This window comes from Mauremys mutica, chromosome 9 (genome assembly GCF_020497125.1).
Source record: "Mauremys mutica isolate MM-2020 ecotype Southern chromosome 9, ASM2049712v1, whole genome shotgun sequence".
NCBI classification, from domain to species: domain Eukaryota; kingdom Metazoa; phylum Chordata; order Testudines; family Geoemydidae; genus Mauremys; species Mauremys mutica.
In genome coordinates this window covers 20,763,845-20,885,740 of record NC_059080.1, presented here as the reverse complement: position 1 = coordinate 20,885,740, position 121,896 = coordinate 20,763,845, and the positions used below count along the sequence as shown (strand labels likewise).

Below are 121,896 nucleotides of genomic sequence, written 5' to 3'. Positions count from 1 at the left end.
GTGTTGTTAATGTTAGGGGCTGCGAGTGATGTTAGAGCTAGCGCTCAGGATTTTCACTCTAGTAGATCTTGATCCAAATCCTGGCATAGGTTATAAATAAAATTAGTTTCATGGCATCATAGAAATTACAGTGAGAAAAGACCTATTTTGTTATACTTTGCGCACACTCTATTTCCTCCACAAAGTTCAGGATGGTTCCTTACAGTTGTGTACTCTAGGGCGTCCTGAACTGGAAGAGTAGGATCAGGAATTTAGATCAGGAAAGAGGTACACTGGCAGAGCTATGTAGAGACCCAACCCAAGACTGGAGTTGGGGTGGATACCCTGGGATCCTGGCTCTGCTGGCAGGAGTGTTTTGGGTACAGTAGTGAATCAGAGGCTGTGCTGTAGTCCATAGCTGAAGGGTGCCAGCTGCCTGCTAGGGTAGGCTGGGTTACCTTACCTTGCAGGACAATCAAGGTCTTGGAGGTGGGTGTGATCAAGAGACCATATCTTGGACCCTATGAGGAAGAATGTGGCCTGGGGCAGTGTAAAAAAATAGTTTTTGCAGTCTGTCTGGGCTTGAGGTGGCTAGACAGAGAAGAGGAATTTCTCTTAAGAAGAAAGGCTGAGAGGACGAGTCCAAGGCGAGAGGGGTAAAAGGCTGGGGGATCCAGGCCCTGTTTAGTTTTAATCTACTCCTGACTGAAAGAGTTGGGTGAAAGGAGGGGCTGCAGGCCAAGACTGGGGTTCATTGGCAGAGCTAACGGAGTGGGGCTGGAAATGATCCTGGCATCCACTTGCACTGTGTCTGGCTCTAACCATTCACTTTCAAGAACACCATACCACAAATTTTTAAAGAAAGAACATTCCAGTTCCTTTGGCCGGCTAATTGCTCTGTTGTCTATCACTTGCCTGCTGTCTGTGTGTGTGCAGCACATAGAAACCAGCTGCCTATGTTGGGTCCTGGCACACACATTTAGTGAGCTGCTCTATAGCTTGGCAGCTGTTGGAGGCCATAAAATTCCACATAAAACTATGATGGCTCTTTTAAAGCTGGTTTAGCAATGATCTTCTGGAGCAAAATCTGGCTGCCTCTGGTGTCCATAAAACATCAGGCCCTTTCAGACTATTAAGGCCATTGCTCAGCTGGCATCACAGAAAACAGACCCCAAAATATTACTTTGGGTTGATACAGAGGGAGGAGGGATTAATTCATCTAGTTTGTCTATTGTCCTCCTCACACATTCCTTTGGAGGCCTGAAACACAAGCAAGGCAGCACTCATGCTTTTGGAGACCCTTCAGTAGCCTCAGCAGCTTACCCAGGAATAGGGTAGCCGTAGAACTGGACAGAAAGCAACACAGCTTGATTTGCTTTTCTGTCCTTAGTAGCTTGGAGCTCTGTTAATCATTAGCTTGACCCTGCCTGGAGGTGTCCTGGGCTGTGTATGTCATAAGGAAAATATTATGAGTGTGCTCTGCACAGGGAATGAATACAGTAATTAAAGGGTTAATTACATTGGTGAGTAGCCCTTCTATGGGCCAAAATAATAGTTACATTGGAGATGAATTTGGCCCAATGGGTCTGTTCCTATTGGCCAAGTTTGGCTGTGAATGCTCAATCACAATATATTTTTGCAACTAATGTTCTAACCTGCACATGTGTCATATGGCCTATACTGCTAACAGCTAAAAAAGTTCTTCCTTTAGCTCATGTCGGGGGGTGGGGGGGGTGTCTGTGCTTTTGTAGAAGTAAGAGTTCAGTTCTTTCCCTGGTATCATTGTGAAATTCTGAGACACCATGGTGTTCAGCACATGGGTGAAGCACTAAGTGGTCACAGATTTTCTACAATGTTGAATCGGTTTTTATATCAGCTATATAAGTACTGCAGTCAAGAGAGGCTTATTACACCAACAGGTGGCTTACATTTTCCCAGCTCAGTCTTGAAGGCAAACAGGTTTGCTTCGGTTTACATGGTTTTATTAGCTTTGCTGTACTGATCCATATACATAGCTACTCAGTCTAATCTTCCTTAGCCCTGGTCCCCTTTCACCAAATGTGTGCTTGTGTAAAAACAGGATCTTAGGGGAAAATTGGGCCATAGCGTCACAGGCTTCTGAAGGAGGGATCAATCCACAAAACAAGGCTTGTTTTTTCCAGGGTGATGGGTGTTCTAATCTGATTAATTTGATTTGTTTTCTAAATTCTAAGGCTTTATCTGCCTTTAATTGTACTTTGTAAACCCAATGGTCAATTCCAGTAGAGATCAAAAGAATCCCATCAGATTAAGGGGGCTTCATCATAAACACCCATTCTGGGACCTCTTTCAGGATTCAGAGACACAGACAAAGCTGTGTCATTAGCCACATAGACAGTCTCCATGATTTCTCCACCCCAACCTTCTAACCACTGCTTTCATTACACTTACATGCAGATATCCACACAGGCCTTGTATCCCATTATGATGCTAATACATGCTCTCAGCATCCTGGGGTCACTAAAGCTGGATAGCTACAGAAGAACTTTGTAAAGTTTGTTCCTTGGAGTTACAGAAATTAGACCTGGAAAAGACCTATTAGGTTAACCAGCCAGTGTAGGGCTATTCCTTACAGCACATTTTATAGTGGTTTTTAGGCATTTTTTATTAGCTCTAGCTATCGTTTTTCACAGGACATTTCTTCCTTCCCTCCAATTTCCTGTGAAAATTGTTTAATTTTTCAACCAAAACCTACAGAGTTTTAGTTTTTTTAAAATTGTTTTTGTTTAAAAAATGAGTTGTTGATTAAAATGTTGCTTTTGGCAAACCACAATACAAATATATAATAATATTAATAATTTAAATAGAGCACAAGTTTTTCCCCTTTAAAAAAATCTTTGCAAGAGGAAAAAGGCCACAGGATTAAACTTGGCTTATACTCTTCTGTTGCTGTCCACAAACATAGGATGAACAGTCAGGGCCATATTTTGATACTCTTCTCAGTTACAATATATTTAATATTTGCCTTAGAGGTCTCTGCACTTCAGTTTTCCCACTTGTAAAATGAGGATAAAAATGCTCACCTGCCTTTTTAACATGCCTTGAAATTGTTGGAGGGGGGATTTCCCTACACCCCCCCAACTCCCCCATTTTCCCTTCCCCCTGTTCCCCGTCGTCGTCAACTCAGTGTCGCCAATTTAATCATTTTCCAACCCTGCCCCTGTATATTTGAACACCCCCTCTAATTTTAATTCTTGGGGAGGCTATATGAGGACTAAGTGTTAAATCACTATTTTATGTTAAACTTTTGACAAATTTTAGGCATACATGACTGTACCATGTATCGCCTAGGAGCTCTGAAAAATTAGCCCTAAATCCCTTACAATGAATAAGTCTAATTCAGGTTCCCCTCTTGAGATAGAAAAGTGGGAGGAGGGGAAGGGGTGCGGGAGGGAATATTCAGGTAACTGGAAAAATTCATGTTGTTAGTTACAACTACATTAACCTCATGTCAGGAGTCATGACCTTGTGCTGACCCTGGCTGGGAAGCAACAGCTCTCTGCAGTACAAAACATGAAAGTGTGGGAGGTATAAGTACAGTAGAGGAGAAAGGAGTGGCTTTTCATGGAGGAGGCTTGCAAACCTATTCAGACAAGGTGCCTAACAATAGCTGCAGAAGGGCAATGCAGAGGCCATCTCCACCCAGCCACTCACTTACCACTGGAACATTTTCACGCTGTGCTGGAAAAGCCTTTCATACCCAGCTGCAGACTGACCTGACCTTTCAACTGCATGATTCCTTTTAAAATAAAGTGCTGTGATAAAGCAAAGAGAAGAGGTTTGAGCTCATACAGGCAGCAAGTCTTTAGCTCTCCCATTTCTATGCATCTTCCTCCCACTGCATAAAGCCTTGTCTGCACAAGTTGCTGTGGTTAACACAACTAGAGATAGGTCTGGAAACTCCTCTCCAACCCCACCTGCATTTCAGAAGGGAGAGGCAGGATAATAAGAAAAGTATTTCACAATTTCAAATCTTCAGCGTCAAATCCACTCTATATATTTTGCCAGAAAGGGCCAATCCAAGATGATAGAAATCTCTGCAAAGCAGGAGATCTAGCTTTACTTCCATCATTTTGGGTTGCGTTCTCATGACAGCAGCTTGCAAGATTTCCCAGACATCTAATCTGAACCCTAGGTTTGGTTCAGCCTTCATAAGAGCCTGAATTTGATTCTAAAACTAAGCCAGTTCTGAATCCAAACATTGCCTCCTCAATTGATCTCTACTGACAACTAGTATCATCCAGCTATAATCTTGACAATGCTAGTGTAGCTCCATTGCATCATGCAAAGAACCAATCTGGATGTGATGAGCAGCAGCTTTGGGTTGGTGACTAGATAGAACATGACTAATAGAAAATGTCCATCTTCGTAGCACAACTCCTATCCCTTTTTGCAGTTTTAGGATTCTTTAAGCAAATGTACATCAAGCATCAGTATGGCTACAAAAATAAAAAGCCCATGTTTTTCCATAGAAGTGAAATTGTCACTGTGGGAGGTCAGAAATTATAAAATGTCAGAGAATGGGAGAAATTATAAAATGGGAGAATATCTTCAGATAAAATAGGAACAAACTGGATTTTTCCCCCCAGACTTTCATTCAAACCTATTCTGGGGTTCTAAAAATAGGCCTAATTTTCCATTGTCATATAGTGCTCTGCACTTCTTGGTTCCAGCTGGAAGCCAAGCTATTGCATATAATGAGAAATGTTGTTTTTATGAGATTTCCAGTCTGGTTTCTAAGACACAAAAGTTTGGAATAGTTCAAAGACACTTCAAATAAACATGTGAATGTTGGGCGTTTCTTTGAACCGTATTGATTCGCAAACCTTCTGAGGATCACACATTTCTGTGCCAGACACTTTAGGAGCATAGGAATTGCTAAATCATCAGACCAGTGGTTCACCTAGTCTGGTTTCTTGTCTCCAACAGTGGACCATGCAAAGTGCTTTCAGTAAGGTCCAAAAAAACCCATAATGGACAATTATAAAATAACCTATTTTAAGAAGAAGTTTTTCCCTTTCTTCAATCAGGGAGTGATTGGCTTATGGCTTGGAGCATTTGAGTTTTTGAAAGCTTGACTTTTTAAGAACTTGCAGTGTAAATAATGACAAGGTTGCTAACTGCAAGCATTCAAAACCCATTGAGTCAGGCCTCCAAAAAATCATGATTGGCTTAAAAATAATAAACGTTGGGTTCTTTTTATTTGCTTTCTGATTTTTGAGCCATTAGGAGTCATATTTCAAGCTTTTTCTCCATGATGGCTAAAACTTATTCTTTTTAAATGAAGGCTGGAATTCTCATAGAGATGCAGGACTCCAGGACCCGGGCTATTAAGAAAAACACAAACTATTGTGAGACTCACAAGAAAATCATGGCAATACCATAATGAAGAAGACTCTGAAATGAAATTCCATACAGTATCTTTGTGCCAGGCCAGGAAGGTACCAGATGTGTATATAGGCATAGAGTCTTAAAGGAGCTGTATCTGTTGTTTGATCTCCAGAGGTCAACACTAGATAGGCTTCCCCTTTGAGAACAACCAGGGCCAGCTGTGATTGAGCCACCCCCACTTCCCTCTGCAGCTCATTCATTCAGCTCAAGACTGCTGGCCCAGTGTTCTGTTTACACGTTCCCAAATTCAAGTAGGAAAAGTGAATATCAAACAGGCCTGCTCTCTTTTGATGCGGCCAAGGGATGATGTCAGATCTGGGTAGAGAGGTGTGTGTGTGTGTGTGTGTGTGCCTTTGAGGCTTGTTTGTCTTTCCCTGGTCCTTCTGTGCAGGCCTTTAACCAGCCATCTGAATCTTCAAAGACTCCCCAAGCCCAAAGCTGCAGCTTCTTGTGAGCTGGCACCATTATCAAGCCTAGGTGTGGGGTGGAATGAGAGGGAATGAGTGTTCTTTTTCCTCTCTACGTTTCTTGAGTCATATTTGGGTGTGGGGTTGTGTTCATGGAGATTTCCTCTTTCTTTTGAAACCAGCACAATCTAATTGGCATGGCTGTGGTAACTGTCCGACAGAGTCCAGAAGATTCTTTGAAATGGAAGAGCTGGTGCAGGCCAGTCTCACCCTCTGGTATTGAGATTCTTCCTTACAGTGGAGTGAAGTTTAAAACATGCCTCCTCTTCCTTCATGTGGGACTCATAAATACAGATTTATGAATGGCATTGCAGGCAGAGAGGGCAATAACTGTATTGTTTATAATTTTACAGGGGAGGGTAGATGGAAAACACTTGTATGTTTCTGAGAAGCGGATTAGGGCTCTGGGTTTTCTTCTGAACCAGTTTATACAAGTGCTGTTTGAGTGAGTTTATTATTTATGATCTAATAGCTTTGGACTTGTTCCCATCACTTACATACATTCATACACACGCTATCCACACGTGTGCACACAAGCGCACTTACGCTGGAATGGGAGTGTAGTTTAAGTGATTGAGTTTAGGGATGAGTGCCTGTCACTTCAAAATTCTAATAACCCCAGTTCTGCCACCGCTTTGCTCCGTGGCCTGAGGAAATGATCTAAAGAGGCACCATCTACTTGAAGTCTACTCAAACCCTCAGGACTTATTTTTCCTTGTTATCCTAGTTCTTTCCAGGTGTTCTGTGTAGAAAATGATCTATATTGGGGAATGTCATGCAAAAAGTCTTTTTTTTAAAAGAGAGACTAGTCACCCCAACTTGTCCTTCATGTCTCCCCAGGAAGGGGGGCCGCACAGTCTGGGAAACGCTGATCTAAAGTATTTGCCATCAAGGGAAAAAATTAGTCCATTAGAGGGATGTGATTATGCTTCCACATTAGGGATGCTCTTGAAATATACCCTCGACCTTCCTTTCCCAGTTTTAACACCATAATTAAATCAAATGCCAGCTAGTGATTTTGTTGCTACATTCCCAAATGTTGTCAGGCTCTGCCCTCTACAGTTAAGTGGCTGCTATTACTACCAGAGGGGATGAAATCATGATGGGGAAGGCAAAACTGGTCAGAATGTGCAGGGATTTTTGCTTGGTTGGTTGGTGTTTTTTAATTTTATTATTATTATTATTATTATTGCATTTTGAAAAACAAGGCCATTGCTAAGTAAAAAGTACTCAGAGATTCAAAGTTTGGACCTCAAATTGTGATATATGACATTGAAATCTTCATGTTTTTTAATTTCACCATTAATTAAAAAAATTGAAAATTTTTGCATGAAAATTTACAGAGGTCTTTCCTCTAGGCACTGGTGAGACCTCATCTGGAATACTATGTGCAGTTCTGGTCTCCCATGTTTAAGAAGGATGAATTCAAACTGGAACAGGTTCAGAGAAGGGCTACTAGGATGATCCGAGGAATGGAAAACCTGTCATATGAAAGGAGACTCAAAGAGCTTGGCTTGTTTAGCCTAACCAAAAGAAAGCTGAGGGGAGATATGATTGCTCTCTATAAATATATCAGAGGAATAAATACCAGGGAGGGAGAGGAATTATTTAAACTCAGTACCAATGTGGACACAAGAACAAATGGATATAAACTGGCTATCAGGAAGTTTAGACTTGAAATTAGATGAAGGTTTCTAACCATCAGAGGAGTGAAGTTCTGGAACAGCCTTCCAAGGGGAGTAGTGGGGGCAAAAGACATATCTGGCTTCAAGACTAAGCTTGATAAGTTTATGGAGGGGATGGTATAATGGGATAACCTAATTTTGGCAATTAATTCGTCTTTGACTACTAGCGGTAAATATGCCCAATGGCTTGTGATGGGATGTTAGATGGGGTGGGATCTGAGTTACTACAGATAATTCTTTCCTGGGTGTCTGGCTGGTGAGTCTTGCCCACATGCTCAGGGTTTAGCTGATTGTCATATTTGGGGTCGGGAAGGAATTTTCCTCCAGGGCAGATTAGCAGAAGCCCTGCGGTGTTTTCACCTTCCTCTGCAGCGTAGGGCACGGGTCACTTGCTGGAAGGTTCTCTGCACCTTGAAGTCTTTAAACCATGATTTGAGGACTTCAATGGCTCAGACATAGGTTTGATACAGGAGTGGGTGGGTGAGATTCTGTGGCCTGCATTGTGCAGGAGGTCAGAGCAGATGATCATAACAGTCCCTTCTGACCTTAAAGTCTATGATTCTATTATTCTAGTGTCACGGCTTTATAGTTGGTACTAATGAATACTTTGAATAAATAGTGAATTCAGTTCAATATCAGCAGCTGTTGTACTGTTCCAGTTTATAGGTTACCATAAAAAAAGAAAACAACTGCACCTTTCTGATGTACAAAGAAGGGTTCTTGTATTATTTTTCTAAGTTTTAGATTTCGTAATTGTTTTTTACCTTAGAAATATCAGAAATGTCAATTCTGTCTACGCTTTCATGGGAGTTCCACTAGTGGAGAACTGCAGGATTTGTTCCATTATGTATGCTTGTTTATTATTTGTGACTCAGCTGGGAAATACCAGAAATTTTGCAGTAATGTTCATTTCAACATAATTTTTCATTCTAGACAGCTCAGCTAGGCATGTGACATCTACAGTGCTTTGTGAATAAAATATGTCTGAACTTTTTACTTCCAGTGCTGAGCTATGTCTCAGAAGAGCAGCCCTGGTGGGGGGTGGACATAGGTGACTCTAAGCCACCTGTATGTTCTCTGAATTCTGGGATCTGCTGGACCACTAGCACAAATTAGAGGACCCAATGGAATGTTTGAAGTTATAGTAGCCTTAAACAGCCACCTACAGGCCACTCCAAGCCCAGTGGATTGCTCCATCCAATGCACATTGTGCTCTGGCCAAGCCTCCTCATGCCCCTGGACAAGTACCTATGCTGAAGCCTGCCCAGAAATGTGCTCTCCTATGTGGCTAAGGAAACCTGCCCATGTTAAGGAGACTCCCCTGTGGGAAGACTTGCCTAGGTTCCAGTCTCTTGATGCCGATGGAGCAGTGTATAGCGACCGAAATGTGGCCCACTTTTTAACTTAGTCCATTACTAGGGTATAAACTGGCCTGTGTATTGTAAGCTCCTTGTAGCAGGAGCCTCATCTTATTCTTCACATGTCAAATGCCTGGCACATAAATGCAGGGGTTAAAGTAGGAGAGGGGCAGCTCTCCATCCTCTGATAAAAGCTCTCCCTTGCTTAGATAAACCGTGCTATCTCAGCTCCTTGGTTGGTGTGGTAAGCAGAGCTTTGTGAATAATTGATTTTTTCGGTGCACTGACTGAACCAAAAAATAGCAAATAAATAAATAAATATGAAATTTCAGGTCAAACTTAAAACAAAAGCCTTTCACACTTTTTTGGTGAATGAAGCATTTCATTTGACCAAAAATGAAATTTTTTGTTTCATTTCTGAGAGGTTTTATGCCATTTAAAAATAAAGCTGAACTTAAATTGGAAATGAAAAGTCATCTCTGAATTTAAAAAAATCAAACTTTTTGACTTTTGGAATTTTTGGGGGGCGTGGGGAGGGATAGACCAAACCAATTTGGTGAATTCAGCATGAATTAATGAAATGTTTTGATCAACCTAAATCTCATTTTTCACTGAAAAAAGTTCTGTCTGAAAAATTTCACTCTGCGTTAGTGGTGAGAGTTCCCCCTTCTGTTTCTGTCTATTTTCATTGCTGCAATAATAGTCCTATTTAAGGCCATAATCCCATTATTATTATTTGTATTACCATAGAGCCTACGATTCCTAGTCATGGACCAAGACCCCCATTGTGCTAGGTGCTGTACAAACATGATGAAAAAAACCAACAACAGTTCCTGGCCCAAGATGCTTACAATGTAAGTATAAGACAAGAGACAACAGATGGGAGAGTACAGGGAAACAATGAGAAATGGTCAGCATAATTGGTCAGCAAGACAGGCAGTGATTTCTTCTACAAGTTACAATGCACGACCAATCCCCCATGGACTTCAGCGAAACTCCACATGGACACTGGGATCCTCACATGTGGAGTAATTTGCAGTATTGGGGTCTAACTGATCAGTAATATTAATATACTCTTAGCCTTCTTTATCCAGACTTCAGTGTATGACACTAATGATGAAATACTGCAGGTCGAGTTTGAGGTAGGTTGGCCACTCATAGCTGAATTTCATGACAACACTGCTTTAAGCTGCTCTGTTCTGACTCCTGCAAGAAACTTGCTTTTATTGAGATTGCTAGCTGGGCATGTCTTTATTTCTTTAGAGAATGGACAGAGGCTATAATGTAAAATCCTTAACTGTGGGCCTTTAAGGGTGCCAAAATACTATTTGGAACTTTTTGTTTTCTTTATCCCAGGTGACTGAAAATATCTGTTTAAGCCAAAGCATGCTCCCTCCATTTCCTGTTGTTTGTCATGAAATCATAATCCTATATTTAGGGACATGGTGATAATTTCCATGGCAACTCAGAAGGATTCTAGAAACAAAGAACTCTGACTACATTGTATGGAGGTGGTGCAAAAACAGAACTGTAGAGGGCCTCAACATCAGTAATAGCCTTGGGAAAAATTCATGGTTGCATCTTAGACTGTCCCCGCCATGTGAAACCCTAATTTTCCAAATCACCATAAGCTGAGGATCTGTGGACTTCAGCCGTGAACTGCAGTGCTCTTATAGAAAATGTACACCAATGTCCAGCTAGTAAATCCTCATTTTTCTTGGGTGAACAAATATCCCTAACCAGTGCTTATGTGCTCTTAATTAGTATCAGATTCCCCCTTAACTCTAATATTCCTATACCCACAAAATATAGCTTCCTAAACTAATCCTAAACTGGACCCACTCACACCTAAAATAATAGACATAGCAAATGTCTGACTGTAGTTTAAGATTTAAAAAAGATGGATATAAATACTGGAGATGGACCTGGATCAAAAACTTGATCCAGATTTAAAATCTAGGTTCAGATCCAAGTTTGAGTTTGAATCTCTCTATAATGGGCAGAATCTAAGCATCTCAATTTTGGGAATGTTTGGGTTGGGATCCAGATTTTAAACTGCCTATTTCATGAGTATTTGAATTTGGGGTGTGAATTCTGATCATTCCAGAGACATTAAATTTTGGCCCAGATCTGGAGTTTCTGGTTTAGACCTATCTCTAAGAAATATTGGGTGAAATCCTGTCCCTATTGACTCAGTCAGTGAAATTTTTCCCGTTGTCAATTATTATTATAATTGTCCTTGATTTCACCCCTTATCATTTATTATTTGTTAAGCACCAATGAAGTGCTTGGTGCATTACAAGCCACAGATAAAGACAGTCCATGTCCAGAATAACTAAAAGCCTAATGAAGAAGGAAATTCACTGTGTCTTGGCCAAGAACAGTATCAGGGTCAGTTGCATGTAAAGCTGCTATGCTCAGCACTATAGCTGCAGTGCTGACCCATCCTAATATGTATCAGTTGATAGATAGGAAGAAGCGCTCACTGAAACTGATCTTGATCATTCCCAACTCCCTGCATACACCCACCGCTGCAAGCAACAACTGCTCATTATTTGAACTAAGCCTTTCAAAGGAAAAAGGAAATAATTTCCTCTTTATGCTGCATTGCCCTTTTGTTGTGGTTCTTTTTTATATATCAACAATCATACAGCTGTGCATTGTTCTTTAGAGAGAAACTGTTCTTCCTACCTCTCTGCAGATTTGATAAATGCTTTATTTGCATGGTAAATAATGTTACGGAATTTTTTCTTTGCAGATTACAGGGTGGTTGTTGGGGGTTTTTTTTTTTGTTTGTTTTTTTCATTGTAAACATGATGCTGTTTTTGTTCACTGGTAGATAGAAGGGATGTGGAGAGTTTATACTTTGTTTGGTTTTGTAGGATTTGCTCATGACATAATGGGGGCCCGATCCTGACTGGGACTTTTGGGTGCTACTGTAATATGAATATTAAATAGTGAGAATCCATATAAAAATCAGAATCTCCTGTAATGTGAAGGCTTTGGCTTATCTCTGGTGCCCTCAACTTTCTCGCCTTTTCATAGATCAAAAATGCAAACAATTTGAGAGATTGAGCTGCATCAGATCAAGTGCACATGCTGTTTGGTACTCAGCACTCAGGTTTATTGCCCTGCACTGTGTGTGGCTACTTGCACCTGAGCAAAGTGAGTGTAAAATGTTACCATTCTTATGTGTTAACATTTTGCACTCACTTTACATTGGTATAAATGACTACACAAGGTGCAGGGCAAAGGAGAATCAGGCCCTAACCCTCTCTGTATCAACTCCCACATCCTTCATTCCCATCAAAAGCCAGCCTGCATCATCTGTGTAGGTGGCAACGTCAGTGGAGACCATGCAGGAAGACTTCAAAGCTCCATGGCAGATGTCTGTGTAGAGTTGTAATCAGACTAGGATACAATGGGTCAAAACCACTCAGCGGCTTGTGTGACCAGACATCCTGATAGTAGAAGCTTTGTCTTACATGGGCAACTATTGCCTCACCCGCCCCCCCCCCCGGTTGCAATTTTTCACATTTGCTATCAAGGGGTCATGTCCACTACTCCCTACATGATCTATAGTATAGCTGGGTGAAATTTCCCATATAAATAGTTTATTTGACAGAAATGCAGAAGACCTAACTTCAAATCCCTGTTCTGAAACAGACTTCATTGATTCACCAAAAATTTCAAAGCATTTTAGATTCAGTTCAACCCACACTGATTTTTTTCCCCTTGATCTTTCAGAACTGCCACCAAACCAAAAAATAAAGTATTCGTCCAGCTCTACTCCATAGTAACCTTGCTGGAAGTCTGGCTTGTTGAGGCTAAGAATTCCATCCCTCAGCCCTGTAATATTTTAATGCAGAGCAAAAACTTATTAAATTGTCTTCACTCTTCATTCCCCAGTATCTGGATCTATAAGTTCATTGTACCAATGTCAACTCCTACTTGCACTCATGCAGTCCTAGTGAAGTCCTGTTGGGTCTGCAAAAAATCTTCGTTGCAGTATTTCGGTGCTTCTGCTTTCTTGCTGCAGCTGAATCCTGAATGTTTGGGGGAAAGAGAAAATGAAACATAATGGGGCAGGTGGTGAGTTATTAACTTTTTAAATCTCAGAAAACCATTTGCTTTAGTTTCACTTTTGGATAAAAATCTTGCAACAGGTTTTTGTTTGTTTGTTTTTTACCCACATTGCCTCACCTGTCCCTGGAAATTAATGAAAGCTGCCCAACTAAACTGAGATTCTTCTTGCTATGCTTTTGACTGGACGCAGATCCAGTAGCAAATACTCAGGCAATGCTCCCATTGGAATCTATGGGATTTTGGACTGTGTCCTTTATTTTGGAAAAGAGTGGGCCTGATTCTTACTTTATGCACACCAGTGTAAATCAGAAGTAATACCAGGAGAAATCAGTGGAGTTACACTGGGGTACATGAGACAGGGCTCTCTTTACAGTTGTGCACAGCTGGGACAGAAGGAGGGTGACCAAGATCCTCATTTTCACCACAGCAATGGAAGGTGCTCCTGCTGAGCGCAGACAAGTTCTAAAGCGATCAAACCATTCACAGTGAGAAGGAGAGCTGCCCTTGCTGAGATGCAAGAGGGTGGCGGGGTGGGGTGTGGAAGCCCTCTGATTTATTGACTGACATGTTTTTGTGCCCCTTTCCTGGCACCCTACAGAATTTCCTGTGTGATGCAATTTGATAGTCAGTCTCATCACCAGGGAGCCTAGCAAGCTGTTTGCCATGGAAAAAGGTGGAAAAATGCAGAATTTTTGTTTTTACAGAGATTCTTTAGTTTTTACATTGTGTGACAAAATAAAAACATGTACAGTGGAACCCCATTATTATCCGATCTAATTGGGACCGGGGCTGGATCGGATAATAAAAATTTCAGATAAGCAGGAGAATGGGCAGGGCTCTGGCTGTCTGCCCCAGGCGGCAGGGCTCCTGCTGTCAGCATAAAAATTGTAAATATATCAATAAAACATTGTGTTCAATTGATATCTATATTAGGGCTGTATATGAATTGCGGTTAACTCGCAATTAACTCAAAAAAATTAATCACAGTTTAAAAATTTAATTGTGATTAATTGCACTGTTAAACAATAGAATACCAATTGAAATTTATTAAATATTTTGGATGTTTTTCTACATTTTCAGATATATTGATTTCTATTACAACACAGAATAAAAAGTGTACAGTGCTCACTTTATATTATTTTTTATTACAAAAATAATAAAATGTAAAAATGATAAAATAAATAGTATTTTTCAATTCACCTCATACATGTACTGTAGTGCAATCTCTTTATCGTGAAAATGTAACTTACAAATGTAGATTTTTTTTTGTTACATAACTGCACTTAAAAACAAAACAACGTAAAGCTTTAGAGCCACTCAGTCCTACTTTTTGTTCAGCCAATCGCTAAGACAAATAAGTTTGTTTACATTTACAGGAGATACTGCTGCCTGCTGCTTATTTACAATGTCACCTGAAAGTGAGAACAGGCATCCGCATAGCAGTTTTGTAGCTGGCGTTGCAAGGTATTTACGTGCCAGATATGCTAAACATTCGTATGCCCCTTTATGATTCGGCCACTATTCCAGAGGATATGCTTCCATGTTGATGATACTTGTTAAAAAAATAATACATTAATTAAATTCGTGACTGAACTCCTTGAGGGAGAATTGTATGTCTCCTATTTTGATTTAATCGCATTCTGCCATATATTTCATGTTATAGCAGTCTTGGATGATGACCCAGCACATGTTCATTTTAAGAACACTTTCACAGCAGCTTTGACAAAATGCAAAAAAGGGGCTAATGTGAGATTTCTAAAAATAGCTACAGCACTCAACCCATGGTTTAAGAATCTGAAGTGTCATCCAAAATTTGAGAGGGACGAGGTGTAGAGCAGTGGTTCTCAAAGCCAGTCCCCTGCTTGTTCAGGGAAAGTCCCTGGTGGGCCGGGCTGGTTTGTTTACCTGCCGCATCCGCAGGTTCGACCGGTCGTGGCTCCCACTGACTGCGGTTTGCCGCTCCAGGCCAATGGGGGATGCGGGAAGCGGCATGGGCCGAGGGATATGCTGGCCGCCAGGGGCTTTCCCTGAACAAGCGGTGGACCAGCTTTGAGAACCACTCTGTTACAGCATCACCTAAAGCCTCCAAGTCAGATCATGGCCCCACTGAGCTAGGCCCTGCATACAGATATGGTAAGAGAGGTCCCACCTCCCAAACAGTTTACAAGGTAAATAGGCAAGACAAAGGCTGGGAAAGGAAATAAAAGTGAAGTTACTTGACCAAGTGGCAGAGCCAGGAATACAACCCAGATCTCCTGAGTCCCCACTCCACTGTCCTGTCCACACTGCCCCTTCAAGGATGAAAAGGAGCCACAGATGAACACTTAAAAAGGGGGTAACCCTGTTTAACATTAAACTCCCCACAAAGCAGGGACTTGGGGATTCCATAGTAGACTCCCCCTTGTGACTGCTGAAATGAAAGAAAAGTCTGCCCTTGCTGAAAATAGCCCTCAAATGCTGAAAGGCCACCTGTTTGCAAGATGAGACAAGACTGGGTCATGGCTAAAATGTTTCCCTGAATGATGAGCAGGTATCCATGTTTTCCATGATAAAAATACAGTTTTCCATGATTAAAGTGAAACGCTGAACTTTAGTTTCCCTAGCCACAATATATATATAGATTAGGGCTGGCAAGAGATTAAAAAAATTAATTGTGCTGCTAAACAATAATAGAATATCATTTATTTAAATATTTTTGGATGTTTTCTACATTTTCAACTATACTGATTTCAGTTACAACATAGAATACATGTACAGTGCTCACTTTATTTATTTTTTATTACAAATATTTGCACTGTAAAAAACAAAAGAAATAGTATTTTTCAATTCACCTAACACAAGTACTGTAATGGAATCTCTTTATCATGAAAGTTGAACTTACAAATGTAGAATTATGTATAAAAAATAACTGCATTCAGAAATAAAACAATGTAAAACTTTAGAGCCTACAAGTCCACTCAGTCCTACTTCAGCCAATCGCTCAGACAAACAAGTTTGGTTACAATTTGCAGGAGATAATGCTGCTCACTTCTTGTTTGTCACCTGAAAGTGAGAACAGGCGTTCGCATGGCACCATTGTAGCTGGCGTCGCAAGATATTTACGTGCCAGATGCGCTAAAGATTCATATGTCTCTTCATGTTTCAACCATCCTGATGACGGTTTCTGCTTGATAACGATTCAAAGCAGAGCAGACCGACGCATGTTCATTTTCATCATCTGAGTCAGATGCCACCAGCAGAAGGTTGATTTTCTTTTTTGATGGTTTGGGTTCTGTAGTTTCCACATCTGAGTGTTGCTCTTTTAAAACTTCTGAAAGCATGCTCTACACCAGTGGGTCTCAAACTAGGGGCGCCGCTTGTTCAGGGAAAGCCCCTGGCGGGCCAGGCCGGTTTTTTTACCTGCCATGTCTGCAGGTTCGGCGGTTCGCCGGTCCAGGCCAATGAGAGCTGCGGGAAGGGCGGCCAGCAGATCCCTCGGCCCGCACTGCTTCCCGCAGCCCCCATTGGTCTGGAGCGCCGAACCGTGGCCAGTGTGAGCCGCGACTGGCTGAACCAGTGGACAGGCCAGGTAAACAAACCGGCCTGGCCCTCCAGGGGCTTTCCCTGAACAAGCAGCGGACCGGCGTTGAGAACCACTGCTGTAACATAAGTAATAATAAACCCCAAACATTCCTAGTGTGCAAACGGAGTCTGGCCCCTCTGTGCATTGCTCCTCGCCTTCATTTTCAGATTGTTGCTGTTTGAATGTTAATGGTGATGCCATGTGATCCTTGCTCAGCCAGTGACACCATGCTGTGGTCTCTGTGTGTTTTTTTTCATGCCTTCCATGAGGAACACCCATTCTGAGCTGGTCCACAAGACTACTACCCCCTCCTCCTTCAAATCCCCCCCGTCCTGCCATGACACCTACAAGAAATGAGCTTGTGACATTGCTTTAGTTTTACAAATGACATTTCTTGGAGGGTGGGGTTTTTTGTATATGTAACCTCCTTTGTGGCACCATCTGAATATTAATAACCTTTGCCAAACAACTACACCTTCTCCTGAATGTCTCCCCTGTCCTTCCTTTGCTAGCCCCTCCCTGATGCTTTGTTGGTGGCACTCCTCCTCCTTGCATCATGTCTAACTAATTTGAAAGCTTTTTGGAGCAGGGATTGCATCCTCTTTTGTAGGTGCCTAACATGCATTGGGGCACTATACAAAAATAAAGAATAGCAATTTTTCCCTTTAATTTTGTGTCTGTATTAACTACTAATATCATATGACAGCCCTTGAACGTGACATCCTCTGTTTATTCACCAGCCAAATGCAGCAGTGGCAATAGGAGCTTTGTGCCTCATCACTGATCCAAAGGGACCCCCTCTAGCCATAGAAGTAAAAAGAGAGTAGTTTACTCACCCTTGCTTTTTCATACTTTGGTGCTAATTGCAATGGTGGGTTTTGTGATGAGAACACTCTTCTACTAAGAACTGCACTGAGGCCCCCAAACTCATGGCTGGTAGATCACTGAACAGCCGCAACATGATTTTCAATCATTACTGACAAGGGTTGGATTGAACCATTGCTCTGAAGTTGAAAGGCTCTGTATTCAACTACCTGTCTCCTGAGACAGACAGCCCCCTAATAGGTTCTATTTTTATGGTAGCTGTTTTCCCATGTATTGTTTAACAGATAAACCTGTTTCCCACATCTGTGTAGTAAGAGTGCTAAAACAGAGCACTTTGCAGCAAATCTTTGGCCAGCTAGTCATCTCTATATTGCACTCAGAAAATCACGGAATCAGCTCCACTCAGACATCTTCCACCTGCTTCTGCAAAAGCATAGGCCCTTGTCACTCACTGCTCCCAGAGCTATGCCAATTTACATCAGCAAAGGACCTGGCACATTATTGTTATTTAAAATGTTACAGTAGTACTGAGAGGCTAGGGTTATAATCAGAGAGCCCTGTTAGGCTTGGCAAACACAAAGGCAGGCATGATCCTCATGCCAAAGAGATTACAATCCAAGATTTGAGCTAACAGAGAATTTTCTTAGCTGAGTGCAGTAGTGGGTTCTTGACACATAATGGACCAGTTTTTATATTACCCAATAAGGGACAGTGGTAATGAGATTTCCAGAGGGACAGTTCTTTACTCAAGAGACATTTGCTTACATGTCATAGTACAAGAGGAAGACCCCACTCTCAACACACCCTCTTTACACTTCCTCACTACTCCTTACTACCAGTTGGGAGAAGAATTGTGTTTGATTCCCAAGCTGGTGCTCACTCCCTGATTTGACTGGCATTGTTCTATGGAACGTGTAGGGACTGAATTATTATGGAGGCAGCATATTGAAACCTAGTGCAACATGGACCCCTTCTGGCTGTTACCTAGCTACAAAGTCAGCCTAGCTACAAAGTGATCCAGAGCTCCATGGCTTTGTTGCCTCCTCTTTCATCCCCATCCCTCCCCTTGAATTATCCATCTCTTTTTGCCCTGCTCTGGTTCCCCACTACCGGTCCAGCTTGATCTTCCTCCACACCCATCTTCCTTATTCCTGGCATCACTGCTCTCACTGCGCATGCTCGCTAGCTGCTCACCTGACACCTTCTGGGAGATCCTGCTCGCTTTGCACAGTTCTGTTCCGTATTATGATTCTTTGTGGCACTTACAGTGTTTGTCTGTGGAGTTGTCAAACCTGGGACAGAGCTTTCAAGCTAAAGTTGCTTGGTGACAACAGATTTAGACCAAGCTGACTGAAAATGGGATGGCTCTCAAACTGATTTTCCAGCTCATATTTGAATCCTATAGCTGTTTCTATCCATAGATCTTAAGGGGGTTTACAAAGAAGGGTAAGTATCATCCCCCATTTACCAGAGGCAAAATGACTTGATAGAGGACACATGGCAAGTCAGTGGCAGAGCAACTACAAACCACAAATCTCCTGACTTCGAGTCTAGTGTCCTGTCCACTTGACTGCACTGTTTCCCATATCGCCTCTGCAAAGCACTATACATCAAAACTAAACTTTTTAAATTGCTATCCATGTCTGTAAGAGTGTGTATCCTACCAAGAGAAACTTATTTTTGCCACAAAACAGGTGGTTGGGGCATTCTGGTTGATGTAGGCCATGGTTTTTGTGGGAAGTTTTTTGTCCTTTGAGAGCCAGTTTATGGAACTTGGAGCCTTTCATAAGGCTTGGTTTAGTGACTGCATTTCAAGTAGATGGGATAACACATATTGCTCTTCCCCCACCATCCAAGATGCCACAAGATTCTGCTATTGGGAGAATTGTAATGATAATATAATTATCATTGTGAAAATCCATCATTATTTTTGGAAAAGACTACCTTTAACCAGTCTTTGGGGTTTGCAGAGCTGTAGAGAGCCTTGGCTTAGACTCATGGATCCTTTTCATTCCCTAGCAGCTTCTGGAATTAGAGATGTGGAACTGCGGAGGGCGACATGGACCCTGTTACTCTAAACCAAGAATGTATTAGTGAGTTATATCTCCTGCCAAGGAATTGTTTCACCCGAGTCATGGACTTTGGCCTAAAAGTGTTGTAGAATTCCATGGAATCAAAGAGCAACAAGAGAAAACATTTCCAAGTGGAAAATTATAGGGGGTAAGTGGGAGGAGAGTTCTTGTTTGGCTATATCAGTGAGGCTACCATGTGGCATGAATAAAAGAATTTCAAGAACAAAGGGATCGTACTTAGCTCTAATTAATCAGAGGAGGATTTTATATCCTGTGTATTATGTAAATAGTTTCTCTTTTATTGTCTGTAAAGTTTTAAAGAGAAAGTAGGTGCTCTTCTTCAAGAACTCTGTGTAGCCTGGAAGCTTGTCTCTTTCACCAACAGAAGTTGGTCCAATAAAAGATATCACCTCACCCAGCTTGCCTCTCTCATATCCTGGGACCAACATGGCTTCAACAATGCCGTAAAGCTGTAGTAAGATATATGTATTACAAAAACCCTGATGCTGAAAAAACTTCGAAAAGGTGTAGTAGATGTATGTTAAGGTTTTATGCACTGGGGCCACATGCAGGAATTGAAATTATTATTCAAGGTGGCATTTGCTGCAGTTCAGAGATGGACAAAATTCTGCATTGCATAGGCCTGTCTTAAGGGCTTAAATGGTGAGAGAGGTCTTGCGTGAGCCTTCTGCAGTGGGTGGCATTTGCTCCTCAATGGATAGCACATTAGTTCCCCGGAGCAACAAGGTCTGTGTTTAGTAAAGAGAAAGGAAAATATAGTGTTTTTAAAAATTGTCCTAGACACGTACAACTGGGGCTGACTTCAGAGGCCTGGTGCCTCAAACAAGAGAAGGCCTGTGCTTTGAAGACACCTCTACTAAGCAGTGGTCTGGCAAGAACTGAAAATGGCAATGGTGATGGAGGTAATATGCACCTTAGCAATTTTAACTCATCATTGGGCACAGTTGCCTGCACTTTGCCTATAAGTAGTGTAATGCACATATACTACTGTCTGATTCCATTTTGGAGCCATTGAATTGACAGAAGTCACTATGAGCTTTGAGCACCATCTAATGGACATTTTATAGTCAGTCACGTGAAATTTACCCAGCTCCTGAGCCTTAAGCATGAACTCAGAATTCAGAGGTCAGGGCCATTTTAACAGCAAGATAATCAGAGAGGTTAAAGTAAACTTTGAAGGGTCTGGAGTAATACGCAGAACTGATCAGAAATTTCGGCTATGCGTGTACATGTACATAAATTCCCACTGTCTGCAAATCGGCAATGACACCTATTGGTACACAAGGATTAATTAAAGGCAGATGTCTCTGCTCATGAAAAATCTAGAGGCTTTTTGCGTCTTGGCTTAAAATACATTAAAAGGTTTTTATTGTTATATCATGGCTTTTGTCACCAGGGGAATCAATGAAGAATGTTCTACTATGTCATAGTTCAAGCAGCGGGGCTCTGCTTAGTGTGTGTTATCAGTGGCTGGCACACCGGCCCCTAATCCTTTCTGTCTGATTCAAGGTTCCTGAACAACCCTCCCTCCCTTTGGGTAGTGTCTGGAGATGGAGAACTTCAACTTATAGACCCAGCATATGCTGACTTAATGACCCTCTTTGTCCCCGTGTTCCAGAGCCAAGTTGATCAGCTATGTACAGTATGTACCCTTCATGCTCTGCTATTTATTACGGTGCTACCCTAATAGTGGTCTCATCATATAGAATTGGACTTGGGCTCAATAGTTCCTGAATGTGGGCTTAGGAACCTAACTTTAGACATTCTTCTTGAAGTCTTCCCTTCAAAGGATATTTTAAAGTGGTTGATAAGAATTTATCAGGGAACAATTGGGGAATGTAAATTTGAGCAGCCCTGTGGCTGCTCTACTTTAGCTTAAACTGAGGTCTATAACATTGTGTATAGCCAGCTTTTTCCTACCTTCCTCCTCTTAAACTGCAGTTTAGAACTGATATTAAAGTCTAATGGCCTGATTCTGCAAACACTACCACAATCAGCCCCACTGAAGTCAAGGGGACAACACACAGACAGGTGTTGAGATTCTAGAGCAGTAATACTCAGACCTCAGTGGTTCAGGAGCCAAATTAGCAATCAACATTACCCAAAAGAACTACAGCAGTGTGAATTCATTGTTTAATTTACTATAGTACTATGTATTAATATTTAAACAGTAAGACAGGAAATATTTAGTGTGTGTACATGTACATATAGTATATATTATTCTCACAGCAAAATGACTAATCAAATATTATTATTTTATCAACTACAATTGGTTAAGAACATAGTAAAAGTATCCTGGTAAAAGCACAGTGTTTTAATATGCGGCAAAGAGCCGCAGGAGACGTGCTAAAGAGCCGCTTGTGAGCCTCAGTCTGAGAATCACTGTGCTAGAATTAATAAAGGCATGACATAAGGCACGAAGAGTAGTGGGAGTAGAAGGGAAGGAGGTTTACACAATATGAAGTGATGAAGTTACTTGCTTTTACCTTGTCTACATCATGTTCCACATTCTTATGAGTTATTTTAATTTGATTTGATTAAGCTGGTGCTAGATTTATGCTGTTTAGTTTCCTTTTTTTAGCAATTCACACAACTGGGATTGGGAAACTAGACTGATCAGTTACACTTCCTGGTTATATTTGGTTTCACTTTCTGGTTCTTACCTGATACATAATAATAGCATCCTAAACTGAGAATAAAATGGTCAGCTTGAGCATCAGTAGAAGGAGGAAAAACTCCTAGGCATCAAAGATCTTGATTTTATGTAGCTGTCATCGTTATTAATAACATCAGTAAAACACACACAGAGAAATATAAATTAAAGAGATAACACAGAAGCAGCACAGGTCTTAAATAATATGACCTAAGTTTTCCACGACTGGTTTCCTCAGGGTCTCTTTAATTGTTTTTATGTCCTATTAAATAACTGGACTATAGCAATCAGTTTATTTTAATGTGTTAGCTCTTTTCCAAACCTGGATTTCTGGGCATACTCAGCGGTGCTTCTGCTGCCACTGGTATGTTATGATAAATTAACATGCTCTGGTGAGTGTAGCTGTTTGCAGTACACTATGTCTGTCATTTCTCCAGTTGACAGTGCAGCCGCCTACCAGCAATTGCAGAGGTTATCCATGCCAAAAAGCACGGACGCAGTTTGGGAAAGGAAAGGGGGCGTTGTCCCTCAAAACTGAAAGCCCAAGGCAAATGCAGAATTCCCCCCCACACACACACACACGGCTCCATGGACGTGACTGGAGCTGCTCCCAACAATAGAGAAATCAAACTACGCTTATGACAAAAAAGCTTTAATTAGATGCTATTTGGAATTAGAGGTGAGTAGATGATTAGCTGGTGAATTTAGCCTTGGTTTTGCTCATCCAATATCCATGATGAGATCATACCATCTACCTTTGTTGCTATTCAAAAGCATTAGGAATTTTATTTTAATTATTTTGCTGTCTATTTCTGAATTGATGCTAAGCAGTTCTCTGTGAATGTTGAGGCTGTATTTGGTTAGTCGTCATTGGTTAGAAAAAAACACATGGCATTGTTTCTGTTCTCCATGTGGTTGTGTGCACAAGTATTTCCAGCACAAGTCTAAAATTCTCAATGTGAATCCTTGTGCGCTGCTTCGATGTTGTCATTAGTTATTATGGTAGCACCTCAGAACCTCAGCCATGGACCCAGACCTTGTTGTGCTAGGCGATGTACAAACACAGCACAATAAAACAGTTCTTCCCCAGAGAGCTGCTTATTTAACCCTTTCCATGCACTTTTGTACCAGTAAAACACAATCACTCAGCTGTTCTTGGAAAGTGAAGGCAAAAGAGGCTTGATGAGGCTAAAGCAAATTAATTTCAAAATGCTATTGAACAGTCAGATTTTGTTTTTCAGTATTTGCCCTGTTAAAATGCCCAGGTAGATGAATTGTTGCCTTCTAACGTGATGTTTTAGCATAACTCATTTTGAGCTGTGCTGTTTTTTTCAGGTTGACTGTCTTTGTGTCATGACCCATAGGTCTCGAACCTGGGTCTGCAGGAGCAGCCAGGCTCCGAGCCTCTACCTGGCAGCATACTGACAGCTGCTTACTTAGGACCTACAAAGCCCAGCCCCAGTTTGAGGCTCTGCTGCTGAGGTCCTATTGGCAGAGTGTCAGAGCAGCAGATTGGCTCACAGGCCTTACGTAAGCCAGCGGCAGGAACAGGAAGCTGTTTGAACAGCTGAGCTCCACCCTGCTCTGGATTGTGTGCCACCCCACTCCTACCCCCACTCTCCTAGCTTGACTTCTGGCATCTGATTTGTGGTTCCTGACCTCCAGTTTGTCTCCTGCCTCTGACCCCTTCGTATCCTGACCCAGCCTGACTCTGGTTCCTGACTTGTGGTTCTGGTCTCCTGGTACCCTGACCCTGCTGACTCGTGACTTATGACTGTGGACTCTGGCTCTGACCATTAGGTCTGGCTGCCCATGGCCCAGCCATCACATTTATTTGTAACTTTTCAAGAGTGTTGCTCCACAAGGCAATATCATCAGCAAAGTCTAGGTCTCCTAGCCTTTGCCATCTACCCATGCAATACCAGTGTCTATGTTGCTAATACACTTGTTCATTATTCACACTTTGGCAATGCCAAACAACAGCAGAAATGAAATACAAGCCTGTTTCACTCCAGTGTCTGTGTTGAACTACTCTGTTAAACATCACACTTGTCCATCTGCCCACTGAAAAACTATGTTTCTATTGAGCTGATCTGGTTTTGTCATTCACTGTTCCAAAGCTCATGACAGTAGATGTAAAAAATGTCCAGTTATTTAGATCTAAAATCTAAATTATTTGTCTCCTGATGACAAAATGTTCTGACTGAGAGGTCATAAGGATTTCCTGCTATGAAGAGACTTGTTTGCTTCATGCAACTTGTTTGACCATGAGTTTCCTATGTACAGTCAGAGACTGTGGTGTTGAGCAAGAGAAGTTGTATATTGACTCCTTCCTTCCATTTGTTTCTGTTCAGTGGAAAGAGGTGAAATTTAATTTTTACATCATTAGGGTGATCTGCCTAATCTATCCATGCTGCTGCACTCATCAGGGTGGTATCTGTTCACCTCTGCACTGAGAACAACTGAAATTGTCTGAGGAAGTAGAAAGGAACAACAAGAAAAACATACAGACACTAACATATTGGTCATTGAAATGTAGAAATGTGGTTTGACAAATAACCTCATTTGGCATGACTGACTGATTACAACCCATTATAGGAAGGTCTTCAGATTATCTAGAAATAGTTCAGGGTCTCTTTATGTAAGGAATAGTCAGAGATCTGGTTTGTTTAAAATAATCAAAGTAATATGAAATTTCATGGGCATGGCTTTTCTAAGTTGTCTGTTTCATTTTTATTGCAGCACTGAGAGTTCTTTGGTGTTGTAAACGAATCAGATAGAATAGGAAATAAATCCATGCATGCCAGAAAAGCAAGCATAATCAACAGTGACCCCAATATCCTGAATATGTAATATACATTAGCACATCCACCTGGAATCAAAGCTGCAGTTTATGTCCAGGCAGAAACTCTATGAGAAACTCAAGGAGTATTTTGCAATATAGCGTGGGAACCGTGCCCAGAGCAGAAGCACGCACACATGAGAGATGTGGAGCCAATCTGGAGCAGGAAGTTCTTAAAGTTACACACACTCTTCCAGCAGGGCTGAAATTGTTTCTGAGAAACTATCCTTTGGATTTGTGTGTGTGTGTTTCTATTAGTTTAGTAGCTCCCCCGGTTTTGACCTCGCACTATGAAACTGGCATAGCGAGAAAACATTTTGAGTTGAAACATTCATTCCACATTACGTGATTCTTGATTAAAAGACCCATTCGAAAAATATTTAACCCTCTGACTTCCTCCTTGAGAATTCTAGACAATTCTGAGTTTTAAAGACTAATGGCAAATTGTGTCTAACTGGATGTGAACACAGGCACTTCCTTAATCAGAAATAACTAACAAGTACTCTTGCTGACAAGCCAAAGTAGAGAGGCCAAGGACTGATTGATTGGGCAATGAAAATAGAAAATATCCTCTCAGTCCTAATGATGGTTCTTCTAAGTCAGGGTTGAGGCATAGTAGAGTGTGGGGGAAGCTTGCATTGCCATGTGTATAAAGACATGACTTCAGGGCTGTCATCCTCACCCAGCACAAAAGTTCACATGGGAAAAAGATTAAATTTAAAAACAGAAAATAGATAAAACTGCCATTCTTAATCATCAACACAGCAGGGATTTGTTTTGTTTTTTTTAAAAACCCTCATACTTTAAAACAAAGTACAGTGAAAGCCATCTAAAGCCGCCACTCAAAGACCTAACAAAAAACAGCTGATTGATAAATCCCAATAGATTGTTTAATAAACGTGGAGCAGAATGGTACTCAGTACATTGGGGGTTCTTTTAGAGTGGTATCTAAATAAAGGAAGTTGCCAAATAAAGGGTGATCTTTTGTGTAGGTTTGTGACTCTTCAGAATCAGATTCAATAGCTTTAATAACCTCTAACAGAGCGAGGAATGCTGCTCACTGATCTGCTCAGGGTGATAGTGGTGGTATTAGCTCTGGCGGTGGCAATGTTAAACCCTGTATTTGGCTCTTGGCAGTTAAAGGGATATATAGGAATTGTTTCACTGACCAGTGACGTGTACTTTCAGGGTACGTCTTCACTACTAGCCGTATCGGCGGGTAGCAATCGATTTCTTGGGGATCGATATATCGCGTCTCATCTAGACGCGATATATCGATCCCCGAACGCGCTCCTGTCGACTCCGGAACTCCACCAACGCGAACGGCGGTAGCGGAGTCGACATGGGGAGCTGCGGACGTCGATCCCGCACCATGAGGACGGTAAGTAATTTGATCTAAGGTACTTCGACTTCAGCTACACTATTCACGTAGCTGAAGTTGCATATCTTAGATCGATTTCCCCCCCAGTGTAGACCAGCCCTCAGTTACCACAGCAATGGAGTCATACAAATATCTGACGGATCACAGCAGCACTGCTACAACAACCTTTTTGGACAGGAAGTGAAGGATAGTTTGAGGTGAACAACTGCCTGAGTTGGAATGTGGCTAGGATACTAGAATTAATGCTGCTCCCCTTCCTAGCCCCCACAGGTGGTCAACTGAAACCCTGAAACATGAGCTTTTAGGAACATAAGACATAAATCAGAAGTAAGCTCCAGGGCTGATGAGCCTGGCCCCCCACCATCACAAGGAACCCTGTCCTACAATCACACTCATAAATTTGTTTCAGCTCCCTCTTAAAACAAATAAAGTTGTTTGCTGCCACAATTCCTATTGGGGGGGGCGGTTTTTCCAGAACCTGTCCCCTCTGATGGTTAGAAACTCTCTTCTAATTTCCAGCCGGAATTTGTTCATGGACAGTTTGTATCCATTTGTTCTTGTGCCAGCATTGCCTTTATCTTAAATAGCTCTTCACTTTCCCTGGTAATTACTCGTGATGTATTTATAGAGAGCAATCATATCCTCTCTCAGCCTTCTAGACTAAACAAGCTAAGCTCTTCCAGTCTCCTCTCATAAGATAGGCTGTCCGTTCCCCTGATCATTCTAGTAGCTCTTCTCTGCATCTATTCTAGTTTAAATTCACCTTTCTTGAGCATGGGTGATTAGAATTGTACACAGTATTCCAAATGTGGTTTCACCAATGCTTTGTGCAGTGACATTAATACTTATCTATCTCTACTGGAAATGCCTCACCCCTACATCCTAGGATTGCATTTGCCTTTTTCACAGCCAAATCACATTGGTGACTCATAGTCATCCTGTGATTGACTCATACACCCAGGTCTCCCTTGTCCTCTGTCACTTCCAACTGATGAGCCCCCAACTTGTAGCAGAAATTCATATTGTTAGACCCCAAGTGCATGACTTTGCACTATTGAATTTCATCCTATTTCTGTCACTCCAGTCTTCAAAGTCATCTGGATCTTCTTGTTTAATATTCAGATCCTCCTGTGTATTGACAATGCCTCTCAACTTTGTATCATCGGTAAATTTCATTAGCACACTCCTACTTTTTGTCCCAAGGTCATTAATAAAAGATTGGTATCCAGACCAATCCTTGAGGAACCCTACGAGTGACCTCCATCCAATCGGATAATTCACCTTTCATCACAACCCATTGCTTTCTCCCTTGGACTCCAGAATCCCCAGGAGCAACTTTGAGACACACTTTCTTGTGCTTCTTCTCTTTCCAGATGTTTTAGGGACAAACTTTCCCTTATGTAAAATGAAAATATACATGGCAGCATATTGGGGGCAGGAGGGTCCCCTCCTCTACTGGATGGAAACAGAAGTGTTCAGCCCTCTGTGATAGAAACCATTCTGCTGACAAATAATTGAGGTTCTTTCAGGTCAGGTGATTGGGGCTTGTGCTTACAGAGCAGGAAGCTGTGAGTTCTATCCCTACAGTCACCATCAAGTGCTGAATGACTCTGCTGTGCAGTAAAACCATAACCCTGACAGATTTGTTACAATAATACTTAAAAATTGTGTGTATGGTTTTTTTTTGGGGAGGGGGAGGTTTCACTTTAATGTGATATTCAAAAATTCTCGACCCTTTTCAGCATGATGTAGCAGGATCTTGGGAATTTTAAAGTGAAATAACAGTGTGGAACACAGTAAATTACTGGAAACCTGGATCACGGTCAAGCATGACATAATTCAGCTCTTTGTGAGAGTTCAAAGACTGTATCTGAAAAGGCACAACCCCCATTTATCTAGTGAACTCTCTAAGCAACAGAGAAAGTACAGTTTGTCCTCCAGATCCAGTAAGCAAAACTCACATCTTTCCAAAATGACCAGCTACGGATTGCTAGCATTTTGTGGTGTTACCCAGAATGAAAAAAAAACATTGTCCATAGGAACACTCTCCACAATCATTCACTATAACAGCACTCAAGGCATGTGTACTTTTCACCCATCAAATTTAGAAAATGTGCAGCTTCCCCTCAACTTGCTGTGGAGTAAACAGTAAGTGTCTGTGAGACGAGATCCAGAGGCTTTGACTTGAAACCCATTTGGATAAAATGGAAAATGTGAAAAAAATATTTTTTAAAGAAAGAAGGATTGGTCTAACTGCTCTCAAATAAATCAGCTCAGAGGTGTTTAGCAAACCTGTCAACTCATCTATCTGCTTCACATTTTGTTTTTCTCTCTCTACAGGAACCCACACTGATACACTATAATTTAAGATAAACTGTGTCCCTTTGTAACAGATTGCTTGCACCCATCACTAAGGAGATTAATGGCTGAAAGGAGAGTAGAACTTAGTTTTAGAGAGCCCTTTTCATAATCCAACAATCCCAAAATCTTTAAGAATCTGGCAGAGCCGGGACTGTGCATTTTAATTCAACAGCTGTTCTGTGCTCATCAGTAGCTTGCACAGGAGTTTACAAAATAAAACCTTCCTGATAAACTGGAGGGAAGTCAGAGAAGATCAGCTAAAATGATCAGGGTGTTGTAGGGACTAAGATGTATGAGAACAAAACAGGTTTAGCTAAACACTGACTAAGCAAGAGATTGGGATGTAACTGAGCTGAATGCTCTGAGCACAAAGCAGGGTGAGGAACTGTTAAACTGGTCCTTGAGAGTGAGAGCAAGTAGGAGAGATGGGGTGAATCTAAGGGCTTGTCTACATGCAGAATTCCATTGGTTTTACTCAAGGTGTGATTGTAAACTGAGTTACTTAAATCAGAGCAAAAGGCTAAGTGGAGATTCCTATTTTGGTTTAAAGCAGGCTTCTTTGGGATTAATTTAAATCCTTTTGGACTAGGTTTTAAACTGCAATCAGCTACTCTTAAACCAAAATATGAGTGTCTGCACAAGAGACTGCACTGGTTTAAGTAAACTGGTTCAAATGTGTATATGGAGAAGGTCTAGAAAGGGAAAAATTAGGCTGAAAAATTCAGTCTCTAGGTTGTGAATAGTCTCCCAAAGAAGTTGTAGAATTTCCCTTGCTTGGGACTTCTAAAACTAGACTGAATGAAGCACTAGGAAAAGTGCTGTAGGGGACAAGCCTGGACTGGCCCCGGTGGAGATGGACTGGATGGTCTTTTCCAGCTCCAAAATCTGGGGTTCTGTGAGTTTTAAATGAAACATGGGATGTTTAACTTTCATGTAGACAGTTCACCTGTGTCATCTACAAAAATAGCTATCAATGAATGAGGTTAAGAATTGCTAGTTCCTAACCTCCCATACATTTTTAGGCATATGTGCCACCTCCATTCAGCAGTTCCAGGGCCAAACTCAGACCTACCATATGTAGCTGCTACTCCAGTGAGGTCAATGGAATTGCAGTTTATAGAATTGGAAGGGACCTCAGGTGGTCATCTAGTCCAACCCCCTGCTCAAAGCAGGGCTAATCTCCAGACACATTTTTATCCCAGTTCCCTAAATGGCCTCCTCAAGGATTGAGCTCACAATCCTGGGTTTAGTAGGCCAATGCTCAAACCACTGAGCTATCCCTCTGCCCAGTTGCTTGTGGCAAGTCTGAATTTGATCCACTGTCTCCAACCTTGACATTGGCTGTAAGGAGATCCAATTGCCATCATTGGCTTGGCAATTTCACAATATCTTTCAATTGGCTCTTTTTGGCAATCAGATGGCCATTCCAGATTATAGATGAAGTTTGTTTTATTTTGTTTGGTGTCTTGGAAATGGACTGTTTCCCTCTCATTCCAGACCTGACATGAATCACATGCAGAGGGAGATGATCATCTGATTTTCTTCTCCCTTCACAATCCGTTTGATATGCATCTGGGGGAAGTTCAGCCCATTATGGGAACAATGCTAACAAGGTCTCCTTAACAGGTTCCCCATGCATCATTTCCAGTTCACATCAGAACTCTGGATAAGACTGAAGCCCACACAACTCAGCATAAACCCTATAAGCTAGAGACGGGCCTGAACCAAAATGCTGAATACAAACCCCTTTGAAATGTAGAGGGTGTTTGAAATCAAGTTCTGAATTTCCTGTGTGGTTCCCAGCATTAACACCCTCTGAATCTAAATCCTGGATGCCAACAGCCCTCAGCTTTGGAGTGTTGGGTGTTGTGGTTTAAAACCATCTCTATTGTAAGTAAATGGAAGCAATTCCCTAGTGTGTTTCATGTATACATCCAAAACCACTTTGCAAAGGTGGGTAAATATCCTTATTATTTTACAGATGAGGAAACTGAGGCAGAGAGAAGTTAAGAGACTTGCCCAAGCTCACACAAGTCTGTGGAGCAGTTTGGGATGGAAACCTGACAGCCCTATCCATTGGATCATGTTGCCTTTGCAAGGAATTACAAAGCATTTACAAGAAATGCAATTGACAAAACTAACTACAGAAAATAACACTCATTTAATAAATATATTTGACAGCCCCAGGCCCAGTTTCAGAATTATTACAATAGTGCATGGTGCTAGCAAGTGTGCCTTGCTCAGTCAGCTTATAGCCTAGCTTGTCATTTGGACAAGTTTGCCCATTGTTAATTGTGTTCTCTTCCTGAAATTATGATGCAGCTCATCTCATCATGCTTTGTATACAGATGGAGGAGTTTGGTGTGGGCTGGTGGTTGATGCAAAGGGCAGGAATGAATGAAAAAGGACCTGGTTTCAAAGTCCATCTGAACCACTTACTCAGCTGTTTAACCTCAAGGAAAGTCATTTGACTTATTTATGCCCAAGTGAGCCTGGCTGCAAATCCCACTGAAAACTAGATGCTGTGTCTGATTTGAGCCAACCTAAGATAATGGAAAAAGTTTACAAAGGAAATATAATTCTACAGATAATTTCTGTGCAATGGAATTCTCTCAACCAAGTTAATGTGGATTTATACCAGCATTACTGAGAGCAGAATTTGGCCTGATGCTCTTACTGGAAACCCCAATCTTCCCTTCCATTCCTTTCCTTGTGTGCCAAGCATCTTCATTCAAGCCCTCCTTCCTTGCAGCCTACTGGCACTAATCCAGGATTGGGCTGCAAGGGTATGTCGATACTGCAGCTGGAAGCAAACTTCCCAACCTGGGTGGACAGACAAGTGCTATCGCTGCTCTAGCTAGCATGCTAAAAATAGCAATGTGGACATTGAGGCAAGGGGCATGCTCTAGCCATCCGTGTATGTACCCAGCTGAGTCAATTGATCTCTGATATTTTGTATTAACAAATTTAGGCATTAATTCTTTTGGAGAAGGTGGAACTTTTTATTTGTATGTTCCCTTCTTTCCAGCATCCACCCCCTTTCTGAGATTGTGGTCAGGTTGTGAACATGGATGAAGTAAACCTTAGTGATTAAACTAACCTACTTAGAGCTCTCATTAAATAGGGGACAAGCAAAGTTACATCTTTCTGAATCACTACACTACATTAATACTTGCATATGTCAAACTAAATCTACAGTTCTGTTGCTTGTTATACCTTAAAGACTGTTGTTATAGCTCAGTATTATCCCCCTGTAATTATAGTCTTATGGATTTTTCTAAACTGGGATATTATCTGTGTGTTCCTCAGCATAATTCACTGAAGTTTATTGCACTTAATGTTCCTGTAAATTGCTGAGAGAGCTTGTTAAATAACCATTATATCTTGGCTTTTGCATGCTCAAACCTGGTTCTTTTCCTCTCTGGGTTAAGAACAGTATGATGGATGCCTTTGTGTTGTTGCTGTTGCCATAAAACTGGCCAGACCACAGAATACAGCTTCAAATAGCCTTGTTTATTAAAATAATATTAAAAAAAAAGACTTTCAGCTCACATACCAGCTCAGCCCTGGCCACCCTAGCATGACTGCTTGTCAGTTAATCTCCTCTTGCTTCAAATATGCCCATAAGAAGCTGTGTGCTGAGTAAGAATGGAGCTATGGTTTTCTTAGTGAAATTACTTCCAGCCAAATAGTATTGCAAAAGCATCTTAGGCTGTCCAGCCCTCATTGATACTTCCTTATAAAAATGCAACATAAATCTCCTCTTAAATATGTTTGTGTGAAGCACTAAAGACAGATGGAGCCATGAGTCACTGTACTCTTGGATTAATCCATAACAGTTACCTTCAAATCATTAACTCCTGCTGCAGGCCTGTGTATGTAAAAGCATCAGGATTGTATTGTACCTCACAGAGATATCTACTTATTCCCTTAATCTACTCAGAATAATGATCTCTTGTACAAGGATCAACCCCAACCAAATCCCTAACCTGGAGACTCCCGAGTTCTCTGAAAGTTTGGAACAGGATTAGTGTTTTGTGGTTTGGTCCATCTCCACTTATAGGCCACTTCTGCATACAATGCACAACTAATGAAGCAACACCTGTATGGCCTTGAGGATTAATGTTGTGTACATACACACGCACACAAACATAGTCAAACCAACTGCAGGCAATAAGATTGGATGATCTGCTGAGTGGGCTTTGTGGGAATTGCTCTGAGGGTTAATTAACTTTATTTATACAGTTAAACTTTTTTTTCTACAAACAATGCTAACAAAACTAAGATCCTATTTTTAAAAAAATCATGTAATGAAGGTTATACTGCGAGATGTGCATGCTGAGACACAATGTAAGGAGATGCTGCCAGCCCATTTTTGTGATTTTACAATCACACTTCTCTATCTTTTTTTATGTTTTTTTCTCTCCTGTTGCCATGTGGAAGATCCACACAAAAATGCAGGAAGCAGACTATAGTAAAATTAACTAAAAAGTGCTGTCAAAGTAAACAAATGGAAAAAAATAAGAGAAACATATCTTTTTCCTCCAATCTTTCAGTTACAGTCAACCTAGGTGTTACTTGTAATAATAAAAATAAAAAAATCAGAGAACTGTGATTTTTTATGCTTCCTTTAAAAAGGCACTGTAATAATAAAAATCATATTTGAAAAAATCATTTCCATTATTATTAATAACTTTATAACATAATTTAAAGTATCTAATTTGAATCTCACTTAGTTTTCACCATTTCTCTTTGGTTGCTTTTTGAATTTCACTTAGCTAGCACAGAATAGGGAAAGTAGTCTAGTGGAGTTTCACTTTCTGTATATAGTCAGTTTCATGCTCCTGTTGTCATGCATTGGCTCCCTAATGTTTGTGTTTGGGAATATTTACATCCCAAAGCAAAAACCCAAGACATTTCTCTTCACACCTCTAGGATTTTAAAAATCTTTTCTTATTAATGAAACCTAAATTTTAGACGTAAACTACTTGGCGATGTCCCCCTTTTAAAAAGTGCATAGCTTTTGACATGTTATTTTTTTAAACACAGTTTCTAAACTCTTGCTCAGAAATATCCATTCAATAGGTCTTTTGCTGAAGGAAACAGAGGATGTTTAACTGAGATCTTTAAAAACCAATGTGCCCATTGAATTTTGAGGGAATAAAGACATAAATATCAGCTTGCTTGCTTGCTTTTTGAAGTAGCTGTCAGCAATGTCAAAGTGTAGTGGCAGATTTCCCTTTGGACGACAGTGCCTGTTTCAAACGTCTCTTTAAGTCTTGCATGTTTGGAGACTTGGGCCGGATGAGGTGGAGCCCTCTCCGTTTTTCCCCATTGCAGCTCCCAATCATCCTGCCCACCTCCTGGCAAAGTTGCTGGAAGGCCTCGTGCACCCCCTCACAGTTCTCCCGGGCTGACACTTCACAATAAGTGCCACCCAGCTCATTGGCCAGTTGAAGCCCTTCTCTGGAGGACACCTGTCTGGCTCGCAGCAGGTCCCCTTTGTTGGCCATCAGAAGCAGGGGGATGTTGGCGTTGGGGTGGATCTTGCGAATGTGCTGGTACAGGGGTCGGATGACCCGATAGCTATCGTAGTCCGTGATGGAGTAAACGAATACAAAACCATCCGCCCAGTAGATTGAACGGTTTATTTGCTCCTGGCAGCAAATACTGTCATTATCATCCTGCCATCAAAACCAAGAGATGAGAGATTAGAACACAGACAGTAATAAGGGTATGTCTACACTACCTGCCGGATCGGCGGATAGTGATCGATTTATCGGGGATCGATATATCGCATCTCATCTAGATGCGATATATTGATCCCCGAACGCACTCCCATCGACTCCGGAACTCCACCAGGGCGAGCGGCGGTAGCGCAGTCAATGGGGGGAGCCGCGGCCATCGATCCCGCACTGTGAGGACGGGAGGTAAGTCGAAATAAGATACATCGACTTCAGTTACACTATTCCCGTAGCTGAAGTTGCGTATCTTATATCAACACCCCCCACACACACACACCCAAGTGTAGACCAGGCCTTAAGAAGCAAAAAAAGCTACCATCAGACAGGGCAGCAGCAAGTGATCATACAGCATTGGGAGCCAGCAACTGCTCCATTTCATCACATTGCTGCTACTTAATCTGACACATATACAAAGCAAAAAGCATCTCTGACTGCTGCTGAATGTGCCAAGTCTAGGATGAAATACCATGATATGTCAATGGATTATGAACAGGACCTGGCAGCACAGATACTGGAGTGGAGACCAGGCAGTTGTTCAGTGGTTAAAAAATGGTCAAAACATTGATGCTTTGTTCAGATGGATTTTGTATTTATTGAATCAGTATTCAGCGCCTCTCCCCCAGTTATCAGGGGTGATAAATGGCATCATTAAGGTTAGAGCCGGAAAGTTAGACAGAAAAAAATGGTTAGGTCATCTAGTCTAGCTCCACTTATCCAAGGGAAGGATTGTTCCCTACAGTACCTTCTTTAGTGCCTCTTCCGGTCTATTGTTTAATGTTTCCAAGGATGGGGTTTCTACCACTTCCCTGAGGAGACTTTTCCACTGTCTGATGGATCTTACCATCTGCAAATTTATCTGGATATTCAGATTTTTTTAGAAAAAATAATCTGCTGCAAGTGATTGTTCACTGGAGCTGAAAATAAAGGGTGGCCTGAACACTGATTACCTTCTCCAGGAGGCAGTGGATTTCTGATTACTGTTAGCTGCCTTTTTGTCATGCGTGCACAGTCCAAGAGCACCTATATCAGGTGTCATAACATCATTGCTCCTAATCAGGACAGGAATAACAATTACCAGGGAAACAATGCAAAGGAAGCTGATGTGTTACTTTTTGGCCTGAGTTGTGATCGGTTCATTTCTAAGTATGAGATTTTTTTAGCCTAATCGATTACTTTTAATATCCTTGCTGGGGTTTTATTCAATTAGACAGGGAGATTAGGCTTGCATGTTATTGTCTGGCAGGCTTGGTCTGATAAGAAATGTTTCTGCCAATATTATAGGCTCTTTGAAACCAACATACAAGTCTTTCTAATTTCTTCCACTCTAAGTCAGATCCTACAAGGTACTAAGCACCTTCAGTCACCACTAACGTCAGAGGGAATTAAAATCTCCTGGAACCTTTGAAACCTACCAAGGGATGCTCAGCATCTTGCAATGTCTGGCCCAACATCTTTTGCCAAATTAAATTATTTAATGGCCCAATATCAATACATTTGTCCAAAATAAATTGGCATAAAAATAATCCATGCGTTAATTGGCTAAGTGAAAGCTGTAGGATAGACCCAAAATCTAATCACCCTAAATTAAAATTGAACTTCAGCAACATCTCAGACCCTTCCCCATTACTAAAACATTGTTCTATCATATCGACCATTTGTATGGTAATTCAGTTTCTCTTCTTCTCCAGCATGAAACATCGAGAAAAAGAATCAACAGGTTTTTTGACAGATATTTAACTTGTCAAATTCAACAGCAAGAAAATAGGAGAAAAGGCCAAAATGTTAAACCCTGCTTGTCTAAAGTTAGGCTCCTAAATCCACATTCAAGCACTTAAATAAAAGTGATCTGATTTTTCAAAGGTGCTGAGCATGTGCAGCTCCCATTGGCTTCAGTGGAGTTTGTTGGTGGTCAGCACTCGCCCCAAATAGGTCACTTTATTTAGGCACCTAAATATGGGTTTAGGAGCCTAACTTCAGGCACTTGGGGTTGAAAATGATTGCCTAAATGTATTACGTAATAACTGATCAGACAGCAGGAGGAACACTGTAGGCAAAACTAAAAGAACAATCTTTGCTTTAGGGGGAGATTTCTCAAAGGTACAAATGGGAGTTGGGGCCCAGCTTTCACTGGAAGTTGGGTACCTAATTGCCCTTTTTACCTTATAAAATCTTTTCTTTAGTGTAGACCACAGACATTGGAGGCAGTGGCTCAAAAAACCGATTAACCCCTCGTCTCTTCAATCTCACAGTGCCATGACACTAGATCCCATCCTGTGTTTGGATTTTTCTTATTAGTGGTGCTGTGGGCTGCACACAGCAGTAAGGCCATATCATTGGTACAGCAGCACCCTAAGCCATTAAAGGGTTGAGATACTCATGGATCATCTTCACATGGAATGCAACTCTCAGGATATAAGAAGTGACTACTGTTTATGTGAAATGAGCTGCTGGGTCTCAATCCAGTTCCTGCTGAACAAGGTGACTAACCTCACAAACACCACAGTCACACTTAGAATGAATAGATAGCTTCACTGGCAGTTCAAAGGTTAAGGGGAGTGAACTCTCTGGTGCCCCAGGTCAGCACATTGGTAGGGCAGTGTGAGGGGAGAGGGGAAGCTTGCACTGTTACTATAACTGATCTGTATATAAGTAGCCCTCCTTTGTATCCCCCGGCCCCTTTCACCAGCTAGCTTGTTTTAGCAGGGAAAAGAACTAGTTGCTATAAACAAGAATTTGAAAACTTCTTTGGAACAGATGCATCATGCAGAGAGCTTCCCTGAGCAGAAGTTCTCAGTTACAATGGTTGGGCCCAGCCAGCTGTAAGATAGATGTGATAATCCTCAGTGGAACGTTTTATTCACAAAAATAAAAGACGAATGAGTTAGTTTGTTTACAGACATGTCTCCTTATGAATTAAAAACTACACATTGTCACTGGCTATGGGTATTTCAAGTAGAAATTAATCATCTAACAAACCCAGTTATCTATCTGCTTCTGGGTTTTTTTAAACATTAACATTTCCAATGTTAGAAGTCTGAGTAACTCCACATGACTCTCTCCAGAAATCACTGCACACAGATCTCAGAGTGCAAGTGACTCATTGTTGCTCAAGGATCTACTCAGAAAACACATAAACACAACCTAGTCAAACATTCTTTTGATGGCTCAATTCAGAAATGAGCCCTTGAAATCACTTCAATTATACTATTTGGTGCGAACACAGACACAAGCTAAAAAGCTTTTGTGGGAATTATTGAAACAGTGCAGGGCTTTGACTGAGACAAAGGAAATGAAGCCTCCATAATTAAATTAGAAATAGTGCTGACTCCAAACCTCAGAGGGTAACACCTCTGAATGTTGCAGAGTTCAGCCCTAGTTCCAGAAATCAAAACTCGGGTCAGTGTCTAGTCAAAATAGTGAAATCTGAAAAATGATTTTATATCTGGAGAGAAAGGAAGGGGAGTGGACCTCCTTCACTCTCCCCCCACTCCTAGGATAGAATGAAAGGTGGATTCCCTTTATTATATATTTATCATGCTTTCCTGGTGACAGTGCCTAATTTCTGTCAACAGGCTCTCTGTGTGATAGTCACACCTATGCAGAGAGCTAGCACCAGTTAATTCCCACTTAAGCATTATTTTGAGGGTGTAAGTGGCATATAAGCCATATGCTGGCCTCTGCAAAGAGGTGAATTTCATCCTCTGAAAATGATAGTTAGGGCTTTTAGTTAGGGCTTCAGACTACAACACAACTTTTTGATCATCTGCTATATTTTTATGAATAAATGGAAAAACTATACTTTACAATTGATGTCATTTTGTACTTTGTGTCCTTGATAGGAGAGTTTCTTTTACTAAATTTCAAACCCACTAAAATCATTGGTTCAATTGAACTCAGAACTTTGAAGGGTCAAGTGCTGTTTGGCTCTAGCAAAAATGTGAGATATGGGCTTCTGCATGCATTTTTATTCTTGTTTTATTCCTCTGGAAGCCTTACAAGTAGGGTAAGAATTCTTTTCAAAATAAAATATTGTTTGCATAGCACAGACTTCTGCTTCATTAGAAAAACCTGTGGTTTTTAAATTAAATTTCCTTGGAAAAATAGTTGTTTATAGAAAGAGAATTTTTTTTTTATTTCTCCCCACAAAATCTGACCAAGTTTCCAAAACATTTTGTAAAGGGTTCTGGAGGTTTCCCTGCCTTCCTTTTGTCAGTGTGGATGATGGTAGCATTCAGAATGAATGATGACCAGGATGTATGTTCCTCCATCTCACCCACCCACATTCTAAAAAGGCATGGAACGTGATTGGGACTTTTGGCTTTTCACTTAAACCAATTTATAGTGATCAAAGAAAACTGATACGGACTCCTGGACTACATGAGATTTCCTGCCCAGCTCTGCAAACTCAGGATGGGATAACTTAGCCAGGACACAGAGAAGCATCCGTATTTTCAGGTGCTTATCTAAACTAAACAGGATCTTCAAACCTTTTGAGGTTTGACATGAGAGAGGATGAGGTTGATAAATGGTGTTTGGATTCAGATGTATGCTAGGTTAAATTTGGGTTTGGATTTGGTTTCAAGGAAAAACCAACCTAGGATTTGGATTCAGTGTTGATGAAAATGCACTTAATTTTGGCCCTAAATCGTAGAAACTTAATGAAAACAGTTGATCTTGTGAGATTTCCACCATTCAAGGAGAAAAAAATCACAAAATTTGGTGCTTCTGTGAAATTTCCACCATTTTGGTCTGCTTCCAAACCAGCTCCAAAAAATAGAGTCAGTGTAGCACTGCTTTTATATGGAGAGGTCCCTAGCCATGAATTATAACCAGAACACCCTGAAATCTGATGGGGAGTTGGTGTGATGGGGCTTATCCACCTCATGCACCTGAGAAGTAAGGAGTGGTTTAATGCACATAGTAAGAAGGGCCCCAGCTGGAGATTTCTACAGCTGCTATAAAGACTGTCCCTCAGAAGGAAGAGATTCGCTCTGGGAGAGGAGGTCTGACCTGAGCAGCCAGATTGGCCTCTGGACAGTTGAGAGTTCCTTCTGCCCATCCAGGGACAGGAATTTCTGCCCAGCAATTAGATTAAGCAAGGACTTGGTTGAAGCAAGCTAACCCTGCAGTTTTATTCCTCAGTTTAAACTTGGGCTGCACTAAGTCATTTCTTTTGGCCTTGACTTAACTTGAAAGGGGCCTGACTTAAAGGAGTAGGTGCGGCAGGGCAGAGGCCATCTGAGTTGGGATGTCCACATTTGGATTTGAGGTTCTGGTTCGGGCACATCTGCTAATGACAAGAGTTATGTATAGGGGAGACCAAAGAGCTGGCAGTGAACAAAAGACACCCACTGTATTCTGAAGTATAAATGCATTAAGCAGACATTTTACCTCCAATGAGACAAAGGGTGTATCCTGCACCTGTAAGGAGATCTGCTCTCCGTCTATGGTGAATTTTCTTGAATACAAGGCACCTAATAGATAAGTAAGATAATTAGAGACAGTACATGTAACGGAGAAAAAAAAGTAAGTCCAGTCAAAATCAGAATATTCTAGTTCTGAGTCCTGGGACTTATATGGTACCTAGGTCCCAGGCTAGCCCTTTACACCGGAGTGAATTTTTGGTTGCCCAGGTAACATAGTATTATATATTTTCCTTGACTGGGTGTTTCTACCACCCTGGGCTGTATCTAAATTCTTCATTTTTAAACTCTTTATTAAAAATTAAATTAAATTATTTATAAACTACTTTACTCATGGAACAATCAGGCCAGATTATTTTATGTGACATGTTCAAAAAGCAACACAACAGTTTCAAATCCAGAATCCATTTTCAATAGTTGCAAATACTGGCCTACGATTTCTCCTGTGACTCACATTACTGACATGCGTCTGACAAAGTGGGTATTCACCCACGAAAGCTTATGCTCCAATACTTCTGTTAGTCTATAAGGTGCCAAAGGACTCTTCGTTGCTTTTTACAGATCCAGACTAACACGGCTACCCCTCTCATACTTCACATTACTGAGGAATATCTGTTCTTTTGTCTGACAGATGACTCCTTCCTAATGGTCAGCTACCTCTTTTGGAATGAGAGAGGACAACCTGAATGGGATTTCTGTGCCCACGTAAAATAAGCCTTTGATTCCACATAGAGCAGCATCCTTCTTTAATGCAGATTGGAAGTACTTGTAATCACAAATGAATCAGGAAATTCACTGTTAAAGGAGTGAGCTGTTTTCCATGGATTTCTACTGGAAGTGCAAGGAAAAGCATGCCAAATACATACAGTATTGTAAAAGGAGCACATAACCATGCATTAAGACTATAAAGTTTAGGTTATTATTATGGGTCTGCAGAATCTCATCAGTCAGACTATGGTTCTGAAACCCCTAAAGCAGGGATGGCATGTATCCGGGTTCCATTTTATCCAAATCAGTAAGGTTCAGCACATGAGGGCTGGATAAAAGTTTCTAGGCTTGGGTTTGAACTATATTTGTTTTTGTATTGCAGGGCCAACAACATAAAGAGAGCTTAGGTTTGGGGTTTATGAAGTATCCATGGTTAACATAATGACAGCTTGGAAACTGATGTCCTCTTTGTTTAGCTATAAAACATAATACAAGTGACATGGTGTGACAGGCCCTTTGTGGCTCCATGCCACTACATGGTTCTGCTACACTCAGCCCCAGTAAAGGAGCAACGAAGGTGGGTCCTCCAGGCCTGCCTAGAGAGGCGGCACAGAAGCAGCTAATCAGGAGCTGCCGGGCCTTAACAGAGCAGTTCCTGGCTGGGACCAGAGGAGCAAGGTATGGGGACTCTTCTCTGGCCATAGGAGCTCAAGGAAAAAACAGAGTGTGGTTGTGGCTGCATTTGCTTAAGATGGGAGAGAGAGAGGACCTGAGACCTTTAACCCTGCGGTCAGGGATGAAGATAAGGGAAGAGTCTCAATGAAATAGCAGCAACGAATTGACGTGAGTAGTACACGGCTGCTGTGCATAGGGTCTCAGGATCGGAACCTGGAGTAGTGGGTTCCCAGGCCAACTGATGTAAATCCTGGGTAGGGGACAAGTCTCACTGGGAAGCCCAAGTGACGGGCTGAAGTAAAAGGGCCCAGAGCTGGACTGAAGACCCTAGCGAGGGCAAAGAGACTGTTTCATTTATTGGACTCTTTACTACCCTGGAAGGAATTCATTTGGACGTTGTGACTTGGCTGGAGGGCCAAGCCACTGACAACCTGCCAAGTGAGGCCGACAACCTACGGGACACCAGGAGCGGGAAAAGGACTGCAGTACCGCACACAGCAGCAGGAGGCACTCAAGAGGTGAGAGCCCCTGTTACACACGGCTAAACAGAGAACTACAGTCTCAACAGCTGTCAGTGTGGCACTGTTCATACTGTCCCAGTACAAGCTTCACTGCTACTGCCTACGCAATATGTTTCAACTTTGACCTGGAGGAATCCCCTCTAGGGGAAAGCAGGGAGTTGACTCTTCATGGCCTATTCAGTCCTTGGCCTCAATTCAGACTACTTATGAACAAGCCAATTAGCGCCAACTGTGATGCGTGTGAACCTTAGTTTAAAACAATCTATCATCCCTGTGAGAAATGTCTCTAAAATTTGGTTCACAGAAGCAGGTGTCTTTGCTCCAATGGAAAAATATCTGAGCTCATAGAAACATTTAGAATATGAGGACATTCACTATGGCAAAGTTCACTGCATTTGAATCCAGCATTAAAATAGTACATTTAAAACCTGACTGCACTGCATGAATAACTCTTCTGTGAGCCCTATGAAAATGTATCAGATGTTACGCTGGAAAAGATTGTGCTGTTTTATGGGGAGACCAGCCAATATAATGTCCCTACTCTGTAATATATCACAGGAAAAAGTGCAGGTACTTCCAGATGTTGATAGTGTTCTGCCTTATATCCAGCTGCAGGGGAAGCATGGTCATGTGATCACAGATCTACTAACACCTGTTTCTTATCTTTAGCATATTTGTTTCTACTCCAGGATGGCTGTAGGGCTGGTAGCTTAATGGGAAAAAAACATGCAGTTCTTAGCAATCTGTCTGGCAGCAATCCATTGTGAAACTTAGAAGTCTAGCTTGATTGACAGTGTCTTGCAGGAAGGTGGAGGAAAAGAAAGAGAAGCAGTACAGAGACTGAACTGTCAAGGTTTACTTAGGGTCAGTGGAAGGGGGCAATCAGTACAAGCTTCCAGACCATCACTCACCAGACAGGCAGAGTAGATCAAAGGCTTCTGGTTCTACTATCCCTATTTCTGACTCTTCCTTCTCAACTCAACATGTATCTCCCAAAGCAAAACAGTTACAAAATCACTGATTTTAATCCAGCCAAGCTTGATCGTTGACCCATAGCTGTTAAGTGGCCTACATGTGAGGTGAGTTAGCTGGTCTCAGTACGGTTCCTAGTACACAGGTATCCACTTTACAGACCCTGCCAATACAATGGGCGTCCTGGTTGGCAGAGAGGTGTGGAGTAAATGGGTCACAGCATCATACCCTCTGAGACAGGGGTGGCCAACCTGAGCCTGACAAGGAGCCAGAATTTACCAATGTACATTGCCAAAGAGCCACAGTAATATGTCAGCAGCCCCCATATCAGCACCCGCCCTCCCTTCCCAGATCCTCCCAGTCCCGCTGATCAGCGCCTCCCCCTACCTCCCTGCACCTCCCAATCAACTGTTTCATGGCATGCAGGAGGCTTGGGGGGGGGGCCACAAAGGGGTGGAATGGGGGCTGGGCCTGTGACAGAGCCAGGGATTGAGTAGTGAGCACCCCCCGACATATTGGAAAGTTGACACCTGTAGCTCCAGCCCCGGAGTCGGCGCCTATACAAGGAGACGCATATTAACTTCTGAAGAGCCGCATGTGCCTCCGGAGCCACAGGTTGGCACCCCTGCTCCCAGATGTCCCTGTGGGTCAGGATTGGACAAAATAGCAGGGCAAGGTGGGGAAAGCTTCTGTTACCACCGTACCTCTCCTGAGTACAGAGGACTTCAATCTAGCATTCTACATCAGCACTAAAGTCACTGAAAAAAGCATACACATAGGACAAAATTCTGGGCTGACTCTTACACTCTAGTGAAATCTCATTGACTGCACTGGGGTTGCACAGGCAGGGTAGCATTTAGCCTCCATTGTTCAGCTGATATATGAAACATTCCTTGATTCTGCATTTTACTGTAGGTATGTCCCCAAGCCAATCTTTCCCTCTGATCTTTTTCCATCGGGATGGAAATAATACTGACTAAAAGGATCGTAAATAATGAGCCTTTGATTTATTGTTTTCATAACCTGAGGCAATTAACTGGAAATATGCACCTTATGGACATCCAACTGCTTCACTTTCTTGTAATACACAGTGGCTGGAAATGGAATCTATCTATAATGCCACACTAGGAAGTAGACTTACCAGTATTGGCCTCATAGTCTCCAATAAATCTTTTAGTGAGAAAGCGCACAACCAGGGCTGCAAAACAAGGAAAAAATATGGGCCTTTAATCTGAGTCAATATCAGCCTTTGCAGAATGCATGTAATGTCTTACTCGCTGACTTGGTGTAGCACCACGCTAAACATTGTTCACATATTACTCGGGGCATATGGCTCCATTTTTTGCCCACGTAGGAAATGATTTGGGGCCAGAGCATGATACCATCACTCTGGGTTGCCAGCACCCTGTCCCATGAGATGTCCCATTGATTTTAATGGGGCAACTCATGGAGTAATGTGAATGTCAATGAAGCTATGACAATCTGCCCTTTGGGCTTAAAATAATTTGATGAACTAAAACAAAGCAAATTCTTACAATACTACGATGGTTCACAGTGCCAAGTTTAAGACCTGGTCTATGGATATCAGAGGTCAGACTGGATGATCCAGTGGTCCCTTCTGGCCTCAAATCTGTGAATCTGTTCATTTTATCCACTGGACAAACTGCATGTGCTGTGCAAGTGATCAATCTGCAGCAAGTGGGGACTTCTTGCTCATCTTAATTCCTGATAGTTTCAAAGATCCTAGGGCTAGAAAGCTTGGAAAACATTTTGCTGTCTCTTGATCTCTTTCTGAGAAGAACTGTGGTATTTTTTTTACAGTAACAGCAACGTTTCTATAGTGCCTTTCATCCCAAATCAGCTGGCAAAATTAATCAACTGACAAACAATGAAGGATCTGATTCTGCAAGCCCTATCTGCATGCAGCATTCCCACCGACTCCATTTTAAAAGATTATTACACCCACCACTGACATGCAGCCCTGTCTAATCAGCTGTTTAACTATGCAGATATGCCACTATCTTCAAGGAGCTACTTTACATTTCTGTAAATGGTGACTTCTTAAATTTTACTAAGTGGAAGTGGGACCTTAGATATAGTAAAACAAAGTTTGTTCCTATTAAAATTTGCTTATTTGTGAAATCACAGCCCACACATACAAAAACTAAACACTCAATTTCTCGCTCTTCCTTGCCTCTCACCCCAAATCAAAGAAAAATATGTGGAAAATAATACTCTTTTCATCCATAGATCTCAAAGTGCTACACACCAGGAAGGCAAGTATCATTAGTCCCATTTTTCAGATGGGGAAACTGAGACACAGTGAAGTGACTTGTACAAGATCATACAGTAGGTCAGTGGTAACACTGAGAATTGAATGCAGGGCTCTGGACACTTACCCAATGCCCTATCCGCTTGACAATGCCACCTCACATTTGAACTACATATATCGGATGGTCTGATCCATTTCACAGAAAATTCCGAGCATTTTTAAAGCGATAATTAAACAGATACAACAGCTATGGTCTGGAGTATATACAGACTTGGATTAATTTGCCCATAAAATGTAAATACAGTTACATTGTAAATACAATCAAAGCCCTGTGGACTTACCTGTCTTGCCAACGTTACTGCCACCAAGTACAACAAGCTTGATGATTTTGTTGGGCACACAGTCTAAGACAGGATTCTCGGGTATGGGAAGCAAGAGAAAGTTAGTAGAATACTGTGACATAGTATTCGGAGAGATGAGACGCATGCCAGAACTGAGATCTGATCAGCTCTACTGGGAGTAGGGGGAGAAAAAGGAGGAAATAACTTCTTTGCTTCTTTTCTAGGCTGTAAATCCTTGGATAGATAAGTCCTCTCATTTCATTTAAGTAGCTTTTTAGAGAAGTATCAGAAGCAACTGGCCTCTTCTTTCCGACGATTCTGCTCAGACAGTGACTTTGCAAAGCGGAGGGAAACTTTCTGATCAACTCCAGTGAAAACTGACTCCTGCATTTCTCGGCCAATCAGAAGTCAAAACGTGACATTCCACTAGACAGGGCATAAAGTGTGTGCCTCCTATGAACCATGCTCGCTCTGTTGCTTTATCTTTTCTCGCTGCCTGTTCTACATGCTGTACCTTGGCTCTGAGCTGAAAACACATCCTCCTATTTTTTTAATCGTCATGGTGGTTGTTTCAGCAAGATATGGCCACCCTGAACTGCCCTGGTGAAACTGTAGTTTGAATAATTCTGTACTGCCTATCTAAATTCCCTTTGTACTTTCAACTGGACCCAGTATTCTCTGCTGTCCATTCTGATCTGTTGTGTACAGGTGATGCACTTGCCCCCCTTACAAGAGCTTGACCTGATGGACATTCCTCTGCATTATAATGAGGATTTAATCAAATTTAGATTGTATTTTGCAGCCTCTCAGGAAGCAATACCTTTGGGTGTTTGTAAGTTATTAGATGACACAAATATTGTCAATACTTTTCATTATCGTTCAAGAACAGAATCATTTGTTGATAGTTGCTTTTTTTTTTTAATTGGTCAACGGTGTAACAATGCAACGAGTCTGTACTTAGACTGTGTGGGTATGCGTGTCAGTATTGTGTTAGGTCACAACTGTCCTTTTTGAAATTTTAACGTGAATTTAGTGATAGTGATGGACTGTCAACCCTAGAGTCAAAAAAGGCCTACATGCATCCCTACTGTGCTGCTGTGCCCAGCCCAGGGAGTGATGGTGCACCGCAGGCTCCAGCATACATTAGGGCAGCCTTAACGTGTTCCATTGCTACAAAGGTCTGTGTGTGGGTGATAAGCCAGCCCAGATGTGGGAATACACTAGTCACTACCCTCTCCTGTCCCTGCAACACCTTTTGCACTGGAGCCTCCTGGAAGAGAAAAGAGTACAGAGCTGGCTATTCTGGGTCTGCTCCCTATATGCAGGGAATTCAGGGTCTTGCAGCGTCTTTCAGTCACAGCATGGCCCTGAGTTCCCCCTAGAGTAGGTTTTAAGATCCAAGAGTATGATGGTGATAGAAAACTAATGTAGCAGAATGGAAAATCAGGCCTCGGGTCTCCAGACTCCCAACCCTATTCTCAGTGCACTACGGCCAGGTTCTCAAAAGAGCTGCGGTTCCCATTTTCAAAAGAGCTCAGCATTCTGAGTGCATATTGGAGACTAAACTCTTGAAATCTGGTCTTGGTTCACAGTGGTCTAGGGAAATAGGCACGGGAGTCAAGTGACTTAGGAAGCTTCAGTTCCTCCATTTGTAAAATGAGGCTGCTGCTAATTACTCACTAAATAAAACTTGTATTGAATTGCTATGTGAGGGCCAAGTAGTATTGCTTCATAAACTATTATAGTCACTTCCAGAGGTGGGAATAGAACCCAGGAGGATCAGCTGATTCCTAGTCCTGTGAATAAGCATCAGACCATGTAGCTTTTGGGGCATGGGGCCTCTTGCCACAATTTCCGGTTTCTAAGAGTGAGAATCTGAAAGCAAGTTCTCAAACATCCAAATAATGACAAATATGGCACAAGAAATTTCATTTAAAAATTGCTCCAATTTCATAGAAGTTTTGTGGGAACAGGCCACATTTATTGGAGAGGGGGAGTGGAATTCTGATGTAATATATTGATCAAATAATAATTCAATTCTAAATGAGTGACTAAGCCAAAGTCTGACTATATTAAAAAAAACTTGATTTGAGCAACCCTTGTGATCAACCGGTAAAGCTGTCTTCTTGTGTCTGTCTTTCATTGGAAGCTACTAATTAAAGGATTAAGGGGCCTTTTGTTGTCATTAGCTATTGAAAGCATATGTAGATGAGTAATATACAAATAAGGCAATATATGCCAAACCACTAGGAGGCCAAAAGAGTGTCACCACAGGGAAAAGGCCAAATAAGTTAGCAATGTGACAAGGGATGATGTATATAAGCAAAAACGCTGATAGAAGAACATATACCTATTTAGAAGTCCTAAAGGAAGGCACGACAACTGATTCCAGTACATAATAGCAGAAACATTGTGATGGTCTTGTGATAGAAATGCCAGCTACTCTGACAAAAGTGTTTCTTGTTCCCTTTCTCCATTTATCCTGCTCTCTCACTTAGGCAAATTTCATGGAAGGTTGTTTAAGATCAATATACAGCAAATCTGTCAAGGTATATTTATAAACTTAAAAACAAATTTGTCACCTGTGTTACTATACCTCAACTATTCAGCTCAGAAACACAGAACTGTAAGAGACAGATCCTCTGTAGAGGAAAATTGGTGAAACAATCGACAATCTGGTCTGTGGTTATTTTTCATCATTAATACATCATTTCATTCAGGTTGGATCCTCAAACTAGACCAGTCAATTTCTGTTTCTAATCAGTTTTGCTTTCAGATTCTTATGCACTATCACAGTACTCTTGAGTTTCTAACCATTGTAGTTTCCAAAACCATGCAGAACTCCCTCTCCAGAACATTTTTGTTGAAATTTTAAAAGATATATCATGAAACATTTTTATTCTCAGTAAGTTTTGAAAACCCAACAACCTTCCCCAACTCATTTTTATAAAAATCTTAAATTTTAGAATTAAATTATTGAAACAGTTCTTTTAAACTGTGTAGTAAAAGCCTGAGACTTCCTAATCTTCTCTTTATCCAATGTTACACATTGTCAAAATGGCATTTCGCTGAGTGAAACCATATTGAAAGGAATCACACTATTTAAGATTGTATAATTCAGAGTAAGAATTATTTTTCAAGAGGATCTTTATTATGTTTGTGTACAATGGGCTTACATTTTGTTAGGGTAACATGGTTTTAATTAAACTTTCCTTGGGAAAACAATGGCTTAAATTAAGGGGGGAAATGTTTGCAAAACTCTAAGTATAGTAAAATCCAAAACTTTTTTCAAAAGTTCTAGATGTTTCACAAAACACCCCTAGGGTGGTCCCATCCCAAGTTCTACATGTATGCATGTTGTGGGGAGATTGTGTTATTTATTTCTGGACCAACTTTAATCGATATTTATTTACTAGTCTATGTTGCTTTTGGCTATGGCTTTAAATATGTGTTTTTACTTCTTTTGTTTGGCACTCACACACATTCAGGCAGGGAGCATCCTAAAAAACATATTTTGCATTTCTAGCATGTCTTCTACATGAGGATGACAATGTGCTTTTAAAACTTTAATTAACCCTTGCAGATTTTACAGTAGGAGAGACAGAGGAACAGAGAGATGAAGCGATCTGCTCAAGGTAACACAAGTCAGTGGCCAGGCTTGGAGTCAGACCTGTCTCCTATTCTTGTGTTTCAACTACAAGACTATTCTGTCTTCCCTGAAAATGTATTGATAACAACTGTTAATTTAGATAATGTATATCCTCAGTTGTAGCAAACAGTCTCTGGACTGGTACATTCAGATGAGCCATTTCTGGGAAAAGAAGCTAAATAAAAGAGAAAATATACTTGTAGCAGGCTTTAGCTGATGCTGTGACAAGACTCGCTGTTGGCAGTTTTTGTATAACTCCTCTGACTCTGAATACATTTTAAACAACAATAGATTGCTCTTTATAGCTTTGTTTGACTTTCTTTGTTCTTTGTAGCAGACCTGCAGCCCAAAGGCCAGTTCTCACACCATGCAGAGTTTCTGCACTAAACAAAAATGGCATTTGTGTGATCTTTCTGCTCATTGTAGCTTAAAATTAGCATAATTGTGAAATGTACAAAAATATTCTTGCATTATATAAGAAAATGTAACAATAGAACAGTATCAAACAACTGTGTGAAACAACCCTTCCATTGTCTGGTCAGCCTTTCACTTTGACTCATGGGCAATATATTTTTTGTTTTTGATTCGGGGGAGGGGTAAAAGTAGGGTGTATGACCTAGCAGTTACATCAGGAGATGCTCTTTCAGAGGACTGTCCTTTTTATTCCATGTTTTACCTAGCATGTGGGAGTTCTGATTCTGATGGACATCTCCAGGTGGTACCGTACTAAAAATAAATATTTGTAAGGATTTTGTACTATTTTGGTGTGGGAGAGAGGGAACTAATTAAAAAAAATCTAGTTAAAGGTTCTGCTAATCTCATTATTTGTGGATTTCCGGTTCCTAGTTTAGTTGCTTCACTCTCTATGGGAATATTTAAAATAGTACTTAGCCTTCTTTATGTCTGTATTATTTTTTGAAATAACTGAATGCTCTCCCGTGAGAGCAAGTACTAAATGACATGGAAAATGCAATCTGTACGAGGGAAAATAGCTGCAAGCAAACAACCCAAACAGAGCTGAAGCCTGTGGGCCTCATAAAAAAGATTGTGCCTTGGAAGCTAAACTGTCCTCCTATCCGTAGAGGTGTTTCCATAAGGTCAGAGCTGAGACACAGGTAAGGGGCAGTCCGTATTGTCACTTCCCATGCTGTACTTGTTCTGCAACTAGACACAGGGCTTCAGTCTTTGATATTATTAATCAGCACTTTTCAACCGAACTACACATGTAGCTAATAAAAAGTTATCAGATTATTTCTGAGTTTGATAAACCATTCTACATAAAACTTAACTGTCCTGATAAACTCAGGCAACCTTTCTATTAATCTGCATATTTATGTATCTGAAACAAAAATAATAATTTGTTCCTGGTATGCAATGTGCCATCAGGCAAAGCTGTAATAGCATTCACTGATTTTTCCCATTGATGTACAATGACCATTGTGATCACTCGCAGAACTATGCACTAAAATAATCCATTTTGTGGTTCTGCTTAGATAGATATATATGCTGCAGAAGGGCATAAAATTACTTAATACAACACCACTGTCAGGCTTCTTTATCAAATCAAATCTATCTCTAAAATCCAATTTGTTGGTGGTCTGGTCTCTTGTCCAGAATACAGAAAAAAAATCCGAATAAAGAATTTCCATAAGGTCCTTTATGTCCCCTCTAGTTTCATGATGAAAAATGTCCACCCCATGAGGTGTGGATATGTAGGCCTGTCCTTATAATTGTGCATAGCTGTAAACTCGCAGTCGCTCTCTACATTTGTTCAATGCACAGCTCAATAGGTTGATCCTGAAGGGAGCCTCTGGCCACTACGCCAGAACAATTAATAAATATTAACACTTCACTCTTCTGGAGTACTTTTTGCCCATGGATCTCAAAGTGCTTCACAAAGATTAATAATATCTCACATCACCTTGTGAAGCAGGTATTTTTTACAGATGGGGAAACTGAGGCACAGCAGGGCTAAGTGACTCGGGCCACTAAAGAGCGGTAACAGGGGCGCTTCCCATGGGCAAGGAAGGCGCGCTAACCGGTGGGTGCAGCCCGGACCTCAGCAGCAGGACCAGGAGCAAAGCCGGGGTCTCCTGACTCCCAGCCCTGTGCCTTGGCCCCAGGCCGCTCCTGCGGCGGTTCCGCTGCTGGCTCGGCGAGACCCCGGGGACAGGAGCACTGCAGGGAGGCGCTGGGCTGGTCCCACGCGCCAAGCGGAGCGGTGACCTCCGGGCGGGGGGAGGCGGCCGGAAGGGACCTGAGGCAGGCAGGGCGGCCCTTCCGGGCGGGCAGCGGGGGTACCCGGCGCCATTTCGCTGCCGCACCGGCAGCGCCCGGACCCCTTTGGCTGTTGCGCCACCTGCGGCTCGGGCTGCCGCTGTCAGTTGGGTGGCTGGCTCCCAACATGGCGTCGGCGGCCGCGGGGTCGGCTGCGGGGTCCGGGTCCGGGTCGGGCGGATGGAAATACTGATGACGGTCCGGAGACTCGCCTCCATCTGTACCATGGTGAGAGCGGGGCCGGGGCGGCGGCTGCGGGTGGTGTGGGGGCCCCCGGAGACTCCGCTCCCCAGGTGGCAGGAGACTCGAGTCCGCCAGGCCCCCCCCCCGGCCTGGGGCGGTGGGTCCTTCCTCCCATAGTCGCCACCTCCCTGGGGGGCTAAGAGATTCCTTCCCCAGGGCCCTTCCGTCTGGAGCCTCCACCTCCCAAAGGGCTGCCCTTCCCCCAGGGTCCCCGCCTGGAGGGGTGGGGCCCTTCCCCCCCCCCCGGAGCCGCCACCTCCCTGGGGGCCATGAGATCCCTTCCCTTCATCCCCAGGCTACCGACTGGCTAATGGGGGCCCTTCCTCCTGGAGCCTCCACTTCTCTGGGGTCCAAGAGATTCGCCTCCCCTCCCCTTTCCCGAAGGGCTGTCCTTCCCCCAGGACCCCCCTTACTCTGGAGCCTCCAGTTCCCTGGGAGCCAAGAGACACCCCCTCCCCCTTTCCCCAGTGCTCACTCCTGGAGAGTGTGCCCTGTCCTTTTCTCATGGAAGATCTGCCCTCCCACCCTCGCAGGGATCTGGACACCCCCATACATGCACTCTCCCTGGTATTAGGAACATTTCCCTTATCGCAAGAGCCAGGTGATTCCCTTTCCATCAGAGTAGATATCAAGAATTAAAACATTTTATTAAAATAATCCCCTTCCTCCCTCACCCCTCACAACACTGTACAGAGCGTTGTATGGTTACTATTATTTATTTAGGTTGTGAGTGTGCTCACAGTGTGCTTTCTAACCACACTAGGAGGTGCAGTTCCTGCCTTCAAGAGTGTGCATTTAAAAAAAAAAACTTTATAATGCAAAATACAGGGATGACATGTTTATAAACACACCCTTATGAAACAAGGGGTGTGTAACAGGAAACTATGGAGAAGGAAAGCTTCTGTGGCATTACATGATGGCTGCAATGAAAAATACTTAGGACAGGAAAGGCTGTACAGGTCTTCCTTTTCCTGCCCAAAGAGATTTCCCCAAATATAGGCCCAGAATCATGCCAGTACAGCCCTGCTCCCATGTAGAGACCACTGAAGTCAGTGAAACTTGGTCCAGGAATGGAGCCAAATCTGAACAGAAGTTTTGTTCCACAATTCGAGAAACATGCCTCCTTTAAACAACCAGTTTGTCATTCCTTTGAGTAGTTGCTTAGGCCCTGATCCCATATGAACCTTTTAAAGTGTTTAAAAGTGAGGAGGGATGGACTAAGAAAACTGGAGAATGTCAAACTTCACACTTGCATTTGCAATCATTAGTCCCAAGAGGGAAGCTCCCATAAGCTAGCATAATTGTTTTAAATAAATTTGTAAACCTTCACTTGGGTTAATATGTTGAATAAGAGTAGCATGAGTTTCATATGTATTATTACTATAGGATTCATCAGACTGTACAGTAATTAAGGATTTTACATTTATGCAGCGCCTTTAACAAACTAAAACTAGTACATGAATCATGCACCAGTTAATTTATCACTAAAAACAGTTGCCTTTGTTGCAAAATATTGCACCTGTAACACAATAGCACACAATAACTCTGCAACATTTAAGAACTCTTCTTCATGCAGAAAAAACTTTTATCCAATTGAAATTGCTGCTGGAATTTAGATTGGCAGGATGTAGTTATATGAATTGAAATTTGACCAGGGCGTTCAAGCTCAATGATCTTGTTCTTCATATAGTTCCATGGGATCTTCATAACCACAAGTGGTCAGAACCTCAATTTTACATTGCAGCCAAATGACAGTAAGTTTAGCAGCATAGTGATCCTGGTGTGTCAATTTAGTATTTTTTGAGGTGGTCTTCTGAAGCACTGACTACCCAATTTACTTAACTTGAGATCTGCCTGGATCATACTGTGTGGTATGGTTGCAGGTTTATAATGCTAAGAGCCTGGTTTAATGAAAAGTATAAATATAATTAAGTAATCTCTGCTACTAGGTTTTCTAGAACAAACCTCCCAACTACAGGTTTTGAAAACTCCTCACAAGCCCATTTAAAAGTGCACATGTGCATGCATGCACTTATGTTTCCTCACTGTAAACACAACTGAAAATAAGGCCATGGGAAGTAGTTGGACAGTTGCTTTGATGCAGGGTTTGATGCAGAATTCCCTGCCCATCTTGCATGTGCTTGACTCAGCCCCAGCTAGTACTCTGGACAAATTCCCCAGCACAACAAGCTGAGCATCAGAGAAAGAGAATTAGGAGGGCAAATGTAAGGCTGAGTGTTTCCTGTGATCATGCAGCCAACTTCAAGTCATGCTTCCAATATTCAGTGGTTTGTTCTTGGTAAATATGGACACAAGCATGCATTTTTGGATTGGTTCAACTCCTGTCCCGATTTTGCTTTTGGTTGGTGCAGTAGATGAGTGACTAGCAGATGCCCATGTTATATCAGTATTCATCTTGAAGTACAACTTTTCGCAAGAGTAGGTAATTAACCTTTGTGTCCTCAGCAAATTCCAACTTTAGGGCGGTAGAATGCTGTTTGAATGCTCATTTTTGTTTGAGGCGGAGAAGTTATTTTTCACTTCTACAAAAAACTGTTGTGCAGTGCTATTGGTGCAGACTGCTTTTCTTCACCCTAGAGAGGACTGCTTGCTTAAAGATCCCGAATTTAAGCACAGCATAAAGTATTATGACATTTTTCATGATAAACATTGGTACAGAAATGTAAAGTTATTTGATTTACCTTGGCTGAGTTTATTATCTAGTTCACCAATAGTTTTATTTTCAGCTAATACAGAAACAGTAGTACAGTATGCCCGTTGCAGTGATTTTATTTAACTCAAACCAATATACTGAAGTTTACACCTTTGATGATTAAGTTAAAAAAAATATTTACTTATTCCCATAATACAAGAACTAGGGGTCACCAAATGAAATTAATAGGCAGCAGGTTTAAAACAAATACAAGGAAGTTCTTCTTCACGCAGCGCACAGTCAACTTGTGGAACTCCTTACCTGACGAGGTTGTGAAGGCTAGGACTATAACAATGTTTAAAAGAGGACTTGATAAATTCATGGTGGCTAAGTCCATAAATGGCTATTACCTAGGATGGGTAAGAATGGTGTCCCTAGCCTCTGTTCGTCAGAGGATGGAAATGGATGGCAGGAGAGAGATCACTTGATCATTGCCTGTTAGGTTCACTCCCTCTGGGGCACCTGGCATTGGCCACTGTCGGTAGACAGATACTGGGCTAGATGGACCTTTGGTCTGACCCGGTACGGCTGTTCTTATGTTCTACCATAATGTGAAAATGACTCTGAATAAACCATTTAATTACCTAAACAAGGTATGTTTGGGAATTAATTTTTTTTTAGGATTCTAATGATATGACACATGTAAAAGTGTTTTACATCTTCAGAGTTGTGAGGTAATCCTCACAACACTTCTATGGTGTTATCTATGTTTTATAGACTGGGACACTAAAGCATGAGGAAGTTATGACTTGCTCAAAGTCACACAAATGAGTCTGTGGTAGAACAGGACGCATAGCTCCCAGATTGGAACTCCTGACTTCCAGTCTCATTCTTATGGACAATACAACCTCTTTAAAATAAACAAACAGAAGATTAAAATTGATCATTTAAATTCTCTGTCTGTACTGTTGAGTTTAAATCCTAACCAAACCACCCTCCTTAAAGCGATCACAAACTTTTTGAAGTGTGGATCATATCTCAAGTGTCTCATGGACACCCACCTTCCTCTGTGTGATCACCCTCCTTCCCATTCACAATTGCAGAACATCCTGTGGCAATTAGAGTAAGTTCAGACATTAGAAACGGATGTAAGGAAAATATTTAATGTATTGTAACAGCCTTTGATTGTGATTCATTAGCTGGAAAGTAGAGCCAGCACCATGTGACTAGCCATATCCCCACAAACCATTAGCAAGTTCTTGGTGGACTGTCAGTGGCCCATAGGTAAGGCTGTGTTTTAGTCATGGGTATTTTTTAGGAAAAGTCATGGATAGGTTACAGGCAGTAAACAAAAATTCACGGCCCGTGACCTGCCCATGACTTTTACTATATACTCCTAACTAAAAGTTGGGCTAGGGGGGCACTGTGGGTGCTCTGGGGGGTGGCCCGGGACCCCCACTGGTGCTGGGGGGGGGAGGCATGCAGTGGCGTGCAGCTTGGGACCCCTGCTGGTGTGTGGAGGGGAGGGTTGGCGGGGCTAGCAGGCTCCCTACCCAGCTCCGACTGGCATGTCCCTGCAGCTCCTAGGAGGAGGGGTGGACGGGGGGCTTCGCGTGCTGCTCCCGCCACAAGTGCTGGCTCCGCAGCTCCCATTGGCCAGGAACTGCAGGCAGTGATCATGGGCAGCGCACAGAGCCCCCTGGCCCGTCTGCCTAGGAGCTGCAGCGACATGCCAGTGGGAGCCAGGGGGGCCCCCCAGGTAAGTGCTGCTTTGCACCCCAACCCCGTGCCTCAGCCCTGAGCCCCCTCCCACACACCCAAAATGCTGCTGTTGCTGGCCCAGGAGCTGCCCAGCTCGGGCAGCCCCTGAGCTAGCCACACCAGCCGCTGCAGAAATCCCAGACCTCCGTGACAGACACACAGCCGTACCCACAGGCCATAGCCGGAATCTATGCTAGGCCTGCTTGACTTTAAATCCCTTCCTACCAACAGATGTCTTTGTCACATATTCCATGAGGTTCATTTTTCTTTTTGTAAATGGCTGTGATGCTTATTAGGAGAATGTATTGGCAAGGATATTGGTGACATTTCCTTACATCCCCTTATGCCCCTTGGACAAACACATGGTTCTTGTGCTGAAGTTATTTAAAATCTCATACCTGAGCAAGTATGGTCCCAGTTGTCTCTGCACCTAACTCTAAAGTTATGTTAAATCAGATACTACAGCCTTCAAGGAAAGGAAATGAGATATTACAGGGCCTTCATTAGCCCTGGCAGAACAGCCAGTCTGTAAAGCTTCCTCCCTCTGCTAGTCATAAAACTGAGGCTTAACACAGAAACCTTTGAGTCAGAAGTCAGCTTGTTATATTGCTTTATCTGTAGCTTTTGCACTGACAGGACTGCAGCAGAACACTTGTGTAGCAATGAGTGATGAAACAGGGATCTGATCTTTTCCTATCTCAGATTCCTGTGATGTGTCTTAACAAGAAGTTAACAGCAATGTTGGTGTATCACAGTAAGTTAATTAAGGCCACTTCCCACTAGAGCTTCATCTAATTGCTCTGCAAAGCCTGGAGAACCCTAATTCAGCATACACATTAATGGTAGCCCTATTTTTGTCTCCCAGATCAGTACAGCCTGGGCCTACTTATTATCTTTAGTACCGGTGCGAGAGAGGACTGAAAACAACTTGCAAGAAATGAAATTAGTATTTTTACTATTTATTTTGTGCAGTTCACTTGCAAATAAACATGTCAGTTGCCATATGAGCCACACACATAATCCATATCAGTGAAACTTTTGAATTGTCTTATTGCATTTTCACGGACACATGTTTTTAAAACTTGGTTGTACTGGTAACTTTCTGGGGAAGGTAACTTCTATGGATAAAATAGTAAATAATGAGGGGAAATAGTTCAACTTTTAACTCAGACTTTTGTTTCCAATTGTGTGACTTGTCTTACTTAAAATTCAGTTAAAGGAAACAAAAAGTTACTCCCCACTCTAAGATCAGAGGTTGGCTAGTTAACACTAACAAATATTACTCTTTTTAGAAAAAAATGTAACTGTATGTAACCCTTGGCAAATGATATAGGATGTCCTTTCTGGAAGATTTATACAACTGCCATTAGTTCTTGAATTTAAAGCCAGGCTTGGCAATAGCCTTTTCTTTGTGGAAGTTCCTGTTACGAGGTGTAAAAAAAACACCAAACACAAGGTGGTTCAACAAGTTATTGAGATGACTAAGGTCTTTTAGTACACACCTTTCTTAGGGGAGACTCCAGCCTTCTCTGTAGTCCAGGAGTGTGGTTTTACTTTGCAGTTAGTGGTGCTGTCTAGTTTGGCTCTGAACATTTGATGTCTCTCCCTCTAGTGGCTAGCCCAAAAAGATGGATAAGGAACCAACTATTGTCACCAATTGGGGAGAACTTCTTTAACTCATGTGGGTAGAAGTTTGCAGTTTTGGAGCTGGGGTTTTAGTCCCAGCTCCAAAGGGATGTATATGATTTATCTAGTAATTGCCTCTTGGCAACACATAGATCTATTACAGTGGGTGAAATTTGGGGAGCCCGTATAAGGGATATGCATGCACGCTCCACATTGTGCATCCCTCTCTGCATGCTTCTGTGCAGTGGAGATTTGGAAGTGAGGCCAGTGGGATATGATTCATGGATCCACTGGTGCTGGGGCAAGGATAGAAACTCCAGCTGTGGCTACACTTAGCACTTCAAAGCGCTGCCGCGGCAGCGCTTTGAAGCACTAAGTGTAGTCAAAGCGCCAGCGCTGGGAGAGAGCTCTCCCAGCGCTGTCCGTACTCCACCTCCCTGTGGGGAATAACGGACAGCGCTGGGAGCCGTGCTCCCAGCGCTGGGGCTTTGACCACACTGGCGCTTTGCAGCGCCGCAATTTGCAGCGCTGGAGAGGGTGTGTTTTCACACCCTGCTGCAGCGCTACAAATTTGTAAGTGTAGCCAAGCCCTCCCTTCAGTTGCCTAAGTTGGTGTTGTGGAGTCCTCTGATATGACAAGAGGCTGTCATGAGAGAAGGTTGAAATCCCATAGAAGGTCAAGAGACATCACCTTGTACCAGTGCTAATACTTTTCCCATTTCCATTAGCAAGGATTGGGCTGAGCTTCTTAACAGGCCTCTGGATGATTTTGGTGGCCCATCACCAGTCGTTTGAATTGGTCTGTGGCTAATAGATATCTGGTAAATTATTCAAGATCACCGAGTCTCTGTACTTGGATCATTATGTTAAATTTAACATGCTTTCCATGCTTTCACATAAAAGCATCATTTGTTCCTTTTGGATTTATAAAGTGAAGCCATAAGGTTTTCTGGGTATATGAAAAATAAAAATATGCTTATCTTCTTGGCCAATGTCAAACTAAATACATTAAGATAGAGACACTTACTCTGATTTTGTGTTTTAGAAAGTCAGATCGTTGCTTATCATGCTCCCTTTGCTGTGAAGCACAGAAGCTAGCAACTGTGGTTGAACTTAAATAGGAGGGAGAGCAGCAGCTGTTACTTTCTCTTTCTTGCCTCCAGACATCAAAGAAGTCCCAGGGGAGTTGTAGAGCTCAGGATAGGAACAGAGAAAAACAATGGAGTTGAGTAGCTGTTCTCTCTAGCATGCTTGCCTGAGGGGGGAGCAGGGTATTTCTAATTGTAGATAGTGCTGTTGCACCATCCCTTTCAGGTGGTGGGGTTTTGAAGCACTTGTCAATTCGGGCTGGCAATGTGGATCCTGAGGGAGCCTTGGAGGATGCTTTTGGAATGTGTGGAATCTTGATATACCCATTATTCTCAAGCTATCCACTGGTTTAAGGGTCCAAACCCTTGGTTGTTCCATGGAGTAGAGCACTGTAACCGTCACCTAATGGAACCATGGGAAACGTGGGTAAACCCAGGGGTGAGCTGCAGACGGTTCGCAACGGTTCGCGCGAACCGTTTGCTAAAATTAGACGCCAGACAGAGAACGGGATGCTAAAGTTCTCTGTCCGGCGTCTAATTTTAGCAAACGGTTGGCGCGAACCGTTGCGAATTCTACCTCCACCTCCTGCCATGAAGCTCCTCCTTGCTTCTCCTCCCCCACGGCTTCCCGCGAATCAGCTGTTCGCGCGGGAAGCCTGGGAGGGCTGAGAAGCAAGCAGGCTTCCCCGGCCCAGGAAGACGACCCTAAGGTAGGAAACTAGGGGGGCGTGTGCCCCGGCCGGTCCCTGGCCGCGGCCCGTCCCCGCCTCCCCGGCCGCGACCCTGCCCGTCCCCGCGTCCCCGACTCCCCCCGAACCCCTCCCCGGCCGCCCGGCTCCGGCCGCACCCCCCCCCCGGCCCTGCCGTGCCCCCACCTACCGTCCCCGGGTCCCCGCCCGACCCTCCCTGGCCGCGTCCCCCCCCCCCCCCCCGCGTTCCCGGCCCCGCATTCCCGGCCGCGTCCCTGCCCGGCCCCGGGTCCCCGCCCGACCCTCACCGGCCTCCCTGGCCGCGTCCCCCCCCGCGTTCCCGGCCGCGACCCTGCCCGGCCACCCGCCCCCCCGTCCCCGGGTCCCCGCCCGACCCTCCCTGGCCGCATCCCCCCCGCGGCTCTGCCCGCCCCCCCCCCCCGTCCCCGGGTCCCCGCCCGACCCTCCCTGGCCGCGTCCCCCCCCCCCGCGTTCCCGGCCCGCGTTCCCAGCCCTGCCCGGCCCCCCCCCGGCCCCGGGTCCCCGCCCGACCCTCCCTGGCCGCATCCCCCCCCCGCGGCCCTGCCCGGCCCCCGACCCTCCGTGGCCGCGTCCCCCCCCCCGCGTTCCTGGCCCCGCGTTCCCAGCCCTGCCCGGCCCCCCCCCCGGCCCCGGGTCCCTGCCCGACCCTCCCTGGCCGCATTCCCCCCCCCGCGGCCCCGCCCGACCCCCCCCGAACCCCTCCCCGGCCGCCCGGCTCCGGCCGCACCCCCCCCTGCCCTGCCGTGCCCCCACCTACCGGGATGCTCGCCTCTGGACACGGCCCCCCACCTCCAGCCCGTCCTGGCCCCGTGGCTCCAGCCGCCCCTGCTGTTTTGCCAGGGGGCCGGGCTCCGGCAGCGCAGGTCTGGGCGTGGCGGCGGCCCCGGCTGCCCGGCTCCAGCTCTGGCCGCAGCCCTCCGTGGCTCCACCCGGCCAGCCACCTGGCTCCGGCCGCTGGGCTCCCGCCGCATCCTCCGGCTCCGGCCGCGCGACTCCTGTCCTGACCCAGCCACGTCCAGGCAGCGCGGTAAGGGGGCAGGGAGGGGGTGTTGGAGAGAGGGTAGGGGAGTTTGGGGGTGGGGGGGTCAGAGGGCAGGGAACAGGGGGATTGAATGGGGGCAAGGGTCCGGGGGAGCAGTCAGGAAAGAGCAGGGTTGGATGAGGTGGTGGGGGCACTCAGGGACAGAGAGAAGGGGTAGTTGTATGGGGTAGGGGTTCTGGGGGGCCATTGAGAATGAGAGGAGGGGTTGGGTGGGGCGGCAAGGGGCAGTCAGGGGACAGGGAAGGGGGGGATGGGTCAGGGGTCTCGGAGTGTGTGTGTCAAGGAACATGAGGGGTTGGATGGGGCATGACCCCCCCCCCGGGAGGTGGGGGGAAGGAGGGAACCCGTTGTTAAAATTTTGGAGGGAGGAGGGAACCCGTTGTTAAAAATTTGGCAGCTCATCACTGGGTAAACCCACACTGGGGTAGCATACAAGTCTGTTGTTCAAAACATTCACTGAGTACTATTATTAGAACCTTTTTGACATTGTGCTATGAGATTCTGACAGTTTAAACAGTGGGTTGTAATTAGGGAGATCCATTAAAATAGCAAAATGTACATGAGGTGATTCAAGTGGTGTTCTGTATTACTGCATCTTCCTTGCCTGTTCTTACAAGTGTGGAAGTTAGAGTAATCACGATGTAGGAAACCTAGCGTACAGGTATACCTGTCCTCTCCTCCTTGCACACCATGTGCATCCCCTCATCTGCAAAACCAGACTGTTTTAGTCTGTAATCTTTCAAATGTCCATCTGAGAGAGCTCTGACCTTGTGGTCAGGATAATGGGCTGCACTGTAGACAATCATTTTGTGTTGTCCTCGGTGCCCCTCTTGTCTGTATGTTCAACTTCATGCCCAATGATCTATCCACTTAACTCATCATGATGTGAATGCCCCCATTCTGATCCCCGAATAGATTCTGTTACTGGATTTCAATACTCCTACTTCTCTGTACCAGCATGGAAATGTTTAATTGCTGAAATTGCATCCCATTCACAAATTCATAATATTAGACTTCACCTTTCATCAGTAGCTGCTTCCATATTTTCCTAGTGTTGATCTGTTGTTATTTGGCACTGATATGTGAAGATCGGGCAAAAATTTTAATTAATTTTCAGTTTGCAAAATAGATGCTAGTAAGAATGGACTGGGTGTGCCCTTGGGGCCCTTTCAAACGGGCAGCTGTACTAGCAGGCTACGTGCCTGCTCTTAGGGCATGACTACACTTGCAGATGTAGAGCGTTTTGTAGAGCACAGTAGGGAAAGTGCTGCAGTCTGTCCACACTGACAGCTTCCAGCGCACTGGCGTGGCCACATTGACTGTTGCAAGAGCTGCTACAGAGAGCAGTGCATTGTGGTAGCTACCCCAGCATGCAAGTGGCTGCAACGTGCTTTTCAAATGGGGGGGGGTGGAGTGTGACAGGGAGTGTGTTGTGTATATGTGGGGGGAGAGAGAGTGGGGTTTTGGGGGGCTGAGAGCATGTCAGCATGCTGTCTTGTAAGTTCAGACAGCAGCGCACACACACACACACGCCTTTCTCTCATACACAGCATTCCACACTAATGGTTGCTTTGTGTCGGAGCAGATAAGCAGCTGGCTGTCAAATGGGGCTTTCAATAGGCATATCCAAAACAATGACAAGAGTAGCCACTTGACTTAAGGGATTATGGGATGTTTCCGGAGGCTGATCAGAGCTCAGTAATGCAACACCTCGTTCACACTGATGCTGGGGTGCTCCAGCGGGGGCACATCAAACGTTATTCTACTCACCGAGGTGGAGTACCAGGAGTTCTAGCCGCAGAGTCAGAGCGCTCTATGTGCCTTGCCAGTGTGGATGGGTAGTGAGCTAGTGCTCCCAGGGCTACTTTAATGCACTGTAACTCGCAAGTGTAGCCAAGCCCTTAGTTGTATGCCTGACAGGTTGTAGCTTAGAAGGCTTCCTACCTCATAGGGAGGGGTCAGATAGGAAAAACCCTGGCTCAGGGAAGGACCTGGGAGTGGACTGTCTACACCTTACAGGCAGAAGGACTGAGAGAGGGTCTGATGGTTCTCGGGGTTGCCAGGGCTGTGTATCACCTTGTTACTTCTTGCCTCCAGCAGGAGGGTTGTTTTTCTTGTGGCAACTGGGTGGCAGCTGCTTGACACTGCCAGCCCTTCAGCCACTCAAGCACTCTCCTCTGGGCTTATGCCAGCCCTTTCTTTGCCTTGCAGTAGGTGCATCCCAACCCCCAAATCTCTTTGAATTGTTCCCCTGTGATATCCAGCTCCTGGAACTGGCTACTCACAGAAATTCTGGATCCTCTGTACCCAAGGGTGCTCTGCACACCAGTTTTACCTTAAACCACTGCTCCTGTAAACAACACAATACTTGTGAACACTTTAATAATGAAACACAGTGGGTTTATTTAAGAATGAATAAAGATTTAACTAGAAACAAGTGGAGAAAACAGGTTGTTACAATGTAAAACCAAATCTTAAATGAGAACCTTAGTCTACACTTATCAGTAGTTACTGTTCCTATCTAATAAAGTAGATTTTCCCCCAAAGTTCAATCCGTTGCAGAGCTGGCTGGTTTCTCAATAACCAAGATCCAAACAGCCATGAAAGCATCCCCTCTCTGCCAGGGGTTTTCCTTAGTGAATGGATCTATAGTGCATTTCCCTACACTCTGTCACTCTGAAAATGGTCTTTTGTCTTTATTCATAGCCAGGGCGATCTCCTGCTTGCTGTAATGTTCCTTTTCACTTTCAGGAGGTTCCGATAGTTTTTTGTTGTCTCTGACGGTTTTCCATTGAGTGTTCTGGGATGTGGCCTGGGACTACAGAACCTTGCATTACCTCGCCAGCTGACTAGCAAGAGGTGATGACTCACTTTTGTTTGAATGGGTAATTACCGAGACACATGGCCTCCTGGTAACTAATTTCTACTATAAGTTCATAAAGCATTTCTTAAATATTGCCCATACATATATCTTGCAGAGATTGAGTCTTGACAAGTTACAAGCTTTCTGTAGATACCATGTACTCTTTATGGATAAATATTGTGTAAGACCTGTCTTTGGTGTAGTGAGTTTGTCAGTTCTGAAGTTAGAGCTGTTTGCAAAGAACAGGGAACCCTTTGCCAAGGAGTTTCTGTATCACACAGGGTGTCTGCAGAAAAAGCTCAGTTGTAGAGAGCTGTGAAGCTGTGTGGATAAATGCTAAGACAAGAACTTCTGGGATAGTGAGACTATTTTGAATTATTTTGTTTTATAATCTGTTAATACAGAGATCCCCTAAGAAGAGAACTGGAATTGGAACTGTGCTGTTGTTTGGGCCATGAGTTCACTTTCCCTGGCTGGTTGATCATGCCGTATTTTAAATGAGCAAAGGTTTCCTGAAATTTTTGGAAGTTTGAGTCTGAACAGAGGGTTCTATATTTCCTACCATTTTATCCATCAGTCTCTTTCATATCTCCTCCTTAGTTGGGCTCTTTAGGACTCCAACCTTATTCAAGGACTGCATGCAATTGCTACTCCTGAGAGAATTCTGCGCTGAAAAATTTAAAATTCTGTGCACAATATTTTAAAATTCTGCAAGTTTTATTTGTCTGTAAATAGACAGAGGCTCCAGCATGGCCGTGGGGAGTACAGGCCACTGGCTGCATGAAGGTGGGAGATCACAATGCAGCCCCTCCCTTCCCCCTAGGACACGGACTTAGTGGTGAGGCTACACCCGACTCTGACACAGTACAAGTGCTGGGCCTGCCCCAGAAATACCCTGGGGCCCTGCTCCTCTGCGCCAGGTGGCCACGTGTGGGGAAAGCAGGCTCAACCAGTTAGGATCCAAGTGTGAAGGGGCTCAGTGTGGGGGGATCCAGGTGTGGGGTGAGAGTTGTGTGGGACAGTCTGGGTGCAGGCAGCTTAGTGGGGTAGTCTAGGCGTGGGGGGATCTGGATGCACAGAGGCTTGTTGGGGGTGGGTCCAGGTGCAGGGGCAATAGGACTCAGGGGATTCCAGGTGAAGGTGGTTGGCACTCAGTGGGGAGTCTGGGTGCAGTTAGTTGGGGGCCAGTGGGGGTCTAGATGTAGGGTCAGGGTGGTACAGGAGGGTGGTGTTGGTCAGGGTGGGAGTTTGAATGCAGAGAGCTCGGTGGGGGGTGGTCTGGGTGCAAAGGTGGGCATCTGGAGGCGGGGGGCTGGTTGCAGGTGGCTTCAGATACAGGGGTTGAGGACCATTGGGGTGGGGTTCGGGTATGGAGGGCTGGGAAGAGTTTGAATGTACAGGGTGAGGGGTGGGGGTCCGGGTATAGGAGGTTAGGATGCACGGGGGTTGGGCAGATGGGGGAGCAGCTCCTTGTACACTGACCCCTCCCCAATGGTTGAGGAGCAATAGGGGCAGGAAGCAGGGGAGGATGCTGAGCTTCCTGCAGCCAGGGGAGGTTTATGGAAGTGGGTCTGACGCAGCCTCAGTCACTCCTTGCAGGGGAAGAGGAAGCCCCATCCTCTCCTGCCTCCAGCTCAGCCAGGAGCATCAGCTGATCCTGGCGCAAGGTAGGAGCTACTGGCTGGGGTGTCCCCAACCCTGTGGTGATTACCTCTCCGCTGACTGCTTCGGGTGCCTGAAACAATGTACCTGTGATGCTAAGGAGGAGTGCATGACTACTCTTCCAGCTTCCCTTTGCTTCTGTGTCAGAAAGTCATTTTTCTGTGGGGAACATGAATTCTGTGCACACGCAGTGCGCAGAATTCCACCAAGAGTAAATTGCAGAATAGCACCATGTGTGAATTACTGGCAGATCCATTCCAAAGTATAGTGGAGTCTCCTCATATCCGCATTTAACTTACACAAATTCAACTATTTGCGTGCAATGAGCATATGCTCCAGGGTGAGTGTGAGATGGGAGACGTGAATCTGCTGTTCCCTCAGTCGGTTTCAGTTCCTGTGTGCCTCTCATAGTGTTAGCATCTTGCCGTGCTGAGTGTGATTTTAGTGTTTAAAGATGTGTATTTTTCATACAACATGGCCCCTAAATGCAAGCCAACTACTTCATCTGGTGCTTAACTGAAGAAACAGCGATCTGTTCCAATGCTGGTGGAAAAACTGGCTGTGTTGGACTTATTGAGAGTCGGTATGTCAGTCTCCAGCGTGGCGCGTAAATATGGCCGCAACGAATCTAGCATCCGTGCCATCAAGTTTCGAGAGAGAGAAATTCGTCAAGCCATGGCATCAAGTGCTCCAATAACTGCTAAGGTGATGAGCCAGATGCATGATAAGACTTTAATGAAGACTGAAAAGGCATTAAACTTATGGCTGGAAGACGTGAACCATAAATGTGTGCCCATCGATGGCAACACATTGCGAGAAAAGGCTCTTAGCCTCTATGAGCTGTTCAAACGTCCCGCCGAAGAGGGACAGCCTTCTGATGAGAAGGAATTCAAAGCCAGCCAAGGTTGGCTTAACAGTTTTAGGAACCGCTTTAACCTCAAAAACTTGTGGACTACTGGTGAAGCTGCATCTGCCGATGAAGAGGCAGCAAAAGCCTACCCCGAACAATTAAAGAAAATCATAGAAGAAAAGGGCTGTCTTCTGGAACAAGTTTTTAATGCTGATGATACTGGGCTCTTCTGGAAAATAAATGCCCAGCTGCACTTACATTTTGAAATCAGAAAGACAAGCCCTTGGCTTCAAAGCAGCTAAAGACTGTGTGACTGTTGTTTTGTGGCAATGCAGCTGGGCATTTAATAAAGCCAGGCTTGCTCTACAAGGCTGCAGATCCCGTGTCCTAAAAGGCAAGAACAAAAATCTCCTGCCTGTGTTCTGGCAATCAGATAAAAAGGCTTGAGTGACGGCAGTATTATTTCTGGAATGCTTCCACAAGTGTTTCATTCCGGAGGTCAAGCGGTACCTCAAAGAGAAAGGATTTGACTTGAAATTGTTGCTGATCGTAGACAATGCTTCTGGCCACCCTGAGGCACTCCGGTTTGGGCATAACGACGTTGAAGTTGTCTTTCTCCTCCTCAATACCTCCTCCAACCTCTCAACCAAGGCATGATTTGCTGTTTCAAGGCCACATACACGAGGCTTATGTTCTCACGGATACGTAGTGCTATGGATGCTAACCCCAATCTTAATGTGATGGAGTGTTGGAAGTCCTTCAACACTGTCGATTGCATCACTTATATTAAACAGGCAATGGATGCAATCAAACCTGAAACAGTCAGTGCATGTTGGCAAAACCTGGAAAGAATGTGTGAATGATTTTAAGGGTTTCTCAACCATTGATAAAGAAGTGAAATGCATTGTTCAGATGGCCAGGCAAGTGGGTGGTGATGGCTTCGTCAACATCCTTGAGGAAGAAATTGAAGAATTAATTGAGAGCCATAGAGAAACATTGACTAACGAAGAGCTAGAGGAACTGATAAAATCATCTACAGAAGACGAAGATGATGACGACGAACAGGAAGAGCCAGCAAGTTGGAATCTTCATAAATTTGCTGAAGTGTTCCAAGCAGTGAAACACTTGAATGATTTAATTTCTGAATATAATCCCTCTATGGAACGAAGCCTCAAAATCACATGTAGTATTACGGACGATTTGAGACCGTATCAAGAAATGTTTAAGCAGCTCAAGAGACAACAGCGACAGCTGCCAATCACAATGTTTTCCAAGAAAAAACAACCAGCAGCAGATGAGCCTGCCCCATGGTCTCCTGTATCAAGCCCTGACGACCCCCCAATAGTATCATCGTTGTCATAGACTAGCAAGAATATCCAGGATGAATGGTGAGTGGTTAGGTTTACTGTTTTCCTTTTTTATTCTTTCATTCTTCCATCTCTCTCTGTCTTTTATGTAATGAAAAATACTGTATTGTAAAATATTTTGCATATGTACTCTGTTATATACTGTACATTACTGTATACACTATACATTTATACATATTACTGTACAGGGTTGTATACTGTACACAAAACCATGTATACTGTACTTTATGGGTGATTTAAGGGATTTTCAAGGGTAATTTTGACTAGCTGCGATTTTTGCCTTATGCGCTGACTTTAGAACCTAACCCCCGCGTAAGATGCGATTCCACTGTAATGGATATTGTACCTCAGTAAATAAGGACCAGTTCCTGTGAAGTCATGAGAGCCTTTAACTCAGAGATTTCATCTTGCAAGATTGGGCCCCTAATGAATAAACATAATTAAAGTGAATTATAAAACATTTTATATTTTTTAATTTGTTTTAATTATGTTATGCATAGTTAAATTATGAATTTCAGTTTAATTATGGTATGCATAGTTACTTTGCAATATTTTGTAATTTTAGTAAAGACTGTAATATGAAACATTGCAGCACTCTGCAATTTAAATCTTTGTTGAGGAGTGGGCAGAGGCAGCCATTTTTGTTTGTGCAGGTTGTAAAGTCCATTGATCAGTGAGATCGGTGAAATTAGTGAGATTCTGTTGAATTTAGAAATGCTAAATCCAAGACACTATTGTACTCATTTTCCTTTCAAGATTATTGGTTCATTTCACCCGTCTAAGAATAGTGAGTGCTGGAATCAGAAGTTCAGTTTACCGTAATTTGCTATGCCTAAAATTGCAGCCTTATTTGTTATATGAAAAAATATCATTTCAAAACACAAATCACAGTGTGAGACAGGCTGAGCTTCTGACAGTTCCCCTCTGCCCTCATCCCGTTTCAGTTTGATGCTGCTGGGCTCTGCAAGCACACAACCCAAGCATTAAAAATTGGCAACAGATATTTTCTCCTTTCTGAAGGCTGATGTTGACATACAAGTCTTGTCTTTTAAAATCTGGGGAAGGAGATATCTTCCATTAATCACTTCTCATATTCATGTTGACCAACAAATATCACCCCCCCAAACACACACCTTAAAACTGAAGAAAAAAAAAAGGTAACTTAGGCCTGGTCTTCACTAGGAAATTAGGTTAGTATAACTAGGTCGCTCTGGGGTGTGAAATATCCACATCCCTGAGCGACGCAGTTAAACCGACCTAACCTCTGGTGTAGACATCTTTAGGTCGACAGGAAAATTCTCCCTGCGACCTGGCTACTGCCTCTCGAGATGGATTACCTATGTTGATAGGAGAACCCCTCTCTTTGGAGTAGGTAGCATCTTCAGTGAAGCGCTACAGAGACGCAGCTGCAGCATTTTAAGCATAGACAAGCTCTTAGTGCTCATAAAACTGGAATGGTTGCTCTTAGCCAGTCTAGCAAAGTGAAGGCAGGTAGGCCTTATGGAAACGCCTCATCCTATTCAGATTCCTTGTCCTTTTCTTCCAGGTTCTAAACAGCTCTGCTTTTGTGACATCTCTTCTCATCATTCCCTTGCTTTTGCTGTACGCTTAACTAAGTTTTCTGATCTTAATGCCCCCTTGTGGGGTCCTGCCAGGGCCTGTCTCAAAACCCACTTTTGATTTGCTCTCTGGTGCTGAAGCTCCTTTGCTAATTTATAAAATGTTTAGTCAAATAAAACAAAACTGATTGATTAGAAAAAGTCAACAAGGCACATTGTGCATAAAATATGTTGTCTATACTGAGATCTCCCCTTAATCCCTCTTCCTTTCTTTTTGCCTGATATTCTTCTCTACGTGGCAAATTCCTTGTGGTGGGGCCTTATATTGTCTGTAAAGCACTGTGCACATCTGTGTGGTACTGTAAAAATAATAAACTTTTCTCAGTCCTCATCTGTGCACTTAATCTGTCCCAGTATCTTGTTTGTTTGTGGGTGTGGCAATGACCTCTAATGGAGTGTAGGGAGGGCCAAACTTGAAGCATCAGTACCTGTAAATCTAGTCTCTAATGTGACAGATTGTTTAATTTTAATGCATTGCCAGCAAACTAGCTATATTGTGGTTTTACCTGTATTTGGTTAGTTACTGCAACATACTAAAGAGCTTCAGTAGAGCAAATCATATGGCATAAGTAAACACAACTAGAGAGGTTCTCAAACTGTGGTCCACAAGCTCACCTCACATATAGTTCCCTCTAAGGTGTGTGCCTGGGTGGCTGCTCACGAGAGAATGAAGGGCCATCCACCTAAGTAGTGGAGCCATGCAGGCGTGGCTTCTCTAATTAGGTGCCTGGACCCTGGAGAAGATGCACATGTAAGGGGTCTCGGACGCTATTCGGTGGTCCAGAGACATTTACACAGAGCACGTCACCGGCCACCGTCAATACCAAGAGTAAGCTGGCGTGACTTCGTGCACCCACAAGGGGGAAGAGACCTGTAAACTTCCCGTGTTGGACTTTATCCCCTGAGCCCTGAAACAACCAAACTGAACTCTGCCCTGTGAGGGTCATCCTATCATCATTACCCAGTCCGCTCATTTATTCATGCCCACGACTATCCATAACCTGTTTGTATGAGTGATGTACCCTCACTGCTTGCTGGCTGTACCTTGAACTCACCCACCGTATACCCCGCATTGGGGACATGACAGACTGTGTATATGTATATGCCGTCCAATACCAAAACGCTAACATCCCCCTACAACCTGTATGTTACCCCCAATGACACAATAACTGACGCTTCAAACACTTTGTATCGTTTATTTTTAAATATTCTCTAATAAACTTTAAATCTGAGGTGGTGGCCTTCGGCGGGATAGGTGGGAGGAGGCAGTGGGGTGAGAAGAGAGGGTGGGGGCAGTTTGGGACGTGCAGGGCTGCGACGGTCAGAGAAAGATTCTCTGCAGCTTGAGGTCTTCAAACCGCAATTTGGGGACTTCGATAACTCAGACATAGGCTAGGCGTTTGTTATAGAAGTGGATGGGTGGGATTCTGTGGCCTGCATTGTGCAGGAGGTCAGACTAGATGATCATAATGGTCCCTTCTGACCTTAAAGTCTATGAGTCTATAAGAGGTGACTTTCCCTAGCTCCAGGGCTGTGGCTGCCAGGGACAGACCCCCCTCCTTCCCAGACTAGCTCTGTGGCTGCTGTGGCAGGGAAGAGACCCCCCTTCTTCCCAGCCCGAGCTCGGGGGCTGCCGCAGCAAGGGAGAGAGGGCACATCCATCACGTTAGAAAGGTAAGACCACTGATATTAAAATATGAGTGGTGTGCTTTTATTTGTAGAACAAAAAAAGTAATTTTTTTTTTTAATATGGCACTTTTATCCAAAGCGCTTTACAATAGTTAGCTAATGGTACAAACAACATTTGGAAAGATCATTAAGTGGCCAGCCAAGATCCTCAGCAATTTTCAAGTGGTCCGCAAAAAAAAAAAAGTTTGAGAACCACTGCGCTATTGTTTGCAAGCTACTTGCAGTGGCGTTGTCTACAGTGGCCTACTTAATTTAAGCATCCTGGGATGCATTAACTGTAATTGGATAGGGAGGATTCAGCGATATAAAATATGTGATGATAAAATTAATATGCTGCTCTGAATTTTAAAATTATTTTAACTGTGTTACCTTGGCAGAATGACACATGGTCAAATTTCCACTGTGTATGTGGAATTATCCATGGAATCACTATTTTAAATTAACCAATTGGGCTTCAGTCTATTAAGAGTAATCTAGGGAGGAATAATTAAAGCCTTTGAATATATTATAAATAGGGCTGAAGTGAAATTTTTTGAAAATTATATATATTTAAAACACACACACATATAAACTGGTGTGGGCTTTTTTTTTTTTGTAGCTCTGAGAACATTGGGATATTAGGCTGAATAGTCTGTATAGCAATTGTGTGTGGGCAAGACAAGGTTTAAAAAACTAACAAAAGAAGCCAAATAGTCCTGAGCCAATCATTGGCCACTGAATAGCAGTGTTCAGCTTCAGAAGACCTTCAGGGCATGAACATAGCAACTATCCAGCACGTGTGCAGTATCATCCATAGCACCAAGATGCACAGTGGGCTGTCCTGGGTGCCCCGGGCATGGTTGGTCTTGGTGCACAAACCATGCCACACCTGAACCTGTGAAGCTGGCTCCAGAAGTGGTGTGGGAGCCCAAAACCAGGTAACCGTTTATATCCAACAATGAACTGTCACCCTTCACTTTCTCTCCTCCAGGCTTTATGTTCTCTTCTGGACAAATCATGCAGTGTGTAATCCATTCAGTTATGCAATACGTGTTGAAGTAGTCATGAATGGTAAACAGATGTTTAGAGATGTAAATCTAATTTGGGAAGGAGTATATGTAGATATAATTTAAAACTAGACTAGGCAAAGCTTTCAGATATCCTATAAGAACCATCTTGCATTGGCTGAAGAGATGTGGGAGAACACAATTTACCTAATAAACCTCTTCCGTCTTTACTTTCTTGAGCTAACAATATAATTTGACTTGGACATGGGAGCATACACTTTAATTTTTCACTTGTATTGTGTATTGAGCTGTGAATAAATTAAGACTTCTTTATTGACCAGAAACATCCATAGCTTGCAAATCACCAGAGATGATGGATCTTGGTTCCAAACCTGGTGAATTTTGCAGTTAATAATCCAATAGTTTTTGAGGTTTTGTGATCCAGTTCTGTGGGTGACTAGCTTAGACAGCTTCTCTAAGTAGACAGTTCATGAAAATTAGTCTCTTCAACTCCCCTCTTACCTCATCCAGTTGAACAAAAGCTGCTTTAAAAGGCTTTTGTTTAGTGCACTTTACATTAATATTGCATGTATTCAATCATTCCCAGTTTCTCTCTCTATTTATTTGAATCAGATATTGGCCTGTGTACCCATTTGAACCAGTTTGAGAGATGAAAGGTAATTACAGAAGAGCTTAGATTTTAACTGTTCTCTACACCTGAGGTCCACCACCAGAGTACCTGTTTCATAAGAGTGGCCATACTGGGTCATACAAATGGTCCATCTATCCAAGTATCCTGTCTTCCAGCAGTGGTCAGTGCCGGATGATTCACAGGAAATAACAGGAAAATTATTGGGTGATCCATCCCCTGTTGTCCAGTCCCAGCTTCTGGCCCTCAGAGGTTTAGGGATACTCTGAACATGGAGTTGCATTGCTGACCATCTTGGCTAATACAGCCATTGATGAACCTATCTTCCATGGATTTACCTAATTCTTTCTTGAACCCAGTTATATTTTTTGTCTTCACAATATCCCCTGGCAGTGAGTTCCACAGGCTGACTGTGCATTGTGTGAAGAAGTACTTCCTTAAGTTTGTTTTAAACCTGCTGCCTATTAATTTCATTGGGTGAACCCTGGTCTGTGTGTTATGTGAAGGTGTAAATAACACTTCCTTATTCACTTTCTCCATACCAATACTCTTGAGGGCATTCTGCGCACAATATTTTAAAATTCTGCAAATTTTATATGTCAATAAATGTGGAGGCTCCAGCATGACAGTGGGAGCACAGGCAGAGGTGGGAGATCACCTTGCAGGCTCATTCCCACCCCCGTACACAGACTTGGCGGTGAGGCTGCACCTGACCCTGACACAGTGCAAGGGCCAGCCCTGCCCAAGAAACACCCTGGGGCCCTGCCCCTGCATGCCAAGCACACTAGATGTAGGCAGGCAGGCTCAGCCCAGCAGGATCCAAGTGTGGAGGGGCTTAGTGTGGGAAGTTCCAGGTGTGGGGTGATAGGGTTCTGAGTGGAGCAATCTGGATGCAGGTGGCTTGGTGAGGGCTCTGGGTGCGGGGGGATCTGGATGAACAAGCTCATTGGGGGGGGGTTCTGGGTGCAGAGGCACTGGGATTCTGCATGGGGATCCAGGTGAAGGTGGTTGGGGCTCATTAGGGGGGGTCTGCATGTGGAGAGCTCAGCAGGGGGCTCTGGGTGCTGACTTTGTGGGCTGTGGGTCTGGGTGCTGGCTTGGTGTGTCTCAGTGGAGTGGGGGTCTGGGTGCGGGGGGCTTGTTGGAGTGGTCCACGTGCAGGTGGGGTGGGGGTTTGGTTGTGGGGGGTGGTCTGGGTGCAGGAGTGTGGTCCAGATGCAGGGACGTAGGGCTCAATGGGGAGGGGTCCGGATGCAGAGGGTGAGGTTTGTCGGGGTGTGGGTTCAGGTGCAGGGGCTTGGGGTGGGGGTTGGTTCTGGGGCAGGAGATGAGGTTTGGCAGGGCAGTCTGGGTATGAGGCGGGTCCAGATGCACGGGGGGTTAGGCAGACGGGGAAGCAGCTCCCCATACAGTGACTCCACCCCACCACAACAGAGGAGCGATGGAGGCAGGAAGTAGAGGAATATGGAGCTTCCTGCAGCCAGAGAGGTTTCTAGGGGTGGATCTGACCTAGTCCTGGTCACTCCTTGCAGGGGAAGAGGAAGTCCCTTCCTGCCCAGCGGGACTAGCAGCTGGGTAGAAGCCACTGGCTGGGGCATCTCCAGCCCTCCCCCGCAGTGATTTACCTCTCTGCTAGCTGCTCCTGGCACCTGAAACGATGCACCCACACTGCTGGGGAGCGGCACATGATTGCTCTTGCGGCTTCCCTATCAGAAAGTCATTTTTCTGTGGGGAAGCAAAGAGATCTGCAGGGAACATGAATTCTGCATGCACACAGTGGCGCAGAATTCCCCCAGGAGTAATACCAATCATGGTGTTATAGACCTCTGTCATATCCTCCCATAGTCATCTCTTTTTCATGCTGAACAGTTCCAGTCTTTTTAATCTCTCCTTGTATGGAAGCTGTTCCATACCCCTAATGAGTTTTTGTTGCCTTTCTCTGTCCTTTTCCAATTCTAATGTATCATTTTTGAGATGGGTTGACCAAAATTGCATGCAGTATTCAACATGTGGATGAACCATGGATTTATGTAGTGGGTTTATAATATTTTCTGTCTTCTTATGTCTCTCTTTCCTGCTGCACATTGAGCAGATATTTTCAGAGAACTAACCACGATGATGCAAAGATCTCTTTATTGAGTGGTAACAGCTAATTTAGAACCCATCATTTTATATGTATAGTTGAGATTTTTTCCAGTGTATGTTCCTTTGCATTTATCAACATTGAATTTCATCTGCCTTTTTGTTGCCCATTAACCCGGTTTTGTGAGATCCCTTTGTAACTGTTTGCAGTAAGCTTTGGCCTTAACTATCTTAAGTAATTTAGTATCATCTTCAAACTTTGCCATCTCACAGTTTACACCTCTTTCCAGATCATTTATGAAGATGTTCAACAGTACAGGTCTCAGTACAGATCTTGGCGGACCCTGCTATTTTCCTCTCTCCAGATACTCCATGATGGGTTTCCAGATGTCAGAGCTCCTAAATCAGTTTTTAAATTGTATATAGATGAACTTGCCTTGCAGTTTCTTGGGCTCTGCTCTGTCACTTCAAGAGTAATGTGCTATTTATTATAATTAATTTTGTCCCCTTTAACGGGATAATCTTTGGCTGGCAGAGAACTAAGTACAATCATTCTAGACAGGTGCTCCCTAATGTAGATGTTAGTGATATCCATGAGCAGTACTTGTTGGGGAGTAGTTGCTGCAACTATTGTAGAATATATATTATCCCCAGATTATGTTGATTTTTGGTCACAATTTAGCAGATGGCAGTATTTCCCCTACTTGCAAGCAAAGGAAGAAATAATTGCTTGGAACGTGGCAATTAGTATTTCCTGCAAAATCCTGCAGGTTACAACTAAGCTTCATGATATTTCTGTGAAGTATGGTGAACTATCACTGTTAACAGATGGATAAACTGAAGCACAGAAAGGTTAGGTGACTTGTCCAATACCATGAACTAAGCAAGTTGAAGGAACGCAAAATTCAAGGTTCCAGTCCCTCTAAACACTAGGGACCTGATCCAAAGCCAGTCTGTCAGTTGAAAGATTTCCATTGACTTCAGCGGGCATTGTATCAAACCGTAAGACAATATTTGTGCTCTTATAACAGAATAGAATGGGGGAGGTCTCAATCAGGACAGATTGTCACCGTTCCTTGGAGCTCCATAGGATTTGCAATATGGTAGAAATTGCTGGGCACAAGTGAGTGTGCGTTGTTTCTGACTGTCAAGTGGTGTAAATAGTATCACCACTTTAGTCAAAACCAAGAGGATGTATTCTTAGAATCAGGCAACCTTTCAGCTGGTTTATGCTGGCTGGGTGAATTTATAATTGATGTTTAATTCCTACTTAAATAGCTACAGAAAGCTATAGAAAGTTATACAGTACTTCCTCTCTGAACCAGAGTATCAGAACAGTTTCTTAAGAATAAGGTATTTATATTACAAGTTTCCATGGACATACTCCAAGGCTCGTGGATGTACTTTTGGAAGCTGTATAGAAGGAATTATTTGTCCCTGGGGATAATAAATCAGTTCTAATCTTGTCCACCTAACTGCTTTCTTTATACTGTAAAGGAGTTACTTTGAAATACAAGCATGCTGAGAAGTGAAAGAGGAAGAGAGGTGGGAGACAGAGTTCCTATGCAAAAAGCAAGGAGAACCAGATTTAAATAAAAGTATTTGGTTCCATTAAATGTTACACCTCTACCCTGCTATAACGTGACCAGATACAACATGGGTTCGCATATAGCGCGGTAACCCTGGGGCTCAGGCGGCGCTTTAAAGGGTCCAGGGCTCCGGCTGCTGCAGGGAGCCCTGGGCCCTTTAAATCACTGCCGGAGCCCTGCCGCCGCTACCCCGGGGTTGCAACAGCAGGGCTCAGCCGGTGATTTAAAGGGCCTGGGCTTCCTGCAGCGGAGGTCTTTAAATCACCTCCGGAGCCCTGCTGCTGCTACCCTGGGGCTGCGGCAGCGGGGCTTGCCAGTGGTTCGTCTGCTGCGGGGAGCCCCGGGTCCTTTAAATCACCACTGGAGCCCTGCCGCTGTTACCCCGGGGCTGTGGCAGTGGGGCTCCGGCAGCGATATAAAGGAGCTGGGGGTCCCCGCTGCCGGAGCCCCGGGCTCTTTAAATCACCGCTGCAGCCCTGCCACTGCTATCCCAATATAACGGCGTTTCACCTATAACGCGGTAGGGATTTTTGGCTCCCCACAACCGCGTTCTATCGGGGTAGAGGTGTATTCTAAAAGGTAACATGATACATGTGAATTACCAGTGTTAAGATTCTGAATCTGATTTAACTAGGCTTAACTGTTAGCTTTTGAGTACTAAGGTGATTGATTGAGTCATTCTTAATCAGAATTGTATCAGTAGCCTGGGAAGCAGACTAGTTTGCAAACAATCAGTAAATCTCTGTTTATAATCTGTAGTTTAAAACGTAATCCCCTATACACAGCTTGAATCATGTATGTTAAGTAAACCAAAATCTTGCATTTCTGCATTATAGGTGATACAGTCACTGTTGGTTTTCCAGCAAACAGCTTGCCATCCAGTCAAGGGTAAATTCTCACCCTGTGTTTATCATCGTAGAATTCAAAACTATTGTATTGCTGTCTATATATGGAATATATAACACTTTCCACTGTGTAGATTTACTGCAAGCATGAACAGTTATAACTTCTCAAATTACAATTTATAGTCAGAGTTCGTAATAATTTTTGCACTTTTAACCCTTTAGTTTGATTTTGAATTGTAAAGAGCTTCCTATTTCCAGCATTTACGTTTGGAAACTGGGTACTGTTCTTCATGAACAGATAATATTTGTCTGTCCTGAGGCAGCTCTCTAGTTAAAAATAAAACAGAAGTCTTGTCTCTTTACTTATTCTTTCAAAGTACAGTTCTAAACTTTTGCACAACCTAGGTTTTTTTTTTATTGGGGGAGAGAAGGTGAAGAGGGCAGGGGAGATCTCTTCCCTTCCCCAGTTTGCCATTGTGAGCATGACTATGTGCTTGCTCCATCAGATTACATTTTAAAATCTGATTAGCACAATTGCATGATGTTTGAAACTTGAGGCTTTGGCTACACTTACACTTCAAAGCGCTGCTGCGGCAGCGCTTTGATGCGCTAAGTGTAGTCAAAGCGCCAGCGCTGGGAGAGAGCCCTCCCAGCGCTGTCCGTACTCCACCTCCCTGTGGGGAATAACGGACAGCACTGGGAGCCGCGCTCCCAGCGCTGGGGCTTTGACTACACTGGCGCTTTGCAGCGCCGCAATTTGCAGCGCTGGAGAGGGTGTGTTTTCACACCCTGCTGCAGCGCTGCAAATTTGTAAGTGTAGCCAAGCCCTTGTAGCATTTCAATTTATCTGATAATGTTAAAGAGCATTTCTTTGAAAAATGTGTAGCAAATGCTATGCTAATTGAGGTCAGTTATGCCACAAACAATGAGTGCAGTAGCAATTTGGCTACTTTTAAGCAGTCGAATTTGTCATCTAACCGTATAATTAATTTGCAAACTATTAGAAGTAGTGGCAACATGATCTCGGCTCTGAAATCCCAGCATTAAAGGGACAGACTGTTTCATTTCAGCTTTTCAGAAGCATCATATTTTAATAACATAATGACCCAGGTTATTGTACAATCTTCAGCGTTCTTTATCTGGCCGTTGTAGCTCTGCACCCTAAGATTTTAGTGTAAACATTTTGGTGTCCTGTAGGCCCAGTTTTACCTAGGACTGTTGCTAATGAATTTTTGGAATTAAATTTGGGGCTGTGACACCTCAGCAGTAACCTAGTTAATTTTCTCTGTGCTTTTCTCAGTGACAGGATCACCATCCTGCAGTAAAGACCTTAGAGATCTATCATGAATGTGTATGAAGAGGATCATTTGTAAATCTGTCAAAATCTAAGTTTCTTAACCGTGTATTAACCAATTTTTATCACAAATCATGTTGCTTCTTATGTTTTGTGATTCCTTTCTATTTCTTCAATCTAGGTCATTCCCTATAGATCTGCAGTCAGATTTCTTATTTCAAAGTTTCCATACCTCTAGTTAAACTAGATTTTTTTTATAGTAAGTTTTCTACTTTTTATAACTAGTCATAACAGCTTTACAAAGTTACTGTAAAAATGTAACAGCCCAAGTTACTTGCCCATCATTTGTCCTAGTGATTGATGATAAAAATGCTTATAGTATTTACTTGTTCATTAAAAACATTACTAACTGTGGGGAAATGGGTGAATAGCACTTTGCAAGGCTGAGCTATAGTACACTTAAACTTTTTGTTTTGCTTAATTCTTCTTCAAGGTTTCAGTGATTTAGGCCTGGTCTATACTTAAAATTTTGGTTGATATAGCTTTGTTGGCTAGGGGTGTGAAAAATCCACACCCATGAGCAATGCAGCTATGCTGACCTAACTTCCAGTATAGGTGCAAATAGGTTGATGGAAGAGTGCTTCTGTCAATTTACCTACCATTGCTTGGGGAGATAGTGTTCTACCTTGACAGAAAAACCCCTTACATCAGTGTAAGCGGCATCTATGGGTATGGCTACACTTACGGTTTGCAGCGCTGGTAGTTTGCAGCGCTGGTCATACAGCTATGCAGGGCCAGCGCTGGTGTGTGGCCACACTCACAGCTACCAGCGCTGGTGTGTGGTCACATTTGCAGTATTTGCAGCGCTGTTGGGAGTGATGCATTATGGGCAGCTATCCCAGCGTTCAAGTGGCCACAACGTGCTTTTCAAAAGAGGGGGGTGGAGTGGGGTCTAGTGTGACAGGGAGCGGGGGGAAAGAGAGAGGGGATTTTTGGAGCCAACACTGTGTGTTTAGCTTCCTGCATTGAAAAATCAGAACATGTTTCTGACCCCTTAGTCTTAACTCTTAATTGCAAACAGCCTGCCTCCAACACGGACTCCCCGCGGTGTACTGTGACAGGGAGCGGGGAAGAGAGAGATTGGAAAAATCACAAAATGTTTGCGAACCCTGCATCCAACGCTGTTTCCCCTGCCTCTCATTTGATCGTTCACAGCCAGGTACAGATAGCTCCTGTTTGCTGTGATCAGTGTTTGTTTTTTTTAGATAAGCAGTTCAACGGAGCTCCTCTGTTCTGTTTCATTCACTCTCCCTGCCTGCCTCTCGTTTGATTGTTTACAGCCAGGTACAGATGATCACAGCAAACAGGAGCTCTGTTTGTTCGAGCTCCGATCGGAGCTCGTTCACAACAAAACAAAGAGAGGCTGCATAACAAAACAAAGAGAGTAATTTATAAAAGCATTCTGGAATACACCTTATACCCTGGAGGCCAATCACAGCGCTGGTGTGTGGCCACACTTGTTGACCAGCGCTGCAGCACCAGCGCTGGAATCCTTATTCCCCATGCCGAGTGAGGTGTACGGCCAGCGCTGCAGCCAGGGAGTTGCAGCGCTGGAAGTGCCCTGCAGGTGTGGCCACTTACTAATTGCAGCGCTGGTGGAGGCTTTCCAGCGCTGCAAATCGCCAGTGTAGCCATACCCTATGCTACCAGATTATGCCAGCATAGCTACAGTGCCGTAGCTATACCGGTATATTTCCTATAATATAGATATGCTTGTATAGTCCCTGCAGCGTAGATATACCCACCGTGTAAAGACTGGATCTCTAATGTCTTAATCCTACCTGTTCTCAGTAATGCTTTCCAGGAACAACAGAGCAGAAAAGATTGAATTTCTAATGTAAAATATGAGCAGAAACTAAAACCTTGGAAGCTGGGGTGAGAATCCTTTCTGTGTTCTTTTATACATCGTAAAGATGCAAAAGAGGTACAATCCTAATTTTTTTCTCATCTGTAGGCCACTTTTAGTTTATTATTGTTCATCACGTATCAAAAACTTAAAGGAAGTGCAAAATAGCCAAATGACTATTTCTGCTGGAACATCACCTTTTGCATTTGCTAATTTTTTATGATTTTCAACTATGCAAATGTCAGAGTTCATTAATACAGTTTTTTACTTAATATTTTAATTTTCACTTTCAGTTACATTTATTTAAAAAAGCTGGAACAGCATTGAAGAGATTTTATGAGATTATTAAAAGGACTCAAAGCATGTCTAAGCATCTTTAGATTAAAAAAAAATAGCTATAGAAAAGCACTTGTCATTAGTGATTCAGATGCCTTAAAATGCTGTTTGAGCTATAAATAGGATGCTAACAGAAGACTTGAAATTGGAACTTGGCAACTGACAGGCACAGTTCTAGATTATTCAGCAGTCTTCACATACATTTTCATGGGTAGTGTCTTCTGGTAATCCACTTTCTCGTGTAGTGAGACTTCCTCAGTGGATGATTCAGGGAGACACATTGTTCCTTTCCTGTAGCACACTCCTCCACTCAAAGATCTATTTTCTCTCATGGCACCCATCTTGCCTATCATTCTTCCTGCCCTTCAGTCTGTTTTCTTTAATCCATCTACACAGCGAATTTATTTTGAGTTCCTTGTTTATTTTTACAGCACATGCTCCACTAAATTTAAATGACCTTCCTGGATGAATGACTAATCTGAAATCTCCTTAGTGAATGTGGAAAAACTCTCTCTTTTTCTCTAGCAAATTTTTGTATAGATTCAAGTGCAAAAATCCCTCAGTTTGATCAGTAGTTTTGATGTTCACCCCAAGATAAAACGGTATCTTCTTTTAAATATAAACCCACAGTGGGGTATTATAAACTGGAGTTTTTAAGATGAAAGCATGATATCTTGATAATATGAAATGAATTTAAATGAAGTGTCCATACTGTGTTGCTCTTTTAGGAGTTTTATAGCTAACTGCAAATAATGTTTTAGGTCCTATTCCTACAAGCAGGTCCATGCAGATACATTGAAGGATTGGTGGGAGGCAGGAAGAGGGAGCGATACATTATATTTTTACACTCTTGAAATTCTCAAATGTTTTAAAATCATTTTTTCAAAATAATTTAAAATTTGTTGTGAAAATATGGCAGCTGCAACTGTTTGATTTAAAAAAAAAAGACCAGTACGTCACTATTTTTACATACTTTTTTTTCTATTTGTAATATCTTTGAAAATGAGCTACATTTCTGGTTTAAATTTTAAAGTTTCTTTGATTTTTAAAATTAATGCTACAAGAGTTACATAAACCAAAAAAGATGTTGCTTTTCCATTGTCCAGCATTAATAAACTGTTTTTGTTCTTCACTGCTTTGCTCCTCCGCACCTCTGCTGGAAGCTTACTACGCTAGAGCTAGTTGCACCAACATTGCTAAGGTTGTGTTCTAGGTTTCAATTAGGTTCTAGAAATAATGTAGAATCAAACATTTGAACAAAAATGTCATGTTACCATGATGATTCCAGCCGTGCAAGCACACGTCACTGTCTTGTAGATAACATTTGAATTAGTATGCAGGAGTCCAATAAATTCTCTGTAAAACTGTAAATTGTTGCAATTTAATTTGACTCACTAAAAGATTGTACAGCAACGTTCAATATCTGTCTTCCATCAAGGTACTTATTAACTTGCTTTACCATCCTTCTTTAAAATCTGAAATGCATAAATAGTCTAACATTGAATTAATTTTTGATGAAAGGGGACCTATTACATTAACAGCTAGGTCTGGTCCAGCTGTCTTATCCCGCAGCTTCTTAAGAATCATGGAAAGAGATTTTAAAAAATTGTATTCATTGAACCCTGAAATCTAAGCTACAGGCATTATTTTAAAGTATTATTTCACATCTACATTCACTTCCCCGTATGTATTATATAAAATGTTTTAATTAACAGTTCCATTCTCACTCTCTTTGTTTTACTAGAAATGGCATGAATATTAGATTTTTTTTGAGAGAGAGTTTTTTCCTAGTAGTCATATGTGGGGTTTTGTTTTTGTTTCCCACCCCCCCCAGGGCGCCAATGCCTCTGCTTTGGAGAAAGAGATTGGTCCTGAACAGTTTCCTGTGAATGAACATTATTTTGGCTTGGTCAATGTGAGTGAATTTTCTTTACTATTTTTAAAATGCTGTTTTCTATTTCAATCCTCCTATTCTGAAATTGACAGGATTCTCTTTTAGAACCTTATGCATGGGTTGTTCTGGCACAAAGTAGAAATCTATTTAAGCACTACATCCTGTAACATGCATGCTAAATTTTGTTTTTAACTAAAAGATTAATCGTAAAAGTTAACTGTAGTGAAATAGAAAATATTAATGACTACAAAATTCTGTGGGACATTCATTCTGGGGCACACTTTTAAATATAGGATCAGAGTAATTAAAGCTGGAAAAGCCCATTAGATCATAGGGTAGATAAAAGCAGGGTATGGTTGTCCAGCAGAGAAGATGTATCAGATATTAAACTGTTACTTGGGTGGGTCTTAGTCCCAAAGGCTCAAACCAAAAAAAGCTGTTTGCTTTTCAAATCCCATGTTTTTCATATGGGCTTAGAGGGGACAGTCCTGTTTGAGGAAAGATCAGAGAATACAGAAAAATACCAGCTAAGTCAATTCTCTTTGAACGTTTCTCAATGAACGTTCAATTCTCAATGAACGTTCAATTCTCAATGAACGTTTTTTCAGGCTTGAATCAGCACGAGAGCTCCTGTTTAAAACAACTGTTTGCCATAACTTCAGTCTTAGTTTTCATGTTTACAGTATGATTAAGACCTCTAAGGCCATAAAAATTGCCTAATTTGCAATGTTATAACTAAATTAAGGATTGTGAAAAGAATGCAACATTATTCTATCACTTATGTTTAGGATGTCAGATTAATGCTTCTGGATAAGGAAGGTGAATGTAACATTCAATCTATCAAAGCAAATAATAATTTGCTTTTATTAATAATATGATGTAAAAAAGTGAAAAGTTTACAATTATCACAGGACATAGTTCATTTTTCATGTGAAAAATATAGCTCTGGTTAACTTCATTCACAGTAAATTAAACTTAGCTCTTCCTCCCTTAGTGGATCATTTAGGGCTTGGCTACACTTGCAAGTTGCAGCGCTGGTAGAGGCTTTCCAGCGCTGCAATTACACCCTGTCCACACTTGCAGGGCACAACCAGCGCTGCAACTCCCTGGCTGCAGCGCTGGCCGTACACCCAGGTCTGCTTGGGGTATAAGGGTTGCAGCGCTGGTTCTGCAGCGCTGGTCATCAAGTGTGGACACTCACCAGCGCTGTTATTGGCCTCCAGGGTATAAGGAGTATCCCAGAATGCTTTTAACTAAATTATTCCCTTTGTTTTGTTATGCAGCCTCTCTTTGTTTTGTTGTCAATTCGGAGCTCCGGGCTCCGTGCACCACACCGGGAGCTGCTTATAGCTCCTGTTTGCTGTCATTAATCTGTAACTACTGTCAACAATGAAATGAGATAACCCCTGCAGGGGTTGAGTGTTTGCTTTGCTTGAGAGAAACGGGAGGGGGAGGGGGCAGAGGGGAGTATGTTGGATGCAGGTTGTTTGCAGTTAACAGTAAGGGGGTGGGAAAATTTTCTGATTTTGCACAGTGTCGGTTCCAAAAATCCACTCTCTCTCTCTCCCCCCCGGTCCCTGTCACACTGCCCCACACCCCCCTCTTTTGAAAAGCACGTTGCTGCCACTTGAATGCTGGGATAGCTGCCCATAATTCATCACTCCCAACAGCGCTGCAAATGCTACAAATGTGGTCACACTGCAGCGCTGGTAGCTGTGAGTGTGGCCACACACCAGCGCTGGCCCTGCACAGCTGGATGACCAGCGCTGCAACTACCAGCGCTGCAGATTTGTAAGTGTAGCCATACCCTATGACACACATTTCACCTCAGAACTGAAACAACCTAATATACTGAATAGTGCTAATATAGTTACTAAAGTATTGCTTGCCTACAACTGCACATTGTGAACTCATTTGATTTAATTGATTTTTGCTTTGTCCGTAGCAGATCATGTTCTCAGTCACTCAGCAATCTAAATGCACTGAATTATCTTCCTTAAGTATTGTGTTAATGGCCATTCCAATGCTTCTGAGATTTGTATCATAATGGGAAAATATGGAAGGCATGTTCTGTTGTAGCATATATACCGAAATGATAAATAGTTTGAAGAAGAAAAAATTGCCTTCTAAAAATAGAGAAAAATCCTTTTACCGCCCATATGCAATATTCAAAAGGACAAAATATGTCTAATATCTGTAGTTTGTTTCCTTTGATAATTTTTTTGCATTTTTACTTCTCTATCAAAAATTCTTTCTCCACTACCTCATATTTTCCTCTCCTGTTGGTCTCAGTCCTTTTGGTAAAGTGTGAAATCATCTGGAGCACCTAAAAAAGTTTGCAGAACAGTTTTTGACCTCTGCAGATTATAATCCTCTCTTTTGAAACTGTAACATTTTCAATTTTAAGAGGTTTCTGTCCTCAAAATGCAGTCTGATGGGAATTCTCTGTAGAGGGGTAATTTTAAAATTATTTTAAATTCAATTAAAATTAGTTAGCATTTTAGCTAAATATTTTGTTTTAAGCAGGATTTGTTAAACTGAAAATCATGTGTTTTGATTTTTTTTAAAATTAGTTAAAAGTAATTTCATGTTATGTACTGGCCTGAATCCTCTAGTCATTTTTTGTGGCTATACAATGACATTTTCCTGTTCAGAAAACACAAACAAACAACTTTCCTGTTGCTGTGTGGGCTCCTATAGGTGAAATTGACTGCAAAGAAGAAACGGTGAAACGAGCTAGACAAAAAGCTGTTACACAACATGAATAAATGGAAAAGGATTTTTATTTAAAATTGTGTAGTTAAATGTTATAATAGTAATGTTTATTTCAGAAAGTGGTCTCTGTAATACAAATGAGGGCAAGGTCAGTAGCTGGGTTCTTCGTACATTTGGGGTGATATCTTGGCCATCTTGAAGTCAGTAGAAGTTTTGCTATGGATTTCAATGAGGCCAGGACTTCACTGTTGGTGTTTTTACTACTTTCGTCTTGAGATTCTAATACAAGCTCTTTGAGGTATGTGCTTTCTTGTGTTTGTAAAGTACTTACCACGCTTTTGGATGCAACATAGTTTAATCGCGCCAGAGTTGTATATGCAGGACCTATTAATTCCACATATTGTGATCTGATTCCTCTGTGTGTACCATCAAAAACCACATTGACCTTTTTGCTGCCATATCACAGTGTAAACTCACTAACCCAGAAATTAGCAATGCTGAAAGAACTGGAGGTTAGTAATGGACAGCAATTCCTCTATTAACCTCCTGTTCTTTCAGTATTGCTAGTTTCTAGGATTCTGCCTCCCATTAAATATGTTTTGGGGATTTCCTCCCCCAAATATATGAGCTAGTATTCTTCCAAAAGATTTTCATTTTTCTTTTCTGCTAGTGTTTCCAATCTTTCCAGGTCCTCTTGCATTATTTCTCTGCCATCATTGGTGTTGTCAACACTTGCCAATTTTGTATCATCTACAGATTTCGTGAATGTGCTGGTTATTCAGTCTTATAGGTTATTATTAAAGAGATGGACTAAGAATAAACATAAATTAAATGTTTGTTCAGCTTGTATATTTATTTTGATCATGTAGCTAACAATTTTGAACCATTGTTCTTCGTTTCATGTACCATGTAAAGTGATGTTACTTCAACTATAAGGATGACAAGGCTGTAACCTTTTGAGCTGCATGAATTAAATTTTAATTTTATATTTCTCTCAGCCAGAAAATTGACTATTAACTTGCAATTGTTCTGCTACAGTAATTTACAAAATTCTGGTGTATGCTGTAGCCATATTCCCAGAGTACCACTTAATATGATTATCAGTATTCTACAGTTGGTTTATTTGTATGTTAATTATGGTGGTTTAAAATATTTCACCCAGAATGCTCTTGAGATGCAGAGCTCATTTACAAGAAAATTCTCAGGACAGGCAGACCTGAAATCATTGTTTGTTTGGCTTTTTTGAGTAACAATGTTATACAATCCAGTCATTATAAAATAAATTGTGCAGATTACTATAAACAGAAGGAACCATACCACCAAAAATGAACTATTTCATGTCATTGTATAAAAGCATCTAACTTTTCAGTGTTTTAAGTGTTTCTCCTTGTTAAGCAATCTGGGACACATCGCCTCTAGACATTACATACCATCAGCCTGTCCTCTAATGACACAGCCTTCAGATATGGCAGATGTAAAACAGCTGCTCTTTGATATCGCTGCATCATGTGTTTTTGCTAATATTTCATTGTAAACAGGAAATACTTAATGTGTTACTTGTTGTCTCAAAAGGCATATTGGTATCTGACACAGGCAAACATAAAATCTGAATCCACCTATTATGACCTTGTTACAATACTGTAATAGAACTGACCTGAAGGGACCTGTCATTTTGCTCCTTGTCTCCACGTTATGGTCTTGGGTCTCTCAGTAGCACCTCTTCACATCAGTGACTGCATCTTCAGTCCTGTGCAGGACTAATAACCATGCTGTCACTCACTAGGTTTACCTGCCTATGACAAACCCTGGAATAGCCTTTTCTTAGCAGACATTCATTGTATTATCCTCTATGCACATAGCCCTCCCCTCAATAAATTAACTATGGTGGTTGCTTGTGTAAATAAAATAGAATTTTAATACTAACTAAATTACCACAGAAAAAACCTTGCAGTTAAGATAACAACTGCTTTGATCCAGATCCTTGATAAGTTTGGTAAAGGTATTATATTAACATAGTTACATAAGAAATGAGAGAAAGCAATACTACTTCAGCACCTATAATGGAGAATCTGTTCCACCCAGCTGCTCTTCTTGTCAGTCATGCCACCTTTAAATTGATGTGTTTTAAGGTCCAGATAAAACTCCGCTACTATTAGTTCAATCCCCTGAAATATAGGCTAATCTTTTGATCTTTAGTTCTTATAATCAATGCTAACATTTCCCATTTGATCCACAGCACATACTGATTATTCATTAATATGTACCATTCTTGATCCTTGTTTTCTAAAAGGTGTAAGATACTTGGCCCAATTTACCCAGATACTGTAATTCTGGTCTATTTTAGAGAGGGTCTTTGATAAAGAATTGCGGCAATTGAAACTTTGTTTGAGAAAATTTACTTACACACTATCTGGGCTTCCAAGATTGAAAGCGGTTCAATCTAATGTTTACTTTTAGTTTCTCCCATCCAATGGGAATTATGGCCAAGATTTTAAACATGGCTAGTGACTCTGTTGACTTAGCTTTTGCATGTCCAAATTGAGCCACTTTGGAGAGGCCTCTGAAAATAAAGGTTTATCAAGTTCTGTCCCAAAGTCACTTTTAAAAATATCTTGACTGATGAACCTTTGTATGTTTTTCATTTAAAACTCTTCAGTGGTTGTAAAGAATGCAAATTCAGTAAGTGTCCTTCCAGTGTTTTCTTTTACTTTTAAGATGTTCCTAGTACTATGAATGTTCCTCGCTATAACTATTGAGGATACCTACCCATAACAGTTAAAGTTTTTTAAAAGGCCCATGGTAACATCTTCCATAAAAATAGGCTTCCTCTCTAGTTAACATATGGATATTTAATTAGAAAGGTCATTAGTCTGTTGCTTTGCCAGAATTACAAATGTCAGTTCTCAATACCTTCACAATAAGTGATTGCTCAGAACACCAAAATTTGGATGGGTCTATCGTGCTAAAAATCTTATGCAGAAAACCTTCCTTAATTATATAACTTTAGACAAAATTTTAAAAATCTGATTTTTCACACTGTGTTTTTACAGTTTGCTCTGTTCAGACAAAGAAATTGTCATGATCTGTCGTTCACATTTTGATTCTTGTGCTGTTGTGATTTAGGTTTCCAGCATTTCAGATGGAATGTCTCAATTAGAAAAGTAGTCATGGAGTTTTTTAATTTCATAAAAATATTTTTCTACATATTAGTTTTTGTACTCCTCTGTTGTTTGTCCTTAGCTTCCTCAGTCTCTCTTTGTTGGTTTCTTTTAACAGATGTAATAATGGAAATATGTGTCTTGTTCTGTTTTAACCAGTTTGGCAATACCTGCTACTGCAACTCAGTTCTACAGGCACTTTATTTTTGTCGCCCGTTTCGGGAAAAAGTTTTGGCATACAAGGTCCAGCCCCGGAAGAAGGAAAGCCTCCTTACGTGCCTCTCCGATCTCTTTAACAGCATTGCCACACAAAAGAAGAAGGTGGGGGTCATCCCACCTAAGAAATTTATTTCCCGGTTGAGGAAAGAAAATGGTAAATGAATAACTGAAGTACCTGATCAAATTCCAATATTAGGATATTAGGCTGCGCATTTTTAAGTAACCCGACCTCTTTTCAAGTGTATCTAGTGACTGACATTTGGCAAGGTTTACTAACTGGGTTTTAAAAGGTTCATGCCCCAATTTATGTGGTACAGATTTTCACCGCTTGTGTAGTATGAAGCGTGTGTAGATGGTCCCTGTAAAGTATCTTTATTTAAGGTGGGTTTTCCCTCTGGTTTAGTGATCCCTCCTGATGTCGGCCAATCACACAGAGGGTAGGGAGCCCAGAGCTTTGGATGCCCTGGCTATTCTGTGCTAGTATAATGCCAGAATAGAGGTCTGTAACAAGCCATTACAACTTAAAGCATCACTAGCAATGATTTAAATTGTACCATGAACTGAGTACATGCATAGTTAGGGCCAGATTAGGGAAGCTCAGATGTGGCTTAAAGTCACTCTCACCCTCTCTTTCTCTCCTGTACTCAGGGCAAGAAAAAAGTAATGGGTAATCAGTTTCTTTCTTTGTATTGGGAATCCAGTGGTTATTTCTCAGGACTAGTTGTGAAGAACCTTTGTGCATGTTATCTTTTCAAGCCCAATCAGAGATTGTAAATTATCATTGATTTACTGTTATAGGATTTTTTTCATTTTCCTCTTGAGGCAAGATATTGGCCTTCATGTACCAGTGGTCCCTTGCAGCACATCTAAATTTACTCATCTTACCCTTATTCCCCAAAAGAATCAACGGAAGCTAATTTTACATGTTTGCCAGGCCAGCCTCCCTTAACTTAAGGAGCGTAACTAATTTTTAGAAGGCTGCCTTCCTCCTGGGAGCCAAGAAGTAGGAGAGCGCGTAACCTGAAGTCCATAACAACTGTTGCTAGAACTACATAATTACAGCTGTTTCATATAGCATCTTTGACAGTGTATACTGACATGATTTAGAGAGTTAAATATTGTTAACTAATAGCAGTGGCTAAAAGAATTTAAAAATTATAGAAGAGAGAAAAGAATGTGCAGTGCTTCACTAAAGCAGAGTGGCCTTATAAAGTTTGTGCTTTAACGATAGCATTAAATGATGTTATGCTCTTTCATTCTTCCCAATCTTTTCTGTTTCCTTTCCAGAGTTATTTGATAATTATATGCAGCAAGATGCACATGAATTCCTAAACTACCTACTAAACACTATTGCTGACTTACTACAAGAAGAGAAAAAACAGGAGAAACAGAATGGCAAACTCCAGAATGGCAGCATTGAGAGTGAGGAAGGAGACAAGACTGATCTGACATGGGTCCATGAAATCTTCCAGGGAACACTAACCAACGAAACCAGATGTCTTAACTGTGAAGCTGTATGTTGAAAAACAAAACACCTCTTTATTTGATTTTCAAAGGCACTGGACCATTTTCCCTAATTCTAAACAAAATTTTTCATTTATTAGAGTAGATGAAATTGAACATTTTCTGATTAAAAATTGAACCTAACCTATTTTATGGCTGTATCAGCTGTCCATTCAAACTAGTACTCATTAAGGTATGTTTCTTAGTAAAAGCACAGTGTCCTTTCCTTCCTCCTCCCCATTTCTACCAAAGCAGTTTGCACCTGGCTGATAGGAGTCACCTTTTTGATCTGTTGTAATTTCTCGTGACAGTCGTGGTGTATGTTGTGTTTCCACAAGAGTTACTCACCATTGACTTACAGTGCTAAATTTGCAGTGGTGGTGTAGCCATGTTTGTGTCAGGATGTTAAGGAGACAAGGTATGTGAGGTAATATCTTTTATTGGCCCAACTTCAGTTGGTGAAAGAGACAAGCTTGTGAGCTACACAGGCCTCTTCTTCAAGTCTGGGAAAGGTACTCCTGAATTTGTGTTTTAACCAAGTGTTTTCAAGTCAAAAGATTACGTTTCTTGTTAATCCATAATCACTGTGTGGAGAACAAAGGAGGGATCAGAAAGACTGAAAGAACCACTTTTGGGCTGGGAATTTGTACTTAGCCATGTAATCGTTGGTTTAACAGTATTTCAAACAAATGAAAGCCCTGTTGGGAGGAAAAGAAAAATTAGTACAATATTGGATAGCAACATTTTTTCAAATAGCTCCAAATACTAGTCAGCAGTTTAAATCTAAATTATTTTTATGCTTTAAAAGGGAACCTTCTAAAAATGGCACCAAATGGGGTTCTTTCTCAGGGATTTTAAGACTAAATGTGATTGGCTCACAAGTCAAAAGATGTTTTCCTAAAGGCCAGGCCTTATCACTCACCCCAGCATCTGAAAATCCAGCTCTTTCTGTCTTATATCCTTCCCAGTACTAAAGAGTCCGAAATATGGCAGATAATTGTATTGCTGTACGAAGTAGAATAGAATCCATTTAAAGCCTCTCTAGCCTTCTGAGTGCTTTCAGTGGTAAAAACTTGGTTTTGTCAGTAAAATAGGCAGATATGACTTTCAGGCACATGGGGAAGACATTGTACAAGGAGGTTCCTTTTTTACAGTCTCTTTTTGGACTATAACTACACGTCAGATTGTTTCAGTATTTCTCGAGTAGTGCAGGAAAGGGCCTCTTACTGCATTTATACATTTGTCAAATTCTAAAGCTTCCTACTTGGAATCACAACATCTGTACCATTTCAGGGACTTGAAGCAATTCTAAACCTGCCAGATTCCAAGCCGCAATGACGTATTTATTTTTTTTAAGGTTAGTAGCAAAGATGAGGACTTCCTGGACCTATCGGTTGATGTGGAACAAAATACATCAATTACGCATTGCCTAAGGTAAATGAAAAGGAATCTGGTTGGAAGAAACACATCTGCACATATTCTGAATGGAGTGGTTACTTTAGGTATTCAGTTGTGCAGCAGTTTAGGACCCAAGTTTACCGTAAACTAATGAATTCTGCTCAAAATCTTGTTATACAAAGAGTCTACCAAAACTGTAAGAATTATCCATTTAATTGTGTCTTCTAAGGCTGTTAATACTATATCATGTGTTCAGAGTTTTTCAAAACTAAGTATTCATGGTTGTTTTTTTTTCAAAACATTTTTACTTTGTCATCCTGCTGCTGCATTTTGCTGAAATGCTCCTGCTCTTCATTAAAGAGTTCTTGAGCTTCTGAGGGCAGGCAACAGGACATTCTTGTTGAACAGCTCTCTGCTTTAGAATTCGCTCTCTGATAGCTTGTCAAAGCCCAAGCTTATCAACCCAGCACTGTGCAAGATGCATTCATTGGACCTGGCTTTTTAATAGCTGATAATGGCACTAATGATGAGTGAGGTGGGGTGGGGTGAGGTGATTATGTGCTTTTGTGGGCAAATTATGGCCAGTGTTAATGAGTTTTAATTTTTGTACATGTCCCCAAATATCACACAGTAGGTGTGAACTAGATAATTGGACAACCAAAACCATGACAGCCTATATTGCTGTGTGCTCTACCCCTCGGTTTGACTGATGATCAGATACTGGCCAGTTCATGTTCTGAAGGGAGCCATATCCAAATTTCCTCAGCTAGAATTTTAGATCCCACAACATGGGACTGGGACAAGTTAAAACCAGTGGTTGGGAGGTATTCTTGTTTGAGAAAATCCTCATCTGTGGTATATTTCTTTTCTGTGATAGCAGATAGTGATAGGATAGTAAAATAAGTAGAGGGTGTGACTAAGGTTCCCACATAATTCATTTTTTTGCTCTCAACTTCCACAGGGGGTTCAGTAATACTGAGACTTTATGCAGTGAATATAAATACTACTGTGAGCAGTGTCGCAGTAAACAGGAAGCACAGAAGAGGTAAGGTTAGGATATGCTGGAAAATGTTAATGTTCTCTCTTGGCGGGGACAGATGTTAGTGTAAATTGTAGGGCTGTTGATTAATCACAGTTAACTCACATGATTAACTCAAAAAAATAATTGTGATTTAAAAAATTAATCACAATTGCACCTTTAAACAATAGAATACCAATTGAAATGTATTAAATATTTTTGGATGTTTTACTACATTTTCAAGTATATTAATTTCTATTACCACACAGAATACAAAGTGTACAGCACTCAATTTATATTATTTTGATTACAAATATTTGCACTGTAAAAATGATAAACAAAAGAAATAGTATTTTTCAATTCATCTCATACAAGTACTGAAGTGCAATCTCTTTATGGTGAAAGTGTAACTTACAAATGTAGATTTTTTTTTTTGTTACATAACTGCACTCAAAAACAAAACAGTGTAAAACTTTAGAGCCTACAGATCCACTCAAGTCCTACTTCTTGTTCAGCCAGTCGCTTAAAACAAAAAAAAGTTTGTTTACATTTGTGGGAGATACTGCTGCCTGCTTCTTATTTACAGCATCAGCCGAAGGTGAGAACAGGCATTTGCATGGCACTTTTGTAGCAGATGTTGCAAGGTATTTATGTGCCAGATATACTAAACATCCGTATGCCCCTTCATGCTTTGGCCACCATTCCAGAGGACATGCTGATGATGCTCATTTAAAAACAAATACATTCATTATATTTGTGACAACTACTTGGGGGAGAATTGTATGTCTCCTGTTTTGTTTATCCTATTCTGCCATATATTTCATGTTATAGCAGTCTCGGATGATGATCCAGCACATGTACATTTTACAAAGAAGGTACTAATGTGAGATTTCTAAAAATAGCTACAGCATTCGATCCAAAGTTTAAGAATCTGAAGTGCCATACAAAATCTGAGAGGGACGAGGTGTGGAGCATGCTTTCAGAAGTCTTAAAAAAACAACACTCAGATGCGGAAACTACAGAACACAAACCACCAAAGAAGAAAATCAACCTTCTGCTGGTGTCATCTGACTCAGATGATGAAAATGAACATGCATCAGTCCGCTCTGCTTTGGATCGTTATCGAGCAGAACCCGTTATCAGCATGGACACGTCCTCTGGAATTGTGGTTGAAGTATGAAGGGGCATATGAATCTTTAGCGCATCTGGCATGTAAATGTCTTGTGATGCTGGCTATAACAGTGCCATGCGAATGTCTGTTCTCACTTTCAAGTGACATTGTAAACAAGAAGCGGACAGCATTATCTCCTGCAAATTGTAACCAAACTTGTTTGTCTGAGCGATTGGCTGAAGTAGGACTGAGTGGACTTGCAGGCTCTAAAGTTTTACATTGTTTTATTTTTGAATGTAGTTATTTTTTTGTACATAATTTTACATTTGTAGGCTCAACTTTCATGATAAAAAGATTGCACTACAGTACTTGTATTAGATCAATTGAAAAATACTATTTCTTTTGTTTTTTACAGTGCAAATATTTGTAATAAAAATAAATGTAAAGTGAACACTGTACACTTTGTATTGTGTTGTAATTGAAATCAATATATTTAAAAATGTAGAAAATATCCAAAAATATTTAAATAAATAGTATTCTATTATTGTTTAGCAGCGCAATTAATCACAATTTTTTTAATCGTGTGATTGTGATTTTTTTAAATTGCTTGTCCGCCCTAGTAAATTTACAATATTAATCCAATCACAGTTTTTTGAAACAACAAAATAACTGACATTTGAGGTAGGGAAATGTCAGGGAAAATATAAATTCGGAGCAGCTTCTACAGTGAGAGGAGCCCCCAAAAGGTCAGTTTCACATTCCTCCCCTAAAGAACTACCAGACATCACTCCTTTTTCCCCTGTTAGTTGTAATCAGTTTGATGCTTCCAGAACATTTTTCCCTTCAGCCACAGATGATGTAGAAAATCTGTTTTTCTTATTTCTTAGTTAATAGAAACCAGTCAAGAAGGACAGAGGTTTATTCCATCTTTCACTTTCCCTGATATGATGAAAGACAATTGGTTCAGTGTAGGCAAGCAGCTGTCTTGCATGTGGATGTCAGTTGTGCTATAAATCTTTCCCACTTGTTCCAAAATGCTTGTATAAAAAGCAGCTCTTCACAGATCATCTTCATTAAAACCGAATTTCAGATTAAACTTTTTTTAATCATTTAAACACAAATTCTAATTATTTTCTTTTAAAAGGTTTAGCTGATGTAAGGGGTATTTTCTAATGTGATGTTCTATGTTTAATATATTTTATGGTCCAGAATGAGAGTGAAGAAGTTGCCCATGATTCTAGCTCTGCACTTAAAAAGGTTCAAATACATGGACCAGCTGCATCGATACACCAAACTCTCCTACCGTGTAGTCTTTCCCTTGGAGCTTCGGCTCTTTAATACTTCAGGAGATGCTACAAACCCTGACAGAATGTATGACCTCGTGGCTGTAGTTGTTCACTGTGGCAGGTATGTCTCCAATGCTTTCTGAGTTTTACATGAGTTTCCAAGAAAATTAACTCACTTGGTCATTCATGTACATTTGAATACCACTGCAGCAGCTGACAATGCAACATCTAAGCTACATCTAAGCTAATCAACTCAAAAAATAAAAAAGGTTTTTACATGTTTTTACATTTAAACATGTTTTTGAAAATATTTTCAGCCTATTTTTCTATTCAGTGTGCACAGTCTCAGCCTTGCTCTTTTTATATAGCTTTAAAACACGCTAAAGCTTCCAGGAAAGCTAAATGAAATAAAGCAATTCTTGGAAAAACAAAGTTCTCAAAATAGAATCAGTTTGTATGTTGCCACTTGCTAGATCAGGGGTAGGCAACTTATGGCACGAGTGCCGAAGGCGGCACGCGAGCTGATTTTCAGTGGCATTCACACTGCCTGGGTCCTGGCCACTGGTCTGGGGGGCTCTGCATTTTAATTTAATTTTAAATGAAGCTTCTTAAACATTTTAAAAACCTTATTTATTTTACATACAACAATAGTTTAGTTATATATTATAGACTTATAGAAAGAGACCTTCTAAAAACATTAAAATGTATTACTGGCACGCAAAACCTTAAATGAGAGTGAATAAATGAAGACTCGGCACACCACTTCTGAAAGGTTGTCGACTCCTGTGCTAGATCATTAAATTTTTTTAAAAAAGGCTGGTGCCACCAAGTGGTTAAATTGCGTACTGCTTTTTAAATTAGCTGCAGTTTTGATCCAACACGATTAAAACTTAATTAAAATAATTGAAAAACATATATTTCGTTTAAAAAACTTGATGCAAATAGAAAGGCCATTGCAAACACTGCATTATGTAAGAAAAGATCAAATGTTATTCACAGAAGTAAAAAATGGGGCATGTTTATACTATGTTGAAACTGTGCTAGCATAGCTATGCCGGGATAGCCCTGTAAAGTGTAGACAGCCTACAGCAACAGAAGAGGTTTTTCTGTTGGTGTAGGGACACCTCTGCGAACAAAGCTAGCTACGTTAAAAAAAGACCATTCGGGTCAACATAGCTGTGTGTATGCTGGCGGTTAGATCAGTATAGATATGTCGGTTGAGGTATCGTTTTTTACAACCCTGAAGCTATGCTGATATTACGCTTCAGATTAGACCAGGCTTTAGGATGGGATGGTCGGGGATTATTTGTTCTTTGTTTTTTTTGGAGTGGGGGGTAAATCTTAAAGTAGTTGGAAATCTAGCATAAGGTCTATAGAATATTTCCAAAGTATCAGTGTCGAAAGTAGAGAGCCAACAAAACCAACGCATGCCGGTGTCTGTTGAATTTATTTACGCTGTCTGTGTTCTACATTTTTCTGATATTGTGATATAGTTCTGAAACATGTTTTCATACAACATACTGATGTTGCAAAAGAAAGGATCCTATCCAAACTTCCTCTTGTGAGTTAGCAGGGCTGGATCCTAAGTTTGCTATCTGTGACACACATTCCAATTAGCATAAATATAGCTTTCAGTAATGACATATAGAAATGGCAGTTAGTGTGACTTTGTCTTATTGAAGGGGTCAGCAGTTGAGCTCTAGAGCTGCTGTTTTGTAAACACTGGCTTTTTTAGGAGTTCCACAGCTCTGTCGTAAACTTGTATCATGCTGGAACTTAACATATTAGGATAGACCAGGTACAAATTTATTTTCTAAATATTTTAGATCTTTTAAAACATCTGTTTAAAATATTTTGCTTTGATAACTTCACTTTAATTTACGTATTCTAAACAAAAAAGGCTTCATTCTAAAGCAGAAATTGTTAATTCCAGTAAGTTTATAACACTGAATGGGGCTACAGAATCACTTTCCCCATACACAGTAAAGTCCTTAAAAAAAGCTATGTTATTTTATGTTTGTGTTGTACAGATCCTAAATGAAACACAAAATAAAGCCAGAAAAAATGAGTTTAGTTTCTTGTTTTATCCTTAACTTGCTCCCTCACTGTCTGAGGTCAGCAGTTGGTGGCTTACCTAGTGCTAGTGTACATTATTACACCCCAAAAATTCTTTGTCCCAAACTACTTCCTTTGCAACCCTTACCCATCTGGTCTGGCTCTTGTCCCCTCTGCATTCGGATCTGGCAGCTTCCTCCTCCACACTTCCAACAGTAGAGTACTGAGAGCACACATGAGAGGGTCTCTCTGCACTCTGTTCTGGTGATAGTGCCACAACAGCGGGGAGCAGCATTTGCTCAGAAAGTCTAGCTGAGTGGTGCCTGCAGCCCTGGTCTGAAGCATGCTCAGTACAGATGGAATCTTCAGAGAATGTAGCTGTCAAACTCTGACATGTCCCTATTGAGCAAGCACAAACTAAGATGTTTTTTCTCCCAAAGGTTTGTAACTTGGCTGATTTGGGCATTTTTTCATGAGAATCACAAATGGCACATTCTTGTTACTAAATATCAAGTCCTTTCTCCAAAGCAGAGACCCGAAAACTTCTTACCCAAACCATTATATGGATTTTTTAAATGTGGTCAGAACAACATATTTATTGCCCCTAACCTCGTTCTCAAAAATGGCCAAACCATTTTTGCTGAAATTTCATTTTCTTTATTTTTAAGTAAATCTGAGGTAGATACCCAGCGTGTTAAGGTTTGGCAAACTGTTACGGTTGGGCAAAGTTATAGGCAATGGAAAATAAGGTCTTACACTGGAAAGTATTGGTGAACCTTAACTGTAGGTGGCACTATCAGCTCCACCTATAATAGCTTGAGTTATTTACAAATGTTTTGTTTTTCATATGTAAGCATCAGTGTAATAAATCTTTGACCTTTTTTCTGGCAGTGGTCCAAACCGTGGACATTATATCACCATAGTGAAGAGCCATGGCTTTTGGCTGCTGTTTGATGACGACATTGTAGAGGTAGGTATACAGATTGCTTTTATATTGTGAAAACAGTATGGACAGCTATGAGCAGTAGCTAGGAATTCACTGTGCATCCATGAAAGATTTGTAACAAAATCTGTGTACGGGGCATCCTCATCAAGTTCTGAGCAGATTTGTGTATATATAATTGATTTGTAGAACCGTGCTCAACTGAGGGGCTGCATTAATCACTTGGCAGAAGACTGAGGATCACATCTATTTGGTACAACCACAACTGTCCTGTTAAGAATGTAAAACACCAGGGTATTTTTTCCCACATCTCAGGCTCTCTCTTGAGACCAGTTTGCTTTCTTGAGTCAGTGGCTTGATCCTAAATATTTCTGATGGCTGTAGCTCAACACTAAATTCAACACCCTTTCATCTTCTTTTGTAGGTTAAGAGTAGGTAAAAGGAAGGATTCTTGATTTTTGCCACAGACAGGTAGCAAGAACTGTGGAAAGAGTTAGAATTAGAAAATCAGAGACTTGTGAGCACATGGTTCGTTAGATACTGAAGATATCCATAGGATTTTTGATCTTTAGCAGAGTATTTTAGATATACTCTAGCTAAAATAAACTTATTTTGTACTCCACAAAATAGCTTGCCTATAAATGTTTTGAGTATGTATCTAAAACATATACACACATATGAACGGTTGGCAACATTTTGTTGCATATCCCATTGAGCTATATTGTATAAAACATGAAGGTTTATCTCTTGGCCTTTTCTAGATCACTCCTTAAAATAAGTCCAAACTGATTAGTAATAGCAACAAGGTAATCCCTTTAAAAACATGTGTGGTTTTTAAAGAGGCCATAAAATAGCCATATTGTAATATATTCTTAGTCAATGTCTTCCATGTCATATTTGCTCATTTTATGGGTGAAAGCAAAATTTTCTCTGTCTGAAAACACTGATGGCAATTGTACTGAACCATGAATAAGAACAGAATACAGTTTAATCTCTTGCATGTGTGCTGGCTTGGTCTAGATCAGTGGTTCTCAAACTAGGGCTGCCGCTTGTTCAGGGAAAGCCCCTAGCGGGCCGGGCCACTTTGTTTACCTGCCGCGTCTGCGGGTTCGGCCGATTGCGGCTCCCACTGGCCGCGGTTTGCCTCTCCAGGCCAATGTGGGCTGCAGGAAGTGGCACGGGCTGAGTGACGTGCTGGCCTCCTTTCCTGCAGGCAAACCGCCGCCAGTGGGAGCCGCTATCGGCTGAACCCGCGGATGCGGCAGGTAAACAAATCGGCCCGGCCCGCCAGAGGCTTTCCCTGAACAAGCGGTGGCCCTAGTTTGAGAACCACTGATCTAGAAGAGACAGAGTAGATTTGTCTCCTACAAAGATGCCAGATTTTCATTCACTTTTCTTACCTGAGTCATGCTTTAAAGTAACGTGAAATTTCCATAATCTCACTGATCTGAAAATAGTGTTGTCTGTGTGAGTTGTTTCTCTCTTGAATCTTCACTGTGCTCCTCAGGATTGGGAATCCAGAATGTAGCTCTTGTAAAGCTAGAGATTCACAGTTGAAAAATCCCCTGGCAAATGGGAAGCTTTTCCATATTAAGGGGAAGGGAGTGGCAGCTGCGGGGCAGGGGATTGTCCTCAATTTCTGCAGGATGAGTGTTTTCATTTAAAACAAGTTCCTATCCTGTATGTTCTGAAAACCACAGTTGAAAAATTAGGGGTGGAAATGTTTGGCATAAGTGAAGTCCAGGCACGAAAGTCCTGTTGAAGTCCAGCCCCACTGGGAAGAGTGTAGAAACTCCACTCAATGACTCTCTTTTATATCTGCTTCTAACTGGTAGGTGTCTGATAAACTTGAAGCTCCCCTCCCACCCTCCTCTGTCAGAAAAGCAATGTCTTTCCTGTCCATTCCCCACCTATGCCCTCCACCTCCAGATACAGCACCCCTGCCCTGAATAATGTGTTTTTGGGAATCATCCTGGCTACTGCAATGATTAGCAAGATGGGGTGACCTACACTGCAGGCTGTAGCAGGAACAGGGGCTGAAACTTTGCCCATCCTGTTTCCTTTTGGGAGTCCTCTGTTCCTGTAAATACCTTTGCTCCTTGCTGCTGCTGCTCTAGCTTGTCCAAGAAACTACACAGTGAAATTGAAATGATTGTCAGTTTCATCGCTTCCCCACAAGATTTTGATTAGCAGCTCTGAAACTGACCATTTTGGTTTGGTGTCATGTTGTTGCTGCTTAGCATCACAGAGGGACTGCAGGAAACTCAGTACTTCATCAGGTCAAAGTCAGAAAGATATATTCACAATCATGAGGCATGAAAAAGTAATTTTTAAAAATAAAGCTTAGATTCTGCAGATGCAGTAGACATAGGCCTTATCATTTGCCAGGGGAAGTCCCTGCACACCAGGGACAAGCAGGCAAGTATACATTTCAAGCCCTGGAGATTTAACCTGCTAAGTATGAAACACATATAAAGTAAAGAAAGTTGTCTTCCTGAGTCTGCTAACAGATAATTCCAAAGCCTCTGTGCCTGCTTTGCCAAGTATTAAGAATGCAGAGGATAAATCTTTTTGTCTCTATTGGTTTCATAATGTAAGACTTCAGAAAGCTTTATAACCTTTTTGTTATAAATGCTATGATTTTTTGGATCTGAAATGTAAATTGGAAGCAATTTACTCTTCTTTTACTAGCCTCAAGATTTGCTAAATGCAATAAAAGTGAAGGAGTCTTGTTTCATTTTTGCTTGGGTGAAAGTTCAAGTTTCAAGTAAAATATCAGGTAAATGAAAGTTATTTAGGCAAAAGTGTATTATTACAGTATATGTGAAAACCTGTCACATGTCAAATACCAAAGGCAAATGACTTCAAATAGAATAATAGACAAAGCCAAATTACTTGAGAGCAATATGGGTAAATGCACTTTCCTATACTGTTAGCTTGCCAAGCTATCACGTTGCCACTGTGCTGCATCACTTTTGGTTGCTACAATCTGTATATGGAGTAGTGGGGAGAGTGTCTATTATCCACATTGGTTTCCCCAAATTATGAGGAAGGATAAAAAGGACGAATTTGTAGCTTAGCTAAATAGTTACTCAGGAGAGCAATAACTCTAACTATTATTTGAGGGTTGTAAATGCTGTGGAGGGAAAAGTATTGTTTCGGGTAGACCAGAAAATGATCAAAAGATAACTTAGGTTCAATAGCAAAGAAAAAAAAATCCTTAATATCAGGTCAATTAAGCTGTAGAACAGTCTCCCAAAGAGAATTGGTGGAAACATCAACTGATTGTTACTTTAAAACTAGGCTGGACAAAACTCTTGAGTATATTGGTGGAAAACAATCCTGCTATGGAAGGGGGAGGAGACAAGGTAATCAAATAGTTATTTTCTGTCTCTAATTTGTTAATCTGTGAATGTGAATGTGGAAATGAGCTAGGATATATGGCTATGCTACTAAAGAATTTAAAAATAAGTGAATCCATAAGAATATTTCTAGGTTATATTCAAAATGCTAGATAGTGGAAATAGACTTGATTTCATGGTAAGTTGGTTGGTATTTAAATTAAATTAAATTAAACAGCAGAGAATATTTGCAGAGCTGACAGATAATTATATTAAGTCTGTTGGTGAATATGCTTTTGTGAGTACTTTTTCTGTTAGAATGACTGATCTATCTCGCCTCAATATTCATATACAAGGCTTCCTGGGAAAAGAACTTTGGAAAAATATACACTTATTTGTCCCATATGTTTTTCCCCAGAACTTCAGAGCATTTTGAAATGCATGCATTTGAGGAATTTTGGATTTTCACACAGCATAATGCATGTCTTGTTTCAAATCATATCCTTTGTAATTCCATTTTGTGTTTGTTGCATCTTTCTGGCAACTTACCAAGTGTGTGTTGCCCCAGGCTCATAGGTGGGTCAGGAAAAAGAAAAGTACTGGCCTAAACAAGCAGGTCCTGTACATTCTCTTCAAAATTGAGTGCACCCACAGGCAGCTTTCATTTTTATGACCAGTACTTTCACAGCAGACCACCAGAACATTGCTGAAGCTGCTGGATCTGCTCATGCACATAAACATACTAAGGAACATATTGGTGGTTCTTTGAGTATCACCTGTACAAATTTACACGCTTGGTTCAGTCTGTGCACTCTGCATTTTCTTAACTGGAAACTTCTAGAAAGCTTTAGTGGTTGGGGCTGCAGGCAAGTTTCCTTCTGGTACTGATCATTCAGCCTGAACATTAGCAGTGCTATCCTCTAGTTCCTGATGGATGTCTAATTGGAGTCTCTTTAGATTTCTCCAGCTGCTTTTCTGTTTGCTGTATTTTAGGTTGTTACTGAACTCTCCTGCTGTTAATTATAGCTAGAATAATGTAGTTGCTTCATTGCAGTTAATTTGTGTTAATTGTTTCTCTGTACTTGGTACCTCTTATTTTCATAGGAGGCTGGCAAGGTAACCAGCTTCAAATGATGCCAGTTGTAATGTGAAAATGTGCTTAAAGGTCCTGCATACGTAATGCTGCCTATGTCCCACTGAGGTGCACATACTGAGAAATGCCTTTTGTGCTACCTTAATAAAAAATTAATTAATAATTGGAGATATACCAATCTCCTAGAACTGGAAGGGACCTTGAAAGGTCATTGAGTCCAGTCCCCTGCCTTCACTAGCAGGACCAATTTTTTGCCCTGATCCCTAAGTGGCCTCCTCAAGGATTGAACTCACAACCCTGGGTTTAGCAGGCCAGTGCTCAAACCACTGAGCTATCCCTCCCCCCAAACCCTGAGGGCTCAAAAGGACCAGGAATCTCAGCTCTGGATACACCCTTAAAGCAGCTCAGTATGATGTTTGAGTCGGCATTGACCCTTTATTCCTTGCTTGATGCCATGTGGAAGTCTGAATCCCAAGAGACCCCTGATCTGATGAGGGAAATGCTCCCTTTGGCCTACGTACTGTGATGCCTCAGTACCATTGCTCTCTCCCTCAGAACTGAGGTGTAGAGAAGGAAAAAAAGAAAAAGGCCACTGTTTTTGTCCTGAATATTTGACTCCATATGGATCTGTGAGCTCAGAACCAAGATGCTATCAATTCTGAGAGACTCCTTCATACCAAGGACTGTACCTCCTGCCTGTTCTGTACTAATAGCCATTTTGGTGTTGATGAGGTTCCTTAGACTTGTTGTAGCTTGGGGCCTTCCTCTGTGTTCAGGCAGAGAACGCTCCCTGTTTCCTCCACCCAAAGCAGGGTTTCTTCTTTGGACCAAGAATCTTGGTTTTGTGGTATCCCAAGGCCATCTTCGCTGCTGTGTGGGATAGTATTAAAGGTCACCCAGCAATTCTTTCATATGCTTAGTTTCTCTCTGGTTCCCAAATCTTCTATTTTGGGGGTGATAGAGGAGATTACAGCTTCAGTCACTCTAGACTGATTTCCTCTTGGCTCCCCACTTCAGGCCATCATCTTATCCTGGTGGATCGTGTGACCTAACGGCATTTTAAAATATTAAAGGAACCCGTTATCTGCTTAGCAACACAGGTCTTGAGCATTCATTCCAGTGTTTCAGTCTCTGTACTGGCTCCCCATTGACTGCAGAATTAAATTGTCTTAGTGAATTAAATTCAGTTTGCAGAATTAAATTCAGCTCTTGCTGCCTGAGACTTCTCTTCCTGACGCTGACCCCTCAGGACAGCTGCATTCCACTGGAATAATGTAATTGTTGACCAATAATGAGAAACAACTCATTCTCAGAAGATGGACCACGACCGTGGAACTCTCACCCACAACAGATAATGACCATAGGCCTCACCGCTTTGAGACCAAAATGCAAAACTCATTTTTCTGGCTGTGCTTTCCTGCAATAATTTTCTCTCAATTTTAAATTGTGTAGACAAGAAATGTATTCCTGTCTGTATTGAAAAGAAGCTATTTCCCTATCTAAATACTCATGAGGTTCTCAACATCACACTGGTCAGCATTGTACTAGATTCCAGGGAGAGCAAGCCCCCTTTGTTGTGTACTCTTACAGAGTTAATGTGAAAATAGTGACTGTGTGTTACATTATTGATAGGTGATCCTGATTAGTAACTGATAGTGCAGGAGTTCTGTTCATTTTTGAAGCCCCAATCATCTCTTGCGAGGTAGCAGTTCATTTAGACCGCCTGTTGAATTTACTAAAAATTTTGTGCGCACTCCTTATTATCCGGTGGAGATATTTTCCCGTGTTAACAGCAGACTATTTTTCATCTGCATACAGGCTGCATGGCTTTGGTTAAGGGAAGGTGGCGACTCCCGTTGTTAGAGCTGAGGGTGAAATGTCAGCTAGAATTTTTAGAGCAGGCCTTCATAGAGCCCTTGTGTGCACGCTGTAGCTTCACAGTGCACTATTTTTTTTTGATCTGATACTTATAAATTTATCCTGATTTAATCTTCTCCAAATTAAGCAGTTTAATCTATTGAAGAAATGTTTGGTGTATTAATATTGGGTAGCTTTAGTCAATTTCTTCATCTAGTAAACTGGAAATAGTAATTCTTTGGGGGAGGGTTTGTGTGCTCAGTGTTGGTTATTTTGAGTGGGTCTAATCTTAATGTCTTGTTGAATTGCAGAAAATTGATGCCCAGGCCATTGAAGAATTCTATGGGTTAACATCAGACATTTCCAAAAACTCAGAATCCGGATATATCCTCTTCTACCAGTCAAGAGACTAAAACTGAAATGATAAATATGTACAAATAAAAGAAAAAAGGGATCAAGGTTATGTCCCAAGGACATCAGTGACAGCAGAAACAATTCCTCATCGTTGCTGTAGGACCATGAGAGATCCAGCAGGGAGAAGAAAGGTTTACCTCTGCCATTTCTTGGAGGATGAGTGCTGACTTCCATAACAAGAAGAGCTTTTGTTCTGATTTTCTTTCTGGGCTTTTTTTTTTTTACATTGCTAGCTTCCAAAATCTGGGTTACCTCTACTTGAAACCTGGCTGCTTATTTGTTCAAGAACTGAAGAAAGGTTTTAAAAGTAACATTGTGGAATTCTTTACCATTCAGTGTCAGCCTGAGGCTATACCTTGGAGTCTATCATCGTCGTTTTTCTGTATTTTAGCAGAATGATTTCAATATTCAGTGTCAGCTGAACACGTATTTTGAGATATGAGCAGCAGCCAGTTGCTGGATATTTTGGTGACTCAGTCATGCGAAACAGTACAGTGCTAAAACATATTGGAAACGTCAGGTCTGTAATTTTTTAAAAGGTAGACAAAAAGCTATTTCTGCAGCATTATAAATTCCTCAGTATGTATCATCTTGGTTTTAGATAACACTAATAGCACTCTTTTTTGTATATTGTTAACGTCTACTATCCTATTCCCCCTTCCAGAAGATGTAATTTTTTTTCCACATTTAACCTAATCTGTTGTACTTTTTAATTTTTTAAGCAAAAGTTTGACTCTCAAAGCCACAATGCTGCAAATTCAAGGGGAACAAAGAAGCAGTCGAGCTTTTAAAAGTGCATGTCTTGCAACCAATTGTTATAGAAAGTTTAAAGTTACAGTATTTCTTGGAGCTATTGCATAAGCCAAAAGTGCCCTCTTCTGAAACAGGATCTGTTCAGCATTTCATTCAGGATATAGTAAACAGATGCAGGACCATATCTGCCTATGATAATACCCAGAAGCAGCACTAATTGTGAAGAGTTAACCAAGGGAAGCATTATTTACATAACTAATCCAGTTGTTCATAGTCTTTGAAATAAGAAATTTCCATTAAGGAAGAAAAACAAACAAAGGTTAACACACACTACCTTGCAAAGAGTTCCTCTTCATCTTGTTGGTTACATTAGTTTTGACATGTGAATCATTGCCCCTGAAAATGCTCTCTGATTTGATATGCCACTATAGGCCTTGCTTAACAGGGGAAAAGTATGTTAGTCTTATGAAGACTGAATTTAAGTAACTATCCATTACAAATGTATATAATATAATCTCAAGGATAATTAGAAAGAAAAGATTAAGGGGATTTTATAAGGAATCTCTAAAACCCTTTATGTAATTTTCTTTTTGAAAAGTCCTGTTACAATGCCAAAGCTTGTCATAGCTGGCTCTAAACCATGAGTGGAAATTGATATTTTCCTTTCTTCGTCTTGTTAAATAACACCAAAGCTGTCTTCTACCTTGTTGGTCTTAGTACAGCATTTTGTAGTACGCACTGGTGATTGTTATCTATGAGGACATTTAATTTATGCAATTCTGTGATTTGTACGGGATAAATAGAATCTTTTACCAAAATATTGTCCTCATGAAGACAACCCATCATATATATGCAGTCCTTTATGGTGGCTGTCTTCATTATCTGTTGTTCCCTTTCACAACTGGAAACCTCCTGTTAGCAATTAATTCCTTTCTTTAAAATGGAAATTAGTAAATATTAGCATATTACATTTGGTTACAAGTTCTATCCCCTCCCACCTCTCCTCCAGAAGAAAAAGTGTGGACAGTCAGTTCCTGATTTTTATTATGCAAAGTACTCTCATTTTCAGAGATTTAATCAGTAACTGTAAAACCTTGTCATCTTGTTGTTCCTCTTTGTGTGAAAATTGCTCTTGGTTAGCAATCCTCTCCACTTGTTTGCAGGAAAATCCAGAGCCCCTGGATAGTGACACTAACAGAAATCTGTCATCAGTAGCTCTTGCAAAAAGAGAGCGCACTGAGTTTAAAAAACAAATCTAAACAGTAAACACAAAAAAGTGATGTAGAACACTATACATGTATTTTGTATATCTGGTGATACATTTTTACAAATAAAATACCTGATTTGAGAGAGAGAATATTGAAAGAATATATACTATAGATTAAAAGAAGAACCGTTAAAAGTGCACTTTTGCTACAGATTTATAAGGAAACTAAATGGGATTAAATTGGAAGAGAATGGTGTGATGTTACTTCTGTATAATTAATGACCCCACCTGTCTCCAATAAAGGTCATGTATGTTCACATGCACATGGCCCAAATGTTTTTTCTTGAATGGTGTGAATATCACTCGAAGATGAAAAATAAAAGTAATTGGTTAGTTTTGATGAGAGTGAACAAGGCCCCTTTTGTTATTTGTTCTCTCCATATCAATTTTCTAAGAATATTTATTGGTAACTAGTACCCATGAATCTCCAGCTTCTCCCAGGCCTTTAATTGTTAGACTTCATTCACATGGACTGTGGAAGGGATGGCTGTGGGAATGGAAGGGCTATAAAAGGAATCCTTTGTCTAAGGTGGACTCTGCAGGACATTGCTACTCAATACTTCGTTTTGCTAATCTGGTGTTAACCCAAGCGAAAAGATTAAAAATGTATCTGGTGCCATACATGTGCTTTGAGCTTTATGGCCAAAGATGAAGTCCCTACCCTGAAGAGTTTGCCATCTACATGAGTTAACCCACTTCACTCAAAGGGAGAACTTGGTGAGTAAGAACTATTCACATAAGTAACAGTTTACAAATCAAAGTATATGGACTATATAAGTAAATATATAAGTAAGAGAGGTTCTCTTTTTAAAAAAAAATCATTTAAAATCAGAATAAATTCCCTTCCTTGTCATAGTAGGTCACATATTGGCAATAAGTAATGGAATCAAATTTTACTTTAGCACAAGTGGGGGTAACGTCCATTGATTTCAATGGGAATTTTACCTGTTTGCATCCAAGATCAAATTGGTCCACTGTAATCTGAAACAAATATGAGAAATTAATATCTGATCACCTCAAAATATAGCTCAGGCCTGAAAGGTTCATAATTTGATTTTTCTAGCATTTGCTTCTGCTGAAATAACTCTGGGCCAGATTCTGCCATTTTTACTCATGCTCAATAGTGGTTTACTCCTCAAATAACCCAGTTCGCTTCAGTGAGGCCGCTCCCTACAGGAAAAAAACTAGTGCTCAGTGAGAGTGGGGCGGATTCTGGTCCTGTAGCCCATTTATCTCTGCAAGCTGTGACAGATAGGAACCCTCACACCATACTATTACGTTGATACTCCAGTAAATTCCACAATGTGTTCATACACACGAGTCCCTGCCCCACAGAGTTTACATCCGAGGAACGTTGTTTGTGAATTAGTATTTGTACTTGTCACGTTCTTGTTAGCATCCCTAGAGTTTGAAGTGACCGGGCCAGCTCAATTTAGAATGCCTTTAGAACAAATCCGATTTGACTGGTACAAGGAGGCAAATAGAATAATAAATGTCTGTGAGACAAGTAAAACCTTCCTGCTCCAGTTCTTCGTATTCATGGAAAGGAACAACCCCCTGAAATGTAATGAATTCTCTCGGGTACGTCCAGACTACCCGCCCTATTGGCGAGTAGCGATCAATTTATCGGGGATCGATATATCCCGTCTCATCTAGACGCGATATATCGATCCCCGAACGTGCTCCCCATCGACTCCGGAACTCCACCGGAGTGAGCGGCGGTAGCGGAGTTGACGGGGGAGCCGCAGACATCGATCCCGTGCTGTGAGGACCCGAGGTAAATCGATCTAAGATACTTCGACTTCAGCTACGCTATTCACGTAGCTGAAGTTGCGTATCTTAGATCGACACCCTCCCCTAGTGTAGACCAGCCTAAATGTGGATTCCTGCTAGCATTTGCTATTGTGCACTATTAACTTCTGGAGGCTTCCTCTCTTTTTCTTTGCTTTTTCTGTGCAATTTGTTTCCACCTACACAGTCAGTTGGCTTTGTTTTGAGCTTGGGTCACACGTGCAGTGATGAAACGGGATTAGATTTTTCTCTGCAGTGAAGTTGAATAGTTATGGTTTACAGTATATATGATATTAGTGGAGTAATTGCAGTGGTGTGCCAGACAATAGCGTGGGTTAAGAACATGAAGATTCAATAATTTTTCTCCTTATTCCTTTAGAGACTGAATATTTTGCTAAGGGAAATGACTTGATCTTTAAATGAGTATTGTTTATACTTTACTCTGAGCCGTTTATTTTAACTAACTGCTCTTGGCATTAAAGGGAAGCACCCTAGTACCCGCTCCGTACTATAACCTATTTCTGTTGCGGTAATGCCTAGGACCCCTAGTCATGGACCAGAGCCCCACTGTTCTAGGTGTGGTACAAACTCTGAACAGAGAGTATGTGGCAATGTTTGAGGCTTTCAAACACTGACAGTTTAACACAGTTGTAAACTGGTTTATATAGGTTCAGAACCCTAGAATAAGACTAGCTTGGTGCAGTCATCTCTGTTCCTTATGGTAGTATCAAGAGGTCACAATCGAGGTGGAGGCCCTGTTATGCTAGGCGTTGTACAAAAATATAGGAGAAAGTGATCCTCATCCCAAAGATCTTATCCTAAAACAAGCAGGGGGAAAGTGGAGGTGGGAAGACAACAGTAACATAATGTGGTTACACAGGCTGCTAGTTATGTGCATATTTTGGTGGTTCTGAATCATTTTAAAGTTTTTAATATAAAATAACTAAGTAGCTGCCAGCAATTTCCACTGGGCACCTGTAACATTCTTTGTTAATAAAGTTAGGGAAAGAGTTCGATACCAAATCCTTGTCCAGAAACTGCTACAACTGTTATAGCAAAACCATGCTGGAAAATATTGGCATGCATAACTTTGGGGTTTGAGCAGTAAACACCACACGAGCGTTGAAAGGGTCCTGATGATTTGTGGGCCCATCTGAGTCGCACATAATTTGAACGTCACTTTGGATACATATTTGACCAGTCAAGCTTATAATTTTGTTTATGATTATTTGTAATCCTGTGGGATGTGTGCGTCTTTTGGGTTTGTTTTTTTCCCCCCTTATAGGTGGTCCTTTGCCCAATCTGCAGAGGATGAGAGTCTGTTACAGCCCCAATTAGTGTCTTGGCTCTTTAATTTCTGTGCTTGAATGTTTGTTTGCAGCGAGAACCTGGGATAAGGTTAAATCGTAATGCGCCTTTTAATTCCAAGTGGACAATTTTGTCCATATCCATTCAGGTTTAGTTAAAATGTTTAAGCATGATGCTTTTTCAGTATTTCCCCCTCCATTCTCACCCCAAGAGCCCCTCGTTTTCCATACAATAGTGGTTTAACAAATTGCAGGAGATAGGACGGGGTGGGGGGATTGGAGGGGGAGAAATGAGTAGTATTCTTGGCAATAGTTTCCAAATACATGAATTTTTTTTTAAACTGTTCATTTTGAGTTTGAGTCACAATATTTCTCAAAGCAAAAGGGCATCAGCTTGGAAAAAATCCAGATCATTTCTTAAAATTTGTTTGGAATCACTTCAGTCCAGGGCAAAAATGAAAAAGCTGAGCCACTTCGGCTGCCATTCTACATATAGATCTAAAAACTCTGGCAGTCTTTATTGAATGTTGCTCATCATCTTAGTGGTACGTGATAAGGGAATGAAACATTTGTGTCTTTGCCATGGGCATTTGGCTGCTATGTTGTTGAATGCCCTTCCTGTCTTTTCTATGCAAAAAAAGGATGAGGTTTCTAGGGAACTGCCTATGTATTGAAAAGATTATTGAAAGTATGGGGACCAATTTATTCTTGAAGCATGAAGTCATTGAAGTAAATTGCTGCAGGGGCAATTTAGATTAGATATAGACAAAGTTGGTGACAAGAAAAACAGGCAATAGAATAAGCTGCCAAAAGTAGTAATGGGTGCTAGAGGGTTAATTTTTGTCACGATTGGGGGGAGTAGAGAGCTGATATAGAATCATAGGACTGGAAGGGACTTCGAGAAGTCCTCTAGTCCCCTGCACTCCTGGCAGGACTAAGTATTATCTAGACCATCCCTGACAGGGGTTTGTCTAACCTGCTCTTAAAAGTCTCCAATAATGGAGATTCCACAACCTCCCTAGGTAATTTATTCCAATGCTTAACCACCCTGACAGGAAGTTTTTCCTAATGTCCAACCTAAGCAGCCTCTGCTGCAGTTTAAGCCCATTGCTTCTTGTCCTATCCTCAGAGGTTAAGAAAAACAATTTTTCTCCCTCCTCCTTGTAATAATCTTTTACATACTGAAAACTGTTATGTCACCTCTCAGTCTTTTTTCCAGACTAAACAAACCCAATTTTTTCAGTCTTCCCTCATAGGTCATGTTTTCTAGACCTTTAATCATTTTTGTTGCTCTTCTCTGGACTCCCTCCAATTTTTGTCCACATCCTTTTTGAAATGTGATCCCCAGAATTGGACACAATACTCCAGCTGACGCCTAATCAGCGCAGGGTAGAGCGAAAGAATTACTTCTTGTGTCTTGCTTACAACACTCCTGCTAATACAGCCCGCAATGATGTTCGCTTTTTTTGCAACAGCGTTACACTGTTGACTCTCATTTAGCTTGTGGTCCACTATGACCCCTAGATCCCTTTCCGCAGTGCTCCTTCCTGGGCAGTCATTTCCCATTTTGTATGTGTGCAACAGATTGTTCCTTCCTAAGTGGAGTACTTGGCATTTGTCCTTACTGAATTTCATCCTATTAACTTCAGACATTTCTCCAGTTTGTCCAGATCATTTTGAATTTTAATCCTATCCTCCAAAGCACTTGCAACCCCTCCCAGCTGGGTTTCATCCGCAAACTTTATATCTGTACTCTCTATGCAATTATCTAAATCATTGATGAAGATACTGAATAGAACTGAACCCAGAACAGATCCCTGCGGGACCCCACGTATTCTAACTCATGTATAAGACCTGAAACTGAGAATGAAGTACTAATAAATGGGAAACCACCTGCCATTTATAGCAATGCAATGCACAATGGCAGATGCTCAGCACCTCTTGGGATCTGGTATGAACAATCTAAGACGATGGGTTGGAAGGGAACTGACTGGAAGTGACATTATAGAGACAAGGTGGATGAGGTAATATCTTTTATTGGACCAACTTCTGCATTCCTTGTGTGGTCTTGTATTGTCCTGTGATCAGAAATAACTATTTTCCCACAGAGAAGTGGGTGAAAGGGTTTAAGTGCCATCTCTCTTCTAATGAGATGCAGATAAAACAATGAGATACTAAGTGAGAATGAAAATACCGAGTGGATGATGGATGGCCAGCTTCAGCTAGGTTGATAATACATCTTTAGCCAAGGGCAAGGAAAGTTAGAGAAAAGCAGGAAGGGAAAAGGACTTCAGAGAGTCGCAAGGAAGAGGGCTTTAGAAACAGAATGGGGAGGTGGCAGAGGATTCACAAAGTGTGAAATATCCAGACAAAACAAAATTTAGATACACTAAGGTGACCCTAAAGTGGGTTTAAGCAAGTGGATAAACTGAGTTTTTGCCCTTATTTCGCTGCTGTATCATGGGAGGGGTGGGATGAAGCCTGATATAAATATATATTTGAGAGGGTTTCTTTTCCTGCTTGTGTGCTTTTGTTTTTCTTTTCAGGGGGTTGCCTTAGAAATATCTGAAGTGCCACATTTTGTTTTTGCTGAAAACTGCAGAGATTGGGAGCTGTCTCAGCCTTCAGCCGAAGAGACTTGGGTTGTTGGATCTTTAACAAAGACAACTTTTCTCCCAAGCATTTCTCCTGTTCGAGTTGAGTAGGTGTTTCAAGCAGGCTGAATAAAAAACCACTTTCCTTCTCAGTCAATCAAGTTTCCCTTATATGGTATGTATCTCTAGTGCCACCTACTACATCTCCAATCCTCCACAGTCTTAGAAAACAAAAAGCCATTAAGATCAGCAAGAGCTGCAGCCTGCAATTTCAAGACGACAGTAGTTTAGGTTTTTTTAAAAAACTAAGGGGCTTTAAAGTAAAACAAAAACCCTTCAGAAATCACCCTGAAATCTAGGGATCTGGTTCAGTGTTCTCTGGAGTCCACGGTTCAATTCTTGGCTGCTGTTCTGTGGATTGAGAGTCACAGTTAAAAGGGCAGTAATTAGAAAGCTGCTGTTCTTGTCTCTCACGAGGTGTGTCCCTACTCAAAGGAAGTGCTGGCAAAAGGAACCCGCTGCAGTCAAAGGACTCTGCTGGAAGAAGCATTTCAGGCTCCCTTAGGAGCACTGCTCTGAGCATTTATCTGAAGGAGTGAAAGTGCCAAATAAGATGGGGGAGGCTCCAAACAGATTGACAAGAAGGTGTCTATGGAAACTTCCCATTGAAACCTCACCAAGAGTGGAGCAAGGTTTGAAATGTCAGTGCTTTTCTGTAATTACAAGAATCCGTGTGAATGGGAATGAAAGCACTGCTAGTAGGAGGATAGCACTGTGGACACGGCACTTATACTTGGAGGTGACGAGAGCACCCCTTGTCACCCTGTTTGCAATGCTCAGTAAATAAGGGCTGTGCCAGAGCAGTTGATTTCCACTTCTGCTCCTTTCTCAGCTTGTCTAGAGGGGCTTCTTTGCAACAGCTCGGATCTAGAATGAGTGGTTTGCTGTCACTCTTGTGATCATGCAGGGGTGTCCAGCTGTTCAATTTCCACATACTTTTTTAAAAGCAGCGAACGGACATCAAACATTCTGAATATTTTGGTGACCGCTTTGCTGCTTCCTCTTTAATGGGTATTTTCTATTTGGTTTTCTTTTGTTGTCTGGAGCTTGCCTGTGAATTTTCAATGCTGCAGTCTTCTGATGTCAACCGCTATTAGGAGTTTGGTGGCTTTTGGAACAATTGGGGGTGGGAAATGATTTGGGACTAATTATGCAACGTTTGACTTCCAGCAGTTCATGAAATAACATGCAGAGAGAACACTGCATTCGCTTCAAAGTGAACGGACTGACCATTAAGAGGTCGGTGGAACTGTTTAAAAAGCAGTTGTGTTAGGTAACAAAGTATCTGCATGTCTAAATGCATTGAAATGAGACTGGGAGAATTTGCAAAAGCCCAGTGCTGTAGTAGTTCCCAATCTGGTACCCAGGCCCTGTGCTTAGTCACTTAGGATTGTAGGGGTTTGTCCCCCCACGCTCCTCTTGCCCTCTTAGAGGCAGCCATATCCATAGGTCTTTGGAAGATTTTTCTCCTCTCCTTTCCATCCACTCTCCTCACCTTTATCTCTAAGCTCTGAACACATCCCTTTTCAAGGGCTGGTCCCATCAGGCTCTGTGTCTGATTTCTGCCCCCTTTCCTTGCCATCACACCAGGTTTTTTGAAGTGATTCCTTAGCTAGGTCCTGTCCCCAGAGAACACTAGCTTGTGAAGAAAATTGGAGAGATTCATCATTACACAAACACAGAGAGGTCGAACGTCAGACCCTAGGGACAAAGTGCTGCTTTTACAGTCAGTCGTAGTCCTGCTTCCTTCTTGAGATTCCTTTGGCTCTTGATCTCCTAGGAGAGCAGATATCTTCCTGGCTTACGGACCTGATCTTGAAAGGAGCCAAGCAGCTGTAACTCCTCTCAGGTTGAACAGTTAGAGATCAGCTGTGTAGAGCAGGAAAGGGTGATTTAAGTGCAAGCTAGAACCATAGGACTTTCCCCACCAAAAAGATGCCTTCCCAGGTAACACAGAGCAGAACTTCGTACAAAGCGCATTCATTCGTTATTTGTTTAATCCTTTTATGGCTCAAAACACCATTCATCTCTCTGTCTTCCTATAACATTTGCACTGTGCTCATCACCATAATGGCTGGCTCTTTGGCTGATATAGGAAAAGTGCCACCGAACTTCAGGGGTGCCTTAAAGCAGGCTCTTGGAGATAGAGCCCTTCCCGTCCCTGTCACTTGCCTGGAGAGGAGCCAGAACCCTTTTTTAATACTGATACAGTGAGTTGGGATTGGATGGTGAGAGCGCTCATGCACGAATGAGAGTCTCCGCCCTCTGTGGGAGGACCAGTTACTTTGCCTTGGATCTGTGGGGCAAGAGCAAAGCAGCTGCATTGGGACAGTGTTGTAAATCAGCCCCCTGGGGGGTCTGTGAGCCCTTTCAGGGGGGCTGCGGGGCCCCATGGGTGAAACCCAGTGCTCCAAGCCCTAGTGCTAAAGCTTGGAATGGCGCAGGGCTGAAGCCGGTGCCCTCCCTCCCCGAAGCCGGGAGCAGCATGGGGCTGAAGTTGCCCCACCCCGCCCAAAGCCAGGAGCAGCACAGGGCTAAAACTGCCCTCCCACCCCAAACCTGGGAGCGGCACGGGGCTGAAGCTGGCAAACGTTTGCCCCCAAGCCAGGAGCCCCATCGCCCCCTCCCACCTACTGAAGCTGGGAGCCACACTGGGAGCTCCCCCAGCCCATATGCAGCCCCTGGCCACCCCCTGCCTGCACACAGCCCCTAGTTACTCCCTGCACCCTGAGCAGTTTTTTAAACTTTTTGAACTGAGTCCCCCCTTTGTTATATTTTTTAGTTGCACCCCTCCCCCCCACAGCCCAGACAGGCTGGGTGGCTCCTGAGTGAGTCGGGGTGGAGGTGGCACTCCTTCTCTGGACCCTGCTGTGCGGAGCTGGCTCGAGCCACACCACCCCTTGCCCAAATAGAAGTAAAACTACACCTATTCCCAAGGGCCCCCTGTGATGGGTTCGGTCACAGGGATCCTCTTGGGACTGTCACCTGATGTACTGAAATTACCTCTGAGCCCGTTTCCCTGCCAGCTTGGGACTTCAGAACCCTGCCTTGTTGAGCCAGACATACTAGCCTGCAGCTTTGGGGGTCTGGGTCACGCCCCCCAAAGCTGCAGACTTTAACCAAAAACAGCTCAGCAGGTTACCTCTCCAGCACCCAGACACCCAGTTCCCAATGGGATCCAAACCCCAAATAAATCCATTTCACTCTGTATAAAACATATACAGGGTAAACTCATAAATTGTCTGCCCTCTATAACAATGATAGAGAGAGATGCACAGCTGTCTGCTCCCCCAGGTATTAATCACTTACTCTAGGTTTATTAATAAACAAAAATGATTTTATTAAGTATAAAAAGTAGGATTTAATGATTTCAAGTAATAACAGACACAACAAAGTAAGTCACAAAGCAAAATAAAACAAAACCCGCAAGTCTAAGCCTAATACAATAAGAAACTGATTACAGGTACTATCTCACCCTGAGAGATGTTCTAATAAACTTCTTTCATAGACTAGACTCCTTCCTAGTCTGGGTCCAATCCTTTCCCCTGGTACAGTCCTTGTTAGTTCCAGCAGACATCTCAGGTGATTAAGCAGCGGTTTTCTCATGACTGGCCCCTTTTGTCCTGCTCCACTCCCTTTTATAGCTTTGGCACAAGGCGGGAATCCTTTGTCTCTCTAGATGAAGTGGGGACCCAAATGGAAAAGTACCAGATTTAAGATGGATTTCATTATCAGGTCACATGTCACTGTAAGACCCCTAGTCTCCATTCCCCATGGGCTGGCCCACACGTACACAGGAAGGCTTTCAAGTAACTAGGGCTGTTTACCACTGATTGTTTCTGGAGCACCTTTAATGGCTTCCACTTAAGTTTATATCAGTAATACAAGTTTATATCTTATTCTCCTAACTCCAGACATAGAAATAATACATGCAAACAAATAAGATGAACACACTCAGTAGATTATAAGCTTTGTAATGATACCTTACAAGAGACCTTTTGCATAAAGCATATTCCAGTTACATCATATTCACATTCATAAGCATATTTTCATAAAGCATGTGGAGTGCAACGTCACACACCCCCAGCCAGGAGCCCTGAGGTCTCCCCTCCCCACTGGGCCCTGGAGTTTTTATAGCATGTTGGGTGGTGGGGGGGAGGAGGTTAGCAAGAAAAAGGTTGAGAACCCCTATTGTAAATTGTGCAGCAATTGTTCCTGTGGCCAGAGGTTGCCAGGCATGAGTCATACACCATTCACAACCTGGTTCCTAAAAACTGTCAAAGTTTTACTCTTCTATGAAATAAAAGGTGGGTCCTGAAGTTCTTTTCATGTGAATGCCCCTCCCCCTCCCACCAAAGCCTTTATAATCACTCCTGAGTTAGTCATAGTCCTAAGAAAAGAAAAACCAGCATGCTGGTGAATGACAGTTACCAAAGAACTGTTACTAATTATATCTCAGCACAGTGAAAAATAACGTGAAGGGCTTGAGAAGCTTTCTGGAAGGAAGCCCAGCTCTTCCTCTTTGAGTGACTGTCTTCAGGTTCTGGGATTTCTGGTGTCATAAAGTTGCTCTAGCAGCTTCTGAGAGTCTCCTTTCAATGGTAGAATCTCACCCCCTTCCAGTCATATGGATTCTCTTTCTCCTGCATCCCATCTGTTCTCTGATCAGGGTTTAGGAACAGCTGAAGTTCAGACAAGCCATACAAAACTCCACTCCAGATTTTCCACAGGTGCTCCAGCTGAGTTGCATGCATTCAATAATGCTGCCATCCTTTAATAAGGTGGCATTGTGAGGTGCTGTGTTATCTTGGTAACTCCCATATCGAATTTGCTTAGTTTACTAGTAAAAAGATGTTTTTTTCTAACTTTCACTGCCACAAACTCATGCCGAGATTTGAAATGGCCGCTGGGTTCTTTCCACCTAAGGCATCTTCCAATAACATCCAATTTTAGGTACCGGTAGTAGAACTGTACTAGAGTGATGGCTGGAGACTTCTGCAAAATTGCCAGGGTAGACCAGGCCTGTGTATGAATGAAATTCTGTTTGGCTATCAAGATGACAGCCAACTGAACGACATCAAGCACCTCAACATTAAATGGGAAGATTTTGAGAGAAGGGAAGTTGACAGGCAAGGTTGGCAAATGTGAGTAGCCCAATGTGCAGCAAAGCACGGGATGGACTAAGTTAAGTAAGTTATCAAGGTGATAGGTGCCCTGTTGGTAGCTGTGTCCTTCTAGTGAAGTCTGGTCACAAATGCCTTGTCTATATGAGGGTAAAACCGCTTGCTAAAACACTGGAAACCATTATTTAAACACAGCTCATGCTAATGTGGTCTAAAGGCTGATGACTCTGGTTCCCATGGATAGAGACCTAGCCCCAGATTTTCATAAGTATTTAGGTGCCTAACTACCATTGATTTCAATTCAGGCACCTAATTACTTTACAGATTTGTACCGTAGGTTGGAAACCTGTTCAGTACGTGGTCAGGCCTGAGCTACGCTACTCAGCATAGCCAGGTTTAAATCCCGCATGTGGGAATTGTATTAAAAAGGGGTTCAGCTAATGGATTCATTGCTAATGTAGTCAGATTCCTTTGCACTCTAGCTGCAGTGTCCAACGTGAATCCATTACCAGACTCTTGAGCTGAGCAGTTCTCCTAGTTTTCTAATCCCATCTCTCATACAGTTTTCCCATCACCACCCCTTGGTGTTCAGGCACAACGGGTAAAGTAGCAGGCTGTCCGTCTCTTTACCAGCGGACGTCTCCCTGTGTCTACGTAAGGCAAGCTGCCTGTGAAAGGAAAGAACTTGCAAGATGCTCCAAGACTCATAGAAGCATGGTGCAGCATTCCACTGCCATGGTGACTCTGCTCCTGGAGAATTGAGTTGCATATGGAGGGCTTGCCATATCGGACCCAACTAATGATCCATGGATCTGGTATCCAGCCTCCAGCAGTCATCAACATGAGATGCTTCAAGGAAGACATGAAATAGGATAGTGAGCTGGGGATTGGATCAAAGAGTTTGAAGCTAGTATTGAATCTTTTCCCCATGTTTCATAAAACCAAGCTACACAGAAGCTAATCCTGCCCTTAGCAGCTTCCTTTTTCTAATTCTCACCATTGTCTTCAAATAATGATAACATCAACAAAAAGGTGTCATCTGTTAGCAATTGCAATAATTCCGTATGACAACTCCCATCACACTAATGCTAGGGTGTCGTTAACTAGCTTCGGCCTTGCTAATAAGAATAAACATTTCCCCTAATAATACATTTATGGGGCAAAGGAGAGGCGTGAGAGAGTAGCAAAGGCAAGTCAGTGCCTGGTGTAGAGGGTCTGCAGGGACAGACAGGTTCTGCTCAGGCAGTCTGAATAGAGCGACTGATCCTCTAGTGCCCTCTTGCTGTTTCAATCTCCTTGCCCACCTGACTTTGGGAGTCGGTTCTTCTCCTTTGCACTCTGTTCTGCATAAAGCAAATGGTTCTCATATATAGTTTTTACTTCACAAACACCAGGCTCTTATGTGTCCAAAGATGGCAGATTCCCCCAGTGAGTGGCTTGGAAAAGTGGAGATCCATTGGCAGAGATGTTGCAAATGTGTAACTGACAATGTGTCAGAAACTGCTGTTGCATGAGTGAACTAGGTACATTGTGCCCCATAGGAAATCTAGACACCTTTGATTATCTAATAACTACCTGTTACCCAGCCTATGGCACAGTTTGCACCAATATGTAAGTATCTTCTTGATGCCTCTGAGTGCAATCAATGGTTCACAGGCTGGGTTGGGTTTTTGATGAGCTGAAAATACAAGAAAGGCTCATATTTAAATTTATCTGTCATATAAATTCCAGTTTGAGTTTGGGCTCATGCCCATAAGGCTAGGACAGATGTAGTAATGTTTTTACCAGTGAACTCCACTGTATTACAAATAGTACACTATATTAAGCAAACAGGAGTCAGGTGAACCTGGAGGCTACTCCAAATTTGCCATTAATTTCCCCTCTGTTCTTGGATAAGTCACTTAAACTTCTCTGCACCTTAGTTTTCACCATCTGCAAAATGGTGTTAATATTTCCTTTTTGTAAAGTGCTTTGAGAGTTTCAGATGAAAGGGACTTTCTGGGCCAAATGCTGCCTCTCTGTTATGTTGGTTCAAACTAGTTGACTTTAGTGCAGCTGCACTGATGTAGATGAGGGCAGAATTTAATCAAATACATGCAAAGTATTATTCCTTGTGCAGAACTACAGGGAACTCAAGATCGTAGTGGGCCTTGTATTGCCTTAATCTGGCCCTAACTGCACTCCACTTTCCCAAAATCTGCGTCCTTCTTGGCATTCAAGGCACCAGTCTCAGCACAACTGATGGTCGCTGAATGCGAGAACAAAGGAACCCATGCTGGTAAACTCGCCGCTGTTGGAAAAAGATCAGCGGGGCTGATGAACTCTAAGAAGGGACCTGAACTTGGCATGTTAAAAGGGCCACTCTGAGTCTGTTGACTGCAGCCTGTAGAAATGATGGGGCCTGATTCTAAGAGCGCTTATACTAGAGATGGCTATTGAATGTGGTGAGATGATCTGGGTTTTACACTGGTCTAAATGAGATCATGCTGTGGATAGGAACATGGAAAACATAAGCACTGCTGCATTGGATCGGACCCAGGGGCCATCTAGTTCAGTACCCAGTCTCCAATGAGGGCTAGTACCTGATAACCCTCCAGTAGGCAGATGTAGAATAATCTGCCCCTCACATCAGGTCTCATCCTGATTGCACTGGGACATTGACTTAAACCTGGGGGCAGGAGGTTTAGTATCCTTTCCAAAATGTTTGTTATTAAGATAGCCAGAGTTATAATTGTCACCTATATCAGCCAATCCCTTTTCGGCTCCTTTGTGAATCTGAATTGGGTAGGATGTGCCCACACTGCTAATGGTGCTGTCTGAGGAGAAGTACAGCAGTGAGCAGCTCTTCCACAGTGCTGGCAGCCCACTAATAAAGCTGACTTGACATTGTCTGGCAGTAAAAAGGAAGCGAGGGACCAATGAAAATTAATGGAGGGCTGGTTCTGAGAGACCTCTTTTTTCAGGCTTAATTAGTGGTGGATGTGACTCGGCTCATAAACCTGTCCCCATGCGGATACACTTTGCCAAGGTTTCTTATTTGGCTTCTATGTTTCATTTAATTTATTTTACAATACAATTCTCACGCAAGTGTGTCTGGGAGCTCAGGAAGTGACATCCCAGTGTCCTAGACTGTTTGTTAGCTGACACTTCGTGTTTCTTAATGAAACATCATTCCTCTTCCACTAGGGCAGGTTTTCACTTCATGCTAAGCCCTAGTGAGCACACTCAGCCAGCAGGACACAATAATAAGAAGAGGTCAATCCCAAAAGATATTCTACTGTGGATCTTCAGGGTTGGGAGGGCTTTCTGAATGGTCTATGTCATACCAAGGATGCTGAGAGGGAGCCATCAGCATCCACTCATTGAAAGGTTTAAAGGATGCATTGTTGAAGAAAGCAAAACAAAGGAAAAATACAGCTCCTGAACCAGATGTTGCTTTCTGTGACAGTGGTGTAGGTCTGGAATAAATGTATTTAAATCAGTGGAGTCACTTCAGATTTAAATTGCGTAACTGAAAATGGAATCAACCTCTACGTTTTCTTTAAACAGAGCATCTTTGCTATTTCCTCCTCCATAACACCTGGCAACCGGCCCTGTTTCTATTTCCCCCTGCCCTGCAGTCAGCAAGGATGCCATTCACTGATTGTCAATAGAGCTGAATCAGAATCCAGTTTTTTATATCGGGGACAGAGGCTGGTAATGAAGACCCATAAAAAGAAAATGCATTGCATTATCACAAGCATAACATCTTTTCCTCTTTCTCAAAGGCCTGGGTGTTAATGACAGACCTTCTGCAATCACGAATGAGGAGCATTACTTTGCTGCTTGTAATAAGATATTCATGATTGTTTTCATGATAAACTCCTGTGAGTCAAAGCTTTCTATAAATACATACTAACAAATATAAGCTAAAGTTTGGGGAGGGGGAGGCACATGGATTTTAATTTGTTTTCATCAAACTTGAGAACCCATTAGATCATCTAGGCTGAACTCCTGTTATGTCAGCTTAACTTCTGTACCGGAAAGATAATGGAGCAAATAATCAAACAATCAATTTTCAAACATCTAGAAGATAAGGTGATAAGTAAAAGTCAGCATGGATTTATCAAGAACAAATCATGTCAAACCAACCTGATAGCTTTCTTTGACAGGGTAACAAGCCTTGTGGATGGTGGTGGTGGTGGGGGGGGAAAGCATGGTATATCTTGGTATAGATATACCAAGACTTGGTATATCTTGACTTTAGTAAAGCTTCTGATACTGTCTCACATGCCTTTCTCATAAACAAACTAGGGAAATACAGCCTAGGTGGAGCTACTATAAGGTGGGTGCAAAACTGGTTGGAAAACCGTTCCCAGAGAGCAGTTATCAGTGGTTCACAGTCAGGCTGGAAGGGCATAACGAGTGGGGTCCCACAGGAATCAGTTCTGGGTCCGGTTCTGTTCAATATCTTCTTCAATGATTTAGATAATGGCATGGAGAGTACACTTATAAAGTTTGCAGATGATACCGAACTGGGAGGGATTGCAAGTGCTTTGGAGGATAGGATTATAATTCAAAATGAACTGGACAAACAGGAGAAATGGTCATAAGTAAATAGGATGAAATTCAATAAGGACAAATGCAAAGTACCCCACCTAGGAAGGAACAATCAGTTGCACACATACAAAATGGGAAATGTTTGCCTAGGAAGGAGTACTGCAGAAAGGGATCTGGGGCTTATAGTAGACTATAAGCTATATATGAGTCAACAGTGTAACACTGTTGCAAAAAAAAGCAAACATCATTCTCGGATGTATTAGAAGGAGTGT

At 42.1% G+C, this 121,896-nt stretch overlaps 2 protein-coding genes and 1 long non-coding RNA gene across 5 annotated transcripts; 2 read left to right on the top strand and 1 right to left on the bottom strand.

The window, feature by feature from the left end:
* Nucleotides 1-20,938: 20,938 nt before the first annotated feature.
* Nucleotides 20,939-106,471, top strand: LOC123377376 (ubiquitin carboxyl-terminal hydrolase 12). 3 transcript variants are annotated; one of them, XM_045030221.1, is made up of 10 exons: nucleotides 20,939-21,127; nucleotides 82,020-82,100; nucleotides 88,112-88,325; nucleotides 89,459-89,685; nucleotides 91,032-91,108; nucleotides 92,034-92,117; nucleotides 94,411-94,608; nucleotides 97,434-97,512; nucleotides 100,789-100,853; nucleotides 104,088-106,471. In XM_045030221.1, exons 1-9 carry the CDS (start codon nucleotides 21,077-21,079, stop codon nucleotides 100,804-100,806), a joined length of 1,029 nt encoding a protein of 342 aa, XP_044886156.1. In that variant the 5' UTR covers nucleotides 20,939-21,076; the 3' UTR covers nucleotides 100,807-100,853; nucleotides 104,088-106,471. The 3 variants fall into 3 exon arrangements, with proteins under 3 accessions (XP_044886156.1, XP_044886154.1, XP_044886155.1); XM_045030219.1 differs by lacking the exon at nucleotides 100,789-100,853 and having other exon boundaries at nucleotides 20,940-21,127; XM_045030220.1 differs by lacking the exons at nucleotides 20,939-21,127; nucleotides 100,789-100,853 and adding an exon at nucleotides 51,374-51,532.
* LOC123377379 lies at nucleotides 29,365-33,017 on the top strand. Its single transcript, XR_006582189.1, has 2 exons — nucleotides 29,365-30,612; nucleotides 30,704-33,017. It is a non-coding gene; the product is annotated as an uncharacterized LOC123377379 (long non-coding RNA).
* On the bottom strand, nucleotides 32,169-45,731 carry LOC123377378 (ras-like protein family member 11A-like). Its single transcript, XM_045030222.1, has 4 exons — nucleotides 45,379-45,731; nucleotides 43,907-43,963; nucleotides 39,858-39,940; nucleotides 32,169-34,406 (listed from the first exon to the last, which is right to left on the bottom strand). Exons 1-4 carry the CDS (start codon nucleotides 45,521-45,523, stop codon nucleotides 33,939-33,941), a joined length of 753 nt encoding a protein of 250 aa, XP_044886157.1. The 5' UTR covers nucleotides 45,524-45,731; the 3' UTR covers nucleotides 32,169-33,938.
* Nucleotides 106,472-121,896: the final 15,425 nt, after the last annotated feature.

What these genes read in the sequence shown, in the direction of transcription:
- LOC123377376 (XM_045030219.1), top strand. Translation starts at nt 21,077, where the DNA reads ATGACCCTCTTTGTCCCCGTGTTCCAGAGCCAAGTTGATCAGCTATGT. An exon ending in ATTATTTTGGCTTGGTCAAT is followed by an intron (nt 82,101 to 88,111) that starts GTGAGTGAATTT and finishes TGTTTTAACCAG; the next exon opens with TTTGGCAATACCTGCTACTG. An exon ending in TCAATTACGCATTGCCTAAG is followed by an intron (nt 91,109 to 92,033) that starts GTAAATGAAAAG and finishes CAACTTCCACAG; the next exon opens with GGGGTTCAGTAATACTGAGA.
- LOC123377378 (XM_045030222.1), bottom strand. Translation starts at nt 45,523, where the DNA reads ATGCGTCTCATCTCTCCGAATACTATGTCACAGTATTCTACTAACTTT. An exon ending in CAGTAACGTTGGCAAGACAG is followed by an intron (nt 43,964 to 45,378) that starts GTAAGTCCACAG and finishes CTTGTTTTGCAG; the next exon opens with CCCTGGTTGTGCGCTTTCTC. An exon ending in CACCCTTTGTCTCATTGGAG is followed by an intron (nt 34,407 to 39,857) that starts GTAAAATGTCTG and finishes TTTTGATGGCAG; the next exon opens with GATGATAATGACAGTATTTG.